This window comes from Jaculus jaculus, chromosome 20, assembly GCF_020740685.1.
Source record: "Jaculus jaculus isolate mJacJac1 chromosome 20, mJacJac1.mat.Y.cur, whole genome shotgun sequence".
NCBI lineage: Eukaryota > Metazoa > Chordata > Mammalia > Rodentia > Dipodidae > Jaculus > Jaculus jaculus.
Genome location: NC_059121.1, coordinates 239005 through 383183, shown reverse-complemented (window position 1 = coordinate 383183; position 144179 = coordinate 239005). Strand labels below are relative to the sequence as shown.

The window sequence follows — 144179 nt, the reverse complement described above, 5'->3', positions numbered from 1 at the left end:
GGCCACCTGTGGAGTCAGCTGCCCTGAGCCCCTGTGGAAATGCTCCTTCCCTGCAGCATGCCCTCTTTCTTCCCTTGGCATTTGCCCTGTGTCCCTAGAGCACAGCACTGTCCCAGCCAATTTCCAAGCCAGGCCTTGAGAGAGGATGCCTCAGAAACTTGCTTACTGGGATAGCAGGCAGGAAGCGCTGACCCCATAAGAAACCACTGGGAAGGGCTCTGGCTCAAGCCCTAGTCTAGGTTCTAGCTGGGCAGCCAGCACCACCCAGCAGTGAGTGAGGATGCCCCCATCACCACTGGACTACAAGACACCCCAAGCCAGAAGCACCCAGATGAGCTGGGAAAGTCCCTGCAAGGGTGGGGGGAACAATATGAAGAAAATATTATTATTTTTACATTAAGTCACTAAGTTTTAGGGTGACTAGATATTTAAAAAAATTCAATGGGATAGGGGCTGGGGAGATAGCTAAGTTGGTAGTATTTGCCTCACAAGCATGGAGAACTGAGTTTGATCACCATTTACACACATAAAATGCTGGGCAGCACAGTATGCACCTGTCATCCCAGCTCTGGGGGGAAGAGACAGGGGAAATCTCTGGAGCTCACTGGTCAGCCACTCTAGCTTAACTGGTGAGCTCCAGGCCAAGCCAATAACAGACCTGAAGGAGGTAGATGACATTCCTGAGGACGATGCCCAAGGTTGTCCTCCAGCCTACACATGCACACACACACACATACACATGAGCGCACACATGTACGCACACCAAGACCATAGTCCAAAACCTGCTCATCCTCCAACAAGCCTCTCCCTGCTTCACTTCAGTACAAGCAGAAGTGCCTGTCCTCAGCAGAACTACACTGCTCTTTCTGAATCACCTTGGATCTCTGTTGGGAGACTCCTGTCTACCAGGCACGACCAACATGATGTGCCACAAGAGAGAGGAGAGGAGTCACTTGGAGAGTATTTAAACTTCAAGATGCAAGCTGAAGCTGCATCCCTGCTCCCTCCTCACTACTTGTCGTGATGCTGGAAAGAGCTATAGAACATGCAGCCTACCGGGGTAAAAAGCCATCCGTGGTCTTAACCAGCAATGGACTGGGACCGGGCAAGCTTTATGGCTGGCCACCCAGGCCAAATGTGGCAGCTCAGTGCAATGGTGGCATGTCTGTTTGAGGGAAGATCGATGGCTCTCTCATTGGACTTGAGGCCCACTACTCAGAAAGGAATTCCCACCTGGTACAAAAAACATAATCAGAAGCCTATGGCTGGGGCTGGAGAGACGATTTAGCAGTTAAGGCACTTGCTTGTGAAGTCTAACGACCCAGGTTTGATTCCCCAGAACTCATGTAAGCCAGATGTACAAGGTGATGCAAGTATCTGGAATTTGTTTGCAGTGAAGGGAGGTATCGGGAATTTGTTTGCAGTGAAGGGAGGTCCTGGCATGCCCATTCACTCTTTCTCTCTCAACAAAAAATATTTTTTAGCCTGGGCATGGTGGTACATGCCTTTAATCCCAGCACTCAGGAGGCCAAGGTTAGAGGATCACCATGAGTTCAAGGTCACCCTGAGACTACATAATGAAGTCCAGGTCAGTCTGAGCTAGAGCAAAACCCTACCTCAGAAAACCAACATATATAGCCTATGGCTATGGAGATCATAAACCCTAGACAATAAACTACAGCTGTTATTTGGCTACATGGCTATATTATGCCCATCAAACTGTCCTCTAAATACTTTTGTTTATGCCCATATATTAATGCTACTCTCACTTTTGATCAAAGAAGCTTCTCTTCTCAGATGGCAGTGACCACTGGGTAGACTAAAACTCACCAAAGTGCTGAGAAGTGACAGCAGAGGGTCCAGCACTAACTGAGACATCTCTACTGCATCCCCATGGCTCAGGGACAATTGTGAGGTGGCAGGAAGAAGAGCCAAAGGAAGGAGAGGAGTGCTTCCAGTGTTGTTCCAGACACAAAGTGGCCTAGATATTCATGACCTCACAGAGGCTGACACTACCTACACAAGGCCTGCATAATGGGAGGGAAGGGAAAACTGATGGCATCAAAACAGAAGAGAGACTAGTTGGAAAGAAGAAGGGATTCAGTGGAGGAGGGATAAGGGAGGGGACATAATGGAAGGGGGTGAGAGGAGACTATGATCATGGTATATTATGTATATGTATGGATGGATGTCAATAAAAAAGTAAAAAAATAAATTTTAAGATGCACACTTGAAGAGGATGCCCATAATGCCACTCAGACTAAATACTTGAATCTACCTAGTTTGCTCATTAATACAGTATTTTCTGTTGGGTTTATGCAATATAAAACTGTTTGCTCAAAGGCCCAGTGTTTGAGCATGAATTGAACTGTTTAATAATTGATCTTTAGGGCTGGAGAGATGGCTTAGTGGTTAAGCGCTTGCCTGTGAAGCCTAAGGACCCCGGTTCGAGGCTCGATTCTCCAGGACCCATGTTAGCCAGATGCACAAGGGGGCGCACACGTCTGAAGTTCGTTTGCAGTGGCTGGAGGTCCTGGCATGCCCATTCTCTCTCTCTCTCTCTCTCTCTCTCTCATTTCCTCTCTCTGTCGCTGTCAAATAAATAAAAATAAAATTAAAAAAATAATTGATCTTTAAATAGCTTCAACATATAGTATAAGTCATACTGAAACACAACATTGGCATACAAATAGATATGACTAGGTCAAATAGCATTTAAATCATTGTAAAAAGCTTCCAGATGTCAAAATGCCAAGCAGGTTAATGTTTACATGACAAGAAAAGCCAGTCACCTCAAACACTTTCAGAGGTTCAGAATGTGAGGCAGACATGGTGATATCTGTAATCACATTACATGGGAGGCAGAGGCAAGAGGATCGGGGATTTAGGGCTAGCATCAGGTACATAATGAATTCAAGGACAGCCTAGGCTATATGAGTCTCATGAGTCTGTCTCATAAAACTGCTGGCAGGGAGGAGGAGGTCTGGAATGTATTAACCAAAATCAGAGAAGTAAGGGGCAGTTTAACTGCATGGGCAGAAAGTTCTGAAACAATTGAGTGTTTACAGATGGTAGACCCCAGGCCTTGGCTGTATCAAACCCTTGGGGAGACGACAATCTTTCTTGCTCCCAGAAAATAAACAACCACAACTGTGACAAGGAAGTTGGCACAGCTACAGAAGACTGTAAATTAAGGAACAGCAGAGAACAAACAGTGCACCATTTTCAACAGGATCAATCAAGTTCATCTGAAAGACTTTCATCCCTTTATACCACAAGATGTTTACCTCAAGACTTTTACAATACACAACTACAAACAAGAGTGGCTGTCAGTTTTGGAAGGTGGATTTTGGAAGTGATGTCTTGATACACAGATGTGCATCTCTTGCTGCTGAACTTCTCAACACACCACAGCTCCACTAGCTGAGGTTTCTTTGCTGTTCTGTGTTTTAGCTGGTCCTCAGAGACACATGAGTGGGTGATGATCACCCTTAATCCAGCCTTCAGTACTATCATTAGTTCATATACAATTCCCTTTGTGCTGTGTGCCTGCCAAATGCCTGTCAGTCTGTATCAGACCATGAACACCCTTCAATATACCACCCAACCAGGACAGAAAGGACCCCAGATAATTCACACCTATCACCAAATCAGGACAGAGAGGACCCCAGACAATTCACACCTATCACCCAACCAGAACAGAGAGGACCCAGACAATTCACATCTATCACCCAACCAGGACAGAGAGGACCCAGACAATTCACACCTATCACCCAACCAGGACAGAGAGGACCCAGATAATTCACACCTATCACCCAACCAGGACAGAGAGGACCCCAGACAATTCACACCTATCACCCAATCAGGACAGAGAGGACCCAGACAATTCACATCTATCACCCAACCAGGACAGAGAGGACCCAGGCAATTCATACCTAGCACCCAACCAGGACAGAGAGGACCACAGACAATTCACACCTATCACCCAACCAGGACAGAGAGGACCACAGACAATTCATGTCTATCACCTAATCTCTTTTCCCAGAGGCATCTATCATCTGGAATTTTGGAGTCATTTGTTCTTGGATTTTTTGGGGGCTGGGGGTTTGAGGTAGGGTCTCACTCTAGCCCAGGCTGACTTGGAATTCACTAGGTAGTCTTATGGTGGCCTCGAACCACAGCAATCCTCCTACCTCTGCTTCCCAAGTACTGGGATTAAAGGCATGAGCCACCATGCCCAGCTTGTTCTTTGATTTTTTTAAAGCGTCATCACCATACACACATATATACATACACATGTACATATATATATGTGTATATATATATATATATATACACATATATATGTATATATATACATATATATAAACATGTATATATATGTATATATACATATACACACACACACGTTTTTACATTTTTTAATTTATTTTATGAGGTAGGTAAATAGAGAGAGAAAGAGAATAGGCATGCCAGAGCCTCTAGCCACTGTAAACAAACTCCAGATGCATGCACCATCTTGTGTATCTGGCTTGACCTGGGTACTGAGGAATTGAACCTGGGTCCTTAGACTTTGCAGGCAAGTGGCTAAACCACTAAGCCATCTCTCCAGCCCCCACATATACAAATTTAATAGCACTTCAGTTTAAACAATTTATATTTTAGCCAGTACACTTAGGCAAAAAGGAGAAATAAATGGCATTCTATCCAGAAAAGGAGTAAAATTGTCTCTTTTGTCAATAATATGATCTTATAGGTTAAAAAATACCTGAAAGCACAGCCATGGTAGGGAACCAACTGCTCTTGATTTGGCTAACTGATCCCCCCAGTGGTACGTGACCCATAGCTGGAGCTGGGAAACAAGTCAGAACCATATCCAAACATAAACCCACTCTCCAAGCTACCATCAATCATGGGCTACAAGAGGGCCTACGCCTATTAAACTCTCTATTAAAAAAGTAAGGGTTATCTCATTTGTCCTGGTGCTAACTAACTCTCCGTTGGAAAATCTTCTTCTCTTTTTCAGATAGATGCAGATCCTAAGGAGAGAGCCACCCCATCATATCTCAAAAGGACCCCTACTGAAACTAAGGAAAATTGGTGAAACAAGCAAGGGTGCTGTTTTCCTGGTGAACCAGGTGCCAGCACAAGGGGGAAGGAGACCAACACAGAGAAAAATCAACTCCTACCAAATTGGAGAGCCAGAGCCTTAGAGACCACCAATACCTCATCACTGAAGCAGACCAAAAATGAACCCAACATGGCTCAGGGAAATGTGGTGGAAGAGGGGGCAGAAAGAATGTCAGAGCCACATGTTGGGTTATGATATGCAGAGACATTTATCATACCAATAACTGTGGGCTAACTCCACAATGCACGATCCATATACCTCAACAAGGAGGGGACACTGGGGAGGGGGAAGGTCACGGACAAGCCTAATAATGGTATCAAACTGCCTGTATTTGCTGAATAGAAAACTAATAAAAAAGAAAAAGAAAAAAAATACCTGAAAGCTGGGTGTGGTGGCACACACCTTTAATCCCAGCAGTCGGGAGGCAGAGGTAGGAGGATCACCATGAGTTCAAGGCCACCCTGAGACTCCATAGTGAATTATAGGTCAACTTGGGCTAGAATGAGACCCTACCTTGAAAAACCAAAAAAATAAAATAAAATACCCGAAGAACTGCACACATATACACATAAAAAGCTGCTAGAACTGGTAAGCAAATTCAGTTCCATTTTAGAATACAAGCATCAGCATACAAAATCAGTAGCATTTTTGTGCACCAGCCATGAGGCTGCTAAGAATGAGTAGATATTTCCCCAAAGAAAACATGCAAATGGCCAACAGGTACATGAGGATTAGATGTCCAATGTCACCGTCATCAGAAATGTCCAACAGGTATGTGAAAAATATATGCCCCATGTCACCATCACCAGGAAAATGAAAGCAAAGCTACAACAGTTTTTGTAAGAATGTAGAACTCATGGGAAGCATTCTTATTATAAAATGTGTGAAAAGGACATAATACTAACTGCTGTCTTTTGGGACTTTCTCCTGCAACATTGTGTCCATGTGTTGACTGTAGCTGTAGTCCATCCTTTTCAAGCCTGTTTAGTGAATATATGAGACATTTGGGGTGTCTTCAACATTTTGCTATTAGAAACACAATGCTGATTTCCAAATGGCCAGTGGCAGTGGACACCCCCACAGAAGGTACAGAGCATGCTGCTGACCCACCTCCTTTCCTGCACTTAGACGTCAGCCTCCTGGTGCTAGGCAATGAAACATGGTGAGGTATCACTGTGTGATTGACACATCCCTGATGATTAGTGAGGCTCTTATCTTCCTCACAGCTTATTGTCCCAAGGTATCCCCTCCCCTGTGAAATGCCTGTTTATGTATTTATTCCGTTTTTGAAGTTTCAATTGCTATTCTTTTATTATTTTGCAAAAGTTTGTTTTATGTAGGCTATGTTAATGATAAGTTCAGCAAATATCTTCTTTTCTCTAGCTTGCCAAATTCATCAGAAATATCTTTAAATTCAAGCTCCAGTGTCTTTTTTGTTTGTTTGTTTGTTTGTTTGTTTTTGTTTGTTGTTTTTTTTTTTTTTTTTTTTTTTGGTTTTTCGAGGTAGGGTCTCACTCTGGTCCAGGCTGACCTGGAATTAACTCTGTAGTGTCAGGGTGGCCTTGAACTCATGGCGATCCTCCTACCTCTGCCTCCCGAGTGCTGGGATTAAAGGCGTGCGCCACCACGCCCGGCTTTCCAGTGTCTTTTTAAAGAAAGCTTCTTGTGCTAGGATTAGAACAATCCTGTATCACGTCTTGTAAAACCTTTCTGCCTTGCTTTCAGTATTTCTGTTTTCATTCAAATGAGTTAATGTTTGCTTAAGTAATGGGGTAGGGACCAATTTTACTTTTTCCTATGTGAATAATAACTGTGGGAATAGTGGGACTGAGGGGATAAGGGAGAGGAATTAGGGATGCATATGACCAAAATGCAACATATGTGTGAAAATGTCAAAGAACAAATAATAATAATAATAAAAGAATTAAGATAAAAACAGGGCTGAAGAAGCCGGGCGTGGTGGCGCACGCCTTTAATCCCAGCACTCAGGAGGCAGAGGTAGGAGGATCACGGTGAGTTTGAGGCCACCCTGAGAATTCCAGGTCAGCCTGGGCTAGAGTGAAACCCTACCTCGAAAAACAAAAAACAAAAGAAAAAACAGACTGAAGGATAGATGACTCAGTGGTTAAGAGTGCTTTCTGCATAAGCTTGAGGGCCTCTGGGACTGGAGCAAGTCTGACTCCTAGAACCATGTAAAAAGCTGAGTGGTGCCAAGCACAGCTGTAGCCCCTTCTGTAGGGGAGGACCAGAGACCAGAGACAGACATAAGCTCTGCTCTGGCCATGACGGCTTCCAGTGTCCCTGGGATGACTTACCTGATCCAATCTAGACAGTCACACTCACAGCCACTTCAGACCTCAGTGTCCCAGTTCCTCTTTGTACCAATTTGAATGTAAAATGTGCCTCATGTGTTTGTGATTACACCTCATACTTAATCCCAGCTGGTGGAGTCTTTGGAGATGACAGTTTGCTGAAGATGGTGTGTCACTAGGGGTGGGCCTTGGGGTGTTATAGCCTAACCTCACTTGCCACAGTAAGCTCACTGTCTCTACTTACTCCCTGCTGTTGTGGAGATGTGATGCCCAGCTGTCTGCTCCTGCCACTATGGAACTTCTCCTCTAAGCTGTGAACCAGGAATAAACTCCTTCTAAAAGTTTCCACAGTTAGGTGTTTTGTTCCAGCAATGAGAAGATGACTGCTACCCTCCCATATCCACCATGACAGGTGACAGGTGTGTGTGTGTGTGTGTGTGTGTGTGTGCAACATTCTGCTCACTATCCAGGCAGTAATCCCCTGGGCTGCACATTAAGCCCCATACAACTTCATCCAAGTGGTTTTAGTGCCCACTTGTGGGCTTGTGGGTAGAGTAGGTTGTGTCTGTTGCAGAGAGAACAGGCAATCCCTAGTACTGGCAACTCTAGCAGAACCCAGTATTGGCTAGCAGGTGGCAGGTAAGTTCCAGAGAGCACCCAGGAGCTGAGGCTGTGGAGTGCTGACATGATGAAGGACTGCCGAAGTGTGAGAAAGTACAAGGCAGCAAAGAGCAGAGCCTGCAGAAGGTGAAGGACTATGAAGAGCCAAGAAGGAGGAAGACCAGAGGCTCTGGAGAACTGAGGCTATGTTAAGAGCTTCAATTCTTGCCTACCAGATGAGTTCTTAAAAGTCACAAGGAGTTTAGTAGCATTACTATAGCTTCCACTATTGGTAATCAGCCCAGAGCTCTAACAGGAATCACTGAGGGACTCCAAATCCTAAGCTCCTAGATGAGGAGCTGCTGAGCGTTGGGCCACTGACCCTTCAAGGCCACAGCTATAACACTAAGGGGGGGTGGCTCCCAAGATTAGAGCTGCTGGAATTAGGGGACTATGGCTTTCCTATTCAGATTGCCTTCCAAACAGAGCAAAAGAAACCTCAGCTGGTTGGTGTCATTTCCACCATCTCTCATGTTATTCCACATATTTGAGATCAAGATTTTGACACATGGGCCTCTGGGGAACATCCAGTATCCACACTATCACATCGGGCTAGAATCATTACTCATGGATTACATGGTTTTTGTTTACTTATTGAATGGGCAATTTTATCAGATGCTTTGCTATGTCTGATAAGGTCACTTTTGTTTCAAGACAAGGACACTTTCTAGGTTTTTCTCACATTAAATCATTCAATTCCTAGGCTGTATTTGTTAAGGTTCTCTGGACGAACAGAACCCTATGGTGAGTATGCACCATGAAAAGGGTTGATTGGATTAGTTTACAGGATATGGACTGGGTAATCCAACAATAGCTGTGTACAGGCTGAGAGCTAGAGAACCCATAGTCCACATGGCTGAATGTCTCCATCCAGTAGTCCCAACCCAGCACTGAAGACAGGGTTCCTGCAAAGCTGCTGGTGTTCAGCCCATGGTGGCTGTGACGCTGGGGTCTAGCTCATCAGAATGGGCACTGCAGGGCTCCAGCCACTGGAAAGGAACTCTAGATGCATACACCTCCTTGTACATCTGGCTAATGCAGGTCTTGGGGAATCAAAGCTGGGTCCTTTGGCTTTGCAGACAAATGCCTTAACTGCTAAGCCATCCCTCCAGCCCCCTATATGCATTTTTAAAGCTCTGAAGCCATTCCACCTTGCAGCCAGGTTTCAAAATCACCCAGGGAGCTTGACCAGGCATGCATTCATATATTGATGCATGCCTGGTCAAACTCCCTTGGCCCTGGAGTGCCCATTCTCTCCCTCTTTTTCTCTGTCAAATAAATAAATATTTAAAATGCATATAGAGCTGGGGAAGTATTTGGCAGCACACCCTCTAGGATTCACAAGGCTCTGGTTGTGATCCCCAGTATTACCTGGAATGAAAAAGAAAAACTGACGAGTTAACTGTCCAGGCCAATTAAGTTTGAATGCCAGAGCTAAGGCCAGCCTCTGTGGTTTTGAGCTCTTGTGAATATGTTCTGCAGCCAGGATTCTGATGAGCTAGCCACTGGCTCATAAGAATACATTTTTTTCTTTCCAATAATCTAATTATTTCCCTGCAGAGCTCTCACATACTGTCATCTTGCTTGATGGAAAGGATGAGGCCTGGCTACTGGCTCTGTGCACAGGCTCCCTGGGAAGAGAAGCTGCCACCTTAGTTCCAGATGGAGAATAGTTGGACCTGTGTGGTTACAGTGATGCTAACTACAACACAAACACAGACAGGCCAGAATAAATTAAAGCTCACTTAGTTAATGAAATCTACCTCAAAGAAATAAAGTTACACCAAGATGTTAATGGCCTAGAGTCCTTGCAGATTCCACAACTGTGGAAGCTGATAATCGCATCTAATAACATTTTGACACAGGAGATGTAGCCGAGTAAACATGCAACTAATGACCATGCTAATTGCTTTGTGTTGAAAAGAACTGTTTAGAGGATTCAAAGTGTCAGACAGGAGAACTACATTTTAATGACTGTTGCACAACATGATGATAGTTAATCATCCATTGTATATTTCAAAATTGCTAGAGAAGATTTTAAATGCTTTCACTATGAAGGAAGGTAAGTATTGAGGTTACAGATAGGTTAATTAGCTTCATTTAATCATTCCACTATATAGACATATATCTCAATATCACATCACACTCCATAAATATATATAATTATTATTTACATAATTATTGTTTGACAAAAGTAAAATGAGAACAGCCACGTGTGATGGCACACGCCTCTAAGCCCAGCACTCGGAGGCAAAGGTAGGAGGATGACCATGAGTTCGAGGCCACCCTGAGACTACATAGTGAATTCCAGGTCAGCCTGCGCTAATGGAAGACCCTACCTTGAAAAACCAAAAAGAAAAAAAAGTAAAATGAGAGCTGTTTCTTTTTGTTTTTGTGGTGTTTTTTTTTTCTTAATTCTGTGCAATGAAATAAAGAACAAAATGAAAACAAAATACAGTAAGAGTCAGTTGTATGCTGGCTTATTTCATTTAAGGGACTTTATTGCATGAGAAAATTTTGTCCTTGTAACTCCAGTGTAGGGAGCAGGGGATTTAGCATAGAGCTTTCAAGATATGCGAGGGCCAGGGGAGATGCTCAGTGGGTAAGAGCACTTGCCATGCAAGCATGGGGACCTCAGTTCCATCCCCGGCACCCACATAGGAAGCTGAGTATGGCTATACACACTGGTAACCCCAGTGCTGAGAGAGCTCTTGGAGGCTTCCTGGTCAGCCATCAGACTGAGAAGCAGGGAGCTCTGGGTTCAGTGAGAACCAGTCTCAGAAAAATACGGCAGAAGAGTGCTAAAGGCACACACTGACACCTCCTGTGGTCTCCACACATGTGCACACATCTGTACATACACATGCATATGTGCATGTGCGAACGTGTGTACACACACACACACACAAGAAAAAGGAAGGAAGGCTGGAGAGATGGCTTAGCAATTAAGGTGACTGCCTGCAAAACCAAAGGACCCAGGCTTGATTCCCCAGGACCCACATAAGCCAGATGTACAAGGTGGCGCATACATCTGGAGTTCACTTGCAGTGGCTGGAGGTCCTGGTATGCTTGCTCTCTTGCTCTCTCCCCCTCCCTCCCTCTTTCTCTCTCACTAAGAAAGACAAAGACATTTAATAACCAAGCTCAGACCTGGTATCAAGGACTATAATCCCAGCTATGCAGTAGGCTGAGTCAGGAGGATTGTAAATTCAAGGCTTCCTTAGGCAACAGAGTGAATCCAAGGATAGTCTGAGCAATTTAATGAGACCTTGCTTTAAAATAAGGGGTAAGAGAGCTTCTTTGCTCAACAATCTTCTCCAAGATCTGACCCCTCCCTTAGTGTCCCAAAAAGTTATTTTCTTCAAGCTGTGCCTTGCTCTAGAGCAACTCAGACTTCAGCCATAACTTGGCCCTTTGAACTTGGTGCTCATCCCTTTAGGCAAGTTGCTAAGTCTCCCAGAATCCCTTTCCATGCATCAATGAGGACCTAAAAATTGACTCCAAATACATATTTTAGAATGAAAGTACCTAATACATCAAAAACATTCAACAGGCCGAACATGGTGGTGCACAATGTTTAGTCCCAGCACTCAGGAGGCAAAGGTAGGAGGATCGCTGTGAGTTCCAGATTAGCCTGGGCTAGAATGAGACCCTTCCTCAGAAGCCAAACAAGGGCTGGAGAGATGACTTAGTGGTTAAGGCATTTGCCTGCAAAGCCAAAGGACCCAGGTTCAATTACCCAGGACCCACATAAGCCAGTGCACATGCATCTGGAGTTCATTTGTAGTGGCTGAAGACCCTGGTATGTCCATTTTCTCTCTCTCTCACTGAAATAAATAAATGAATATACAAAATGAAAAATGATCAAAAATAACATGCCTCTAATTCCAGCACTTGGGAAGTGGAGAAAGGAAGGTCAGGAACTTGAGGCTTTAGATATAGATAGATATAGATATATACACACACACATGGCAAGTTCTAGGCAATTCTGTCTCACAACAAAACTAAACATATTCAATAGCTGGGCCTGACTGTGTGCAAGCTTGTAACCTCAGAGGCTCAGGAGGTTTGCGAAGATCAAATGTTCAATGTCAACCTAGGCAACTTAATGAGACCTTTTGTTAAGATAAAATGAAGGGAAGGAAGGAAAGAGGGAGGGATGGCAAGAGGAAAGAGAGGGGAAGAGAAGGAACAAAGAGGGAGGGAGGAAGGAAGGAAAGGAAGGAGGGAAAGAAAGAAGGGAAAGAAAGAAAGGAGCAAGGAAGAGAGGGGGAGGGAGAGAAGGGGAATGGGGGGAGAGAGGGAAGAAGGGAGGGAGGGAGGGGAATAAGGAAAGCAGCTAGCTAGCTAGGGTGTAACTCAGAGTAGAGTGCTTACCAGTGGTCTCTGTCTGTTGTCTCCAGGTTCTTGGCCTTATCCCAAGAATTGAAAAGGACATACACAAGTAAACAGCAAAAAGTTTTATTAAGAGCAAAGTGAAATGATAAGTTTCAGTTGGCGACCTGAGTGAGAGAGAACAACTCGGGGCCCAGGTTATCATTTAGGCCTTTGTGATGGTTTATGTTGACTGTAACTTGACAGGACCTAGAATACTCTGTGAGGGGTTGTTTCAGCTAGGTTAGTTGAAGTGAGAAGATCCATTGCAGCTGTGAGCGGTACTATTCCACGGATTAGGGGCCTGGCCTATGAAAAAAGGAGACAGCTGAGCACCAGCACCACAGGAAAACTTAAGTCATCACTGTAGGAAGAAAAGGGCTCTCCCCCCATGTTTCTGAGGGGCTCTTCACTCATAGACAAGACTGACCACCAGACATCCCAAAGTCCCTTCTTTTGTTTTAATGAGACAGACAGAGAACTGGCACGCCAGGGCCTCCAGCCACTGCAATCGAACTCCAGATGCACACGCCATCTTGTGCACGTGTGACCTTGCACGCTTGCGTCACCTTGCTGTGTACCTGTCTTACATAGGACCTCGAGAGGCAAACATGGGTCCTTGGGCTTCACAGGCAAGTGTCTTAACCACTAAGCCATCCCTCCGGCCCCATGCCCCTTCTTTTATGGCAGGTCTTGACCAGAAAGGGAGGAAGCCCTGATTAGGCTACCTCCAGGCAATGGGGACAGAGCAGCCTGGAGAGGCTGGGGAGAGGGGAGTGATGCGGAGGGCTATCAGTGTGTGTCACACTAGGATTGGCATGTCTGCTCTTCTTCAGCAACAGCACTATGGAGGTAAAGACATAGACCAGCAGATGACGTGTGCTGTGATCTCCAGATACAGCAAGTCACAAGTTCTATGAGGGCCTGGTTTCCCCAGGTAGTCCTTTTCTGGTGCTCTACAGTAAAGTTCAAGAAACTTGGGGACATGATCAGGAACAGGCACACCAGGACAGCAGCTTTGGGATGTGGACAGTGACAGGTACACCTCAGAACACTACGCAATTCATAATAGTGAATGTCCACTGATAGAGAACTGAAAACTATTATGATACCTGTACACATGGGTGAGACACAAGCACCTTATACAAAGTGAGACAAGATGGAAAGCAAACGTGTGGCTCGTTGTGTGGGCACAGACAGTCATAGGGACAGACTGGCTGCTGCCTGGCTGGGGCGGGCTGAGGAGGGTGTGATGTGAGGGATGGGAGGACAGGAACAGGAGAGAGGAGGAGGCTGGGGTGGGAGGAAAGGGAAGGGCTGAGGAAAGGGAGGGCTAGAAAGGGAGGACTGGGAAGTTGCTGCTTAATGGACATGTGATTTCAATCCAGGATGTTGAAAACTGTAAAAATTGTTAGCAGGAAAAAAATGTGTATATATACATATGTATATATATACATATGTGTATATATATACATACATATATACATACATATGGCCTGCTAACCATCATCTGGGGACCTCTCTTGGCTTCCAGAGGCCCCTCAACTCTTTCCCTTCAGACACAACCCTGCCCAATTTCTCACTCAAGGAAGGACTAAGTCCCTGAAGAGCTCACCTGATGAGACCTAGCTAAGCAGTACCACCCCACCCTTGTTTAACTCACTGTCAGCTGCTGAGTACCCTAAGCTGGAGTATGATATCACATCACCTTCCGGGGAAGGCAGGACACAAGGCATGCCACTTGGGTGGGAATCACAGAGGCCGTGTCAGAATTTCACCCACTCTTTTCTTATCTAGAAGATGTCTCACTGAATCCAATTAATCCTGAGACCAGCAGCTGATGAAGAGCAGACTGACATCCTGTGCCTGGCTCATAAGACCTTGGGGGAAAAGATTCTGGAAGCACAACCTGCTTTTAAGATCTGCGGACGCCCCCCGACAGGACCCAGGCAACCAAAGGCTGTAGGAGCCATCTGTCTCTGGGAAGTAGCCCGTGGTTCTCAATTTGGCTATACTTGCTGGCTTTAACGGGCTGTCTCCAGCTGCCTAGACTTGAAAGACATAAAACTGGGTCAAGCAAATGATCGCAGGCACTCTGAGCAGTGATTTTTGCTCATCAGCTCATCTTCCGAAAGCGGCCAGTGCTTTCAGGATGGGGCAGGCAGTTCCACCATGGCGACCTGTGAGGACCACCTGGGGACCCACATGCCCATCCACATAGTAGACCCTCCTGCTATGCCCAGGTTTGCTCAGAGCCATGCAGGTGTGCCTAATGTGCAGGCAGGGTAGAGAACCAGCAGGTCAGATGATCACATGGGAATAACTTTTAATCAGGTAATCAGCACAGTCCTGCAGGAAGGGCAAATCCACTGCGTGAAGACACTCACCAAGTGTCAAATGAGGAGGACAGCTCGTCTTAGGACATCTAGGCGCATCTGATGAGCACTTCTGGGATGTACCTCAGGGCCAGATGTTAGAGACTACCCCACCAAAATGGCCAGGGCCTTGCCTCCGAGAGTCCTCTCTCCTATATATGTAAAACACCAACTGAAGTGTCCTGGAAGTGTTAACAGCCTTGACTTTTTAAGCTGAAATGCAATACAATTCAACTGTATCAACCCTGCACTCTTTTGTTTGTTTTAATATTTTAATTTGTATTTATTTATTAGAGAAAGAGAGAGAATGGGCACACTAGGGCCTCCAGCCACTGCAAACAAATTTCAGATGCATGTGCCACCTTGTGCATCTGGCTCATGTGGGCCCTGGGGAATCGAACCTAGGTCCCTTGGCTTTGCAGGCAAGCACCTTAACTACTAAGTCATCTCCCCAGCCAATCCTTGCATTCTTTTAGGTGAGAAATCACATCATGGTTGTGTTAAGACTATGAAAACCAGAGGGCTCAGTGATTAAAGACACTTGCTTGCAGAGCCTGCTGGCGCTGGTTTGATTCACAGTATCCAACTAAAACAGATGCACAAAGTCTTTACCAACTTTAACATTGTTCAAAAGTCCAAAGTCTCATCTGAAATTACAGATGGTCTCATAATTGTAAGCCCTGTAAGATCAAAACACAAGTTACATACTTTCAACGCATAATGACAGAGAAAACATTCCCATTGCAAAAAGGTAGACAGCCCTTCCACCAGTAGCCAGTTGCAACAAAGTTCCTTCCCCTATGAAAGTTCATAAGCCAAGACTTTACAGTCCACAATTCTCTCTGCATTTAGCATTTTCTAACTCTCACCAGAATAGTCCATAAAGCTCTGCATACAGCACTGTAAGACGTCTCCAGTCCAAAGTACCAAATCTGTCCACATTCCTCCTGCCAAAAGATCAAAACCCCACGTAGTCAGATTCATTGCAGCAACAACCCCACTTCTATGTTGCAGTTACTTTCTCACTGCTGGGACAAATGTCCAACCTTACAAGAGGAAGGGTTTACTTCAGGCTTACAAATTCCAAGGGAAGCTTCATCATGGCAGAAGAACCTGGCTCACTTCATACAACTGAGAGATGGCTGAGCAATTAAGGCTCTTGCCTGCAAAGCCTAACAATCCCAGTACACATGTAAAGTCAGATGCACAAAGTGGTGCACACACCTGTATGAAGTTCATTTGTAGCAGCTGGAGGGATGCCCATTCTCTTTGTCTGTCTCTCTTCTCTCTCTGCTTGCAAATAAATAAACACAATATTTCTTAAAATAGTCTTTAAAAACACCCGAGGCTATGGGAAATATACATTTGTATTCAAACTACCACAACCATACCACATCTTGTGCACTTGAAAACACTATTGCTCTATGTTGCTAGGACACTACTTCCAGGCTCTGCTCTATGAGGCGATTTAAATATATAGGAAGACAGCTGTGTAGAGGAGAGAGAATTTAATCTACCGAGCCATTGTAAGAGAAAGTCCTGAATCACATTAATCTATTACACATTATGACCCAGGCCATGTAAGTGTAGAGAGAGACAGACAGACAAATAGGTATTTGCTCTATCTGACATTTCATTTACATGTAATATATCACATAGGAATCTATCAAATAACATGTGAAATACCTTGAAATAAAGTTATTTAAACACGAAAGCATTTTAAAAGTTAGCTAATTTTGCCAGGTATGGTGGTGCACACCTTTAATCACAGCAGTCGGGAGGCAGAGGTAGAACTGCCTTGAGTTTGAGGCCAGCCTGATATTACATAGTGAATTCCAGGCCAGCTTGGGCTACAGTGAGACCCTACCTCAGAAAACAAAAACAAAAACAAAAACAAACAAACAAAAAAAAAACCAGAAAGAAATTAACTAATTTTGAAGTTTTTAACTGTCAAGCTTAGGAGTATTTGTTTTCCTGTTTGTTTTGTTTTCTGAGGTAGGGTCTCACTCTAGCTCAGGCTGACCTGGAATTCACTATGTAGTCTCAGGGTGGCCTCAAACTCACAGTGATCCTCCTACCTCTGTCTTCTGAGGGCTGGGATTAAAGGCGTGTGCCACCATGCCCAACTAGGAGTAATTTTTATAATAGTTTGTGATAGAGAGGGATTATTTTTTACTTACTTGGTACAGAGAGATCAAAGTAGGTCTTAGATCTAGAAGAATTAATGGAAGTATGTCAGGCTCAAACAGTAAAAAGCTTTGGTTAACCTTAGCAATTCACTATTATCAGTTGTTTATGTGTCCACCAGACATTGTGGTGGCTTGAATGTAAATGTCTCCCTATCCTCAGGTACTTTTGATAAACCTTCCCACTTGGTCCCCAGCTGGTAGTCTTTAGGAGGTGGAGCCTTGCTACAGGAGGTGTGTCACTGGGAAAGGGCTTATGGCTGAGTCCAGCCTTCCTGTGTGTTCAGGGCCGGCTCCCGCTTGCTGTCTCTGCTACGATGTGTGATGTGGCCAGCGCCTTCCTCCGCTGTGACGAAGCTTCCCCTGGAAACTGTATGCCTGAAACAAACCCTTTCTGTCAATACCTTGCTTCTGATTGGGTGTTTGTCCCAGCAATGAGAAGGCAATCACCACATACATACAATGAAACTATGAAACTCTGTATATTTTGGATTTAAATTATTTATCTATTATAAGCCTTTATAAAAAAAAAATAAAGGCAAGCCAGGCGTGGTGGCGCACACCTTTAATCCCAGCACTCGGGAGGCAGAGGTAGGAGGATTACCATGAGTTCGAGGCCAGCCTGAGACTAGTGAATTCCAGGTCACCCTGGGCTAGAGTGAGACCCTACCTTGAAAAACTAAATAGTAATAATAATAATAATAATAATGGCTGTACTCATTGTAAAACATATAAACTTGACATCTGGATATAATTTAATGAGAATTTTTCAATGTCCAGTTTAACAAAAAGGTAAAACATAAAATTCTTTCATTTATTTTGAGCCAGGGTCTCATTCTGGTCCCGGCTGAGCTGAAACTTACACTGTAGCCCAGGCTGGCCTTGAGTTCACAGTGACCCTTCTATTGGGATGTTGTGGTTGCCTTCATGGTGAGAAAAAACACCTGACAAGAAGCAGCACGTTCATGGAAAGGGTTTATTTCAGCTTACAATCTTAGAGAAGGTTCAGTACATGGCAGCAAAATGATGGCAGAATGGAGGTTGGACATCACAACTTGCCATAGCAGCTGGCAGAAAGCAGCAAGAATGAGATGAACTTTGACAAGGGGAAGTTGAGATGAAACACCCCTAAGCCCGTCCCTAGCAACACAAGTCCTCCAGCAAGGCTCTGCCTTTCAAACTGCTACCTGCTGGAGATCAAACACTGAAAACACATGAATCTGGAGGGAGGCGTCGGATTCAACCCATCACATGGAATTAAAGGTGTGAGCCACCAAGCTCAGCCTTGTTTGTTTCAAGCCATTCTTATAAACATTACTGAGAGCAGAACAGTATTTAAGAAAACAGAAATAGCTGTCAGTTTGAGTATTCAAATTTTGACATTAGAGGCTAGAGACATGGCTCAGCAGTTAAGGCACTTGGCCTACAAAGCCTAATGAATGACCTGGGTTCGTTTCCCCAGTACTAACATAAAGCCAGATACACAAAGTGGCACATGCATCAGGAGTTTGTTTGCAGTGGCTGGAGGTCCTGATATGCCCATTCTCTCTGTGCTTGTAATATATTTTAGAAACTGATTTTAGAAGTTTAATACAGCCTTTAATAACAATGAATTTAATTATAACCATGTCATTTTTAACTTTCAAATACACCTTAATCAGACATTTAATAACCTTTAATGCAATTTTTATTTAACCTTTGTTCATCAGAAATCTCTCTTTTAAGATGAAAACCCAAAAAACTGTAGTTGAGACAGAAAACATGTGTTACATCTTACATCTTAACAATTACAAATACAGGCAAAACTTATCAAGAGTCCTATGATAAACTATTAATAAATCCAATTAATGAAATGGTTCAAAGATTTACCATCTAAAACATCTTAACCTTTTTATTCACTCTGTATGAGGATTTTTAAAAAGCAGAATTAAATGTGGGCATTTCCTCCTGTTGTAGGAAGCATGAACAAGCATTTCTTTCTTAAAGCCGAAAGTACAGATGAACTATTTTTCTTACTAGGAAATTTTAAATGAATTACTGTGGTTAGAGAGAGAGAAGGCTGATGGGGAATGTCTGGTGGGAAGACAAGGAGCAGGAGAGGTGAGGGAACCAGTATGGCATGCTGAATATCAAAGTGACATTCAAGGGCCCACAGAAGTCCTGTGGGAGGAGTCCGTACGCTAGCCCCAGGGTAACTCCTCCTCTGCCGCCACCCACAGGATTTCCTGGGGAGCCATTCTGCATAATGCGACCTTGCAGGCAGGTAAATGTGGGCTCCTTTGCTGAAAAATCCTGTGGAAGGGCACACTGCAGATAAAGCCACTGGTCGCACATTCTGTTCCTAGCTTAGGAGAGGACGGAAACCTTGTTCCCTGGTCAGAGCACCGCAAGCTCTGCCAGGCAGCGGTCTCCGCCACTGAGGGTCCACTCTACGGCCAAGGACGTGAAAGTCTGGAATTTAGCTTTTAGCAGGACAAAGAAAGCCACTGTAAACGCGGTCATCAGGAGGTCATCACAGGAGACAGAAGGACCCCAAGTGAAGGAGCAACAACAGAGAGATGATAGTGATAGATGATAGACAGACAGATAGATAATCAGATCACCATTTGCCAAGAGGCCCTTTATAGGTCCTACCTCTGGAGCCCACCTGAGATTTTAGGAGGGCAAGACAGCCGATGGTACATGTCTAGCATTCTGTCCAAGTGAGGAGAAATAAACAACACAATGTGCCTCTCTCTCTCTAGATGTCCCAGTAAACCCACTGGGAAGACCTGGTGAATTTGTCAGCCCGTGAGGGACAGGGAAGGAGCCACAGCCACAGCAAAGGCAGAAAGGAAAGGAGGGAAGTGGGCAAGCCAGCACTTTGTCCCAGTAGTGCCTTTTCCTTCTCCAGCCAGCACCACTGCTGGTAGGTTCTAGGCTTGGGATATAGGAACCAAGTGACAGTTTTCTTAGGTCCAAGGCTTATTTTATAACAAGAGACGATTCAAAGTGATTTGAATAGGAACAGAGAGACAGAGTCTAGGGAGAGGGGGCGCTTTGGAACACGGAGTAGAGGCAGGGAGAGGAGGGAGGGAGGGAGAAAAGGAGAAAGGAAGCTGAGGAGGGGAAGCTGCCCTGCATCCTCTCAGCCCACAGGTGCCCTCAACAGCTGGCTCTTGGCCAGGTGGCAGGAGGGAGCTCTGGGATGCTTACCCTCCTTAAGGGCTCTTGAAAGGCATTCTCTAGCCTGGGTCCTACATGCTAGCTTAGGCCACTTTGCACAGCCTGCCTCCTTGCTTAGCAAGCAACTGACTCAGACAGACTGCAGCATTTAACCTGTGCTCAGCCTCACTTGCCTGCACCCCTCAATTCAGTGTGCATGGGTGGGGTCTCCCCAGAAGGCAGCCCCTCCATCAGTGGGCTTCCCCAGCCCTCTGGGAACAGCCCCTCACTATAATTTCCCTGCTCTGGGATAACAGGTCAGAAACACACTTCCTGAGCACCTCATCACTGCTCATGCAGGGTCTCTCCAGAGAGGGGACCTCAGAACCCCAGGGCTTGACCCCTGGCCCTTGTCACACATGTGGGCATGGCCCTGCTGGCCTACAAGCTGGGGTCCTTCTGCTTTGTTCACTGTAGTGGCCTCCATCCTGGCACAAATTCTTTTTTCAATATTTATTTATTAGAAAAACAATGGACATGACAGGGCCTCTAGCCACTGCAAACAAAACTCCTGATGCATGTGTCATCATGTGCATCTGGCTTAAGTGGGTTCCAGGGAATTGAACCTGGGTCCTTAGGCTTCACAAGCAAGCACCCTAGCCACTAAGCCATCCCTCCTGCCCCTGGTACATATTAGCAGGCACACATTGACTCAGTGGCTGAGCAGATGGTGGTTCTGCCCCAGTCGTCCCTGGGTTCGTCAGGACCCTTCCCTCAGTGATGCCACTTAAGCGGTCTATCAGACCTCACGGCTCCCGCTGTGTGCCGTAGAGACATTGTGAATCGTGGTTCGGTGAATCTCCGGGGACTTAGAAGAGATAGAACCAGGCTTCCCTGCCTTCTGATGTCAGTGTGGGCCTCGGTGAGAAGCTTCTTCTGCTTTCCATGGACTAGCCCCTTCTCAATAGGAGCCCTGGGAGCTCTAGAGGCCTTAGGGTCCCAGTGCAGTACAGCGCGTTTGCGGAGGGGCAGAAGTAGAGATGGGAGCCCAGTTCTTGGACGCCTGGCAGGACAGGGTCTCTATGCAGGCAGGGCCCCACTCTGGACATTGTGGGATGCCGTCTACAAGTTTCCTGGGCGTCACTGGCCTTCACCTACTACATAGAGAGCTCACTCAAGACTTGACAATCCCCTACCCCCCCCCCCCCCCCCCCCGTGTGGTAAAGATGCCCAGCCATGGAGAACCACCGCCTGAAACATGGTGAGGCAGATGGTGGGCAGGCTTAACGCCTCCTCCTTTCCGGGCCCCATGCTTCCGGTATGTGATAAAATGGTTCATTTTCTTGAGATGATGGTGATGACGCAGAGAGGTTGTATCTAATTTCAGCCCCTGTGTTCTCTCTTGAGAAGTGAAATCAACACTTGCGTTTGCGTTGCTGGCTGTGTATCTCTTTGCTGACAAGAGCAGGTGACACAGCCGGCATCCTGGTGGGTCCCAGGACATCTTCTACCATAGCGGGATGGATCCATGGGGTCACCATTCTTGGTGCGCTGATTGCCCAGGCCGCCCACAAGTACCATTCTCACTCACAGAAGAGCAACACCACTTCCAGCCCTTGGGTGGAACTTGTCCACATGGCACCTGCACTACTGTCCCATGTGTGTAGACCCACTCATGGCCGCAGCTCTGTTGCTGGATCAGACCACACTGCCCTCAGTGTGACTGCACAGTGGACACCAAGAAAGGCCTTCACCTCTGGGCCAAGGGGGGAGGGTAGAGAGGTTGAACATTTTGTAAAATGTTTATTTTCTTTAAATCCCCACACTTCTACAAGTGGGAGCCATTGTGAATGACAACTAAACCTTGGATCTGGAAGGGCTGGTGCACAGTGACAGTGTAAGGCCATCCTGGAAAGTACCGCCACCTGGGGCAGGGACCGCTTTATGCGGTGCAGCTCCTCGGCACCTAGAGTGAGTGGGCCAATTCCAAAGCAGCTGAGTGTCACCTGCTCTGTAGTTGAATGGAATGCCGTCCCCTAGGCACATGGCACACCCTAACCGAGCCTCCCCTGAGGAACACTGGGCATGGGCCCTCCATTCTTCACCAGTCTCTCCTGACACCCCGGTCCCCACTCGTGAGTCTTTGGCGCTGAGGTGAACAGGCATACTCTAGGGCAGCTGACTGTGGAGGGAAATACTTCCCACAGCAGATCTGTAGAGGAACTCTCTCAATTCTAGAAACATACCTGGAAAGACACTGTCCATATAGAACTGAGTCAGCACCATGTTTTGAGGCATGTACGGATAGGCCTGGTCTTGCTTGGTGGCAGTGTGGCTCGGCAGTCCTTCAAGCACATCGGTTTGCTCACACCGCCAGGCACTGTAGCAGTAAGAAGTTGAGGAGGACCTGCTCCTCTCCTAAGATGCCCTCTGGAATGGCTATGCTAGTGAGGTGATGCTGCTTGGCAACCCACACCTGTTAAGATTTCCCTTGCTGAGCCGGGCGTGGTGGCGCACGTCTTTAATCCCAGCACTTGGGAGGCAGAGGTAGGAGGATCACCATGAGTTCAAGGCCACCCTGAGACTACATAGTTAATTCCAGGTCAGCCTGGACCAGGGTGAGACCCTACCTTGAAAAACCAAAAAAAAAAAAGATTTCCCTTGCTGGACTTGTGTCAGACACCATGGACTTGCATCATGAAGCATATTGAAGGCACCTTCTCATAATGCAGCCCTGTTAAGGTTGACAACATACACACCCATATGTATAGAGAGAGAACAGTGAGGAACTAGAAGGTGCAACTGTGGGTGTCATGAGTGGAACCCCCAAAACAGGCCTCCTAGAGGCAGGAGTAGACTCCAGGATGGCAGCTAAGCCTGTAGTCTAAGACAGAATTTCTTCCTCCAGAAAATCCCAGCTGTGTTCTTCCACTGATGGGATGAGGCCCACCCACATCTTTGACATGAAGTCAACTGGCTGAAGATGTAGCCCACAGCTACAAAACCTGCATTAGTTGGGAGGCAGAGGTAGGATCGCTGAGTTCGAGGCCACCCTAAGACTACACAGTGAATTTCAGGTCATCTTGGTCTACAGCAAGACCCTACCTCAAGGAAGGAAAAAAAAAAAAAGTACATTAGTTCACATGCCAACTGGATGTGACAGCTTAGACACACTGCCTGTAAAACCTGCCTATCATAAGCATTGGAAAATGAACCTTAGCTAGCTCATGAGAGCACTTTTCCTTAACTGTGCCCTCACAGGCTACCTGGACAGTAGCCATGACTAGCATCCAGACATGTACATAGTTGGGGTCTAGTGGCCCCTCATCCCCAGACAGCAGGACATGGTGGGTTCTATGCCACCCACAGTGTGGGCACAAGAGACCCTAACTTCTAAAACAAGAGACCACAGATATGGAACTCAAAAGATGACTTTAGCTTTACCCACACCTCATCCAAACCCCACTGGATGCCTGAGGAACCAGGGCCTGTGGGGGAGCCCATGGACTCTCCTAAGTTCTGGACCCAACACAGGCCCTATCGAGAATGTCTTCTGGGAACACAGGTGGTGGGTACAGGACTGAATTGCTTAGGTATCAGTCCTCTGGTCCTCTTTGCCCTGGGTATGTTTGAGAGGACAGTAATGTTCAAATTATTGCCTAGTTCAAAATCCTCCTATAAGTAATAGATGATGACATCAAAATAAAAGAGACTGAGAGGGGGAGGGGATATCAAAGGGGAAAGTGGGGGGAAGGAGGGAATTACCATGGGATATTGTTTACAATCACGGATGTTGTTAATTATAAAAAATAAAAAAAATCCTCCTATAACCGAATGCAAACTTTAAAAAAAAAATAAAATCCACCCTGTGGCTGAAAATACTGTCCTCTGTCCAGGCGGTCATGGCCTTCCCTCTAACTCATGGCAGGAGGGCCGGTTAATGGAGTGTGGCACTATCTGGGGAACAATGGTATGAACCCCTGAAGGCCATGACAATGTCCATCCTTGTGCTTTAGTTGCCATGGCACTTTTGGTTTAGGTGTGCTTTATGCAATGCTAGCATCTGGCCCACGACCCTTTCTGTTGCACACTGATTATTCCCTTGCCTGTCAGAGCAGTCTAGCAGGGCACTGCAATGTGTGTGTTCACTCCCCCTCATCTGGTAAGATCTACACAGCTAGATCCTGTTAGGTCTCAGCCAACAGCTTCCTACAGCAGTGATTCCCAGGACGTAGGCAAAAGGGTTAGCTTGGAGTTGCACCACTTTGCTGTCACTACCACTGCCACGATCTGAATTTGTGTCCCTACGGTTCAAAACCACAGTTGTCCCAAATACATAGGTTCTCTGGGAAGTCTGTGTCTTGGAGGCTTTGGCAAACTACATATTGACTCACCTGGGAAGATGGCCAATTCCACCAAACACAAAGCTATCTTCCAACAGCAAAGTCTGATTCTGGGCCCCATGTGCCTCGGACTTGAACACAAGCTATGGCCCGTTACCCACGTGAAGAGAGTGGCTCAACTGGGAAGTGGGGCAGCTCAGGCCTGGTCAGTTCTATTTAGAAGCCTCCATCTTTGCCCATGCCTTTTCCACCAGCAGGCTTCTCCTTTGCTCTTTTCTTCTTATGGGAAGGAATGCAGCCAAGACACAGGTAGCTTAAGCAGATGTCGTGTTTAGCAAACAAGGCACCGTTGAGATTGGAGTGGGCTGACCTGAAGTAGGGTGGCATTACCACAATGGGATCTGTGTTTTGGATTAAAAAAAAAAACAAAAACTATTTTATTTATTCATTTGAAAGAAAGAGGCAGAGAGGATGAGTGGGCCAAGGTCTCTGGCCATTGAAAACAGAACTCTAGACACATGTACGACCTTGTGTATCTGGCTTATGGGGAATCAAACCTAGGTCCTTAGGCTTTGCAGACAAGCACCTTAACTGCTCATCCATCTCTCTCCAGCCCTGTGTGGTGGAATTTTTAAAGGCAGTTGGCATATTCAGTAATGAAGTGATCCTTTTCCACCTCCCTTTTATGATCCTTGAGAAAATCTCACTCAGACTCAAAACCACAATACAAAGGCTATTATTGTGAAACCAGGGTCTCCTGAGGGAACAGACCCTTTGCTAGTGCTCATGTGTTGCAACTAGGAGAGTGCCCTGGTCCCTTCGTAGTGTGAAGGACCTGGCCACATAGCATTCTGGGGAATCCCCATCAGAAGGCACAGCCACACTTGTTTTCTCACATCCCACTCCCCTAACCAGGGGACACAGCTGCAGTCTTTTCAGTTACCTCAGATTTCACTTCCTGCCTACCACTGACACTTGCAGCTTATAATGAGCCCAGCTGGGGCCATGCAAAGGTCAAAGAGCAGCCCCGACGTCCCAGGCCTGGGTAACGAGGATGTTGGCTCCTAAGGCAAGCTTGATGAAGCCCAGGGCACTGTAAATACACCCAACTTTGCAGCACACATTTAATGTCACCAACCCCAAAAGCAAGGAACCCAGTTCAAAGCTGACATTCATCCACCATGGGACCTGGTAAGCAGGTTTTTCATCGTGAGCATGGCACAGGACGCCAGGCTGAGCAGCTGCCACAGGAAGCCCCATTTCCATCTGGAATCTGAAGACCTGTTTGCTAAACCCCAGGCCTCCTTCATCTGAAAGAAGGATCTACTAGCTCTAATGCTGATGCAAACGCTCCAACGTGGCCCCCGCATCAGACCACGTGAAATGTTTTGCCACATGAATTTTTAATGTTTTTCTTCTACTCCTTTGCCCGAGACATGTAGTCTCTCCATGGACAAACACTGTGAAGAGCCCTGCACCAGACATATAGTCTCTCCATGGACAAACACTACAAAGAACCCTGCACAAGGGCTCCCAGGGACATGATACAGAGGGGATGGAGGGCTGGGCAGATGAGTGATGATGGAGGGCTCTCTGCCTTCCCTTTCTTCATGGACTGATGTGCCCTAGATGCTTAGGCAAATGCAGGGCTACCTGACTCTCAGTAACTGCATGCTGCTGGCTCCATTGTGGCTGACAGTTAACCGGCAGTGGTCGCCAGTCCTTTGCAAGTCTTTTAGTGTTAGTTCCTTCTCACCAAAATGTGTTGGATAACTTGCTGAAAGTGTCATTCTTAAATCAAAGGGTGTGAGCACTTTAAACATGACTATACCATCCAACTACCATCCAGACAGGCATGAGGGTGATTGGCCAGTATGTGACAGGGACAGACACTAATCGCTTAAATATGCATTCTCCACTGAGATCAATCATGATTTCTGTTTGCTAACAGCTAATATATATATTTTTTCTTTATCAAGGTAGGGTCTTGCTCTAGCCCAGGCTGACCTGGAATTCACTATGTAGTCTCAAGGTTGGCCTCAAATTCATGGCCATCCTTCTGAGTGCTGGGACTAAAGGCATGGGCCACCACGGCCCAGCTCTATTTCTGTTTAGTGACATTTTTCTGTTTGATTTGGAGGCACTCTATTTACTGAAAAGTTATCCCTCTGATTTAACATGCTTTTCTACTTGCAGTTAATCTTGGCTATTTGACAGGCTTTTTGCATATGGGAAATTTTTATGGAGTTGGATTTATGTCTTTTTTTTCATGTTTCTGGGTTTTAGAGATTGTTCCTACCGCAAGACTGTAAGTCAGTAGAGTTTTAATCTTTGTTCCTCCTGAGACACACACAATATAAAATGTAACTATGGCTTAATACCTACGTACAGAATTCCTCATCTTCTAAGCCAGAAGGGATATGGAAGACTAGATCGGGCCCCACATCTGGCCTGAGCAGTCAGTGGCTATCACACTCAGAACTTGAGCACACAGAGACCTAAGCTCTTCACCAACCAGGATGAATGCTGGGGTAGCCCTCGTCCCACATACCTGATGTCACCTCTAAGGGAGACACAGAGACACACACAGGAATGAGAGTGAATGCAGCCGCTAAGAAGCCAAGCAGAGGCCTGGGCGATTCCTTGCAGCCCTAGTCCCCACTACTTCATCTAGCCTTCCAGCCTTCTCGTCTGCTGGTTAAACTGCTTTTTACTTTGTGACAGCTGCTCCGGGAAATGGAAACAGGGAGCTCACAGTGAACTAGTTAAGAGTTCAGCCTCCTATATAACTCCTGCTCCCAGGTTACCTTAGAATGTGTTGGCTGGTCCCTACAGGAAAAAAGTCAACACTTCTGAAATTTAGGGGAAGGCAGCAGCTTGCTGCTCTCCCATTTCGCTTTGGAGCAACTTGAAATGGCTGCAATTAATCCAGGCTCCAGTCAGGATGTAAAATAATTCTGGCAATGTCGAGGACAAGGTGAATTTTGCACCTGTTGGGAATCCAGAAACCTCACCCTGGAGCTTCATGGGGGAATGCTAGGCGGTAGGAGCAGAAGAGCCGAGATCCAAAGCCCTAGTTCCTCCCCTGGTGCCAGGATCACGTGGGACTCAAGATGGAGGCGGTGTCAATGACATGCAGTTATGTGAAGGCCTGTGCAACATGGGAACTGCAGTTGACATGGGCAAGGGTTGAAAGGAGGGCACCTGGCTCATCTGTGGACCTGCTGCTCCTTCGGAGCTCACCTGCAAGCAGCAGCCAAGGCCACGGCTCTCTGAAGACAAGCTGGGATGGCATGGACCACTGTCCTGGTCATCTCTGGATGAATGAAGCCAGTCTTGTCCTACCTGGAAGACTGCTCCAAAAACCCAACCGCTTCTTTCGGCTGTCATGGTGGGCAGTGTGCAGACGTGACCCACACTACATTTGTAAGATGGCTGCTGCCAGAGGTCAGAGCAGTGAGAATTACACTGAGTCCCAGGCGTGCTCTTAAGAGTCACCAGATAGGGGTAACTGGGGGATCCCTAACAGAGGAAGGAGAGTGCTGTCGGCAAGATGGAAGCAAGTTTTCCTAGCTGAAGTTAACCCTGGTTGTCACTTGTCACTACCCTCATCCCCATGAGCAAGTCACGAGGTGCAGTCCCACCCAGAACAGAGGCATGAACCCCAGGTGAGACCACTGTGCAGACAGGGGACAAGGCATCCGCACGTGTGCCCCATGTCACACTGGGCCACTAAGCCTTCCTCACAGTGAACAGAAGCAAACAGGCAGGCCTCCCCTCAAACATGGACGCTGGCAAGATTCCATCCTCTGACTGCCACGCGCATCCTACCTCCATTTACTTACCACTTGGGAATTTCGTGCGGAGCCCTAGTATCCCCATGATTCATTCGACATTGAAAATCTTTCTTTACCTTGGTCTCAGCCCCTGTAGATCTGCCCCCACCCACAACCACCAGTGGCAAACCAGTTCTTTCAGCTGAGGACAAACATATGCAATTTTGTCACTGCAACCTCCAGTGCACACACTTGCTTCTGCCTCGGGAGGCGGTCCCCTCCAGAGAAAGCTCCTTCAGCTCCCTGTGGCAACACTTCCCAGGTCACATGCTAGTCTGGGAAGTGGTCATTCACATCTGTCACTCTTGCTAGAGAATGGATTCTCTCATGCTCCCAACAGATCAAAGTTCAAGACAAACCAACTGTGTATCAAAGTTTTGTCTCCCTTTTACCCACCCACAAAGAGGCAACAACCCATCCACGAGGCTGCTTCAAGGAAATACAAATGCAGGAACAAGGAACCCTTCTGAACATGCTTACCGTGGACCACCCAACCACCTTCACGGACCCATTGGCTGAAACCAGAGGACACTCCAGCATGAGCACTCATGCTAGAAACAGTCTCTTGCTTTCACCGAACAGACTCTCAAAAGCTTAGTGAGTGAGTCAAGGGGAGTATGGGCAGAGTGTTGCCATACCCTCCACCCTTATGTGAAGCCTAGGGCTACCAGCCAGCCTGTACCTTCAAGGTCTAGGCCAGCAAGGGTCACAGCCAAGTTCTGTCTGTTGAAAGGGTCTCTATAAGATTATACGCACTAGCTATCTGCCAAGCTCCAGAGAAGCTGGAGCTCCAAGGCCACCCAGTTATCCTCACTGTGCCAGACACACCAGGGTAATGGGCAAGGAGGACACTGGGACCGAGGAGAAGCAGCACCTGCGGGCTAGTTCTGAACAACTTAAACATCACAACAAATGACAGATTAGAGCTGGATGGATAATGGAGAAGCCTTGAATCCACGACAACATAAATAAACAAAGAAATCAACAGAGGAAGACTCACATGAACAACAACCAAGCAGAAGCAGGGTTGGAAACATTGGGCAGCTCTCATGGTAAAAACTGGTCAAGCAGAACTGACCAAGGGGTGACAGCACACCTTGTTTGGCTCTTCACCTCTCTGAACTTCCCGGTCCCTGTTCTGGCCAGGCACTCATCTCAGAGCAGCTGGGCTGACGTGACCCGGAGGGGGGCCCTACCCCTCCCCACCACACCCTTCATGGTGGGAGCTCTCTGTACTTCCTCCTCGTAATCTAGTAACATATCTCTAAACCTGACCCTCTGGTCTATGGATTTTAATTCTTTAAATTCATAAGACATGACCCAGGAATACCCTAAATTTATTGGTGCATTGATGTATTGGTGAGGAACTCCTAAATTCAAAATTCCTGTTTCATATTGGTGTATTGGTCAAAAAATTGAAAGGGTATCTTCTCTGTAACTTACTTTCACTTGGGTGCTGAGCACTTTGTTTTCTCTCTTTCCACCTGCTTTTTATTTTAAATTTATTTGAGAGAAAGAGACAAAGAGAGGTGAGTGTACCAGAGCCTCTAGCCACTGCAAACAAACTCCAAACACATTAGCCACCTTGTGCATTTGGCTTATGTGGGTCCTGTAGAGACTTGAACCTGGGTCCTTACGCTTCACAGGCAAACATCTTAATGGCTAAGCCATCTTTCCAGCCCTCCACCTGAATTTTTAAAATGCTAATTCCCAATGCTAGCCTAAGAAAAATTCGAATTCTTCACTGGTTTGGGGGGCTCTTCCAGGAGCTGCAGCCATCACTATGGACTCAGGTTGGTACAAAAGCCATGCTACATGGGAAGTGGGGAAAATGACCATTTGGTGTCCCATCTCTCCTCTGCTGACAAGGACAGACCTACAGCCATGCTTAGCATGGCTGAACTCTGGAGTTTGTTTTCTATTCTTCCTTTTGTTTAGGATCAGTTCCCTGGGTACAAATAGTAGTCCCCCATTGGCGAGGGGGGATGGACTGCATGGTGCAGGATGTGGGCTGGCCTACCCCTGGGCCTTCTTGCCAAACCTCCTGGCCATGGGAGCAACAGGAGCCAGGGACCACTGGGGCCACTGAAAGGGTGCAGAGGCCTCAAGCGGTGGCTCCCTGCAGGGGTGCACATGGGTGAAACTGTGCAAACCATGGTGTCCAGAGCTTATATACATGGTGACCCACGTTGGGCAGCCAATGACTAAACAGTGTGGGAACAAAAACTCCAGGTGAGACCACATAGCTGTGGCATACTCAGCTGACAGAGGCTTATGGGGGATGGGGTACGTGTTGGCAGGCCTGTGCAGTGGAGGGGGCTGTGTGGTACCTATGATGCTAAGACTCACATGGGGTAGCATTTCTGGTTTGCTTTTTAGATATTTTACCTGTAGACTGTTTTATAGTTTCTGTGTTGCATATGGTAAAGTACAGCGTGGTTTTCCTAGTCTAGATCAAAGAATAAAGGAGCCAATTGTCTTTTCAAGAGGTATGAGAAGTTCAATCCACAAGGGTTGAGATCCTCCCAGGCTCATTAGTTATTAAAAGCTATTGGCTTTCCTGACTCAGGCCTCAGTATTTATTCCAGAGGTTTTGCTTGAGTGGGTGAGTTATCCGTCACAGGCCTTACAAAAATAAAGGTCATCTGGACCATGGGAATCGGTATGGGGTCACAACAATGTAGAGCAGCTGACGTTGACAGATTTGGCCCCTTCCTGTCACCATTCAGGAGGGCAAGAGTACAAGGCACCACAGAGCACATTAGTCATGGAAGACTAACTCCAAAGGTCTACCAAACAGGAGCAGGGACACAGAAGAGCTTTCCAAATGGGGAAACCAAACAGGACCTAAGGCATGCTGGCTCCTAGTAGTAGTCCCAGCTCCACAATAAGGGAGAAAAATGAAAGGTCTCAGGATGTTTTGTTAAAATACTGGCTTATGTGGATCCTGCGGAGCTGAACTTGGGTCCTTTGGCTTTGAAGGCAAGCGTCTTAACCACTAAGCCATCTCCCCAGCCCCTTAAAATGGTATTGTCAAATCTAAAATAAAAATATGTACTAGATTTTGACCAAAACTCGCTTAAGTCACAGGATCCCTTATGCTGGGAACAATGATGGGCCCTTTGTGACTTAGGCCAGAACACTGCTGTCTCACAACCATCAGAACGGGTTACTACTAAATGTGTTGAGGCCAAAAGTACAGCCCTTAATGACACCCTATAGCACTAACCTTTGGCCCTGGCTACCTCCAAAATAGATTAAAAAAGATTCTGTGATTTTTTTTAGATACTGGGGGAACAAGTAAAAACCCTAGAGTGCCCTACAAGTTTACCCATAATGAGACACCACTGGACTAAAACTGTTTTTCATGCTGGGCGTGATGGTACACATCTTTATTCCCAGCACTTGGAAGGCAGAGGTAGGAGGATCACTGTGAGTCTGAAGCCAATCTGAGGCTACATAGTGAATTCCAAGTCAGCCTGGGCTGGAGCAAGATCCTATTTCAAAAAAAAAGAAAAAAGAAAGAAACAAAATAAAAGATGTTTTTTACTGGCACAATCATTTAACTTCCTTTTTTTTTATTCCATCTATTGATTTAAAAGATTCACTTGACATGCAGAAACTGAATTAAATATACCCAAAAGGCTTAAAGTAACACAGCTGAGGAAATCTCCCTTGTTAATTCTAAGGTTCAGATGACAAAAAGACAATTACACACAATCACATGGTTTTGGACAACCTACGGTAAAACCTGTGTGTGCCATTATCAGGGTCAAATGCTGTGTATGAATCCCTGGTTACTACTGTCTCATCTGCTTTCCAAGACCTGCAGGAGCAGACCAGACCATCACTGTGCCACTCAGAGAACAATTCTGGGAGTGGATTTCAGGAGTCTATGGTGGAAAAGGTTTATACCTGTTACAATCTTTATGGTCATTCTGTTGATCTCTGGACCCCATATGTACTCAGTTGCTATTTTAACTTTATATCCTCTTTCTTATAGTTGGCCCACACTCAGATAGCCCTTTGACAATCTAACCCCATCTACTTGATTCCTGCGATCACTCTCCCAGGCCTGAAAGTCTACAAAGAATGGGAACCCAGAAGGCCTCCAGTCTGCTGTGTGACCACACCCCCTTAACTCCTTGCTTTTATTCTTTCTTTTATTCAACATCTTTGTCCAGGATTGTCTTTCTATACCAATGCACTTTCAGGATCCCCTGGACAGACCCACTAGAAGTTTCTCAACTGCCACTCTCTCCAAACCCACTCAATTTGAGAAGATTGGTCTTAATCCCAATCCCCTAACTGCAGGTTAGGTTGTTTCTTCAGAGGAGAAATTGAGACAGTCTAGGGTGACTGGGCCCCCAGAGAAAATAAGCAGGTGTGTCCTTGAGTTGGTTCAAGTTACCTAGATCTGTTTTTCTATTAACAACCTGAGTCCCACCCTAGGAAGGGATAATTCCCTTTTTCCTAGAATTAAGATTTAAATCTCATCCTGGCATTGTAGTTGGTTAAACTCACCCCCAAAACTTAAATGTCCTGGCTGGCCTCTCCCTGAGCCAGCCCCTGAGCCTGGCAGTAAAGCCCACCATAATAAGATTATAAACAGATGCTTACCAGGTGGGCAAGGTCTGTTTTCTGGCTGTTTCCTTCTCCTGAACTTCCAGGAAGCACCTCTTGTCGCAGCCTGGCTGGGCTGAGATGGAGGGTACCCTTCTCTCACATGGGTTTTGCCCTCCCTTGCCTCCCTCATGGCAGAAGCTCTCTGTACTTCCTCTACGTTCCTTCTCTTACCTTATAAAGTCTAACTTTAAGGGGAGAAAAAAAGACCTAACTCTGAGAAAGCTAATGGCTGGCAGTGTGTGGCGCGTCTGTAATCCAAACACTTGTGAGACTAAAGGGAGCCTGGATTAAACTGCAAAGTCCCACCTCACTGCTCCCCCCAAAAACAGGGCATGCTGAAGCTGGTTTGATGAGGAAAGTGAACAGTCTTGACATACCGCCCTGCAAAATATTAACATTAAAAAAAGTTCACATTCAGTGGAGAAATCCACAGGCAGATGACTTCCACATGAACAAAGCATACAGCACAATGTGCTGCCTGTTTGTGCTAGTCAACTGCATGAGTCACAAAGACATGAGACATATTCAGACCAAGATATTCTAGGAAGTAACCAACCCACTCCCTGGGCAAGTGTCTCCATCACAGACACACAGCCCAGTAAGCCTCAGCTCAGTGGCGAGAACGCCAGCACGGGGCACCCTTCTGGCTGTGGCTTGGTGATAAGTTTGTCAACGCCATGCTCTTAATTAAACATATTTTTAGGAAACACAAACAAGTGGCAATAGCTGACAGAACAGAATCAACAGCTTCTCATATGGTCTAGAGAAAGTGGGTTACACACACATCGACAAAAAAAGGCTGCCACAAAACATTACGTGGAGTTTAGGGGAGTGGTGAAGCCTGCCCAATGCCATGCATGGCCCATGCTTGTACACACCCACCAAAAACTGTTAGCAGGCAAACCTGAGAAGGAAGCCACTCGGCATCCAGGACTGAATGTTACGGGTGGCAGCAGCCTCCACCAGTGAAGACAGACGGGGCCTGGGTTCCATGCTCTCACTTAGCAAGCAGGCTTCTTCCTTCTGCTTCACAGGACAAACCAAGTCATGTACAAGCACAGCTGACCATTAACATCTTTATTTAAACACTCCAAAGAACCCCAATCCCATTTAAAAATAAAAACTGTGAAGCGCCCCCTGGATGAAAGCACAATAGGCCCCCATAAGTGGCACCACAGTTCCACAGAGCCCCCAGTGAGAAAGCTCACTTCCCTTTACTGCGAAGGCACAGACTCATCAGCAGCCCATGGTAACGTGGAGCTGCCGGTGCACCCTAACCCACCAGAGCACACAGTAGTGTGCAGCATCACACAAGGGCTTAGGCTCTCCACAAAACACTCTTAAAAAAGACGACCTTATGGCCACAACAGGCATGACGAGGGGTCTGAGCTTTCTGTAAGGACAGTTTTCTTTCTTGGCAGGACATTAAGGCCAAAGTAGTTACAGCAGACACGCTAACCCCACTCTGCCAAAGTGCACAGTATAAGCAAGCAGCTCCTAGACTTAACTACCTTAGCTCCGCGTGACAGCAACTGCTGCTCTCCCCAGATTGCCACCAGCCCACCTGTTTCCAGGCTTTTAAAATGTGTTCTCTGCAGCTCAGAAGAGGCTCTGGATTCAGTCTCCAACACCAAGGTACGGCAACGACCAGTTAGTTCAGTGTGCAGGGTGCCCTCACCGGGGTGGCTCAGAGGCAGCTGGGTCACAGCCTGGGGCACTGTCTGGGTTGCCAGCCTCCTGTGCTCTTGGCTCAGTACCATCCTCATCCTCCAGCCGCTCGGAGTTGGCCACACTCTCATTGGTGACAATGACGCCCTCTTTCTTCTTTTCTCCCAGCACCTCCAGCCCCATCATCCTCAGATAATGAAGCCGCTCGTTCTTGGGCACAAAAGTTCTAATGGAGGTCTTTCCCCTCCATCCACACAGCACAATGGGGCACTGCAGGTCATCTGGACTCCTGCCAACAAAGATGGCGTCATGTAAGCATTAAGTATTCTCTTAATCCCATCCAGTAACATGTACAAACATGCACATCAAAGCCACCTGCAAAGTATTGGGAAGAGGGTTACCTGTGACCCTATGGAGGAAGACCAGCATCTTCTGAGTGCTCATAGCAGGATAACCTCACCAGCGGACTCCAATGCATCCTAAACCCCTCCTCCCCCCATCTCCACCCCTAGCTGAGGCACTGAGCCCAGTGAGCACAAGCAAGGGGTGTCTCTTCTACCCTCATGGCTCACCTCAGGGTGTCATAGTGAGGAAGCTGTGACTTCTTCGGGACTGGTGATCCTTCCAGCCAATGATGGCAGGAACAAGTCTGGGCTCAGAATGCTCACTCTTTGCCTACTCAATACTCCAGTGACCCCCAACATCGGAACCCACCCCCTTCTGCCCCTGCCAGGCATTCCTGTGCACTCCTGCTCTGGCAGGCAGTGTTGTGATATCTGCTTTTTGACCAATTCCACCTCACCTCACCTCACCTCACACCTGGTCAAAAAGACTCAGCACTAGGGAGCGGAGGAACTGCTGCTCCCCTCGCTTAGCTGAGAGGGCTGCCCCTGCCTTTTGACCCACTCTGTACCCACCCTTGTTTAACTTATTTTCCCTGTAGATGCCAGCCAGGTCAGTTTCAGGCTCCTAGGAGCCATATGTAGTTCAACACATGCCCTATATCAGCAACCAGGAAAGAGAAGGTCCAGAAAACTTCAACCATATTTTTAAATAAGATACAAAGAGAAAGGCCTACCAAAAGGAAAATAAAACTTCAAAACAACAAATCACACTAGTACCTGCCATCTTCCCAACTAGGGACGGCACAGGGCTAAGCAAATGGCTGTTGAAGTATCCTGAGGACCTGAGTTCTACACTCAGTACATGGGCAGAGTAGCATGTTCCTGGAATCCTAGAGCTAGGGAAGAGGAGACAGAGGATTCCGGGAGTTTGCTGGCCAGCCAGTCTAGCTTAATTTGGTAAGCTTCAGGCAGAGGGACCCTATCTCAAAAAAGGTGGTAAGGGGGCACACTCCTTTGATCCTAGCACTCAGGAGGAAGAGGTAGGAGGATCCTGTGAGTTTGAGGGCAGCCTGGGACTAGAGTGAGTTCCAGGTCAGCCTGGATGACAGTGAGACCCTACCTTGGGGAGGAAAAAAAGTGTGTGTGTGTGTGTGTGTGTGTGTGTGTGTGTGTGTGTGTGTGTGTAGGGCTGGGTGGAAAGCTCAATTAGTTAAAGTGCTTGCCTTGCAAGTATGAAAATCACAGTTCAATACCCAGTACACACATAAAATGCTGGGAATGACAGCATGTGCCTCTTAGGAGCAGAAACAGGTTACCTGGATCTTGTTGGCAAGCCAATCTAGCCTAACTGGTGAGCTCCAGGCCTATACAGGACCTTGTGTCAAGGGAAGTATATTGCATTCCTGATGATGTACTCAGCATACATACACAAACAAACACGCATTAAAAAGTCATGGCCGTCAGGCATGGTTGCATATGCCTTTAATCCCAGCACTCAGAATGTAGAGGGGTAGGAGGATCGCTATGAGTTTGAGGCCACCCTGAGACTACACAGTGAATTCCAGGTCAGTAAGACCCTCCCTGGGAGGTGGGGAAAGGTGGAGGTCATGGCCGAGCATCAAGACTCGACCTGGGGGGGGGGGGAGTCATGGCCGAGCATGGTGGTACACACCTTTAATCCCAGAACTCAGGAGGCAGAGATAGGAGGATCACTGTGAGTACAAGGCCAGCCTGGGGTAGAGTGAAAACCTATCTCAAAAGAAAAAAAGACTCACAGGCAACAGGAAAAAATTTGAGATGAATCTGTAAGAACTCCCCAAACTGCCTTCCCAAAACACAATCTACAGCCACTCCTCACTCCTAAGGCTGCCATTCAAAAAATGGACCTATGGAAAAGTAACCCTGAAGTAAAATGCCCTCCATGCTTTCTATGTGAGCCAACCACTGTTTTTAAGATTCATTCTAGCCTTTTTTTGGTGGTGGCAGCAGGGGGGTCCAAGGTAGGGTCTCGCTCTAGTCTAAGCTGACTCATGGAATTCACTATGTTAAGTCTCAGGGTGGCCTCAAACTCAGTGATTCTCCTACCTCTGCCTCCCAAGTGCAGGAGATTAAAGATGTACCCCACCATGCCCAGCTTCTTTCCGGCTCTTTACTCCAACTTTTGTTAAGAGAAAATGCCTGCTGTCTAGAACTTATGGCTCTCACAAGTGCCTTTTTAAACTTTCCAGATAAATGCCCTTGCCCATCACATTTTACCCAGCAAACATGTCTCACCTCCCCTCCCTCCTCTGCCTCTTTCCCAGCTGGACCCACCTCGCTCACGGCCCCTCCCTCCTCCACCTGCACTCTGAATGGGGGCGTGGCAGCCCCGTCCCTGGGCTCCTTCAGTCTGCCATCGGAGTTGTGCTCCTGCCACCATGGTATTCCCATCGACTTCCCTTCCACTGGGCCAGTCAGAAGCCAACGCCCTGGAAACCACTGGAACCTGCAGCCCTCCTACCTCCACCTTCTGATTCTGGGACGGCAGGTAGTACCACCATTGCTGGCTAAGTGGAACATTCTAAAAAGTTTCTAAGTTCCAGAGAAGTCTGTGTCGTTTTCTCAACACGCTGTTTACCCACAAGAACCCGACCACAAACATGCGTAATGGCACAAACGACTTACGCAGAGTCCGGTTCATACTTCAACACGACACTTCCCTTTGCTGCAAGAGAAACAGACATGTTTGCCAAGGCTTTTAGGAAAGAGAAAGTGACTTTGGGGTCTCCAATCCTTCTGAATAAACATAACTGAACTCATGTGATCAAGGAAGCACAACAGGGTAGAAAGTTGAAGCAAAAGGACAAGAGACTCACAGTACTTGCCAAGACTCACTCAGTAGCAGGGAGCCTGAGGATGAAGTGCGAGTCAATTCACAGAACTCAAGGTTAAGTAATTTAGAACCCTAACACCTAGAAATAGCATGAAACAGCACATAGAATTGTTACAACTTAAAGCCAGCATGGTGGCGCACACCTTTAATCCCAGCCCTGGGGAGGCAGAGCTAGGAGGATCACTCTGAGTTAGAGGCCAGTCTGGGTACTACAGAATGAATTCCAGATCAGTCTGGGGTAGAATGAGGCCCTACCTCAAAAAGGAACTAAAAAATTATCACAAGTTATACTTGAATCACCTAAATGTAGGACTGATAGACAAGTTATTCAAATAATCAATTTCTCCTTGAGCTGTGGTTATAGCCTGAGAACACCAGGGGGCAGCACTCAACAGTGTTCTGTACTCTCAGCCTACAGGTTACACTCCGGTCAGTGAAGGCAAGTGCAAGGAGCGGCTGACATTTCTCCAACAGGCCAAACCACAACTTGTGAGATAAAAACAAGAATGAAAACAGAGTAAAATTACCTCTATGCTTGGGGAAGATGTCACTAAAGTGAGCTAGAGCAGAAATTTAGGAACTATTAAAGCACAGTGTAATGCAGAGCCGCAGAAGGCTGAATATGACGAGGTCAGCTAAGATAGCAAGTGACCCAGATCCTATGAGAGGTGGTCTTGAAGACCCAGACACCTATTGACTAGCTGAAGGGTCCAGAGCATTAGCTGTTGGGCCACACAACCAGAACCCATTGACTTTCCAATTCTGCAAGGTGTCTCCAAAGGATAGCTCAAGAGGCCAAGCCCAAGAGCCTCATAAACTCAGCATGATATGCTGTGTGGCAGCAGGCAATCCCTGAGCGCAAGGGTAAGACATCCCCAGAGTGCACGTTCTCTATGTAAGAAATGGCAGTTTTGCTGGACATGGTGGCGCATGCCTTAGATCCCAGCACTCAGGAGGCAGAGGTAGGAGGGTCACCATGAGTTCAAGGCCACCCTGAGACTAGAGTGAGACCCTACCTTAAAAAAACAAAAAAAAGAAATGGCAGTTTTTGTACAGAACCCATCATCTTCTCACTGACTTCTAAGATCTCGCCAGATCACTTAAAATTCTTCATAACATAAGCTCTAGGTAAAGTTCTCACACACTATGGATGATGAGGGAGAAGTCTGCACACATCTGTACAGTTTCTCCCCTCAGTTGCTTTCAACCCTCACCTGGCTGAATGTGAGGGCATGGACCCCATGCAGATCTGACTGCACTGTAACAGTGACTGAGAAACAGGTCAGCAGTGTTCCTGCAGCCCTTGGGAAAACCACACAAGTTCCGCCCTTCTAGTCCCCACACTCACCCAGGTCCTTGACCTGACTGCAGGCCTGGCTGCTGAGTTTCCTAAAGAATGGGTTTTCCTGGGTTAGCAGTATCTTCACATCTTCCATGGACACGGTAATGATTCTCGAATGAATAAATGGATACAACGTATAGATTCCCTATGGGAAAAGCAGAGGTCACTGGGGTGCACAGCCTCCACTGCAGGGCTTTTATGTATGACATCTACTTTCACCAAATCCCCAGAGGAGGAAACTGCTACTAGAACTCAAAGAGACCCAGAAGGGGATGACAGCAGACTCTGCAAGGCACTGGACCCCATTAACAAGCCAGAAGGCCCCACTCTCTTCCAACAGCCTCCCATGGTGAGGGTTCTGCGGTCTGAATTACCTCCTGTGCCAACCGGAAAGCACAATCAAACTCCTCACCGCTGTTATTTCGACACCAGACTTTTATCCCTGTGTTGATAACCTGTTAAGTTAAAGACAGATGAAACAAATTTACGACCATCAATTTTATTATTCCTTCTACTTTAGCGGGTCAAGATTACTGTATGTGGGCACCTGTGGAGTGGAGGGAAGGCAGCATGGCCCTCTGACTCTAGCAGATTTCTAAGAACTGACTCACAACTACAGACTACTTCTGTGTTGTCACTGAAGTTCCTGAAGAGAAAAGCACTGCCTACAAAGCCTGTCTTGCAAGATCATGCAACTAATTAGAATTTCAATGTGGAGATCGGAATATTTTTAGTTTAGGCTATCTTTAGCCTCTTTAATGGCCATTTACAGCCCACCTCTGTGTCACCTATGGCACCTTTTTGGAATTATAGATACCACCAGCTTCCTCTAACCCAAAAGCCAAGAATGTCATCAGATAATATCTGAAGCCTACAGGGGAGATTTCCCCATTTTGTCATCAGATAACATCTGAAGCCTACAGGGGGGATTTCCCCATTTTGCTGTAACCTGCCTGATTGTCTCCACCATTGTATTTTAAGAGTCGTGTGTCGTCGCCCCCCCCCCCTTTTGCTCTAGCCCAGGCTGACCTGGAAATCACTATGTAGTCTCAGGGCGGCCTTGAACTCAAGACAATCCTCCTATCTCTGCCACCCAAGTGCTGGGATTAAAGGCGTGCAACACCACACCCTGCTTATTTTTTTTTATTATTATTTTTGGGAGAGGGAAAGAGGAAGAGAGACAGACAATGGGCGAACCAGGGCCTCTCAGCCACTGTGAGCCAACTAACTCCAGGTGCGTGCACCCCCTTTGTGCACAAGTGTGACATTACACACTTGTATCACTTTTGCTTCTGGCTACATGGGACCTGGAGAGTCAAAAATGTTCTAAGGCTACACAAACAAGCTCCTTTACTGCTAAGCCATCTCTCCAGTCTCCCACCCATATATTTGAAAACAGCCTTGGTTTGACTTTCTTTTGTTCTGTCACTATAAAACCTTCATCAAAGTGTTAATACACTGAAACACAGAATTTGGGGTAACCTGAATTTGTGGTGCCCAGCCATGGTCATTCACAATTGGCTCCTGAATAAACTTGTAACCTGAGGTAAGGTCTATGTGATTTAGTATGACAGTGTCCATAGCTCACGGTGCAAGTAGCAAACAAGGCAAGGAACAATTGGTATCTCAGCATGGTTAGGAGAACACCTGTGACCAAGAGAACCCTCAGAGCAGTTTGTTGACCTGCTAATCAAGGGTTAAATGTTAAACGACCCAGCAAAGCCAACGAAAAGCCTAGAGGCAAACCTGAGCAAAGTGTGTGAAATGACAAAAAACAGGGGAGGATGGGGGGGGGGCCCTCAGCCAAAGGACCAAGCTCATACACTACCTTCATCCTCTCGCTGTTATTCAGGAGTACGTTCCTCAGCTCCTTAGACACCATGTACAGCTGCCTTTTCTTCCCCTCTGTTGTTCTAGTTAGCAAATTCATCTTTGGGAACGAAGGATCCAAAGCATAGAATTTCCTGTCAATGACATAAAGGGTAGAGAAAGGAAGGGAGGAGGATACTTAATAGGTTGATATTGTATATATGTAATTACAATGATTGTAATGGGGAGGTAATATGATGGAGAATGGAATTTCAAATGGGAAAGTGTGGGGGTGGGGAGAGAGGGAATTACCATGGGATATATTTTATAATCATGGAAAATGTTAATAAAAATTAAAAAAAAAAAAAAAAGAATTTCCGGTCAATGAAGCAATGATGCTTATGCAAACTCAGCAGATGCCCATGCACTTCAAACTCCTACCTTGGCTGGCCGCCCTGGGCAAGAGGCTCTGTTCTGATTTTCCACCCACCACATCTACCCCACCTGCACCTGAAACTGCCAGGAAAGATTTACTTGGAGGACAACCTGAACAGGAGTCTCTCATCTGTTACTCCAATGATGAAGACTTAAGAAACCTACCCTCTACAATACTTCTCAAAACTCACAAATGTATGATGTTCCCTATTTAAGGATCCTCTCATACCATCCAAACCTCAATTTTCTTTAAACAACAACAAAAAGAAAAAAAGAAAAAGAAAGAAAACAACACACAGAAACACTGTTCAGAGCAGCCTTGCCTGGTGACCTCTGCACTCAATCAGATGTGGCCTGTTTGCGATAAGCCCAGCATTTACAAGGGGCGTCAGTGGCAGTGTGAGAAGGTGGGGTAACCTCTGAAGACCCCAGCTCTACCAGTGCTAGAAGGGGAAGGAAGCTATAGCAGGAAGCTGTAGCCAGCAGTCAAAACTGACAATTACTGTAGTTCCTACTCTCCAATGAACTTTTAATGTTTTTATTTACTTGATAGAGAGACAGAGGAGAGAGGGGGACAGAGACAGTGAGAGACAGAGGGAGAGAATGAGCACTCCAAGGCCTTCAACTGCTTCAAACAAACTCCAGATGCATGTGCCACTGTGTGTATCTGGCTTACGTGGGTCCTGGGGAATGGAACCTGGGTCCTTTGCAGGCAAGCACCTTAACCACCAAGCCATACTTCCAGTCCCTCCAATGAATTCTTAAATTGATCCTTACTCAATTGGTGGGAATAACGGGTCATCTTCAGGAATAAATACAAATGGGTCTTCTTTAAATCCAAATAACTTCATTTTCTTTGATGGAGGAGGACTAAGAAGGGAATCAGGACACAGTAAGTCAATCAGCAACTCAGGGAAAAACTTTTAATACCAAAAGCACACTCACTCCCCCCTCCCCAAATATTCCCCGTCTTAACAATGGAGGGTTCTGCACAGAGGTCTGGGCTGGGAACGGCTGTGAGAAGCCACTTCCCAGTGCAGAGGACAGCCCAAGCCCTGCTCTTCTACCACCCAGCATGTGCTGTCTTCCCAGGCCCTGGGGCTTCTTCTCACAGGGAGGACTGTGAGGACAATAGATCACAATGACTGGATAGCATTCCCTCACCCACACACGCCATCTTTCTTATTCTCGCTGTTCTCTGCATTCTCAGCTGTGTGCATTATTCCTGTGTCAACAGTTTCAGTAACTGTCTGACTCTCCAGATCGGAGGAATCACCGGGCTTCCCCACTGTGTCAGCCACAGGGACAGGATGTGTAGTCTCTCTGGCGTCTGCGGATCTGCTCTGCACCTGTAGTGGGAACAAGTTCATTTACACTCACAAGTGCAGCACACATCTCACTGCTGCAAAACAGTGAAACCACGCACAAACCAGCTGCATTTCATATAGCAGAGCATTAACAGAAGACAGAGGATTTTTTTAATCTCTAAACTTTATTTATTTGAGAGAGTGAAGCAGATATAATGGGAATGCAAGGTCTCCAGCCACTGCAAACTCCAGATGCATGCTCCATTTTGTGTATCTGGCTTTACATGGTACTGGGGAGCTGAACCAGGGTCCTTTGCCTTCACAAGCAAGTGTCTTGACTGTTGAGCCATGTCTCCAGCCCAACAGAGTGTTGTTAAAAGGTACTAATTTATATTCCTGTGCTCTTATGAACAGAATTTAAGGACATTATTTCTTTATGGATGACTCTCGCTTCATGCCATAAAGACCTTACAGGGCAGCCATCATGGTTCTCACATAGAAATACTGACAGCTACTCAGGTCAGGCATATGAACACAAGAATGCATGAGATAGGAGCTCAGCACCATTAGGCAGGGAACAGGCAAGTAAAATGACAGCAACATAAGAAAGGGAGGTGTGAACTGTGTCAAGGTATATGCGATTCCTGGTGAAGAGTCAGAGCAGCAGCAACCTCCTCCTGGCTTAAGCATGGGCTTATCTATGTATTTTCTAAATCCTTTTAGGTCCAGTATGTGGCTCCACAGTCAATCATGCTTGCTTGGTATGCACAAAGCAGAGTTCAGTCACTAACACCACCACACACGTCACAAGATGTAACAGAATTTTCAGTCCTATCACTTGAAATAAGCTTACAACTTGACATGCTTCCATGAAGGCAAGCTCCACATATTCCCAGGTCACAAAGCTATAAGCTGAGAAACCAAGACTCAAGGACTGTTCTAGTAACAGCTTTACTCTCAGGGCCATCTCATACAGCCCATTCTGCACAGCAATGATGGCCTCTGGAAATACCAGTTATGCCTGTGGGTGTGGGCTTCCCTGACCTAAATTCTAGCTGGCTGCCCTCCTGCCTCCCCAGGACTTCACCTACACTGGTAAGACAGCACTCTATAATTAGTGTGGCTCAGCAACAAACACACTGCTCACACAGGGAAGGAGCCCCGAACTACAGCTGAGTTGAGTAAGGGATGGACAGAGAGCAAATGGCAGCACTTGCCACGTTCCAGTCAGACAGCACATGAGAGACAAGTCACGGACAAGTAAGACAGCGCGCGGGAGACAAGTCACAGACAGAACGATGATGAGGTGGGTGTGATGGCGCACACCTTTAATTGCAGCACTCAGGAAGCAGAAGTAGGAAGATCATCGTGAGTTCAAGGACACTACACAGTGACTTCCAGGTCAGCCTGGGCTAGAGTGAGACCCTACCTCAAAAAACAAAAACAAGAAAAGAACTATGACAAATCCATCAAGGCAACAGATCACACAGAGCAGACTCCAAATCTCTACCTCATAGTTCCAGTGCCATCAACCTACAGTGGGAACCAAGCACAGAAAATGCCACCAGTGTAGACTAAGATGTGCAAAGGCCAGAAAACGGTGCTGGGCCAAGGGTACAGCCAAGTGTACAGCATGCGTGAGGGCCCCAGTTTCCACCCCAGCTCCAAATGACAAACCAGGTAACCAAATACATGCTACTGTTAAAGCACACTGAAAGACTGCAATCTTGGGCTGGAAAGATGGCCCAGCTGCTAAAGGCACCTGCTTGCAAAGCCTGATAGCCTGGTTCAATTTTCAGTATCTACAAAGCAGTGCATGCATCTGAAGTTGGTTTGTAGGGGCAAAAGGCCCTAGCACACCCATTCTCTTTCTGCTTACCAATTAATAAAATAATGCAATCTTAATACTAATTTCTTACACTGATTACGTGACAATAACACTTTAGTATACTAGCATAAGGAAGATGTGTTAGTAAATAAGCTTTACTTGTAAGGGTGGCAGCTAGAAAACACAGATTGTACATATGGCTGGCATTCTGCTTCCAAACGAGCACAGCTCTAATCATTTAAGTAAAGACTCGTAGACTCCAAATGAGGCTCCCTCCTAGCCCACTACAAAACTACAGATGGCACCAAAAGCATAGGGTCCCACCCTTTTCACCCAGTGGCTGAACACACAGCTGCCCTGTCCCTGCTGTGCCCAGTGGTCAACTGCTTTCATCCCAGTCCTCAAGCATAGCTCTAAGAGACAAACAGGCCCATTCTAGAATCATGGAAAGCTAATTTAAGAACTCATAGTAAGAGCAGGGCTGACAGAGGTCAGAGATGAGATGAGCACACAATAGAAAAGCCGTGTTTCACGGCTTCCCTCAGAAGGGACCTGGCATGTCAGGATGCACCATTCAGCCAGGCATGGATAAAGCCTTCCATGGTGGCTCAGAGCTGAAGGACAAGGCTGCCTTACTTGGAGTCCGCACAGTTCTGTGCACACGCAGTGAGTGGACGAAGCCTGGCACACAGAAGAAGATGCGGCTCCAGACTTACAGCCTCACAGTGGTCCTTGTCTTTGAAATTGCCGTAAAATAACTAGATTTATGATGCACATCAAATGACCTGACCCACAGCTGCCTTTCCTAAGTGTCTGCTTTCTGCAGTAGTCAATCACTGCAGAATTCCCTCTCATTCAGGCCCAGCCCCTCAGTCCTCAGACTCAGCCCCAGCACATGGTTAGCTGCACTAACCCCATTCAGCACTTGTCTTAAATGGGGAGCAAGGTCCAATGTTCTGTTCTGATTTGAAAGAAAAGAGCCAGGAGTGGCAGCGCAGTCCTTTAATCCCAGCTCTCGGGAGGCAGAGGGAGGAGGATCGCCATGAGTTTGAGGCCACCCTGAGACTACATAGTGAATCCCAGGTCAGCTTGGGCTGCAAGACCCTACCTTGAAAAACAAAAACAAAAAAAGTTACCTTTGGCTGCCGTTTATTCCACGGCATTGAAGACTTTTTGACCAAAACCGCCACAAAGAACCCTCCGGTATTCTGATGATGTGGTAATATTCTAAGGCTAAAAAGACATATAAAATTTATTATTTTATGTAAAATCAATGACCAAAAAGCATTCTTTTAGTATTAAAACAAGAGACTACCAAGGTGATTTAAAAATCATGCCTTACTTCAAGTATAGAGCTCTCACTCATAGAAATGTTATCTTTAAACAGCACACGGGGGCTGGAGGGATGGCTCAGTGGTTAAGGCATCTGCCTGCAAAACCAAAGGACCCACGCTCTATTCCTAGGACCCACGTTACCCAGATGCACAAGGGGGCGCACGTGTCTGGAGTTAGTTTGCAGTGGCTAAGGCCCTGGCCCACCCATCCTTGCTCTTTCTCTGTCAAATAAATAAGTTAATTTAATTAAATATTTAAATAGCACATGGAAAGTTGTACATGATGGCACACGCCCTGAATCCCAGTATTAGGGAGGCCGAGGTAGGAGGATCATTGTGAGATCAAGGCCACTCTGAGACGACAGTGTGAATTCCAGGCCTGCCTGGGCAACATAGAGACCCCACCCTGGGGGGAAAAAATGAAGTACATGGAAGGGCAATGGGGAAAGCAGCTATGAAGGGATGCATGGATGAATATAATTAAGGTGCACTATATGCACATATGGCATGAAGCCCACTTCTGTGTATAACTAGTATACATGAATAACAAATGAAAAGCCCATGAAACTTTCAGTTAGGTTAGACATCTATCTCACTTGCTGGAAGGTTTCCACACAGGAAGATGGTTGCAGACACAGTCCAGGCTACACTGTTCTGAAGGACTGCGCCTCTGCCCAAACCCCACAATGACCACAATCTTACCACCGCTCCAAGTGCATGGCCTGCAGCTTTTCTGGGTCCTTTGGTGGGAACATTGTGGGCCGAATTTGGGTATGCCTGCTGTGGGGAACCTCATCCCACTCTGCAAACCACTGCCCATCTCTGGTCATGACCTGGAAGAAAGGGCATTTCTAGATAGTGGCACTACCAGTGCACAGGGTGTGGTGGGAATGCCCCACAAAGAACTAATAGTAACGAAAGGCTTCCATTCCAAGCTCCAGAACACCATGACAACTGACCACTTGTATTTTTAAAGCAAGTGTACAGTGTCTCAGGCAACCATGGGGAAAGAACGTACCTGGCTTCTAATGAACAAAAGCTAAAGAGTTCTTCAACTGCCCACCACACGAAATGGACTTTAACGTATACAGCCAGTGTTGTACTGATGTGAATGCTATGGTATCCCCAGCCTGTGGCTCTAAATCTGTCAAACTGCCCTCACCACAAGATTACCTTCCAGTGGGAGACTCCAGGCATCCACTTCAGTCCTGGAAGCTCAGCAGATGCATCCACAAGCTCAAGAGCACCTAGTATGTAGAAAAGAAACTTCAATGGCATGGCACATTATGTGTAGTCAAAGCAAACAGACACTAAGCATCACACAAAGCAAGGTTCCATTTATAAGAAGTTGGCTCAGTAAAGATAACCTAGTGACAGAAAATGAGCTGGTGTGGCTGGAGAGGTGGCTTAGTGGTTAAGCGCTTGCCTGTGAAGCCTAAGGACCCCAGTTTAAAGCTCTATTCCCCGGGACCCACGTACGACAGATGCACAAGATGACGCATGCATCTGGAGTTCGAATTTGTTTGCAGTGGCTGGAGGCCCTGGTGTGCTCATTCTCTCTCTCTCTCTCTCTCTCTCTCTGTCGCTCTCAAAATAAATAAGTAAAAATAAAAAAAACAAACTTAAAAAGAAAGAAAATGAGCTGGTGAAGGCTGGGGTTAGCATGGGTCAGGGAGTGCAGGCTAACAGCATGAGGACCCTCCTGGGAGCAGAGAAAATGACCTCAAACTGGGCTGCAGTGAACAATCCTCAGCTGAGTAAGTTTACAAGCAGGCACTTGACAACCAACTTTCATCACTAGTTTTAGGTCCCAGCAAGTTTTCTAAGGTCACCCACCAGGTCACAGTTGGCTCAACTTTAAACAAAGGGACAGCAGTTGTGAACACACACTCTACTTGGTGTCCAACAGCGACAGTACAAGAAACTATGTGGCAGGCTGGTCCCAGCATTTTCTACACCAGCCACTGCCAATACACACTTGAGAACTCCACAGAAGAGGAAAACTCAACCAAGAATTCCCAAGTTGGACACTCAGGGCACAAAGTTTTCACATAAACTCTTCCTTTCTGTATACTCACTCCTTTAAAGCAAACATTCAACTGCTTTCCTCCATGCTTCTTCACTTCAGGCAGAGCTGGCCTGAGTGAACTCCACTGCCGTGTGGGGCAGACATGGCTGTTCACACTATGTTAACTTGTGAGCTGTCTTCAGCCAGCTTCTTCCAGAGCCACTTAAGGAAAATATCTAATCCTCCTGGTAGTTAAGTACTCTGCAACCTGGGCTGGCCCTTTGTCCATTTATACAGCTGGCCAGGAGCCAACGCCAGGTCTGCTGATAGGCTGTCACCACCAAGTATGCCTTCACTTGAGGTTGGCAAGATCTTGTACTAACTTGAAGAAAACTCTTTACCAAGAGACACGGAGTCCTACTTTTAACAGACAAAGGGCAGTAGCATAACAAGTCAGTTTACATGCCCTCAAACACTGCAGCTGGTCTTCAGTGTGTTTTTTGTTTTGTTTTCTAGGGCTGAGGACAAATCCAGAGTCTTGCACATACCAGGCAAGTGCTCTGTCACTGAGATGCAACCCCAGCCCTTAGTTGTCCGAGACAGGGTCTCCTTGTGTAGCCAAGATCAGCCTCAAACTCGAAAGTCTTTAGTCTCCCTCTTTGAGTACTGGGACCACATGTGGCACTCCCGGTTTGGCCTTGTCTGAACAGTGAAAAGCAACTGGGTCTACAAATGGTGACTGCACAATCCATTTGATTCTGAGTCTCAGGAATCTGGGACTAGGCTGTGGCAAGAGATGGATGAGGAGTTTGTGCTGCTCAAAATACCTAGAACTGTATTTTTCTAAAAGTCCTAGATAATACAGACATGAATTTGGGCAGGCTCAGCACTGCTAACTTCATCCCAATGTGCCCGTGGGCACAACTATACTTGCACTGACATATTACCTCCTCCCTATAGTCCCTGTCATAGGCTCTCTGCAGTTAGATACTATTACCATTCAAACTCATCCGTCTAAAACCACACTTCAGAAGAAATACAAGTATCAACCATCTGGAAGACTCAGCAGTGGGCTAACTGAAGAGCCCAGACCCACCAAGCTGCCTCTCAAAAAATGCACGTGCATCTCACAAATCACGTATCAACTTACATCACATCTGTGGGCCTGGCATAGTAAATTAGTGGATTCTGTTCACAAAACATGGGAAAATCCTATTTTACTTTTAGAAAATTTCAACACAGGAACGTTGATGGGAAAGGTTAACATTTCAGCAAAATCGTACAAGGAGTTACCATATGATCTGCCAGTCCCATTTCTAAGGTGTCTAAGATATTTATAAACCATGCTCATGGAAGCTAGAAGGTAGAAGGAAGTTCAAACAAAGATAAATGGGTAAACCATTGTAGTTACAAACACAAACAAGTTTTACTCAGCTTTAAAAGGAACGGGATGCTAACAACACACACACCACTTGAACCCCGAGGACACTAAGCTAAATAAATAAATTTTTTAAAAAGCTTGTCACAAAAATACAAGTATGACAGTATCCCACCTGTGTGAGAAATTTATAGTAAAGGTCTCAAAGACAGGAAATAGAATGGTGGCTACGAGAGGTGACAGAAAAAGGAATGTGAGATTCGTTCAGTTTTGCAAGATAAAGAAGCACGGAGATGGGCAGGGATCGCTGTCCAACATCTACCCACCACCACCAAACACTTAAGACAATAAACACCTATTGCTATATGCTATTAAGATTAAAAAGTAAAAATAAATGAATGTTGTGCTGCAGAGATGGCTTAGCAGTTAAGGTGATTGCCTGCAAAGCCTGAGGACCCAGGTTCAATTCCCCAGTACCTATGTACAGATGTACAAGGTGGCACACACACCTGGAGTTTGCAGTTGCTAGAGGCCTTGTAGCACCCATTCTCTCTCTCCAATAAATTAAATTAAATTAAAAAACCAAAAAGCACAAGGGCTAAAGAGATGGCTTAGCAGTTAAGGCACTTGCCTGCTAAGCCAAAGGATCCAGGTTCAATTCCTTAGGACCCACCTAAGGCAGATGCACAAGGTGGCATTTGTTTCTGGAGTTCATCTGTAGTATCTAGAGGCCCTGGTGCACCCGTTCTCTCCCTCCTTGTCTCTCTGCCTCTATCAAATAAACAAATTAAAAAAATTTTTAACAAATTAAAAAAAAAATAAACCAATGTAACAAGGATCTGACATAGTAACTTTTCACACTCTAATAGTAGGCAAAGCCTCCTTTGTTTCCAAGCCTACATATTCCAAACGTCACAAGATATGGCAAACCTCTAAGGAAGCCTGTTCTCAACTCTCATGTAGCCACTCATGGTTGTAGGTTAAGCAGAAGCAAATGCTCAGGAGAGGCACACACACTCGAGGCAAAGCACACTGTTTGGTGAGGAGTTAACAAGCGTGCCTACCTTCACTCTTCTCCAGCAGAGCCGCGATGACGGCTTCGTCCTCAATGGGGTTTAGCGAGCATGTGGAGTACACCATCCTTCCCCCTTCAGCCAGCTGCTCAGCACCCCGCGTTGCAATTCGCAGCTGTAAGCTTAAGAGTTGACTCCACGTTACCAGACTGAGCAGATCACAGAAAACACATGCTGCAAAGTTCCTACTTACAATTATCTAAGTTTTTATGAGACAAATCACTTGTTTATATGTTTTCCTATTCTACTAATGGCTCCCAACATGTCAAACAGAAAACTATAAAGCTAAGTAACAAATGAACTTAAGGTATTTGTTGAATTTCTCTGTTAAAATTTTCCACATTTAGCTGGGTGTGGTGGTGCATGCCTTTAATCCCAGCACTTGGGAGGCAGAGGTAGGACGACCACCATGAGTTCAAGGCTACCCTTAGCTAAAGTGAGACCCCACCTCGAAAAATGGAAAAGAAAAATCCTTCCACATTTACTCAATTGTGTGTTTTTTTTCCTTTCATACATTATAATCATTGACTTCATTTTAAAAAAAACCCACTAGGGCTAGAGAGATGGCTTAGAGGTTAGGGCACTTTCCTGCAAAGCCCAAGGACACAGGTTCGGCTGATTTCCCACCCAGGACCCATGTAAGCCAGATGCACAAACTGGCATATGTACCTGGAGTTGGCTTTCTGTGGCTGGAGGACCTGGAGCACCCATTCTCTGTCATCTGCCTCTTTCTCTCTCTCAAATAAACATAAAAAACAACTAATGGTACACATTGAATAAACAAAGCCCCCTGCTACAATTATTTGTAGTCAGTTTTTAATATTTTATTTTTATTTTAGAGAGAAAGAGAATGAATGATGCAAATGAATGGGCATGCCAGGGCCTCTAGCCACTGCAAATGAATTCCAGACACATGCACATGGACATCTGGCTTACATGGGTACTGGCTTCACAGGCAAATGCCTTAAGCCATCTCTCTAGCCCTGTGGTCAAGTTTTCATTAGCATACTTTTATCATCCAGTTATACTTATGAATGCGTGCTTTTTTTTTCTGAATGTGTGCTTTCATACTAGGCTCTACCAACACACCTACCTAAGCTGTTCTGAAGTTATTTTAAAAATTCTCACCAGGCGTGGTGGCACACGCCTTTAATCCCAGCACTCGGGAGGCAGAGGCAGGTAACAACCATGACTTCAAGATCACTCTGAGACTACACAGTGAATCCCAGGTCAGTCTGTACTAGAGCAAGTCCCTACCTCGAAAAACCTACATATATACATTTTTTTTCCCTCTATGTACCAAAAACATTACAATACATGAAATATTAAAAGAAGCTACTATGCCATTAGTTCTATGAAGAGTACAATGGTCATTTCACAGAAAAATATATGTCCAATGTTATAAGAAACTAGAATAGAAGCCATTTGTAATATGTGTGCATATATATATGAATATGCAATTTATATATTTATTTATTTTACAGAGTAAAAGAGAGAAAGAGGCAGACAGAGAAAAACAGCATGACAGGGCCTCTAGACACTGCAAACGAACTCTAGCTTACCTGGGTCCTGGGGAATCGAACCAAGGTTCTTGGGCTTTGCAGGCAAACGCCTTAACCACTAAGCCATTTCCTCACTCATAAATACATATCTCAATAGCACAGAAGTAGCCTCTACCTGTGGCTGTTTACACACCTCTAGAAGAGCTGTCTGGACATTCAGTGATGGAACTGTATAATGCCTCTTTGCTAATTCTAGTCACTTACCCGTGCAGCTGCAAGCTGTTTAAGGTGGTCCACTTCTTCCACACATCAATGTTTTTTCTCATAGTTCCATCTCCACTGGAAAGAAGATATGTAACAAACTGAAACTCAGTACAAGCTAATGTTTAACAGGCATGGCATACCCAGGGTAAATTACAAAACAGGCATTGCTATAAATGCCAATTAAAAAACAATTCAAATTCCCACAAAGGTCATCAACTTTCTGTTTTAGGGACACTATAAAACCATTTAATTTATTTATTTAGGTTGTGTTGAGGTAGGGTCTCACTCTAGCCTAGGCTGACCTTGAACTGTGCATCCCAAGTACTGGGCTAAAAGGTGTGCAAGCATGCCTGGCTAAACCACTTTTAAGGTATACTTCATTGTCAATTCAAAAAGGACAGGTTGCATATTCCATATCCAGAATGTCCAGGACAAGTGCTTTGGGTTTTCAGGTTTTTAGGGAGCCCAAGGGCTTCATGCAAATCCAATCCCACTTCTGCATGGCCCAGACGGCTTTCCACAGGAACTTCACTATCGCTGTCTGGACTGGGACTGTCATGGGAGCACACAACAGGAGTCAAAAGCTTAGGGACTGGAGAGATGGCTTAGTGGTTAAGGCACTTGCCAGCAAAGCCAAAGGACCCAGGTTTGATTCCCCAGGACCCACATAAAGCCAGACTCATAACTAGAGGCCCTGGCACACCCATTCTATCTGACTCTTTCTCTCTCTCAAATAAATAAAATATTTTATAATTAAAGAAAAAAGCTTTACATTTTAATGTCCTGTTTAGGGATGCTCAGCCTGTGTTGGCAAAACCAACATGCACACCTGGGACATAGAGCCTTAAATAATGCTACTTAGAGAAAACTAATCACCAATGACATTTTAATCAGAATTATATGAATAATAACTTTATACCTGTAAAGGTTTTTCCATAGTAAAAATCATTACACCAATTTCATGCCACTACCAAATTGTTTCTACAATTAGTTAAACATTTCTAACTACTTTTATTTAATAGAAACTATTTTCACAACTGGAAGTTATTTTCAAATACACTTCACAATGTAGACTGCTGTGTCCAATTTCAGCTACCTAGCTGTCAGGGTTCATTCCTGCCTTGGTTGACTTCTAGGTAAAGCTTCCTTTCCCTCAGTAGCATAGGGCAGCAAAGTCCTAGGAGTATGATCCTACTTTGGAGGATGGTGGCTCAACATGATGTAAACGCCACCATTATTTCAGAAACTTCTTCAGTCTACAAACAACTGTTCCTGAGGTCACTTTATTCAGTTTGGAAGGAGTTTTATTTCAACCAAAAGAACATACAAGTAGGAAAAAAAATGAGAGCTAAAATCAGAAAATCACAAGACAAAAAAGGACTTAGTTCACAACTAAATCTATTTCGTTTATTCATCTACTTGATAGAGTCCGATGGTGAAGTTTTACTTACCAGGTTGCAAGCTATTTAAGGTAGTCTATGTTTTTAAGTTACTCAATTCTAAATTGTATTTTCAACAGTTTTTTTCAAGTGTTACACCAACCAACCAAATTCTGTACTGCTAGCTGCAATTTTTTTTCTCAATTTTTATTAACATTTTCCATGATTATAAAAAATATCCCATAGGAATACCCTCCCCTGCCCACTTTCCCCTTTGAAATACCATTCTCCATCATATCCCCTCCCCATCTCAGTCTCTTTTATTTTCATGTTATGATCTTTTCCTCCTCTTATGATGGTCTTGTGTAGGTAGTGTCAGGCACTATGGGGTCATGGCTAGCTGCAATTTTCAAACAGCATTCTGCCACAAGTCGTAAATGCCACAGACTCAAAATGGAATTCTTCCAGAGTATCCTATTTAAACAGTGTCTCCTGTTACTGACAGGTTTTATGGCAGTTCCTGAGCTCAGGCCTCAACAAATACATGGTGCCTTGGTGTTAACTCTTGGGACCATGCCTACCTCTGAACACACATGTTCCTTTTTGGAGACAGCCCTTCAGTTTTACCATAGAATGTTTTCGCACACAAATTCTATGAGCCTCTAACATTTATGTTGTAAAATTTGAAGTATAAATATACAGATAAAATGAGTTTTTTAATTCGCTTATTTTATTTGACAGTGACAGAGAAAGAAAGAGGCAAATAGATAGATAGAATGAGGCTTGTTTTTTAAAGAGTTTTTCAGAGGTTATTCTTTCATTGGGGGGCTGGAGAGATGGCAGGTTGGATTCTCCAGGACCCACAGAAGCCAGATGCACAAGGGGCACATACACCTAGACTATGGCATGCCCATTCTCTCTGTCTCTCTTCTCTCTGCTTGCAAATAAATAATTTAAAAAATTCTTTCATTGTACTATGTAAAGAAATTTAACATAAAAACCCAATGTAATTATGCATTATTCTATGGAACAAGTTTCTTAAATACATGCTAGAAACACTAGGGATGCGACATGTATCCTGAAATACACCATTCTGGGGACTGATGACTCCATATTCCTCAGCATTGCTTGAAATCTAGTGAAACATCTGCTGTGTCCAATGCCATGCTGAGCTGCTGCACTAAAGCCTCTATTCCAGCTCTGGTTCCAGCTATGGCACATGGTCAAAGAGCCACATACACAGTAAGTTTGTGTCTGTGCGTGTGCACAGACGTGTGCAGTGTTTCATTTCAGTCTGGATCTGATTCCCTGGTGAACTGGGGGCTTTTTTGGCCTCTTAATGATATAAATACCTGCAAGGGACATCACATAAAATTCGATCGTAGAAGAGAATCTCTTTCCTTCCGTCCACATCCACAGTGAGTCTAGGTATGCTGGATGCGTCATGGTTCACCACCATGATGCAGGGGCTGCTCAGTCTTTTGGCTTGATGAACGAGCAGATAGCAGCGCTTGTTGTCGACATCATTAGCAATAACAAATCCCTCTGGGAACATAAAATTATAGGGTCAAGTGAGATGAGCATACGTGGCATGGTTTCCTGAAACAAAGCCTCTATTTTGTCAGTGAAAGGGAGTAAGCTATGAAATTCAAGACCTGAGGTCAAGGCTCTAGAAAAAGGGAGATGGTCCCAACAAGATGCCATCTGACTGCATATATTTTATAGATACCTGAATTCTCAAAACTTCACAGCTCATTTGTTGACAATTATTCACTTTTCTATGGCTAGAAGTTCTTAGTAACAGGGGGCAGTAACTATGACAGGCAGGGGTGGAACTGTGAGATCTACTACTTTCAGCAGGCTTCATACCACACCCCACCGTTATCTTTTATATAAAATACATAGTTCTAAAATGAAGGGTCCCTCACCCTCAATGTATGAATGTGTTGATCTGAGAACTCTTGGTTATAGTGTGCAAAAATGTCCAGCTCTACCTTCAGTAAACAGAGCCCACAGCAGCTCAGAAAGACTTCACAGCCCAGTGAGCAGGCAATGTAATCTTTTCCTCTCCACAACCCACTTAAGTAGATTTTTGCCCTCCAGTAATTACCTGGAAAGGGGACATTCATGTCAGCATGGAGCATTTCAATTAACTGTGTAGTCTTCGATCCAGGGGCTGCACACATATCTAAGATCTGGAAGTAAATTAGAAAATGTCTGACAGTCAGGAACGAAAAATTTTACATTCAAGATTTAATGCTGTGCCAGCATTTTGATTTGTATTCCAAGACCTAAATTAAACTTCTTCATAAAATGAATATATAGCATGTTTTTTTATTTCCAGGGGTCTTATAAAGCACAAGCATCCCCCCCCCAATTTACAGACTAATCAAGGTAAGGTTTCCTTAGGGATGGGAACAGAATGGCACTAAACAGCAAAGCCACAAATTTAGAGACAAATGCCAAGACTCACTGCAGCATGATGCCAGAGACCAGAGAAACCTGCTTCAACTTTCACCCTAACCTAGGTCCAATTAGCTCACTTCTTTCTGCTTCCCTTTTGTCTGTAAAAATGTAGTAATGGCATCTACCCTAAAGGGTTGTATGGGCAACCAGAGTTAGTAATTCACATAGAGCATGGAGCAGTCCTCACAAACAGGCTCTATGCTTCTTGACATAATTTAGCCAGTTAGATCAAGGAGTATTATTTTTATAGTTAACACAAACCTTTTAAAAGGACTAAAGAGATGGCTTAGCAGTTAAGGTGCTTATCTGGAAAGCCTAGAGACCCAGGATCGATTCCCCAGCACCCACACAAGCTAGATGCACAAAGTGGCACAAGCATCTGAAGTTTGTTTGCAGCAGGTGAAGACCCTGGCATGCCCATTCTCTCTCTCTCAAATAAATAATTTCTTTTAAAGGAGAAAATAGTTCTGGGAATTATAAAAGTACAAAAAAGAACCTGGAATATGTACCAATCTCTGCCCAAAGTGAGAAAAACTTATTAATTATATTAAAAGGTCTAAACAAAACAAACAGGTACAACACTGACAGCCCTGCCCAGCCCAACCTCTTCCAGTATACCTTATGATGCGGCTCAACGTTAAGAAGCAGTGGTGGGATCATGCTAACAGCTTCCTGACGACTGATGTTTCCCTTGGGGGAGAAAAGTCAGCAACAATAAAAATGGCAGACCAGTTCAACATCAGGCATTGTATCAAATGCAAAGAAAAAGTCATATAACTTTTACGTAAAACTTAAGACTCCAGCCTAACATGGAAAATTAATCAATTATACTAGAAGATAAATAGTTGATATCTAGCGGCTAATATTAAAAACAACCATGACCCTGTAGTACCATAGTCTCAACTCCTCCTAAGTATGGGGCTAGGTGACTGTCCCTCAAAGGCAGGCCTGCTATCTAAACACGTTCAACAGCAGGGAGCACTAAAGTAGCACAGAACCAGTGGGTCAGTCACAGGAAGCCCAGCAAATAGAAGCACACACATTCTAGTGGCAGAGGCTCGTGCGATGAAAGCCAGGGACATAGCAGGAGGAAGAAAATTGACTTACATAGCTAAGAACTCCAAAAAGAATGAAAAGGAAGCAAGCTAAGGAACACTACGCTATGGGGATGATTCAAGGCATGCACTCAGTGATTGAGCTAAACTCAGGAGTTTAGCAGCAAAAAAAAGAAAAAAAAAAAACCTGGTACGGACAACACCCCATGAGAACCAGAACTACACTTAAGGTGCATGTCTTTTTATTGAGTTAGGTCATGTATAGAAGCAGTATGTGGCAAGAAAATACAAAGTGTATAAAATGTGAAATTAGAAGTCTCAGTACAAGTAAAAGCAAATAAGCACCTTATTTGGCAAAAGATCTATTACTTTTACAATTTGAGACAACCTAAATACTCTACTAAATGACCGCCAAAACATGCTTTATATATGAGGCAGGCAACTAGAATGTGCACTCAAGAAGCTGGAAAGACGGCTCAGAGGTTAAATGTGCTTGCTTACAAAGTCCACTGACGTGGGTTAATTCCCTAGGGCCCACATAAAGCCAGACGCACAAAGTAACACACACGCAACAAGAAGACTCTGGATTGCCCACCTTCTCTCCACTCATAAATGAAAAAAATTATTAAGAAGGGGGAGGAGGAGGGCTGCAGAGATGGTCAGTGGTTAAAGGCACTTGCTTACAAATCCTGATGGACTGGGCACAATTGCCCTGAAACCACTTATACACAAGGTGGCACATATGTCTAGAGTTCGTTTGCAGCAGCAGGAGGGCATGGTATACCCATTTTTTCCCTCTCTGTACTTGCAAATTCACACCCGCCGTGACAGCAGAGCAGCCGCACGAGCACCGTCCTCCTGCCCCACAGCCCCACAGCGTCACCTCAGCAGGTCTTCAGCCACACACGACTGGCAGCAGGGTCGGTGAGTAAAAACAGAAAGCGCAGCCGTGACAGCAGAGCAGCTGCACGAGCACCGTCCTTCTGCCCCACAGCGTCACCTCACAGCCGCACACGACCGGCAGCAGAGTCGGTAAGTACGCCCGTCTGACAACTGGGACTGGCCCACCGACTCTCACTTCAAGGTCACATGATCCAAACAAGGAAACAGGCATGCAAATACCAGAAGTGATCAAGGACACTCTCGGGTGTCCTTGCTGTCCTCCCAGAGACGGATTAGGCACCATACAAACACAATGAGGACGCATTTCTGCACTTAGTGCATCAAGGACACCAAGTCCCAAGAAGTCTACTTACAGATTCAGTTTCGCTAACCAGGAACTGATGAAACCTTTCCAATTGTGGAGACTTTCTCAAGATTTTTCGACTTAAATTTGTGTGCCAGGCAAGCTCTTCAGGATACCTGAGCAAAAAGAAGGTAAATATTCAAATTATATTCAGTGACGTACTCTTCCACAACTTACCACAAGTACTGATCATGCACCAAATGGGAGTCTTAACTGTTCACCTCCACGCAATTCTCCTGCAGTGCCTGCAACCCTTCTTCACGGGCACCTCTGGGCAGAAGTGTAAGAAAAACATGCACCACGGAGCAGGTATTGCCAAGAATGATGCACTTGCTACTGTAAAATAGCAATCACGACAATGCAAAAAGCGGGACCTGCTCTGCTCCTCACTGTGATGAGCTCACAGTGGTGCAGAACTCAGGAGGAAAAAGCACGACGGCAAGCTAAAGACCACACGAGCCAGGTGAGGTGGCACACATCTTTATTCCAACACTTGGCAGGCAAAGGTAGAAGATCACTGTGCATTCAAGGCCAGAGGAGACAACACAGTGAATTCCAGATCAGCGTGGGCAAGAGACCCTACCTCGAAAAACCAAAATGGAGAAAGAATGAATCACAGCAACACACAGTAGGACATGTTTAACCAAAATGTGACCTACACCTGATGAGGAGTTCCTTTATCTACTTTTTGCTATTTCTAAATAAAACAAGTCCAAGAATGCGCTAAAATGGTTTACATATGAAACCAACACCGCACCCCAAACTAACTTTGGAAACCACCAACACACTCATTTTAACTCCAAGTACAGACCTAATGACTCACTAGAGGCACAGCGGTGCAGACACGCTCACCAGGGGCACAATGGTACGGACACTCTCTAGAGGCAGTACAGACATGGCCAAATCTGCTTAAACAGTATTATCTAGCAAAATGTGCTGAGCCACAGGTCTTCTGTGTAAAGTCAAGTCCTGGAAGAAGTGCACCTGTGTTAGACATTCAAGGCTAGGCTTAGACTAGAGCTTCAGTGACTATGAGGGGTTGAAATAAGGCAGATCCAGAGTCAATTTATCTTGGGCCTTTTAAAAGGCCATTTACTGCCTACACCTGAGTGTGACTTAACATCATGCGATTATACATAAGCCCTTTTGGAATGTATGAACAGATCTCCCAACCTGAAAGCTAAAAATGGCATCAGATAGCCTCTGAGTGCTGCCACAGAGACATCCCCAGTTTGCTGCAAGCCACCTACCTGATGTTTCCACAGTGTATTTAAAGTTCTCTGATTTTGTTACCTTTTGTTCAATTACTGTAAAAATTTCATTAAATTGCCAACACATTAGAACATGGAATATGGGGCAACCTGCATCTGCGTTCCCGGGCTGTGCTCACTTATATTTGGCTACAGATTAAACTACTTCTTACTCCCTTTAGGGTGAGAGCAATGCTTTTTGCAACTATCATATCCAACAGAGGAGCCAAATCCCTGTTTTCACATAACTTGTAGCAACCCTGAACTTGTCTGTGATTAATGATCTTACTGGTACCAAAACACCTGATTGCAAAACAATATAAACACCACATGCCATTTGTATTTACTAAAAAAAGATAAATTTTCCCTCAAATACAGAGCAACTTATGTATATATAATTGAGCCAATAACTTATGGGCCATATAGGTCAGTTTCTAAGTTAATATCTACATCAAAAAATTTCAACAGAGCCAGTCGTGGTGGCACACACCTTTAATCCCAGCACTCGGGAGGCAGAAGTAGGAGGATCACAATGAGTTCAAGGCCACCCTGAGACCAGACCACACAGTAATTCCAGATCAGCCTGTACTAGAGTGAAAACTCTACTTCAAAAAAGAGAGAAAAGAGGGCTGGAGAGATGGCTTAGTGGTTAAGTGCTTGCCTGTGAAGCCTAAGGACTCCGGTTCGAGGCTCGGTTCCCCAGGTCCCACGTTAGCCAGATGCACAAGGGGACGCACGCGTCTGGAGTTCGTATGCAGAGGCTGGAAGCCCTGGCGCGCCCATTCTCTCTCTCTCCCTCTATCTGTCTTTCTCTGTTTCTGTCGCTCTCAAAAAAAAAAAAAAACCTTTCTAAAAAAAAAAAAAAAGAAAAGAAAATTTTTTCAACAGGAAAAATCTCTGTAAATTCAAATATCTGAGACCTTGTCTTCAACCCAGGAATTAAAAGCACATACAAAAATTACAAAGTATGCTGCTAACAGCTGACTGACAGAACAAGACATTCGGATATGTGGTAGTTCACAATGACTGTCAGCGTGACAGGACCTAGCGCCAACTGAGTAGGCGAGATAACCCTCTGCTCATGCATGCAAGGACTGTTTTCATTAGGTCAGCTGAGGTGGGAAGACCCATCTCAAGTGTGGGTTTCACCATCCAATGGGCGATAACATCCAATGGGCGACACCAGGAGGAAGCTCCTGAGCAGCAGCATTCACTGCTCTTGCCCGAATGTGAGCAGTTGCCTCAAGCGCCTGCTGTGCACCTTCCCTGCCGTGATGGACTGGAACCTGGAACAAACTGCCTCCTTTAAACTGATTTTTGTCAGGTATTTTGTCCCAGAGGAGACAGAATGATTCTTCACTGCGCTGATTCTATGCAAAATAAAAATGAGAGGCTGGGGATATGGCTCAAAGGTTACAGGTACTTGCTTGCACAACCTGTTGGCCTGGGATCAATTTCCCAGTATCCACATAAAGCTAGAAGCACAAAGAGCACGTGCATCTGGAGTTCAATTGTATGACAAGAGGCCCCAAAACACCCATATGCATTCTCTCTCTGCTCCCAAATAATTTCCAAAGAGGTAAAGATGAACTCTTCTATGCAATGCATTCTGATAAATTCTTCATAACCTTCCTTCCAAAAAATACTTTAAAAATATTTTTGCAGTAGAGAGGAAATGAATATGGGCATACCAGGGCCTCCTGCCAGTGCATATGAATTCCGGATGTATGTATCACTTTGTGCATCTGAGTTTATGTTGGTAGTGGGGAACTGAACCTGGGACATCAGGCTTTACAAGCAAGCACCCTTGACCACTGAGCTATCTCTCCAGCCCCCGCCCCAAAATATTTCTTAAGCACTTTCCTAAATTATACTCCACTATCAAAAAACTAGAAAGAGGGGGCTGGAAAGATGGTTTAGTTGTTAAGGCGCTTGCCTGCAAAGCCTAATGACCTGGGTTCAATCCCTGAGTACCAATGTAAAGCCAGATGCACAAAGTGGAACCTGCATCTGGAGTTCTGTCTCTCTCTGCTTAGAAAGGAATACAAAACATAAAGTAATTTTTAAAACTTGGGCTGGAGAAATGGCTTAGCAGTTAAGGCCCTTGCCTGCAAAGCCAAAGACCCTGGTTTGATTCCCCAGGACCCATATTAGCCAGATGCACAAGGTGGCACATGTGTCTGGAGTTCATGTGCAGTGGCTAGAGGGCCTGATGCACCCATTCTCTCTCTCTGTTAAATAAATAAATAAATAAGTGAAATCATTCTTTAAAAACAAAATCTAAAAATTAGAAAGAATACCCTATGGCTTACTTCTGCACTTTATTTTTATTTATTTATTTATTTGACAGCGAAAGACAGAGAGAAAGAGGCAGAAAGAGAGAATGGGTGCGCCAGGGCCTCCAGCCACGGCAAAGGAACTCCACACACGTGTGACCCCTTGTGCATCTGGCTAACGTGGGTCCTGGGGAATCGAGCCTTGAACCAGGGTCCTTAGGCTTCACAGGCAAGCGCTTAACCACTAAGCCATCTCTCCAGCCCACTTCTGCACTTTAAAAAATATATAAACTATCAGAAGTTCTGAAAGTTTCTACTCTACTTATTGAGACGTTCACAAGTACCCAACAAGTGATAGGTTTGGTTACATCAATGCTGACAGAATAAAGCTGTCCAAAACAGTCACTGATAAAGTACAAAGCTAGGAACCCAAATCACCAATCTTGTGCTGCTGCTTCTTAGTGTTCATAAAAATTAAGTCTACTGGCCACAGGCAAAGCCAGAGTGACTTTCATGGCTTATTCAGAGGCTCAGGACAGCACAAGCAAAATGGAAAGCAGCTCTGAGTGTTAGAAAGTTGAGTGGAGCCGGGCATGGTGGTGCACGCCTTTAATCCCAGCAACGGGAGGCAGAGGTAGGAGGATTGCCATGAGTTCAAGGCCACCCCGAGATGACAGAGTTAATTCCAGGTCAGCCTGGACGAAAGTGAGACCCTACCTCAAAAAAACAACAACAAAAAAAAATTGAGTGGTTTCTGTTTGTTGGAACCCACAGAATAAAGTGACTGTGAGGCCACACCTTGAGGGCACCTGCTCCTGCAGATGCAAGCTCAAACAGCCTCCCACGGACCAAGGCCAGATGACAAAGACAGCCTCATCTGTCAAATTCTGGACGTGAGGCTTAAGGGACAAATGTTCTCAGGTGATACACAGAGCAGGAAATCTGTGCTCAAACACATTGTCAGATGGCCTGGAACCACCATAGGTATCACTACCACTAACAAAGCAGAGACACATCACCCATCTGGTCTACAGCAAGAACAGTTGGACACACACAGCAGACACACGTCACCCATCCAGTCTGCAGCAAGAACAGCTGGGCACACAGCAGAGACACATCACCCATCTGCAGCAGACACATGTCACCCGTCCAGTCTGCAGCAAGAACAGCTGGACACACAACAGAGACACGTCACCCATCTGGTCTGTAGAAAGAAGAGCTGGACACACACAACAGAGACATGTCACCCTTCTAGTCTGTAGCAAGAAGAGCTGGACACACACAGCAGAGACACGTCACCCGTCTAGTCTGCTGCAAGAAGAGCTGGACACACACAGCAGAGACACGTCACCCGTCTGGTCTGTAGAAAGAAGAGCTGGACACACACAGCAAAGACACATCACCCATCTAGTATGTAGCAAGAAGAGCTGGACACACACAGCAGAGACACGTCACCCGTCTAGTCTGTAGGAAGAAGAGCTGGACACACACAGCAGAGACACATCACCCGTCTAGTCTGCTGCAAGAAGAGCTGGACACACACAGCAGAGATACGTCACCCATCAAGTATGTAGCAAGAAAAGCTGGACACACACAACAGAGACATGTCATCCTTCTGGTCTGTAGAAAGAGCTGGACACACACAACAGAGACACATCACCCATCTAGTCTGTAGCAAGAAGAGCTGGACACACACAGCAGAGACACATCACCCATCTAGTCTGTAGCAAAAAGAGCTGGACACACACAGCAGAGACACGTCACCCATCTAGTCTGTAGCAAGAAGAGCTGGACACACACAGCAGACACACGTCACCCATCTAGTCTGTAGCAAGAAGAGCTGGACACACTCAACAGAGACACATCACCCGTCTGGTCTGTAGAAAGAAGAGCTGGACACACACAACAGAGACATGTCACCCATCTAGTCTGTAGCAAGAAGAGCTGGACACACACAGCAGAGACACGTCACCCGTCTAGTCTGTAGAAAGAAGAGCTGGACATGCACAGCAGTGACAAGTCACCTGTCTGGTTTCTAAGCAGGGAAAAGAGATGGGACCCCACAAAGGACACCTCATCTCAGTAATTCCATAATAAAAGCAGCTAATAAACACCTTCCTTTCTGCCTGACCTTGTTACAGTGGACATGTGGTGAGTGGCCAACAGGGACCTGGCACATGAATCAATTTCCTGTACTTTACCCTTGATGCTTTTAAAAACTAATTAAAATGTATAATTAAAAATAAAAGCACCACTGATTTCTCTCTTGGCATCAAATTGTAGGTCTTTCCCACCAGAAATGCATTTAAGATGCATTTAGGCTCTGATTTTGGCTGACATTGATTTTAGTGTTTAGCCATTCACTTAGCACCCGTTCCAAAGACACAGGCTATGTACACAACTGTGCTGACAGTACCGCAATTCCAAATGGCCAGTGAAAGAACAAGAAGTGAGTCAACCTCCGTTAATGAAAACCAGATCTTGGTTTGTGACCACAAAACGCTATCTAAAAATGAAAGTTAATGTCACTCAATCAAAACCAAATAAATTAAATTGAACTTCATATAGTAAAGCAAGTATTTTAAATACCCTTTTCTTGGGCTGGAGAGATGGCTTAGTGGTTAAGCACTTGCCTGTGAAGCCTAAGGACCCTGGTTCGAGGCTCGGTTCCCCAGGTCCCACGTTAGCCAGATGCACAAGGGGGCGCACGCATCTGGAGTTCGTTTGCAGAGGCTGGAAGCCCTGGCGCGCCCATTCTCTCTCTCTCTCTCTCCCTCTGTCTTTCTCTCTGTGTCTGTCGCTCTCAAATAAATAAATAGTTTAAAAAAAATTTTAAAAAAAGAAGTATGAAAAACTATGGGAGAAGTATTCATTTAAAAAATAAATAAATAAATACCCTTTTCTTGTGAAAATCCCCAAAACCGTATACTTAATCTAAATATAACACAACTAAAAACTCCTGTCAGTTAACCTAGTGGTAGGCCTCTCTGGGCTCTTAAAGTGTAAGGCAAACATTGATAATGTAGCTTCTTTGTGGACACAGGGATCAATAGCTATCACACAAAGTTGGTACAGAAACAAGAACTGCAGAAAGCACTCCAAGGACACAGGCAGAAATGACCAGCATGGGAACAGGAGTGCCTGGGTGCTGCACAGCTTGTAAAACTGAAATCTGTCAGCAGTCTGGGCTTGCAAACACTGGGTCATAAGCTCTGGAACCCTGGGTCAAGCTGAGCCTGTCCTGTCTCTGAAGGAATCTACTCTGTAACATGTCAGAAAACCAGGACTATAAACAGAAATGACAATGACAGTAACATCAAAGGAAGTGAAGCTGGACATAGTATAGCCAGTGAACTCAGCCACCAGAACCCAGGCAAACCACTCGGAACAAGGTGCACACCAGCAAGGGCTAGGAGATGGCTCAATGGGTAATGAGCGCTCTTGCCTCCAAAGCTTGTGACTCTACGTTTGTCCACAGAACCCACATAGAGATGCCAGGCAAGGTAGCACACACTTGTAATCCCAATGCTGGGGAGGCACAGGCAGGTAAACCACTGTGCTCACTGGTCAGCCAGCCAATCTAGCCAAGCTGGTGAGCTCCAGGCCAATGAGACCCAGCCCCTAAAAAGGGGGGACAGGTAGTGGTCTTGAAGAACAGCTCTCCTCGAAGATGAAAGAAACAAAGTGGGCATTCCTGAGCTGGAAAATCTGACTCTGACAAGCTCCTGCCCTGTCCCCAAGGCCACATCCTTGACTTACAGCTTTTACTGTGCAAGAGAGCATAACCTCGGGCTTCCTCCCTCTCTGTGCACTGACTCCTGATTACAGTATGTTATATATGTTACTCATGTAACACAGCCACAGGCTGACTCCCTTAAGCATGTGTCTCTAGTCAGGTAGCTTTAGAAACCCGAAGCCACCAAACAAAAGTGATGTCAAGCTTCCCACCAAACTGTATACAACACACCCACCAGAACTCCTCTCCTCTGGCCAGCATAATTCAATGAGTTCTCCAATGGTTTACTTGTTGACTCAATCCCTGTTTTCTGCAGCAAGAGACCCAGGCACCCCATCCCCACGTGTGCAAACAAATACATACATACATAAATAATTTTTTTAACAAAAACGTCTGAAAAGTACATCCTGGCTCTTTTAAGCTAATAGTAAGTGCAGTGCTGAGAGGTACATTCAATACAGACATCTACACCAGAGTAAACACCCAGTACATGAGCACTGTGGTACCTACCAACTTAGAGGTTGTGGAACTTCAACTTTCTGACCATCCACCTCCAGGTCCTCCAACTCCTTAAAATACTTGTTCTTCAAGCAATGGAGAATCTCTTTTGCATGGCTATTAAGAAATAAGCAAGTTTTACAGGAATATAAAGAGCTAATGAACTGCAACTTTCAAGTTTAAGACAAGCGTTTCAAAACAAAAACTGACTGTATGTGAGGAAGTGACTTTTAGTCCCTAGCTTTTTGTTTTAGTGGTTTAACAATCATCTTTGAGCACTAAAGATGAGGTCCATGCAAGAGTGCATTTCTGCCTGCTGTCATTTTTACCGGTAGCAGTGGAGCGAGGGAAGTTATCACACACAGTCACCGCACTCTGCAGCAGCTGCGGCAGAGCTCGGGCCCAGCTCCCTCCCTCCAGAAGGCTGCGCCCACGTGTGTTGACTTCTCCTACACTCTGCCCGGGACCCGAAATACAAGGCGTGGCTGCGCACAAGGCGTTTTTCTCTTTTTGGGCTCCTGGGCTGCTCGTGTCTCAGCATCAGTTTTCATCAGCCTGCCAGTGAGGTTCCGTGCTTCCCCGCCCGGCCGCTGCCTGCCGGGGCAGGAAGGACGCGATGGGCGGCGCCCCGGGCGGAGGCCTACCTCTTGTAGCCGGTGATCCTCAAGGTGGCCGGCAGCGGCTCCCGGAGGGCGCGCATGAACTGTTCCCACTCGCCCTCGGGCACGATCCCGAGCTCCTGGTAGTAGTGCTCGAACAGCTTGTTCTCCTTGACGATCTCGGGGTACCCGCCTTCCCAGCCCTGGCACAGAGGACCGGGCATCAGTCCGAGCCGGCCCGGGCCGCCCGCCCCGCGCCGCCCCGCCAGGCCCCGCCGCCGTCCTACCGCGTCGCCGCGCTTCCGGCCGCCCTCGACGCCGTCCTCCACGTCCTCCGGCCGCCGCGGCCCCTGCGGCTGCTGCTGGAGCCTCCGACCCCGCGCCCGGCGCCCCATGACCCCAGCGCACGCACACAGCCTCCGCGCCCACGGACCCGCCACGGCCGCCGCGCTCGCGGGACTTCCGGCGCAGCCCGAGGACCCCGCGTCCTGGTCCTAGCAGGTTCCGTCCAGAGATACGCCTAACAGCCCATAACATGTCCTCACGGGGACAAAGAGGAGAAAACCGCCACGGCCCTCGGGAAGACAGCTCCGGCCGCAGCCTTCACGGCGGCCACTCCCAAGGCCGCCGGCTTCCCACGCGAGTTCCGGCAGGGCGGTGGACAGCCGCCGGCGGCACGTGCGCAGAACAGTGCGGCAGCTGCCGGGCTTGGGGAAGGCGCGCGCCGTCGGGCTCGCTACAGGACGCGGGGGGAAGGGCAGGGCGTGCCCCGCGCGAAGGGGCGGGGCCACGACGGCGTGCCTCGGACGCCGTCGCTGACTGCTCCGCAGCTCCGGAAGGGCGCCCTTCACTGGTAGGTCTGGTCTCCTCACCCGCGCAGAGGGAAGGGGCTGGGCTCATGCGGCGTGGGCGGGGCTCATGCGGCGTGGGCGGGGCTCATGTGGCGTGGGCGGGGCTCATGCGGCGTGGGCGGGGCTCCGGCGCTCTCTGGGTTGGGCGCTGGCCCTGTGGTACTCTTGACGTCGCGGTGCGGAGCCACTCGCGACGTCCTGGCCCCGCCCGGACAGGTGGCTCGCCCCACCCTTGGACGGGCGCTGGCCGCCGGGCACTGCCCGGGGTTGGTAGCGCCCAGTCTACTGAGCCTCCCGCCCCTTCTCCCCGCCTTAAAAGCGGCCAGCCGGGGCCAGGCGGGCATGGAGCGCGCCGCTCGGCAGCGCCATGGAGTGGAGCGAGGCGCGCCTGCTGGATGCGCTCGCCTACCTGGAGGGCTCCTTCGGTTGCCTGTGCCTGGCCATGCTACCGCGGCTCGGCTCGCCCTACGGCCGCTACTCGGATCGCTGGCCCGGGCCGCGGGTGCCCGCGCGCGCCGCCTGGCTGCTGCAGGAGCTGCCCTCGCTGGTCTGGCCTCTCCACGAGTGCGCGCGGACGTCTGCTGCGCGCCTGGGCTGCCGGCCCAACTGCGTCCTCCTGGCCATGTTCCTAGTCCACTACATACAAAGGTAACGACTTCCCCGGCGTCGCACCATGCTCACGGGACCTGGCTAGGAAGGGCTGGGACTGAGTGTTAGAAACTTGGGCCTGGACACAGTTATCCTTACTGTTATCCTTACCTTGGAAGGGGACCTCTGACGTAGTCTGTAGGTCCTGCCCCAGGTGTAACGCCAATTGCTTAGTCACCTAGCAACTCTTTTTCACTGTTGCCCCTTTGGGGGACTTCTTTGTCCCTCGTGCAGCCTTTTTCCTATTCTGGTGACCCAGCTGCAACCTGTCCAGATCTGTGAGCTTGGCTTTGTGGGTGCGAACACAAATCTTGGAGAGGTGACCTTTAAATCTTTTTTTCTGGGGTTAGGGGTGTGTTCAAGGTTGGCTCACATAACCAGGCTGACCTGGAATTCTCTTTGTAGTTTCAGAGTGGCCTCGGACTCATGGCAATCCTCCTACCTCTGACTCCCGAGTGCTGGGACTAAAGGCGTGTGCCACCACTCCCAACAACCTTTAAATCTTCGATGGACAGGCTAGGTCATCAAAACTTATGTGTTTTGGGCTGGAGAGATGGCTCAGAGATTAAAGCCACTTGCTTGCAAAGCTTGACAATTCAGGGTTCAGGTTAGATTTGCCAGTATGCACATAAAGCCAGATGCATAAAGTGGAGCATGCATCTGGAGTTCTTTCCTTTGCAATGGCAGGAGGCTCCTACATACCCATTCTCTCTCCCCCAAATATTTTTTTAAATTTAAATGCTTTGATTCAGACTCTGAAATTACACAGTTAAAAAGGATGCCTCAACTGGGCATAGTGGCGCATACCTTTAATCCCAGGCAGAGATAGGAGGATCGCTGTGAGTTTGAGACCAGCCTGGGCTCCAAATCTGAGAATGTTTAGTGACTGCTGGACTATGAGCAATTTAGTTAACCTCTGTAATTTAGGAATGCACCCTAAAACACCCATTTTCTAGAGAGGTTGGGAGAACTCACTGTGTCTACAGAGTCTTCTGTCTTCTGGAGTCTTAGACTCCTGTAAGGAGAAAGGATGCTTTGCAGATCTAGTGCCCAAAACAACTCTTTGGGATCCAGTGGGTACTCAGCGCTAAAATTACCTGGATACCAGCGCCTCTCACTCTACAGCACATAGTGTGTCTCCAGCCAGCTTTTACTGTGGGTGCTTTAGGTAGGAATATAACCAACATTCAACTGTAGCTAAAGACTGTATACCTCAAACTGCTTTAGTTGTGGTGGTTTGAATAGAATAGATGGCCCCCAATATATATTCAGTTCTTTATTGTTTGTAGTTTGCATCTGCTGGCTACCTGGCTGGAGGCAATGTCACTGGGTGATCTTAAGGTGTGGTGGTGGGTCTCCTACTTCAATCTAAAGATATGCAAAGTGTGCCTAGCTGGAGTTCCTGAAGTGTGCTGTGCCTTTTGGCTTTTGGCTTTTGGCTTGTGCTTCTCTCTCTCTCTCTGTTTGGACCTGTGAAGGCAGTCCAGCTTCTTCTGCCATTATGGAACTTCCCCTGGATCTGTAAGCTTCAATAAATCCTTTCCTCCATAACTGTGACTGGTCTGAAAGTTCATCTCAGTGAACCTGAATCTGTCTACTACAGAACTTGGTACCGAGGAGTGGGCTGAGATGTATTATTACATTTATCAATTTGCGTATGTTGAACCATCCCTGCATCTCTAGGGTAAAGCCTACTTGGTCAGGGTGAATGATCTTTCTGATATATTTTAGTATTCTGCTTGCCAATATTTTGTTGAGAATTTTTGCATTCTGTTCATTAAGGGAGATTGGTGTATAATTTTCTTTTTTTTGTTCTATCTTTGTCTGGGCTTGATATCAGGGTGATGATGGCTTTGTAGAAGGAGTTTAGTAGCTTTCCTTCCTTTTCTACTTTATGGAAAAGTTTGAGAAGCATTGGTATTACTTCTCCCATGAAGGTCTGGTAGAATTCACCAGTGAATCCATATAGGCCTGGACTTTTTTAGTTGGAATATTTTTGATAACTGTTTGGATCTCCATACTTGTTATCAATCTATCTAAGTGATTACATACTTGTTATCAATCTATCTAAGTGATTAATCTCATTTTGATTTAATTTTGGTAGGTCATATGAATCAAGGAAATCATCCATTTCTTTCAGATTTTCAAACTTAGTGGAGTATGTGTTCTTATAGTATGTCCCTATGATTTTTTGAATTTATATTCTATCTGTTGTGATGGTGCCTTTTTCATCTTTAATTTTATTAATTTGTGTCTCTTCTCTCTCTCTTTTGGTCAAATTTGCTAAAGGTTTATCAATCTTGTTTATCCTTTCAAAGAGCTCTTTGTTTCATTGATTCTTTGGATTGTTTTTCTGGTTTCAATTTCATTAATTTCTGTCCTAATCTTTATTATTTCTTCCTGCCTGCTGATTTTTGGTTTGCTTTATTCTTTTCACAAGGCCTTAAGGTGAAGCATTAAGTTGTTTACTTGAGACCTTTCTAATTTCTTAATATAGGCACTTAAAGCTATAAATTTCCCTTTTAGAACTGCTTCCATTGTGTCCCATAGGTTTTGGTATGTTGTGTTCTTATTATCATTTGATTTTATGAATTTCTTGATTTCTTCATTGACCCATTCATCACTTAGTAGTGTATTGTGTACTTTTCATGATTTTTGTATGCTTTACAGGTTTTCTTGCTGTTGATTTATAGTTAAATCCCCTTGTGATCAGATAGAGTGCAAGGAATTATTTCAGTTTTCCTATATTTGTTAATATTTGCTTTGGGTCTTAATATATGGTATACTTCAGAGAAAGTTCCATGTGTTGCTGAAAAGAATGTGTATTCTGCAGCATTTGGATGAATGTCCTGTATATATCTGTTAAGTCCATTTGTTCTATGATCTCATTTAATCCAGATGTAACTCTATTTGTTTTATTTTTTGCCAGGATGACCTGTCAATTGATGAGAGTGGGTTGTTGAAGTCACCCACTGCAATTGTGTTTGGTGTTATCTGTGACCTTAGTTCTAATAGCATTTGTTTGATGAAATTGGGAGCCCCCATGTAGATGCATATATGTTTAGGAGTGTAAAGTCTTCCTGTTGGGTGTGCCTTTAATCAACATAAAATGGCCTTCCTTACCTTTCCTAACTGATGTTGGTCTGAAGTCTACCCTGTCAGATACTAGGAAAGTGACACCTACTCATTTTCTAGGCCCGCTTGCTTGAAACACTTTTTTCCAACCTTTCACCCTAAGATAATGTCCATCTTTTGTGGAAACATGCGTTTCTTGGAGGCAACAAATTGAAGAGGCCTGCTTTTTAACCCAGTCTGCAAACCTGTGTCTTTTGGTTGGTGCATTAAGGCTGTTGATATTAAGAGTTATTGTTGAAAGGTGTGTGTTTAGGACTGGAGAGATGGCTTAGTGGTTAAGGCATTTGCCTGAGAAGCCAAAGGATCCTGGTTAAACTCTCCAGGACCCACATAAGCCAGATGCACAAGGGGGTGCATGTGACTGGAGTTCGTTTTTAGTGGCTAGAGACCATGGCATGCCCATTCTCTCTCCCTTCCTCTCCCCCCCCCCCTTCTGCCTCTTTCTCTCAAAGAAATAACAAAATATTTAAAAAAGAAACGTATTTATTTATTTGTGCCATTTTTCTTGTTTCGTAGTTCTTTCAGTTTTATCTTTGCTCTCTTGTATTAACTAGTATTTAAGTATGGGTTCTTTTTTTCCAGGTTTCATGTTTGTGTGTTTTTTTAATCCCTTCAGCATGGAGGATCCTTCTAAGTATTTTCTGTAGATCTGGTTTCATGTATACCTTTAGCCTACTTTTGTTGTGATTTCTCTGTCTATTTGAATGGGTAGTTTTGCAAGATAAAGTAATCTTGGCTGATAGTTGTTATCTGTCAGAACTTGGAATACATCATTCCAAGCCCTTCTGGCTTTTAAAGTTTTTTGTGTTGAGTAATCTGCTTTTGTCCTGATGGGCTTGCTATTATATGTGACTTGGTTTTTCTTTCTAAGTGCTTTCAATATATTTTCTTTGGTTTGTGTGTGTGTGGTCTAGTTGTAATAGGACAGTGAGAGATTCTTTCCTGATTTTGTCTGTTTAGCATCCTATAGACTTCCTGTCACTGTACCAGCATCATTTTCCCTACTTGGGAGATGTTCTCTTCTATGATTTTGTTGAAAATACCTGTTCGGCCTTTGGAGTGAAATCCTTCTCCTTCTACTGCGCCCTGAATTCTTATGTTTGATCTCTTCATAGTGTCCCAAATATCTTGAAATTCCCATTTTTGCCTTCCTATTACTTTGTCTTTCTCTTTGTTGAATGTATTAGATCTGCCACCTGGTCTTCTAGTTTCGATAGTCTGTCCTCTCCTTCATCCATTCTACTGGTGAGACTTTCAACAGAGCTTCTATTTGACTTACTCTGTTTTTCATTTCAAGTATTTCTCATTGATATTTTTTCATTATTTCTATTTCTTTATTCATGTCTTGTAATGACCTCCTTATTTCATTAAGTTAGTTTCCTGTGTTCTCCTTCATGAATTTGTTTTCTTCTTTGATTTCTTTGAACAGGCATTTCTTCTAAAGTAGTCTCATTGGAGGCCAGTTCTGATGGATTTATAATTTTTGGTGGGATTGTATTGTCTTGATTTTTTTTGTGTTTCTTGTGTTACAGAGATTTTTACATCTTAAGTTAATTGGATTCTTGGGTTTTCTAATCATCTGCAGTGTCCTTAAATGTATAAATCAGACTGCATATATCTTCATTGTAGAAGTGCCAGGTGTAGCTCTTATACTCCAAGAGAAACAGCAAAAGTGCCCGTGGGTGTTGAGTTTGCCTGCTACTCAAGTATTGTAGTAGGCTGGGTGAAGCAAATTACTGGCAAATTCTAAAATTGAACTGAGCAATATAGACATTCATTCAAAACTGGCACAGAGTATTTACACAAGCATGGAGAGTAAACTAAACAAATAATCTAGTAAAGCCAAAGTCCCTAAGGGTACCCCCACACTCTTAATCTTGTCAACTGGGAGGTTGAGTTTCATAGTCTGAAATGGGTTTCAGGTCAGCCTGGGACCAGTCAGTCCTTGCCCCCAATTGTGACTCAAGAAAAAAGACAAAGGCCCTCAAAATCGGGAAACATCAAAGGCAACAATAGTCAACACCAAAATACAGCTTATTTGAGAAGGATAAAGCAAACCAAGAATATATTATTCAAAGTAGTACATAACCTTTCCTGACATGGAAAGAGAGATCAGCCCTTCCAGTGCAGGCCTGTGTATCTGGCTTTGTATAAGTAGGCCCTGTTACCTTTTGGGATGGCTTCCAAGCTCACCAATGTTCAGTGCCCACTTTGATCCCTCTCAGCGCCAGGCAGCCAGGGGGTGAATGAGTTCTCCTAATGTTCACAGCCCTGATGGTGGGGGATGGGAGACCTTGCAGGGTGGCTGGAGTCATGCTGGAGCCGCTCAGGTGGCCCCGTGTGTGATCTCCTTCAGCAGCCGCTCAGCTGGTCTCTGTTGTCTTCCCTTTCTGGTTTCTTGCCTTTACAAGGAGGCTGAGGTGAGTAGAAAATTCCCTCACCTTGGTTCTGCTCCTGCTGCTCTGTGCTGCTGGGCGGCCCGGCTGGCTAGTAGATCAGGGCTGCTGGCGCCTTTCCTGAATTCTGGCCAGTTTCCTCCTTTCTGGAAGATCTTGGTCTCTCATGCTTCTCTGCTGTTCTAGATACTAACTTATACACTTTCACTTTTCAGTAGAAGAGTATATTTTGCCTTGTTTCTGTCATTTCCCTCCCTAGGCTGGTTTGGTGTGGCCAGTATGCTGCCATCTTACCCAGAAGTCAGGAATCTTTTAATGTTGCTGTAGACACACCTAAGCAGCTGCCAAACAAGCTTAAACTCTTACTTCACTCTGGAAGGTCTCTGAAAGGGAATACTTGTATCTGGGAGCCGCAGCGGATTGCAGTGGGAAAAGGCATCATGGCAAACCCTGAGCACCCAAAGGGCTTGAGGTAAAAAGAGGTTGTCAGTTTTAAAAAGAGGAGGGGCTTGCACACAAATTAAAATTTAGGATCTGGCTATGAGAGAAAAGACTTTCAAAGTGTGTCTTAATTTGCTTAACAAAATAATCTGAAGTTCCATTCATATTCTGCGGATACCATAATTCTATTTCTTTGTAGTTTAGTAAAAAGCTGTGTCAAGAGCACTTGTGTTAGGTGTAGTTTTAAAACTGCTGTGCTGATGTAGCAGGATACAAAATAAATACACAGAAATCAGTAGCCTTCATATATGCTAACAGCAAGCACACAGAGGATGAAATCAAGAGAATCACTCCCATTCACAATTGCATCAAAAAAAATAAAATACCTTGGAATAAACCTAACCAAGGAAGTAAAGAATCTATACAATGAGAACTTTAAAACACTCAAGCGAGAAATTGCAGAAGACACTAGAAAGTGGAGAAACATCCCTTGTTCCTGGATTGGAAGAATCAATATCGTGAAAATGGCAATCTTACCTAAAGCAATCTACATATTTAATGCAATCCCTATCAAAATTCCAAAGGCTTTCTTCATGGAAATAGAAAAAACAATCCAAAAATTCATTTGGAATCACAAAAAACCTCGAATATCTAAAATAATACTGAGCAACAAAAAAGAGGCTGGTGGTATCACCATACCTGATTTTAACCTATACTACAGAGCCATAGTAACAAAAACAGCATGGTACTGGCACAAAAACAGACATGTAGATCAGTGGAACAGAATAGAGGACCCAGATGTAAGCCCAAGTAGCTATAGCCACCTGATATTCGATAAAAATGCCAAAAATGCTCATTGGAGAAGAGACAGCCTCTTCAGCAAATGGTGTTTTGAAAACTGGATAAATATCTGCAGAAGGATGAAAATAGATTCTTCTCTCTCGCCATGCACAAGAATTAAGTCCAAATGGATTAAAGACCTTAACATCAGACCGGAAACTTTGAAACTGGTAGAGGAAAGAGTAGGGGAAACCCTTCAACATATTGGTCTTGGCAATGACTTTCTGAATACAACCCCAATTGCTCAGGCAATAAAACCACAGATTAACCACTGGGACCTAATGAAATTACAAAGATTTTGCACCGCAAAGGACACAGTGAAAAAAGCAAAGAGGCAACCTACAGAATGGGAAAAAATCTTCGCCAGCTATATATCTGATAGAGGATTAATATCTAGGATATACAAAGAACTCAAAAAGTTAAATAATAAGGAATCAAACAAGCCAATCAAAAAATGGGCTAAGGAGCTCAATAGAGAGTTCTCAAAGGAAGAAATACGAATGGCATATGAGCATCTAAAAAAATGTTCTACGTCACTAGTCATCAGGGAAATGCAGATTAAAACTACATTGAGATTCCATCTCACTCCTGTCAGATTGGCCACCATCATGAAAACAAATGATTATAAATGTTGGCGGGGATGTGGAAAAAAAGGAACCCTTCTGCACTGCTGGTGGGAATGCAATCTGGTCCAGCCATTGTGGAAAACAGTGTGGAGGTTCCTAAAGCAGCTAGAGATTGATCTACCATATGACCCAGCTATAGCGCTCCTAGGCATATATCCAAAGGACTCATCTCATTTCCTTAGAAGTACATGCTCAACCATGTTTATTGCTGCTCAATTTATAATAGCTGGGAAATGGAACCAGCCTAGATGTCCCTCAACAGATGAGTGGATAATGAAGAAGTGGTACATTTATACAATGGAGTTCTACTCAGCGGTAAAGAAAAATGAAGTTATGAAATTTGCAGAAAAATGGATGGACCTGGAAAGGATTATACTAAGTGAGGTAACCCAGGCCCAGAAAGCCAAGCGCCACATGTTATCTCTCATATGTGGATCCTAGCTACAGATGACTGGGCTTTTGCGTGAGAATGAAAATACTTAGTAGCAGAGGCCAGTAAGTTGAAAAGGAGACATAAAGGGTGGAGAAAGGAAGGGAGGAGGATACTTAATAGGTTGATATTGTATATATGTAATTACAATGATTGTAATGGGGAAGTAATATGATCGAGAATGGAATTTCAAACGGGAAAGTGTGGGGGTGGGGAGGGAGAGAATTACCATGGGATATATTTTATAATCATGGAAAATGTTAATAAAAATTAAAAAAAAAACTGCTGTGCTGTCTATATTTTTAAATGACACATGCTCTGGACAGAGCAACATAGTGCAGGGGCATGTAAGTTTGCCCAGTAGAAAGATAAACAGTTTCCACTCTCCCCAAGGGCCTTAATTATTTAATGGTCATTCAAGATGAGGTGGCAAGTCATTGGAAGAAAACCAGGGTTGAAACAGCATTTAGTACTGGTAAGCACACAATAAAGGAAGGAGAGTGAAGACCAGAGTCAAAGTCCACAATAAAGAAGGAATGTGGAGATCAGGGCTGATTTTCACATTAAAGGAAGTAGAGTAGAGACCAAGGTCAATGATCACAGTAAAGGAAGGAGAGTGGAGACCAGGGTCAATGTTCACAGTAAAGGAAGGAGAGTGGACACCAGAGTCGATGCTCACAGTAAATGAAAGAAAGAAGTGACCAAGGTCGAGAATGACAGTGAAGGAAGGAGAGTGAATATCAGGGTCGATGATCCCAGTAAATAAAGGAGAGAAGAGACCATGATGCCTTCTGAGTCATCCCAAGGTCACTGCCATCTGAAAAGAGAAGATTTCTCCAAAAATGAGAGTAGCATTAACATAGGGTATGAACATTAAGAGAAGTGCTTACTGGGCAGTTTGATAAGCATGGAATATACATTTGGCCATCCACCAGCAAGCATTACACCCCCAGGACTCATTACTACCCCTGTTTTAAGTTTGCAGTATCAGGGATATATTCCCTTCCATGGAGCAGTCCTTCTGTCCAATTAGAGGGCAGTTGGTGTATCAGACAGCTTCAGGTTCGCTGAGATGAACTTCCAGATCAGGCACAGTTATGGAGGAAGGGATATTTATTGAAGCTTACAGATCCAGAGGAAGTTCCAAAATGGCAGAAGAAGCTGGCCTACCTTCACAGGCCCAGGCGGGGGGGGGGGGGGGGGCTGGAGAGAGGGGAAGGCACAAGCCTAAAGCAAAAAGCCACACAGCACACTTTAGGAACTCCAGCTAGGCACACTTTGCATATCTTTAGATTGAAATCTGAAACCCACCACCACACCTTAAGATCCACCCAGTGATATTGCCTCCAGCCAGGTGGATACAGATGCAAACTACAAACAATTGAATGTATTGGGGGCCATCTATTCTATTCAAACCACTGAAGTTGGTTTCCACCATGACAGAAGTGCCACTGTTGCACTTGTTGGCTCATTTGGCCTGGCTGGCCAAATATAAGGCTTGCAATGTCTACTGTTGAGTATCTTCACTGGTGATTTCTCTTTCTCCCATTGAACTGCATACAGAATGGCTTCTTCCAGCTTTCTGTCAGCTGGTCTACATGGAGGATGTTATCAGCTCAGTTCCAGCAGGATTTCTCAGTGGCTTTGCAGTCCAAGTATGTGGAGTCTTCAGTAATAAGGTCTTAACCATCTATTCCTGGTGGGAAACCAAAGGCCTCAGCAATAGCCTATAATGTTTAGGGGGCATCAGGGGCCTCCCTGGCCAACAACTCACTGGAAGGTATCCCATCCCTGGCACTGAAAATTTTCTAGCAACAATCTATGGCTCCTGAGTGTTCCATTGTCCAAAAAAGTAGGTTTACATATGATTTGTTTATGTCCTTATATTTTGATTAGCCCTCCCTCCACCTTTCCTTTACTCAATCTCTTCCCCTGACCTCACTTTTGGCCTTTTCACCCCCATTAATCTATTATTCTACTTACATGTATACAGTGCCATCCTATTAAGTCTCACCTCCCTTCCTTTCTCTTCCCTTTGCTACTGAGTTTTCTTCCTACTTGCACAGAAGCCCAATCATCTTTAGCTAGGATCCACATATGAGGGAGAATATACGACACTTGGCTTTCTGGACCTCGGTTTCCACACTTAGTATAATCCTTTCCAGATCCATCCATGTTCCTGCAAATTTCATAACTTCATTTTTCTTTGCCACTGAGTAGAACTCCATTGTATAAATGTGCCATATCTTCATCATCTACTCATCAGTTGAGGGACATCTAGGCTGGTTCCATTTCCCAGCTATTGTGAATTGAGCAGCAGTAAACATGGTTGAGCAAGTATCTCTAAGGTAATGAGATGAGTCCTTAGGATATATACCTAGGAGTGCTATATCTGGGTCATATGGTAAATCTACATTTAGCTCTCTTAGGGACCTCCACACTGATTTCCACAAAGGCTGGACCAGATTGCATTCCCACCAACAGTGTAGAAGGGTTCCCCTTTTCCCACACTCTCACCAGCATTTATGGTCCTTTTTTTTTTTTCATGATGGTAGCCAATCTGACAGGAGTGAGATGGAATCTCAATGTACTTTTAATCTGCATTTTCCTGATGACTAGGGATGTAGAACATTTTTTTAGATACTTATATGCCATCCATATTTCTTCTTTTGAGAACTCTCTATTTAGTTCCATAGCCCATTTTTTAATTGGGTTGTTTGATTTCTTATTATTTAATTTTTTGAGTTCTTTGTATATCCTAGATACTAATCCTTTCAGATGTATAGCTGGCAGAGATTTTTTTTTTCCCCACTCTGTAGGTTGCCTCTTTGCTTTATTCACAGTGTCCTTTGCCATACAAAATCTGTGTAATTTCATGAGGTCCCAGCAGCTAATCTGTGGTTTTATTTCCTGAGCAATTGGGGTTATATTCAAAAGTCTTTGCCGGGCTGGAGAGATGGCTTAGCAGTTAAGCGCTTGCCTTTGAAGCCTAAGGACCCCAGTTTGAGGCTCGATTCCCCAGGACCCACTTTAGCCAGATGCACAAGGGGGCGCACGCATCTGGAATTCGTTTGCAGTGGCTGGAGGCCCTGGCACGCCCATTCTCTTTCTATCTGCCTCTTTCTCTCTCTCTCTCTGTCGCTCTCAAATACATAAATTAATTAACTAATTTAAAAAAATGTCTTTGCCAAGACCAATATGTTAAAGGGTTTCTCCTACTTTTTCCTCTAGCAGTCTCAGAGTTTCAGGTCTGATGTTAAGGTCTTTAATCCATTTGGACTTAATTCTTATACATGGAGAAAGATAAGAATCTATTTTCATCCTTCTACGGGTACATATCTAGTTTTCCTAGCGCCATTTGCTGAACAAGCTGTCTTTTCTCCAATGAGTGCTTTTGGCATTTTTATCGAATATCAGGTGGCTGCAGCTACCTGGACTTACATCTGAGTCCACTATTCTGTTCCATTATCTACATGTCTGCTTTTGTGCCAGTACCATGCTGTTTTTGTTACTATGGCTCTGTAGTATAGGTTTAAATTAAGTACGGTGATACCACCAGCCTTATTTTGTTACTCAATATTGTTTTAGATATTCAAGATTTTTTGTGGTTCCAAATGAATTTTTGGATTGTTTTTTTTCTATTTCCATGAGGAATGCTTTTGGAATTTTGATGGGGAATGCATTAAATGTGTAGATCGCTTTTGGTATGATTGCCACTTTCACAATATTGATTGTTCCGATCCAGGAACAAGGGATGTTTTTCCATTTCCTAGTGTCTTCTGCAATATCTCGCTTGAGTGTTTTAAAGTTTTCGTTGTAGAGATCCTTTACTTCCTTGGTTCAATTTATTCCAAGATACTTTTTTTTTTTTTTTGATGCAATTGTGAATGGGAGTGATTCTCTGATTTCATCATCTGTGTGTTTGTTGTTAGCATATATGAAGGCTACTGATTTTTGTGTATTTATTTTGTATCCTGCTACATGTCTGTAGGTTTTTATCAGCTCTAACAGTTTGCTGGTAGAGTCTTTAGGGTCCTTTATATATAGAATCATGTCATCTGCAAATAATTATAACTTGATGTCTTCTTTTCCCGTTTGTATCCCTTTTATTTGCATCTCTTGCCTTATTGCTATGGCTAAGACTTCCAGTACTATATTAAATAAAAGTGTAGACAGTGCACACCCTTGTCTTGTTTCTTATTTTAGTGGAAAAGCTTCCAGTTTTTCTCCATTTAGTATTATGTTGGCTGTAGGCTGCTCATAAATAGCCTTTTTTATATTGAGATATGTTCCTTCTGTTCCCAGTCTGTGTAGGACTTTTATCATGAAGGGATGTTGGATTTTGTCAAATGCTTTCTCTGCACCTAATGAGATGATCATGTGATTTTTGTCCTTATAATGTGTTACATTTATTGATTTGTATATGTTGAACCATCCCTGCATCTCTGGGATAAAGCCTACTTGGTCAAAATGAATGATCTTTCTGATATATTCTTGTATTCAGTTTGCCAATATTTTGTTGAGAATTTTTGCATCTATGTTCATGAGGGAGATTGGTCTGTAATTTTCTTTTTGTGTTCTATCTTTGCCTGGTTTTAGTATCAGGGTGATGCTGGCTTCATAGGAGTTTGGTATTAGGATTACTTCTTTTTCTATTTTATGGAAAAGCAATATGTCCCTATGATTTTTTAAATTTCTCTTGTATATGTTGTGTTGTGATGTTGCCTTTTTCATTTGTAATTTTATTAATTTGTGTCTCTTCTCTCTCTCTCTCTCTCTCTCTCTCTCTCTCTCTCTCTCTTTTTGGTCACATTTGCTAAGGATTTATCAATCTTGTTTATCCTCTCAAAGAACCAACTCTTGGTTTCATTGATTCTTTGTATTATTTTTGGGGGGTTTCTATTTCATTAATTTCTGCCCTAATCTTTATTACTTCTTCCCACCTACTGATTTTTGGTTTGCCTTGTTTTCTTCCAAGGCTTTAAGGTGAAGCATTAGGTCGTTTACTTGCAACCTTTCTAATTTCTTAAAATAGGTACTTAAAGCTATAAAATTTACCTCTTATAACTGCCTTCATTATGTCCCAAAGGTTTTGGTATTTGTGTTCTCATTGTCATTTGACTCTATGAATTTTTTATTTCTTTTGATTTCTTCATTGACCCATTCATCATTTAGTAGTGTATTGTTTAGTTTCCATGATTTTGTGTATGCTCTATAGCTTTTCTTGCTGTTGATTTGTAGTTTGATTCCATTGTGGTCAGATAGAATGCAAGGAATTATTTCAATCTACCTGTATTTGTTAAGATTTGTTTTGTGTCTTTATATATATGGTTTATTTTAGAGAATATGCCATGTGCTGCTGAAAAGAATGTATATTCTGTAGCATTTGGATGAAATATCCTGTATATATCTATTAGGTCCATTTCTACTATGACCTCATTTTTTTTTTTTTAGTTTTACTTTTATTTTGTTTTTTTTTCTCAATTTTTATTAACATTTTCCATGATTATAAAAACTATCCCATGGTATTACCCTCCCTCTCCCCCCCCCCCCACTTTCCCCTTTGAAATTCCATTCTCCATCATATCCCCTCCCCATCTCAAATCAGTCTCTCTTTTATTTTGATGTCATGGTCTTTTCCTCCTCTTATGATGGTCTTATGTAGGTAGTGTCAGGCATGGTGAGGTCATGGATATCCAGGCCATTTTATGTCTGGAGGGAGCACGTTGTAAGGAGTCCTACCATTCCTTTGGCTCTTACATTCTTTCTGCTACCTCTTCCGCATTAGACCCTGACCTTGGAAGGTGTGACCGAGATGTTACTCAGTACTGCAGTCACTTCTTTCCAGCACTGTGATACCTTCTGAGTCATCCCAAGTTACTGCCATCTGAAAAGAGAAGATTCTCTACCCAACGTGAGAGTAACATTAATAGATGGTTATAAATATTAAGAGAAGTGCTTACTGGGCAATTTGATAAGCATAGTATGTACATTTTTCCAGACGTCAGCAGATGTTACACCCCTAGGGCTCATGACTACCCCTGTTTTAAGTTTTCAGTATCAGGGATGTGTTTTTCCCGCCCATGGAGCGGGTCTCCAGTCCAATTGGAGGTCAGTTTGTTTCCACCATGACAGATGTGCCACTGTGGCAACCATTGGCTCATTTGGGCTGGCTGGTGAATTATAAGGCTTGCAGTGCTATGACCTCATTTAATTCAGAATCCTCTCTGTATGTTTTTTGCCGGGATGACCTGTCAATTGATGAGAGTGGGGTGTTGAAGTCACCCACTACCACCTGAGCTGTGAGGTTTTCTTTATTTTTTAATCAGGAGATGAAATTGTAATACAATAAACTATCGAGTTTAGCACCCACTACCACCTGAGCTCTGAGGTTTTCCTTATTTTTTAATCAGGAGATGAAATTGTAATACAATAAACTATAGAGTTTAGCATTGTATGAAAGCTGATGAGCTGGCACAGAGACCCTCCACCCCAGGAATTACTTTGTATCCTGTGGCTGGGTAGCCCACCACCACAGGAAAGAAATGTTCCTGTGCCCTCGTGCTTCATAGATTCGCTTAAGGTGGATGCATCTTAGGGTCTGCACCCGATAGGTTGATGCTTTCCTTCCTCAAAGATTTCATTCTGTAGGGAATATGGACTAAGGGAAGAATGAACAAGACACAGTATGTGTAGTTTTGTAGGGAAAAGTAAATGTGACAGTGTAAGTAGTTCTGCAGGGAAATGTAAATGCTATAGTGTATGAAGTTCTGTAGTGAAGAGGGAACGAGATGGTATATGCAATGCTGTAAGGAAAAGTGAATGTGGCAGTGAATGTAGTTCTCTAGGGAAGAGTACTTAAAACAGTATATGCACTTCTGTACAGAAAAGTGCATGAAACAGTGTATGTACTTCTGTAGGGAAGAATGAATGTGCCAGTGTGTGTAAAGGCTTGTGAATACCATGGCCTGTGAATAAACATTCCCCTTCCAAAAGGGAGAAATAGATGCATAGCTAGGAAAGATTGGACCAAAACCTAGCAGAGAAAATGCTAAACTCTGTTGCTCCACGTTCAGTATTTGAAATTATGTCCAGTGATAATGTCTTCTGAACTCCAAAAGACTTGTATAAGATCTGGTCCTCCACCTGTAATCTAATTTGGGCAGGATCCATAATGTGCCTGTAACTTTTCTTGGCCATATCATGGTCCTGGTATTTCCACTGTCCTGGAGTTTCCATTGCAACTCAGGATTTATCTTTAGCTTCATGCACCTTGAGGTCTCCTTGCAGGGACTCTGCCTCTGCCTCACATTGTTTAGCCACAGCAACTCTTTGGAACCAGGGTGAATTTTCTTTTTTTCTTTTCTCATTCTCTTTTTTTCCTGTATCTATCTATTATCTATCTATCTATCTGAAAGTAGACAGAGAGCCTGGCACAGTGGCGCACACCTTTAATCCCAGTACTCAGGAGGCAGAGGTAGGAGGATTACCATGGGTTCGACGCAACCCTAAGACTACATAGTGAATTCTAGGTCACCTTTGGCTAGAACAAAACCCTACCTTGAAAAAAAAGAAAAGAAAAAGAAAGTAGCAATCAAGAGAGGAGAGAGAGAATGGGCACTCCAGGGCCTCCAGCCACTGCAAACAAACTCCAGATGTGTGTACCACTGAACATCTGGCTTTGGATAACTGGAGAATCAAACTTGAATAGTTAGGCTTTGCAGGCAAGTGCCTTAGCTACTAAGCTAACTCCTTCCACCTTTCATTTTTCATGCCTCCAAACCAGTGCCACATGGGTACTACTGCCCAGTTGCTGCCAGATTGGGACAAAGCCTGGCCTTGGGCCACAGTTGCAGCAGCCTCTGTGTGCTGATTTTAGAGAACAGGGAACTCCTACATTCCCTGTTGACCTTTTCCTTTCAAAAGAAATTTCATTTTTTTTTTTAATATTTTTTATTTTTGAGGTAGGATCTCACTCTGGTCCAGGCTGATTTGGAATTTACTACGTACTCTCAGGTGGCCTTGAACTCATAATGATCCTCCTACCTCTGCCTTCCGAGTGCTAAGATTAAAGGCGTGCACTACCATGCCAGGCTAGAAATTGCATTCTGGCTATCTAAACCTTCAGCCCTGATTTTCTGTATCAGTTACTTTCTCATTGTTGGGACAAATACCTAACTAGAAGCAACTTGGAAATGTTTACTTTGCCTGTCGCATCTTTACATCAACAGGGAGGAAGCAGAAAGATAAAGAGGAAGTGGTGCCAGCTATCTAACCTCAAGGCCCACCCCCAGTGATACATTTCCTCTTGCAAGGTTCCACTTTCTAAATGCTCCACAGCCCTCCCAAAGAGCACCACCATCCAGAAATTTAAGTGTTGAAACGCATGAACCTATGGGGACCATTTTATGTCCAAGCCATCACAGGGCCTTACTGTAGCCCAGGCTGACCTAGAACTCATCCTGTAGTCCCACACTGGCCCCAAACTCACAGTGGCCCTCCTACCTCTGCCTCTCGAGTGCGAAGATTAAAGGCATGTGCCACCACACCTGGCTATTTTTTGTATATTTTAAACTAATTTTTCTTCTTGTTTTTCATCCTGTCTTCCTGTTATCTGACATAGAACATAAAGTGAATTTTGTTCAGATCAATAGTGTTAATCTCTTATGATTCAAGTTGACCCTTTGCTTCTGTTGTTCCTATATCTGGATTCAATCAACTCATGTACTAAAAATATTTGGAGAAAAATTTTATATGTACTGAGTGAATACAGACTTTTCATGTCATTATTCCCTTTAAAAAGTATAATTCTAAGCCGGGCATGGTGCCGCATGCCTTTAATCCCAGCACTTGGGAGGCAGAGGTAGGAAGATTGCTGTGAGTTCGAGGCCACCCTGAGACTCCATAGTGCATTCCAGGTCAGCCTGTGCTAGAGTGAAACTCTACCTCGAAAAAAAAAGTGTAATACTATTTATATTTTACATAGATTTTATTAGGTAAATAAGTATTTAGAAAATATTTACAGATTACAGAAGATAGTGTATATGTTACATGCCAGTAATGTGCAATTTTATGGGAGTGACTTGTGTATCTTAGAACTTAAGTATCTGGGCCTGGAGGGATGGCTTAACACTTAAGGCATTTGCCTGCAAAGCCAAAGGATCTAGGTTCAATTCCCCAGAACTCACATTAGCCATATGCCCAAAGGGGTGCACGTGTCTGGGGTTCACTTGCAGTGGCTGAAGACCCTGGCATGCCCATTTTCTTTCTCTCCCTCTTTCTCCGTCAAATAAATAAGTAAAAACAAAACTGAAAACAAAAAAAAGGGCTCTTGGAATCTGTCTCCTGAGGATACAGAAAGATAGCTGTAAGCTAAATTTTGGCAGGCAGGTGGCATCACATTCCCCACAATTCCTTTGCTCCTGTTTTTCATTTCTCAGCTAGTACTTTCTCAGAGCCTGGGTTAGGCTTCTAGGAAATCTCATGAGACCTAACTCCATGAAGCCGCCCAGCAGCCCTTTCCCTTCCCATCTTTGCTGCGTGGGAAAGCCAGGCTGCTGCCCTAAGGCTGGAATGGAACATGAACCACTTCTCTCTCCTGGGCTCACACCTGGAAAGGGGCAGCAGACAGCAGTGCCCAGTCACTGGTCAAAATCTGCTTGATTTGCACTAGTCTGAGAAATGCACACTCACCCAGACAAAGGAGAAGCCTGCCCACTCCCTGTCATGCTGGTGGTTCAAGCATTGCAGTAACCTTATGTACCAGAGGCCAGCCACAGGGGCAGCTGTGCCTCATCTCCATCAAGCATGCAGAAGTTGGGGTGCTGGGACTTCCTGCTCTTTTCCAGGGCCTGGCCGACACTACAGCTCCCCAGTGACCGAGCATGGATGATAGTGTGTGCTGATGTGCACCTGTAGACTCTGGGGGTCAGAACCATTGCACAGTCAAGACGAGGAGCAAATGTGTTCTGGGAAAGGTCTGCTTATGCCCCTCTGCTACCAGCCATTGTGTTCCCTGAGAGGCTCCCATGACCCTCTGCCAGTCCCCACCACTGCATCTCGCTTTCCCTTTTCTAGAATTTTCTGTCTGGATTCAGTTATTATTTCATGTTACATTTCTTTTCTGGTTACTGAGGTTTGTTCCTATTTGTTGGTCTAGGACTTGTTTGGCTGGTTGCAGCTCCGTCAGTGAAGTTCTTCACTGCAGCCCTCTGAGTCTGTGGATCTGCAGTGGTGTGCTCCTTCACACTGACATTTAAGAGAAAAGTCAAATGTCAGCTTTTCACCCTTTCCTTCTTAGTGATTTGATTTCTCATTCTTTGTTTTCTGTCTTCAAACCTTAAGTGCGGTCACCTATGTTGGCAGGGTAATAGGAGAACTAGAATTGCGCTTGAACTCAGCCCCTCCCCAGCCCTGTGTCTTGGAACAGGTTCTGTAACCTCTTTTGAGCTCTGTGTTCCTCCTCTGCCAAATGTGGTGGCAGAGAGCTGGGGCCTTGGAGAGTGGGGCTGCTGGAGGAAAGAAATGGACTAGAATGGTGACAGGTGGCGTGGCGGCGTGTTTCTTATCGTGCTCAATCTAGACTCACCTAGACCATGGTTTTATAATAGTGGGATTTCCCCTGGTCTTCTCTAGCTTAATGTATAATTAGTATCTCAACCACTAATTGATATACATGTTTGAAATGAGTAATTCCTTTCTAAAATTCCTGATTTACCATAGACTATATCAGTAGGAAGATCATATCTATATATGGAAGCAATCTGCAAGATGGCTTGATTTATACACATGAAGGCTTGAGTTCAGTCCCTAGTACACATGTAACATGGTGGCACATGCCCAAAACCCCTGCAATGAGGAGGTGGAGACAGGAGGATCCTTGGCTCTTGTTGGCCACACAGCCTAGCCTAACTCGTCAGTTCTAAGCCAGTGAGAGATCCTGTCTCCCAAAAGATAAATGGGATTCCCTGAGGATGACACTGAGCTTATCCTCTGGCCTCACGTGAATGGGTTCACGCATACACACATACCCACATACCCACACCCACACAAACAGGTACACGCATGTATTTTAAAAAGAAAAATGTAAAATCCAAGTTATAAACAATGACATTTTCTCTTCACCTTGTTTCTTCTCGTGTTTTAAGGACATTGGTTTTCCCATTCCTGATTCGAGGAGGAAAGCCCACCCCACTGCTCTCCTTTGTGCTGGCATTTGCCTTCTGCAACTACAATGGCTACCTCCAAAGCAGGTATTTGAGTAATTTTGCCATGTATGCTGAAGACTGGGTGACACATCCCTGTTTCCTGACAGGTAAGTGTCCACAACATGAGCTCTGCCTTACTCGGGCCATCATTTTCATTCTCAGGGAAGAGAATGAAGAGCCTGTGGCATGACTGTCCAGAGCAGCCACAGGAAGGGTCAGGCTGTCCCTGTCACCCAGGGACCAGGAGGGGTGGCCCACAGGTGCTGCAGTGCCAGGGATCTGGTGGTGGCAGCAAGCCGCAGCAGCATGGGGTGGGGAGGATGGAGCAGACCCTGCTTCGCTTGAGTTGGCCAAGTAATATGGAATGGTCCTGAAGGCTCACAGGCTCTTCTTCTGTGATGTGAGAGTTGGAAGCCACCAGCGCAGGTAGAAATTTACCATATGCTAACTTGAAGGAACTTTCAGGTTTGTTCAGTTTTTGAACTTTTGTAATTTATACGAATTGCATTACTTACTTTCTCATTGCTGTGAACAGACACCTGACCAAAAGCAACTTAAGGAAGGCTTGGAGTTTATTTTGGCTTACATTTTGAAGGAATAGTTTTCATCAAGACACAGAAGGGGAGGGGAGGGCATGGGAGCCCGGTTTGTCACATTGCAGCCAGACCCAGGAGACAGAGGACAAAAGGTGCCAGGCTACCAAACCTCAAGGCCCACCCCCAGTGCCTTCCTTCCCCCAGCAAGACTCCACTTCCTAAGTTTCACAACCTTCCCAGACAAGCACCACTAGCTGAGGAACCAAGAGTTCAAACACATGAGTCCATGGGGGACATCTTACATTCAAACCCCACCACCAACTATGTAAATTAAGGTACTTTTCAAGTTTTAATTATAGCCTTAAAAAATTCCATGCAAAAGTGAAAATAAGGCATTATTATTGAAATATTTGAAAACACTTGCAAGAACATTAAAAATACTTTGTGTTAGGGGACTAATACATAAATAAGATATTGCCTATTTACTTGAAATGTCCTTGTAGCACATTCTGGTAGTGTGTCCACTGGTGGCAGTCCAGGGACCATGCCTTGGCCTGTCAAATGTTTCCTCTTATTCTCTGTGACGTGACCCCATACCCTTTATTTTCTCTTCATGGATGCATGTTTATAAAAACAGAAAAGCTAGCCGGCCAAAGTGGCACACAACCTTTAATCCCAGCCCTTGGGAAGCAGAGGTTGGAGGAACACTGTAAGTTCAAGGCCACCCTGAGACTACATAGTGAATTCCAGGCCAGCCTGGGCTACAGTGAGACCCTATTTCAAAAAAACAAAAATAAAATAAAATAGGCTATCCCTTGTGTAGTGCTTGCTATAGACATAGTTAATTCCTGCTTTCAGAGAGTGGTTTTACCCCAGACAAGTACCCTGTTTCCACACAAAGACAAAGTTTTCATCTTCTGTTCCTTTGCCTGGCAGAAACCAGCACCTCTGTGAGATGCTGGGCCACTGTATTTGAATTGTTTCATGACCCCAAGTACCTTCTTGGTTTTCCTATTTCTCCACCACCTCATTTTTTCCATTATTTTTGCTAGGTTAATAAAAGTGATGCCATTTTATTCTGATAATGTGTTTGTTATTTTTCTCCTTGCTATGACAAAAATATATGTGACAGAAGCAACTTGAGAAAGGAAGGGTTTATTCCACTTCGTGGTTTTAAATTAGGGGTGGCAAGAGTGTGGCAGCATTCAGGGCAACTGGTCACGTTGTGTTGAGGGGTACAGCTCTAAAATACAGAAACTAGCCATTGGAGTATGTTTTCATCCAAGAATGGAAAAACTGTTTCTAGGCGCAGGGCCTGAGAAATAGGAAAACTGAGTCATGGAGTCTTTTACCAAAGAGTGGAATAACTGCTTGTTGTCAGAGCAGCTGAAGTAAGAGAACTGACCCTTGGAGTTACCTAGGGGCCTTTAGAAGCAGCCTGAAGAAAAAGAAACTAACCCTTATGGTTTGTCTAAGCTAAGGACCCACTACATCTGCTGTTGTTGCTGCTCTGATCTTAACATGAACAAGTACTACTATTACATGGCAAAAAACAAGGAACTTTTTGACTGCGACTTAACTTTTTGTTAAAGAAAGGGACTTAGGGGTATGGCCTGTTGAATTCTGCTGATCTAGAGCACGTGTGCACACACACACTCCATTCACTAACACAATCACTTAACCCACCTGTTGTCTTCAACAGATCTGGGACAGTTCTGTGGGCAATTCATGACTGACCTCTTGTCTTCACACATGGTTGGCACTTGTCATGCATGTATGTTTGTTCAGGGCCGAGAGCCCATCCAGACCACTGAGGACGCTGGGCAGAGAGCAGAGCTTGAGGTCAGTCAGCATCTCTGAATGCTGCTTGTCAGTATCGTCATCTGCACTGTTGAGACCAGAGCGCACCAACACAGAGGAAACCTAGTGACAGAGCATTAAGCAGGTAGAGTATATGGCTCTAAGACTAACGGAATTTAGCATCTCAAAGCAATATTCTCAGAAAGTTATTTGTAGCCAGGCGTGGTGGCGCACACCTTTCATTCCTACATTCTGGAGGCTGAGGTGGGATGACCACTGTGAGTTCGAGGTCAGCCTGGGCTTGAATGAGACCCTGCCTCAAAACATAAAAGCTGGGCTGGAGATGGCTCAGCGCTTGAGGCACTTGCCTGTGAAGCCTAGTGACCCAAGTTTGATTCTCCAGGTCCCCTGTAAACCAGATACACATGGTAGTGTATGCATCTGGAGTTCATTTACAGTGGCTAAAGGCCCTGGCACACCTATTCTCCCTCCATCCCTCCCTCCCCCCTCCCTCCCTCCCTCCCTCTCTCTCTCTCTCTCTCTGTGTGTGTGTGTGTGTGTGTGTGTGTGTGTGTGTGTGTGTGTTTTTCAAGGTAAGGTCTCTCTGGCCCAAGATGACCTAGAATTCACTGTGTCATGTCAGGGTGGCCTGGAAGTCATGGTGATCCTCCTACCTTTGCCTCCCAGGTGCTGGGATTGAAGGCATGTGCCACCATGTTCAGCAGATCATGGTATGTTTTTATTTATGAAAGTTATCAATAAAAGTTTTATAAATTAATAAACAAAATGACATCATGACAAGTGTCCCCAAAGCTAACTTGATAGACTTGGGGATTTGATAGACTCTCAAGTGCTGAGACTAAAGGTGTGAACCACCACACCAGCACAATCCTGTCTGATACAATAGTCCTTTAGATTGCTGGGAAGGGGTCTTAGAGTGTGGGGAGAAGACACAGAGCTGCCCATGAGGGAACCTCAGCTCACTTAGAGTTCTCTTAGGGGGTCAGAATTCTTTATCTCCTAGAAATTTTGTGCTTGAGATAAGAAAATACATGGTGATGCCCTTGTCTGTCATTCATAAATCTGTTAACTCGGGGTTTGCTCACTTTAACGTAGGAGTTGTGAGTAGAGCCTCTCAAAAACTGACAGAGTACACGAGTTATAAGACGATGTGGATGCTTCCTCGCGTCCCAGGAGCACAAGTGACAGTGAGTGAAGCTAGGTTATTTCTTTTATAAAATCTGAATTATGAACCTGTCAATGACAAATCTGAATTACATTCAAGGTATCATATAAAAAATTAAGATTGTGTTCAGAGGTTGTTAAATTATGACATTCTAGTTGATTCTAAGCCATAGTTAAATCTGGTTGTTGCTTGCTTTTTATGGTCCTTATTCTGTCTCAGTAAAATCTGAGAAGTACATTCTAACAATGCTTTAGCAATCTTAGACAACAGAGAAAATAAAAAAAAAAAAACTAGGGCTGGAAAGATGGTTCAGTGGTTAAGGTGCTTGCCTGCAATGCCTAAGGACCCAGGTTCGATTCCCCAGCACGTACTTAAGTCAGATACACAAGGTGGTCCATGGGTCTGAAGTTTGTGCAGTGGCTGGAGGCCCTGAAGGGTCCATTCTCTCTCTGTCCTTGTCTTTCTTTCTTAAATAAATAAATAAATAGATTTTAAAAGAAAGGAAACCAAACTATAAGCTGTTGTCATTCTCCTTTCCCTTGTCACAGATTCCATTGGCCATTTTTTTGCCTCAGGGAAGCTCTGGAGGACACATGGTTTAAACCTGCTTGGGATCTAAGACAAGTGGGTGGGTGAACAACACTTTCTCCGAAACCAGCTTACCGTGAATTTAAACAGCATGTGGCAATTTATTAATGTAATTTACATAACAGTGAGGTAGAAAAATGGGAAAGGGAGAGTGAAAATTTCAATATGTTGACATTGATTTAAAGTCTACAGCCATGTGTGACACTTTTATTTAGTTAGAAAAGCAAGTCCCTGAAAGATGGTGGATCTTAGTGATGGATAGGACAAGACTGAATAATTTGTTGAGCTTGAACATGTGGTAATTGGAATTGTTTTTGTAAGGCTTTTGGTACTTGGTGGAAAAATGAATGAAAAGAAATTGCTTGATGAGAGAGACATAACTAGGTGGTCTGTGGCATGATGCCTTCTGTAAGGGGACCAAAACATTTTGTATGAGAATACGTTGAATAAAAACAAAATCATTTCTTGGAGAATGGAATTTCAAAGGGGAAAGTGTGGGGGTGGGGAGGGAGGGAATTACCATGGGATATATTTTATAATCATGGAAAATGTTAATAAAAATTAAAAAATAAAAATTTTAAAAAATCATTTCTTTTATGGAGAAGGCATTGAATACAAGTAAAGACTGATAATAAAAAGGAGTCAGCCGGGTGTGGTAGCACATGTCTTTAATCCCAGCACCAAAGAGGCACAGATAGGAGAATGGCTGTGAGTTTGAGGCCAGCCTCATACTACATAGTGAATTCTAGGCCAGCTTGAGCTAGAGCAAGACCCTACCTCCAAAAAACAAAACAAAATCAAAAGGTATGAGCCACAGTAGCTTTAAATAATTAAAGTCTGTAAGCTAATAAAAAGATTGGTTAGAGAATTGTTTAAAAGCAAAAAGATCCAGGCTCACACCTTTAATCCCAGCGCTTGAGAGGCAGAGGTAGGAGGATCACAGTGAATTGGAGGCCACCCTGAAACTACATAGTAAATTCCAGGTCAGCCTGGGCTACAGCGAGACCCTACTTCAGAAAAAAAGAAAGAATAAATTGAGAGGTGAGTCCAGGTGTCCACACAAGAGCTCCTTTGGTAGCACTGGAGCTACTCACTGTAGCTGTTGTAAAGCAAGAGGGGTCAAGGTACGGGGAGTTTAGACTACCCTCCCTTAGGGGACATAAATGTTGTACAGAGATCTTGTACAAGCTTCCACTTACCAGATTTTTTTTTATTTACTTTTGAGAGAGACAGAGAGAGTGGGTGTGCCAGGGCCTTTCAGCCTCTGTAAATGAACTCCAGATGCATTCACCCCTTGTGCACATGTGTGACATTGCACGCTTACATCACTGTGCATCTGGCTATGTGGGACCTGGAGTTTCAAACTTGGCAGGTAAGTGCCTTAACCGCAGAGCCATCTCTCCAGCCCAAGATTTTTTTTTTCTTAATGTTAAAAATAGTAATCTAGAGAGATAGCTCCGCGGTTAAGGCACTTGCCTGCCAAGCCTGGTGACCCAGGTTTAATTCCCCAGTGCCCAAATAAGCCAGATGTGCAGAGTGGCACATGCATCTAGAGTTTGCAGTAGCTGGAGCCCTTGTACACACATGCCTCTCTCTCTTTCTCTCTGTCTCTTTGCTTGCAAATAAATAACTAAAATATTTTAAACAGACTTTTAAAAATAGTAGTATTGCAGTTACTGAAGAAGGGTTCTATATGGCCAGTTTAAAGCTTAAAGCTATACTTTTATTCATTGTAAATGGCTTAACTTGTCCCCCTTAATTGACTATTGGTCTACCAAGGAAGGGGGGGACTTTTAACCAAGAAAGTAGGTGGATGTATGTTTGCCAGTGGCCCCTAGGAAAAATGATTTTCTGCTACAGAGATCTCACAGCCCCATTGTGACAGAAGATCACACACTACCCCAGAGGGAGAAAATCAGAGGTACACTGTATGGCTGAAAAGTGACAGTTTACTTTGAAACACTGCACATAAGATGTCACCACTTTGAAGAGTATTACTGTTGCTACCAAGTTGAGTATCTAAAGAGGAGATTGCAGACACCAACCAAGAGGTCAAGATTGTTGATTTGTTGATAGATACATCTTCACCAGTGTCTGTAATTTGCTTTATAGGAACCTGATTGACCAAAATTGTAATTTAAGGCCTATCGAGAGACAGACTTGAGAACTGGAGAGACGGCTTAGCAGTTAAAGCGCTTGCCTGGAAAGCCTAAGGACCCAGATTCCCCAGTGTCCTCATAAGCCAAAGGCGCAAAAAGGTGTGTGCATCTGGAGTGCGTTTGTAGTGGCTGGAGGCCCTGGCATGCCATTTCTCTATCTGCCCCCACTTTCTCTCGTAAATAAGTATTTTTTAAAAGAGAGATAGACTTGAATCCAGTAAGCATCAGCGACACTAAGATTTTGGCAGCTAAGGTCAAACACTGGGGAGACTTAAGACAGAGTAAGAAGTAACTGAGCCAACTAAATCAGAGCTGGAATTCCTGGAAGTGAATGAGAATAAATCCTAATATAAATTTGACCCATATACTCTGAATCAGTAACATCTGGGCAGACAGAAATTCCTCTTACAGTCCAATTTGATTTTCCTAAAAGTAACTAAAGCATGTTAACAGAAGAGACCCACCTTGTCCCTTCACTCAGCCAAGGTTTGGGCAAGCTAGGTCTCATTAAGGCACCTCTGATAAGCATTTCACATGTTCTCAAATGAAGGGGCATCAGGGGAAAGGAGCTCTGGTGGCCAAAGTTCAGCCTGAGATTTCTCCTTGAATGACTCCTACGTGTGTGTGTGTGTGTGTGTGTGTGTGTGTGTGTGTGTGTGTGTGTTTTTGATGTTTTCAAGATAGGGTCTCACTCTAGCCCAGGCTGATCTGAAAATGTCTGTAGTCACAGGCTGGCCTCAAGCTCACAGCGATCTTCATACTTCTGCCTGTCAAGTGCTGGTATTAAAGGTGTGCACCATCATGCCCAGTTCCCCTTTTTACATGGTTGTAAACTTAGCCAAATTTCACTTCACAGAGCTAAATACTTTAATCTTATTAGTCTTATTTTATTAACGCAATTGATCATCAATTTTTCTCGAGTTTAAATCTAATGTTCCATGGTTGAGATACTAAGGACAGATATTTTTGTTGTTGTTGTTTGTTTGGCTTGTTTTTATGTTTGTTTGTTTTTTTCTCAAGGTATGGTCTCGCTTTAGCCCAGGCTGAACTGGAATTCACTATGTAGTCTCAGGCTGACCTCAAACTCACTGCGATCCTCCTACCTCTGCCTCCCAAGTGCTGGAATTAAAGGCATGCACTGCCATACCTGGCTAGATCTTTTCAATAATAGCAAAACGGGGCTGGAGAGATGGCTTAGCAGTTAAGGTGCTTGTCTGTGAAGCTAGAGAACCTAGGTTCGATTCCCCAGGACCCACGTAAGCCAGATGCACAGATGGCACATGCATCTGAAGTTCGTTTGCAGTGGCTGGAGACCCTGGTGCACCCATTCTCTGTCTCTCTTCTCTCTGTCTCTGTGCTTGCAAATGAATAAATAAAATACCAAAGCATTTATAAGTTTATTTTAATGTTTTATCTCCAAACCCCTTACATAATGCCCATAGTCACTGTATAGGCATGAGTCTCCGGATGAGTGTTTCCCTGACTTAATAGCTCCCATAAATAATCTGGGAAGGGGGAATGTTTCCCTTAGCAATGGCAGAAGCTGTTGTAAACAGGTGGCCACTGCTGCAGCAACAGAAGCAAAATTAGTTTGATCAGAAAGACGGGCAGGCACCGTCACAGGCCGTGGGTGAAGATGTCACACTCATTTAATTTGATCAGAAAGACTAGCAGGCGCTGTCACAGGCCGTGGGTGAAGACCCCACACTCATTTAATTTGATCAGAAAGACTGACAGGTACCGTCACAGGCTGTGGATGAAGATGTCACACTCATTTAATTTGATCTGAAAGACCGGCGGGCACCATCTTTTTTTTAAAAGGAGAGGTGTTCTGCTGTAGAAATCCAGGGGCATACACTAAAGTGTTCAAACAAAGTTCAAGGAAAGAGAAGAGGAGCAGAGTTGTCTCCTAAGATCTCCCATTCTCCTGGTCCCTGAGAACCTGCACAGCTTGTGATGACTCCTCAGGGACCTCCCACTCTCCTTAGAACGTGCACAGCTCGTGATGACCCCTTAGGGATCTCCCACTCCTCCCCGAGAACATGCACAGCTCATGACAACCCCTCAGAGATCTCCCACTCTCCTTTTCTCTGAGAACCTGCACAGCTCATGACAACTCAGGGATCTACCACTCTTTGAGAACCTGCACAGCTCATGATACAACTCAGGGATCTCCCACTCTCCTTCTCCCCAAGAATGTACACAGCTCATGACAACCCCGTAGGGATCTCCCACTCTCCTTCTCTCTGAGATCCTGCACAGCTCGTGATGAAGACTCAGGGATCTCCCACTCTCCTTCTCTCCAAGAATGTACACAGCTCATGACAACCCCTTAGGGATCTCCCAGTCTCCCTCTGAGAACCTGCACAGCTCATGACAACCCCTCAGGGATTTCCCACTCTCCTCCCCAAGAACCTGCACAGCTCATGACGACCCCTCAAGGATCTCCCGCTCTTCTTCTGAGAACCTGCACAGCTCATGAAGACCCCTCAGGGATCTCCCACTCTCCTCCCCAAGAACGTGCACAGCTCATGACGACCCCTCAAGGATCTCCCGCTCTCCTTCTGAGAACCTGCACAGCTCATGACCACCCCTCAGGGATTTCTCACTCTCCTCCCCGAGAACCTGCACAGCTCATGATGACCCCTCAGGGATCTCCCACTGTCCTTTCCCCGGGAACCTGCACAGCCCATGACGACTCCTCAGCTCCCCTTATTTGAAGTGGAGATGCCAGACATGGCTTGTGCAGTTTGCCTGAGGAAAAGGAAAGGTAAATACACCCAGGTGTCACCTTCCCCACACCAACTTCTTAAGTCACAAGTCTGTTTCTTGTCTGTCATACTAAAAATCACAAATTGCTGCCATCAAAACAAAGTGTTATTAATGGGTGTGATATTTGCTGGCATTTAGGAAACAGTCTTACGTTAGTAGAGCTAGTGCCAGTGCATGTGGCTCTTGCACATTCATGAGTACAACATCTGACGGGTCACAGTGATGGTGATCCTGCAGCTCATACAGACACACACGAATAACACATATGACCTTGGGAGTACTGAGGAGAGCTCATCGGCTGAGCTGTTTACTGAGTCTTGCCATCTATTAAGCATAAACATCTTGCTCATTCTTTAGGTTTTGTCTTGTGGCTAATGGGCATGGTGATAAACGTCCATTCAGATCATATCCTGCGGAATCTCAGAAAGCCCGGGGAGACTGGATACAAAATACCCAGGGGTACGTACTGAGTAAACAACCTTTCTCCACAGTCATGGGTTTTTTTTGTTTGTTTGTTTGTTTGTTTTGTTTTTCGAGGTAGGGTCTCACTCTGGTCCAGGCTGACCTGGAATTAACTCTGTAGTCTCAGGGTGGCCTTGAACTCATGGCAATCCTCCTACCTCTGCCTCCCGAGTGCTGGGATTAAAGGTGTGTGCCACCATGCCTGGCTCACAGTCATGTTTAGTCATGGTGTGTTAGCTGCATGTTGTCAGCTTGCACAGTGTTGGTGTGGTAGTTTGAATAGATGGCCCCAATATATTTAGTGTTTTATTAGTTTGTAGTTTGCGTCTGCAGCCACCTGGCTGGAGGTGGTGTCACTAGGTGGATCTTAAGGTGTGGTGGTGGGGTTGAGATTTCCATCTAAAGATATGCAAAGTGTGCTAGCTGGAGTTCCTAAAGTGTGCTATACCATGTGGATTTTGGGTCTTAGACTTGTCCTTCCCTCCCTCCTTCCCTCCCTCCTCCCCCCCCCCAATAAGGAACGTCCCATGGATCTGTAAGCTTTGATAAACCTTCCTCCATAACTGTGTCTGGTTTGGACGTTCAGCAAACCTCAAGTTTTCTGCTACACTTGGTTAGCTGTCTGTTTTCACTGGGAGTCATTTTCATGACTTTTCTTGGATTAAGGAAAGGAGCAATTTTAGCTCTTGGGGAGGTGATTGGGCAGAAAGAAGTATATTTTGGTGGTAGGACAAGGAAAACTAAAAGGCCTGGAGAGTCGGAGACTTCCACTTCCCTGATGGATCCTCCTCTTAGAGCTATACAAAGTGTTTGGAATCGCTTAGACAAACTGTTTTTTTAATGCACTTCTGTACTATGAAGAAAAATATCATTAAGGGTATTGTGAATCAGAAGAACACCATGTGAGAATGTGTGACCTGTAGTTCCTTGTGCTCACTTGTAGCTCAGATACATCACCCTTGGGTGGTGGATTAAGTTCCATGTGGTCCTGGTGTGACACAATCAGTGATCTGGCAGCTGAAGCCTCAAATGAGCCATTGGTTCAGTTTTAAAGTGAGCATTTACAATGCTTTAGAAAGGGGCGGTGGCAGGCTGGGGAGATGGCTCCATGGTTAAGTGCACTTGCTGCTTAAGCATAAGGGCCTCTTGGACTGAACGCCACCAGGTTCTACTCTGAAGATCCACATAAAAATGCAGCTGTGGCTAGCTGGGCATGGTGACACATACTTTATTCTGAGCACTCAAGGCACTCCTGGAACTACAGAGTGAGTTCCAGGCTACCCTACCTATAACAAAAAGCTAGGTGAGGCCACACATATTTATATCTCCAGTCTGTGGGAGTATGAGCCGAGACTGGAGAATCTTAGGGGCTCACTGACTGATAGCTCCAGCTCCAGCTTGAGGGAGACCCCTGTCTCAAGGAAATGTGCAATTGAGCAATAGAGAAGGGCACCTGAAGTTCCCTCATGGCCTACTGACATTCATACACCACCCTGCACACACCCTACTACACATACTCTTATGTACACATGGAAGAAAGAGAGGAGGGAGGAAGGAGAAGCAGCATTTATGAGTAGAAGAATAAAATTAATGCCAGAAACACTAAGCAGATGTAGAAATTGATACAGTTTTTAAGATCAAAACAACAATGTAGTTAAGTGGAAAACTTTAATGAGTAAAGCACACGGTAATGCTGAATTTGGACTCCTTTCTACCATGCAGAAATGAAGGTCTGTATACACACACACAAATAAAATCTGTTTATTTAAACTGTGGCCCAGAGAGCCTAGAGCCAGCAGGAAAACCTCCCAGTGGTATGTCACAGTTGTCAACCATACTGTGACAGTGTGTGTACCTGGGAAGGCATAAGGAAACATCCGTTCAACCTCAGGTAGGGCACCAGGCCACAGGCCAAAGAACAAGTGCACCCAAGACCAGCTTAGCAGTCCAGTGAGTTTACTGGGGTTAGTTAACAAGAGCATGGGTGACCCAAGGGTAGTTTAATCACCACAGAGCACTCACAGACCCTGGATCACTGAAGCTCAGGCAGCTGGGCTGGTTGGAGAGTCTCTGCTGTCCGAACTTGTTGCTGCTCATGGGATTTCAAGACAGAGCCTTGCGAATCTTGTAACTTTCAGGAGCTTCATGAGCCTCTTAAGATATTTGAGCATCCTGGGTCTCCGTATTCCAGCTGCTTCCTGGGGCTTGTATGTCTTGTGTCCTTCTTGAGTCTTACCAGCCTCCCTCTAGGAAGGAGTGTTTCCATTTGGAGGAAATAGCTACACAGCACAGGTGGAATTGATGAGGGGTTTTGAGGGCCCTGGAAGGGCTGTTGATGACCAGCCCAGCCTTGGATGGAAGAGATAGATATTCCTTAGGTCCTGGGTTAAGAGCAGATAGTCTCCAAAAAGGCCATCTTCTGTAGAGTTTGAAGTGCACAGGCCTGACCCTGCCTCCTGCCCACATTCACATCTGTGTGGTGAATACCTGGCTGTAGGTCCCTGGCCAGTGCTCATCATCAGTGTTGAAGTGGAGCAAGGCATGAGCCCCAGGAAGCAGACTGGAAAGATTCCGAAAGTACATATGCCACAGACCTGAGGAACACCGCATCTAAGGCACAGGGCATTCTGTGCTCATAACTGTGACTGAATGCCTGGAAAGAAGCAATTAAATGGGGGAAGGATTTGTTTTGCCTTGTGGTTTGAGAGTGTCCAGTCTGTCATGGCAGAGAAGGTCTGGCGAGTTCCTGGTGGTGGGAATGAATGGCTGGCATCCCTCACATTTTTGTGGGCTGTGCAGAGATCTGGCTGGAAGCAGGGCTTGGCTGCAAGTCTGTAGCCTGCCCCAGTACCCACTGCCTCAGGCTAGGCCCACTTCTTAAAGGTTCTGCAACGTCCAAACAGGGTGCCGCCATCTGGGGACCAGGTGCTCAAGCCCATGAGCCTGTAGGTTCATATTCCTCACTCCAGAGCACACAGGATCCCAGGGAGGGCCCTGCCTGCCCAGCCAGACTGCTCTCCCAGAAGCACCGGAATGCCACTTGGCATATTCAAACCTACAGAACAAGAAAGGTAAAGTTACAAGACTTTGCCACCATACTATGAGGACAGCAAAACCTACCTGAGCAGAAGCCTGTCACAGAGCAGAGGAAAACTATGTCAGACTGCCCACGTGATTGCATGAAAATGGGGGAAGCACTCGCAGTGTCCATACCTGCCAGCCAAGGACAGCACCTCTTCACTTGGCTCACTTTGTTGCCTTAAGGGAGACCCCAGTGGGCCGCATCCTGTACTCAGGAGGTAACCACCACCCTTCTCTGCAGCAAGTGCTTCCTATGAGCCTCGGCAGCTTGGAGCATGGGACAAGCCAAAGTTCTGAGGCCAGAGGCTGTGGCTTCCAGTTGGCAGGAGACACACCCCCCCCCCCCCCCCCCCCCCGTGGCACTGGGAAGGCGTTTGTACATCTTCTGGGTCTGTCAGAGGCAGGTGAGCAGTGGCAGCGGTAAAAGCAAAAAGAACCACCACCACCACACAACAAGCCCCAGGTACACAGAAGGGACAAAGACAACTATAGACAGCAGGGAAAGACCATGTGCACACGGCTCCAGAGAAGCAGACACGAGACAAAGCATGGGACTGAACCCATGCCTGACAAGTGGCTCCAGGAAGCCTTTGTGTAGAGCTCAAGTCACCTCGCAAGAGGGGCTGGGTGGGGCTGACAGGAAGCGGTGGTGCCACACCGCGGGACTCCTCTGCTGTGTGGCCACTCGGCTTCCTGAGGTATGCCCAGGGGAAGGCAGAGGCCTATCTGGTCATCTCTCAAGTACTGACTGCCAGCAAGACCAAGGCACGGGATGTGCTCACTGTGTGTATGACAGCTTTGTGGTAGTCTTGAACTGGCCACCTCCCTGCATGCTGCTTCAGGAGGCTTTTCCACCTGGCATGGTCACATTCCTCATACATATGCCAAGGCCAGGAAAGTGAGGTTACCCAGCACTTCCAGGAGTAAGCAAAGATGCCCAAGTAAGATGAGACTTGGCCACACATGCAATTGCAGATAGGGTGCTCAGTCACTGGGACATGCAGGCCTGTGAACTATGGGTGATGGTGACTTGTCTGGTTTCATGTGTCCGTGTGTGTGTGTGTGTGTGTGTGTGTGTGTGTAATTAAAATGCTTTTTTAAAGAGCAGGGAAAAGAAAGATGGCTCAGTGGTTTAAGACACTTGCAAAGCCTACTGACCCAAGTTCAGTTCCCAAGCCACCCACATAAATCACATACAGAACCTGGTATATCTGGTGTTTGTTTCCTGCTCATGCAAACACATGCACAGAAATAATTTCTGGAGAAAAGGAGTTGGCAGGGGGACTAGAGAGATTGCTTAGTGGTTAAAGTACTTGCCTGTGAAGCCCAAGGACCCAGGTTTGATTTCCCAGTTCCCATGTAAGCCAGATGCCCAAGGTAGCACATGTGTCAAGTTCATTTACAATGGCTAGAGGCCCTCGTGTGCCCATTCTCTCTCTCTCTGTCTTTCTCCCTCTCCCCTCCTCCCCTCCCCCAAATAAATAAAAAGAAATTCTTGCCAGGCATGGTGGCACACGCCTTTAATCCCAGCGCTCAAGACAGAGGTAGGATTGCTGTGAGTTCAAGGCCGACCTGAGACTACATAGTACATTCTAGGTTAGACTGGGCTAGAGTGAGACTCTACCTCAAAAATGAACAAATGAATGAATGGAGCGGGGAAAGATAAGCTACGGCAAAAGGAAACATCTGCTGATACTTTCATGGATTCCTTAACCTCTGGAGACACAGGTTACTTTGATGGGAGTAGCAAAGCTTCGCACTGCTTGGCACCATTTTGGTTCTCTCAGGCAGAAGTGATTGGCAGGAGAAAGGTTTCAGGTGAACATTGCTGACATTTCCTGGAACTGGCTCATTACAGAGAGCACCACTACAATATCTTCTGCATGTACTTAGAGTGACTAAACCCAAGGCCTTTGGGAATTGTCCGAGTCTAATGACGTGCTCTGGTCAGACAAAGACGTTAACCTGTCATGATCTGCTGGCACTTGGGTTGAAGTCTCTGGTCATTGCTGCTGTCTGTGGTTGACCTCCATTTCTGTCCATCCTGACCACAAGCTTACAAAATGGTTGTTACTGGAGTGATTCACAGAAGTGGCATCCAAGTTACTGCAGATTGTATCCATCACCTCGCAACATGTGGGGCGCACAGAGGCCTGAGCCAGATCAGTCCCTTCCTTGTGTAAGCTACTTACACGCTAAGCCACATGGATGCTGCCCGTGCACTAAGGGGCAGATCTCATTTCAGCAAACTGACTGCTAAGGGTGCCGCTAGCCAGTGGTCACCTACCACCAGTTCCCAACCCCAGTCTGATGCGTCTCCATCAAATAATGTCCTCCACACTGCACTCCTGGGGGAAGGCCGCTGATGGGGCTGTGGACAATGGTGCGTCTGGCCCAAACAGGCTCTGCCTTTCAGGGATCCCTCCACCTCAGGGGTTGAGCTGCCAAGGACCCTGGCAATGGACAGTTGATGATGGAGTGTTCTGTAATTTATGTGGAGAATCAAGACAGCTGCAAACACCGGTGAATAAGCATGGCCTGTACCTTGTGACCGTCTCGGTTTGGGGGGATGTCCCTGCAGATGGTCTCTACAGACGTGGGCAGCACACAGATTCCATTATAAGGCATGTTATCTGACATGTTTTCATTTTATCTTATCATGAGAGATGAATTTGTCAGTGAACTCTCATTATTTTGAATTATGCTTTACTTAACACAAAAAAAGAATTCAACATGACCAGTGTCCATACTTCATATCTTCATCAAATAAAAATTCACTTTGCTGTCCCAGGCTCAGCATGACCAAGCTTCTTCCTTCCTGAGAAGTGAATTAACTCCCACCCTAGCAGAGCCCTTTTATTCTCCGATTGACCTGAGCCCAGGGATGGTGGCTTTACTCAGAGCTAAAGTGTGTCTACCCACAGCAGTCTCAGCCTGGCAGACCAAGCGGTCTGCAGCGGGACACAGCAGGCCTCTCCAAGCACCCTGAGCAGCTCCTCCACCTGTCACCAGCCACAAAGCTCCATCTTCAGGGCGACCAGAGGACCTGCCCCTCATTCGCCCTGCCCACTTATACCCAGTAACAGTGTGTTGCTGGGCGTGGTGGCACACGCCTTTAATCCCAGCCCTCGGGAGGCAGAGGTAGGTGGATCTCCATGAGTTCAAGGCCACCCTGAGAATACAGAGTGAATTCCAAGTCAGCCTAGGCTAGAGTGAGACCCTACCTTGAAAAACCAAAAAACAAACAAACAAAAAAAAATGGAGAGTGTGTTGGCCGTAGTTTTCAAGTCTTGGCGTCTTTGCTGTGGCCCTTTCTGTTGCCTAGAATGCTCTTTATCTGTGTTTTCACATTATTAATATTTTTCAGTCTACTCTTCCCACTGAGCTGGTTTGTTTGTGAGGGGAGAGAGAGAATGGACACCCTGGGCCTCTTGCCACTCTCAGTGAACTGCAGTCACATGTGCCACTTTGTAAGTCTGCTTTAGGTGCAGAATCCAACTGTGTCAGCAGGCTTTGCAAGAAAGCACCTTTAACTGCTGAGCCATCTCCCCGGACCCCAGTTAATACTTTTTATTTCACTTATATGCATATTTTTCCATAGGTTTTTTTTTTAAACTTTTTAGTTTCTTATCAACTTAATTAAGTCAGATGGTGCAGAAAGCCTGTAGTTCTCTTACTGCCAGTTACTGTGGGATGACCCTTGCCTGTGCCTGAGATATTGCCTCACCTTCTCAGCAGTCCTGTTTCCTGCCACCCCATCCCAGCAGCCCCCTAACCTGTCCTGAATGTCCCTCTTGTCTGTTACATTTAAGTTCGTGGTTCTAGGTGAGGAAAGGGGCTACCCAAGTGCTACAGCAAGCTGACCCAAAACAGGAGACTTGCATTTCTGAACAAGTACACAGAAGTGGTTATTTCTCTCTCTGCAGGCTGAGGTGAAGGCTCCGTGTCAGCCAGGTTATGCAGCCACCAGCGTCAGGTGGTGGTCTCTCTCTGCTGGCTGAGGTGAGGGCTCCGTGTCAGCCAGGTTCTGCAGCCACCAGCGTCAGGTGGTGGTCTCTCTCTGCTGGCTGAGGTGAGGGCTCCGTGTCAGCCAGGTTCTGCAGCCACCAGCGTCAGGTGGTGGTCTCTCTCTGCTGGCTGAGGTGAAGGCCCCATGTCAGCCAGGTTATGCAGACACCAGCGTCAGGTGGTAGTCTCTCTCTGCTGGCTGAGGTGAGGGCTCCATGTCAGCCAGGTTGTGCAGACACCAGCGTCAGGTGGTGGTCTCTCTCTGCTGGCTGAGCTGAGGGCTCGTGTCATCTAGGTTATGCAGCCACCAGCATCAGGGGGTGGTCTGTATTTCTTGTGTCTGCTTAGGCTAGTTAGTGTGACTACAGAATAGTAAAGTCTTCCCTAAACACTGTACATTTGTGAATCTGGGAAATAGACAGGCATGGTATTTCCATAAAGTCTCCAGATAAGTGTTGCCAGTGTCGCGCAGGTGAGTATTTCATAAGTTCCTCTGAAGTGAATCCCTGTTTTGCTCTATGTTTTTGTGTAGGAGGTCTGTTTGAATACATATCTGCCGCCAACTATTTCGGAGAGATCACGGAGTGGGGTGGCTTTGCACTGGCCAGCTGGTCCCTCCAGAGTGGGGCGTTCGCTTTTTTCACATTTTGTATTTTGGTCACCAGAGCGAAGCAACATCACCAGTAAGTTCTAAAGCACAGTTTTGCATTCCTTATGTTCTTTGACCTCAATACAACTTTTCAGGTTAGTTTTGTTTTGTTTTGTCTTTGTTTAATATTTCATTTACTTACTTAAGAAAGAGAAAGAGAGAGAATGGGCACACCAGGGCCTCTAGCCACTGCATACGAATTCCAGATGCAAGTGCCACCTTGTACATCTGGTTTATGTAGGCAGCAGGACATCAAACCTAGGTCCTTGTGGGCAAGTGCCTTCACCAGTAAGGTAAGCCATCTCTCCAGCCACAGGTTAGTTTTGTAGAAATGCTAATAATTTTTCAGGCTAGGTGGGTTTTTTTGTTCATTTGTTTTTGTGTTTTTTTTGTTTGTTTGTTTTGTTTTTGTTTTTGTTTTTTGAGGTAGGGTTTCCCTCTAGCCCATGCTGATCTGGAACTCACTATGTAGTCTCATGCTAGCCTTGAACTCACAGCAATTCTGTAGTACCTTAGCCTCCCGAGTGCTGGGATTAAAGGTGTGCACCACCATGCCAGGCTCAGGCTAGGTTTTATGGAATGCTAACAATACTTCAGTGGCCAAATCCCACTTTGTGAAAGCTGCATGAGACCCCCAAGGAGAAGGACCTGTATCTGTGAGACAGCTCCCCCACCCCTTTTGCTGATGGCTTAGTTATGAAGTTAGTGTGAAGACTGAGGACTGGGAGCCAAATATGAGTGACCATGGCTCAGGAACACAGATTTAGGTTACCCTACATTCCATGTTCCAACGTGTTAACAATTTCATGAAGGTTTTATAGTTACAGAACAAAGGAAAGTCATAAATCAAGGTACTTTTCAAATGCATTGCCTATCAGACAGTCTAGTTCCAGCAAAGAGGGAAATTTCCACTATAGGCTTCCAATGTTATCTAGTGACATTCTTAGCCCTTAGGTTGGTGGAAGCTGGTGGTCTGTAGTACATTCCAAAAGTCTCATCTGATCTACTGATAGTCACTTAGATGTTCAGTGAGACACTAATGGGGGTGAAAATGGCTATTGAGGGGCTAAAGGTAGCTCAAGGTAATTTGGCTCTGACCTTACAACATTATATCTCTCTGTGAACTGGAGTTTTATCAGTCCATTCTGAATGGAAGGGTTAAGAATGTCATCAGATAACATTGGAAACCTATAGTGGAAATTTCCCCCTTTGCTGGAACCAAACTGTTTGATAGGCAATGCATTTGAGAATTTTACTTCACTGTGGAGATCAGAGAAGCTGGCTTCTCCTTATCTCTCTCTCTCACCTGAAGGAGTTCTCTAGACCTGTTTTTTCACAAACCTGTGCCCCTCCAGGATACAGGCTCTCTTTGCTGACTCCTGAACTTCCAGGTTCTGGTACGCGTCTTTGGCTTTTAATTCTTTAAATTCATAAGACAAGAATCCAGGATACCCTAGTTTATTGGTGTGTTGCCTTATTGTATTGTATTTCCTTGTATTGACAAGGAATCCTAAAATTCCCATTTCAGTAGTAGTTCATGATATGGACAAAACTGAGCCATTTGGAATGGCAAAGTCATTATTGGTTGTAAGCAACTTGGTACTCCCTGTATAAATGAAAAGCATCATTGATCTTGTTAACATCTGTGAAATGTTTAAATGACACGATAGATTGCTTTTTAAATTTTTTTCCTTTCATTTTAGGTGGTACCATGAGAAGTTTGAAGATTACCCAAAACTCAGAAAAATTTTAATTCCATTTCTGTATTAAGAGCCTTCTCGTGGCATTCCTCTAGACACATATAAAATCTTACCTCTCATTTCTCGCTGTTTCATTGTTTTGGGTTATGCTTTTGGGTTTTGCCCTAGTAAACGTGTTGGCTTGTACGATTGTACACTGGGCTCAGCTCAGCTGCAGACAAGGGGTTTGCAACACCCCAGCTCAGGAGCCCCAAGCTCATGGTGTCATAGCTAGTGACTTCTCTAGTTTTGAGTGTGCCTCTTTGAGTGCTGGGATTAAAGACGTGTACCACCACACCTCTTTTTTGCTTTGTTTATTTCAAGGCAGGGTCTCACTCTAGCCCAGGCTACCTGGAACTCACTCTGTAGTCCCAGGCTAGCCTTGAATTTACAGTGATCTTTCAACCTCTGCTTCCTGTGTGCTGGGATTAAAGGCTGTGTCACCACACCTGCTTTAAAACAGTATTTATTTGCCAGTGCACTCAAGGATCAGTCGTGGCACCTGACTGCAATCCCAGCACTAGGGAAGTTGAGGCAGGAGGATCACACACTCAAGACCAAGCTAAGCTGTCTAGTGAAATCCATTATAAAAAAACAAAATGAATTTTTTTAAAAAAGCAGTGCACTAACAGTACCTGAAGATGAGTTCAGTATTAAAATGCACTGCTTATCTAAATTCTGACGTTGAAGAGGGCTCTCCAGCCAGAAGGACCCTGAACTTGGAGGCCCTGTGACACTTAGATGAGGACCCTGCACCCAGCACCACCCAGGACTGCTTCTGCCTTGGCCTGTGTGCTGCTGCCCCTTCTCAGCAGGGCCAGGTGAAGGCAAGGGGAATGTGTGGTGAGCCCCCCGCCCCCGCAGGCACACCTGAAGGCATGAACTGAGCCCGCACACTGTCCACCTTCCTGGGCCCTTCACAACCTGGGCTTCCTCCACGAAGTAGCTTTTAGCAAAAAGCAGTGTTCTTGCAGAACTTTCTTGTCAAATGTACCTTTGTCCTTTTTCTGACCAAGTAATTGTTTGAAAACCTAAAGCAATAAGTCTCTTGAAAACTCAAAAATGGGGCCTAGTGTTGATGGTTCTGGGTACATACATTCTAGATTTCTGTGGCAGAAGTCACAGAAGACCCAGTGATAGTCACTGTGAATTTAACATATATTGGTGTGTGTGTGTTTCCCTCCCTCCCTCCCCCTCCCTCCTCTTCTCCCCTCCTCCTCTCCCTCCCTCCCTCCTTTCTTTCCTCTTCCTCTCCCCTTCCTCCTTTCCTTCCTTCCTTCCTCCTCTTCCCCTTCCTCCTTTCCTTCCTATCTTCCTCCTCTCCCCTCCCTCCCTGTAAGCACTCCCTATCTAGAATGCAGCCCAGGGCTTTGCAGTTGCTAGACAAGTCCACCACCACTGAGTCACACCCAGTCCTTAAAAGAACAACGTGTGTAAACATCTGGACTAGCCCTGGGTTCAGTGCCTGCTTCCCCAGACTTGGGCAGTGCTAAGCAAACCTGTTCTCTGACACTGTACTCCACTTCCTATGCTAAAACCTGTACTTAATCAATTATGTGAATTTTGATGATTAAAGAAATTAATAAAGTTTGAAGTCCAGTTGTTTGTTAGTCTTCATTGTTAGTTGGAACAATCATTTTATCTTCACCTTGTATAGGAGTGACTGTAGTACAGGGAGATGGTTCAGCACTCAAAGGTGTTTGCTTACAACGCCTGCCACCCAGGTTCTGTTCCCCAGCACTCATGTAAAGCCAGATGCACAAGGTGGCATATGTGTCTGGAGATCATTTGCAGTGGCTGGAGGCCCTGACGTGCCCATTCACACACACACACACACACACACACACACACACACACTCCCTCTTTCTCAAATAAGGTTGCAAGTAAATGACCTAATGCTTCACCTTAAAGCCTTGGAAAAAGAAGAACAAGGCAAACCAAAAATCAGTAGATGGGAAGAAATAATAAGGATTAGGGCAGAAATTAATGAAATAGAAACAACAACAACAAAAAAATCCAAACAATTAATGAAACAAAGAGTTGGTTCTTTGAAAGGATAAACAAGATTGATAAACCCTTAGCAAATCTGACCAAAAGAGAGACACAAATTAATAAAATTAGAGATGAAAAAGGTAACATCACAACAGATGCCAGAGAAACTCAAAAAATCATAGAGGCATACTATAAAAGCATATACTCCACAAAGTATGAAAATCTGAAAGAATTGGATGATTTCCTTGATTTATATGACCTACCTAAGTTAAATCAAGATGAGATTAATCACTTAAATAGACCTATAACAAGCATGGAGATCCAAGCAGTTATAAAAAATCTCCCATCTAAAAAAAGTCCAGGTCCAGATGGATTCACTGGTGAATTTTTGCCAGACCTTCAGGGAAGAACTAACACCTTGCTTCTTAAGCTTTTCCATAAAATAGAAAAAGAAGAAAATTCCTTCTATGAAGCCAGCATTACCCTGATACCAAAACCAGGCAAAGATAGAACAAAAAAAGAAAATTACAGACCAATCTCCTTCATGAACATATATGCAAAAATTCTCAGCAAAATATTGGCAAACAGAATACAAGAATATATCAAAAAGATCATTCACCCTGACCAAGTAGGATTTATCCCAGAGATGCAGGGATGGCTCAATATATGCAAATCTATAAATGTAATACATTATATAAATGGGTTGAAGGACAAAAATCACATGATCATCTCATTAGATGCAGAGAAAGTGTTTGACAAAAATCCAACATCCTTTCATGATAAAAGTCCTACAGAGACTGGGAATAGAAGGAACATATCTCAATATAATAAAGGCTATATGTGACAAGCCTACAGCTAACATATTACTAAATGGGGAAAAACTGGAAGCTTTTCAACTAAAGTCAGGAACAAGACAAGGGTGTCCACTGTCCCCACTTTTATTTAATATAGTACTGGAAGTCTTAGCCATAGCAAAAAGGCAAGAGACACACATAAAAGGGATACAAATTGGAAAGGTAGAAATCAAGTTATTATTTGCAGATGACATGATTCTATATATAAAGGACCCTAAAGACTCTACCAGCAAACTGTTAGAGCTGATAAAAACCTACAGCCATGTAGCAGGATACAAAATAAATGCACAGAAATCAGTAGCCTTCCTATATGCTAACAACAAACACACAGATGATGAAATCAGAGAATCGCTCCCATTCACAATTGTATCAAAGAAAACAAAGTACCTTGGAATAAACCTAACCAAAGAAGTAAAGGATCTATACAATGAAAACTATAAAACACTCGAGCAAGAAATTGCAGAGGACACTAGGAAATGGAAAAACATCCCTTGTTCCTGGATCAGAAGAACCAATATTGTGAAAATGGCAATCTTACCAAAAGCAATCTACACATTGAATGAAATCCCCACCAAAATTCCAACAGCATTCTTCACGGAAATAGAAAAAACAATCCAAAAATTCATTTGGAAGCACAAAAAACCTCAAATATCTAAAATAATACTAAGCAACAAAAATAATTTGGGAGGTATCACCATACCTGACTTTAACCTATACTACAGAGCCATAGTAACAAAAACAGCATTGTACTGGCACAAAAGCAGACATGTAGATCAATGGAACAGAATAGAGGACCCAGATACAAGTCCAAGTAGCTATAGCCACCTGATATTCAATAAAAATGCGAAAAATACTTATTGGAGAAAAGACAGACTCTTCAGCAAATGGTGCTGGGAAAACTGGATATGTTTCTGTAGAAGGATGAAAATAGATTCTTCTCTCTCTCCATGCACAAGAATTAAATCCAAATGGACTAAAGACCTTAACATCAGACCTGAAACTCTGAAATTGCTAGAGGAAAAAGTAGGGGAAATCCTTGAACGTATTGGTCTTGGCAAAGACTTTCTGAACTTAACCTCAATTGCTCAGGCAATAAAACCACATATTGACCACTGGGACCTCATGAAATTACAAAGATTTTGTACTGCAAAGGACACCATGAATAAAGCAAAGAGGCAACCTACAGGATGGGAAAAAAATCTTTACCAGCTATATATCTGATACAGGATTAATATCTAGGATATACAAAGAACTCAAAATTTAAACAATAAGAAATCAAACAAGCCAATTAGAAAATGGGCTATGGAGCTAAATAGAGAGTTCTCAAAAGAAGAAATACGGATGGTGCATAAACATCTAAAAAAGGTTCTGCATTCCTAGTCATCAGGGAAATGCAGATTAAAACTACATTGAGATTCCATCTCACTCCTGTCAGATTGGCTACCATCATGAAAAAAAAATGACCATAAATGCTGGCGGGAATGTGGAAAAAGAGGAACCCTTCTACACTGTTGGTTGGAATGCAATCTGTCCAGCCATTGTGGAAATCAGTGTGGAAATTCCTAAGACAGCTAAAAGTAGATTTACCATATGACCCATCTATAGCACTCCTAGGCATATATCCTAAGGACTCATCCCATTTCCTTAGAAGTACATGCTCAACCACGTTTATTGCCGCTCACTTCATAATAGCTGGGAAATGGAACCAGCCTAGATGACCCCCACTGATGAGTGGATAATGAAGTTATGGCACATTTATACAATGGAGTTCTACTCAGTGGTAAAGAAAAATAAAGTTATGTAATTTGCAGGAAAATGGATGGATCTGGAAAGGATTATACTAAGTGAGGTAACCCAGGCCCAGAAAGCCAAGTGCCATATGTTCTCTCTCATATGTGGATCCTAGCTACAGATGATTGGGCTTCTGTGTAAGAAGGAAAAAACTCAGTAGCAGAGACCAGTAAGTTAAAAAGGAGATATAAAGGGAAGAGTAAGGAAGGGAGGAGGGTACTTAATAGGTTGGTATTGTATATATGTAAGTAGAAGAATAGATTAACAGGGGTGAAAAGGCCCAAAGTGATGTCAGGTGAAGAGATTGAGTAAAGGTAAGGTGGAGGGAGGGCTAATCAACATCTAAGAGGACGCAAATAAATCATATGGAATCCTCCAGTTTTTGACAATGGAACGCTCAGGAGCCATAGATCGTTGTTAGAAAATTTTCAGTGCCAGGGATCAATCCCTCCAATGAATTGTTGGCCAGGGAGGTCCCTGGTGCCCCCAAAACATACTCCATTGCTGAGGCCCTTGGTTTCCCACTAGTAAGTGATGGTAAGTCCCTATTGCTGAAGACTCCATTTTTAGATGTTTTTATTTCATCTGTATTTCTTCTTTTGAGAACTCTATTTAGTTCCATGGCCCATTTCTTTTTTAATTTTTTATTTATTTATTTGAGAGCGACAGACACAGAAAGACAGATAGAGGGAGAGAGAGAGAATGGGCGTGCCAGGGCTTCCAGCCTCTGCAAACGAACTGCAGACGCGTGCGCCTCCTTGTGCATCTGGCTAATGTGGGACCTGGGGAACCGAGCCTCAAACCGGGGTCCTTAGGCTTCACAGGCAAGCACTTAACCACTAAGCCATCTCTCCAGCCCCCATGGCCCATTTTTAATTGGGTTGTTTGCTTTAGTTTTCTGAGTTCTTTGTATATCCTAGATACTAATTCTCTGTCAGATGTATAAATGGAAAAGATTTTCTCCCTTTCAATAGGTTGCCTCTTTGCTCTACTCACAGTGCCCTTTGCTGTACAAAGGCTTTGAATTTCATGAGATCCCAGTGATTGATTGGTGGTTTTATTTCCTGAGCAACTAGGGTTATATTCAGAAAGTCATTGCCTATGCCAGTATGTTAAAGGGTTTTCCCTACTTTTTCCTCTAGCAGTTTCAGAGTTTCAGGTATAATATTAAGGTCTTTGATCCACTTGGACTTGATTCTTATGCAGGGAGAGAGATAAGGATCTATTTTTTCTTTCTACATATTGATAGCCAGTTTTCCCAACACCATTTGTTAAAGAGTCTGTCTTTCCTCCAATGAATACTTTTGGCATTTTTGTCAAAAACCAGATGGCTAAACCAAAAATAATCATCATAATAATAATAATAATAAAGATAAAACATGATGATTTGGGCTGGAGAGATGGCTTAGCGGTTAAGTGCTTGACTGTGAAGCCTAAGGACCCTAGTTCAAGGCTCGACTCCCCAGGACCCACGTTATCCAGATGCACAAGGGGGCGCACATGTCTGGAGTTTGTTTGCAGTGGCTGGAGGTCCTGGTGCACCCATTCTCCCCCCCCCTCTCTCTCCCTCCCTCCCTCCCCCTCTTCCTCTCTGTGTGTCTGGTGCTTTCAAATAAATAAAAATAAACAAAAAATTTAAAACAAACAGATGGCTATAGCTGCCTGGATTTACATCTGGGTCCTCTATTCTGTTGCATTGATCAACGTGTCTGTTTTTGTTACTATGACTTTGTAATACAGCTTAAGATCAGGTATAGTGATACCACCAGCCTTATTTTTGTTGCTCAAAATTGTTTTGGCTATTCAAAGTTTTTTGTGCTCCCAAATGAATTTTAGTTTGTTTGTTTTTTTCTATTTCTGTGAAGAATTCCATTGGAATTTTAATGGGGATTGCATTAAATGTGTAGCCTGTTTTGGTAAGGTTGACATTTTCACAATATTGATTCTTCTAATCCAAGAGCATGGACTGTCATTCCATTTCCTGGTGTCTTCTGCAATTTCTCTCTTGAGTGTTTTAAAGTTCTCATTGCAGAGATCCTTCACTTCTTTAGTTAGGTTTATTCCAAGGTACTTTAAATTTTTTTTTGAGGCAATTGTGAGTGGGAGTGATTTTCTGAGAATTTTTGTAAGGAATGAAACATGCAAGTACCACACAGTTTAAATTTTGCACAAAGTGACCAAAGAGGATGAAGTTGTAGCTCCAGAACATGTGATGTCTTGGTGCACTGAGGGGCCTTCTGTAGGCTGACATACTTGACCCTGGTGAGGCAGATGTCACAGCCCCAACTCAAGAGTCTTTTGGCCACTCTGGAGCCTGAGAGCCTTTGGGTATCCCATCCTGAAAGAGATGGAAGGAGGTGGTGCTGCTTCTCAATGGAGGCAGCACATGAATCTCTTGACAGAACGTTTAAAGGAAGGCTCTAATTAAGGTACCACTTGAAGTATTTATTATCTGCCTTGTGGGCCACTCATGACCCTTTCTAAAGAGTGGAGATACCTAGTCCTACCACAGATGCTGATAAAGGGGTGCTGGAGATGGAGGCGGACTTCTGGGAGAATCAGCACAGGGCTTGTCTGGATGCTTCTGATTTTCTGTTGAACTCAGTGGTAGTTCTGGTCTGGTTAGAGGTGTATTGGTTTTCCATATCCTTGCTGTGAAGCTCTGGGCTGCCGCCCTAACTAACATTTTTGTATTAAAAGTCCCTGCCTTGGTGCTATAGAATTGGCTTAGCAGTTAAGGCACTTCCCTGTGAAGCCTAAGAACTCATGTTCTAATCACCAGGACCCACATAAGCCAGATGCACAGTGATGCAAGTGCACAGAGTTGCACATGTGCAAAAGGAGGCACACAGGTCTGGAGTTTGCTTACAGTGGTTAAAGGCCCTGGTACGCCCACTCATTCTCTCTCAAAATAAATTTCAAGCCATGCATGGTGGCGCATGCCTTTAATCCCAACACTCAGGAGGCAGAGGTAGGGAGGGTCACCATGAGTTCAAGGCCACCCTGAGACTACAGAGTTAATTCCAGGCCAGCCTGGGCCAGAGTGAGACCCTACCTTGAAAAACCAAAATAAATAAATAAATATATATTTTTTTAAATCACTGCCCTACCTATTCTTAGTCTTCTTCTTCTTCTTGGAAATAAAAAATCGCCTTCCTTAGCATCATAGCTTCCTGGCATGAAACCAGCCACTAGTGGTGTTCTAATGTGCATAGGTCCCACCTGAGGTCACTTAGGTGGACTAGACTAGGAATGATGGGTGTTTCTTCTGTTGTTCTGTCATGGTAAGCCTGATGTGACAGACTCCTTAGCTTTTGTTGACCGAGAGCCAAGAGTACCCATTATATTGCCAATACTTACTGAACCCCACTTTGCAAAAGTTAATGTGGTGCAGAGTTTAAAAGGTAATTACTGTTAATGCCAAGGGATATCCTAGAGCCTTTATACCCATGATTTTGAAATGAAAAATGATTTCTGTCGTCCTGGGGCCACCTTGTTAGAGAGTGGGTAGTGCAGGTAGAGTCTGGCTCATGAAATTCTGATCTTGACTTAAGGAACTGAGCAGTATAATTTTAGACCACTGCCCTCCAGACTTTAGGCAGTGGCATTATATCCTAAGGATGGTGGGCACTGAAATGAAAGACTAAGGCCCTCAAACAGGCCTGCACTCCTCAAATGTGGTTTTGGGGAGCATGAGAAAGGTGTTCCATTTATTCAGTAGAGTTTTCTTGGTTATTTTTTTCATTCCCTTCTTTTTCACATCTCCAGCTACAGCTGGGATCTAGGAAAAAAGGGGTCAATATGGAACCTGGGAAGAACTTAGGGTTGTTTTGGTTTTGGATAAGATCACTGCCCTAGGTGGACCAGGCAGAAGACTGGATGTGGGACCAGGCAGTGTTAATCCTGGAAAACAACAGTGGTCGACTGGAAGGAAGCTCACCTAGTCTTATGGGAACAACAGCACACACATCAAAAGCCAGGCTTTCTCTTTGTGTACTCTCGGACATGGTATGAAATGCCACCATCTCCCAACATCTGCACAAGTCTTTGGGTTTAGCTCTCGCTCACCCCAAAGCAGGAGGAATCTGGTTCATCATAGCACAAACCCCTGGGGAAAAGAGAATCAACACCACTAGTGTGTAATCCAAGAACCTCCCTCTCTGGGTGTGTATGTGTGGACATGTGAGTGCCCACGTGTGTCTGTGCAACTCACTACCAACAGCCTCCATTTGCACTTGATCTTATGGCACCATGGAGAACTAACCGGGTTGGTGCCTGAATGCCTTACTCTCAGCAATCTGAAGCTTTCTTGCTCTGCACACATTTTTAATACTATTATTATCATCATCATTATTATTATTTTGGCCCTAGGCTATTTAGAACCTCTGCACCTACATTCTTTCACTGCTAAACAGTGGCCTTGTCAGTATTTTCCCTCTTCCCTTTATAAATTGCTGAAGCCACAAAGCATACTTGGGAATCATAGGAGTCCTAGAAAGGCGTCTATGTGATGATTCCATCCACCATGAGAACTCCCTACGCCTTATGCTGTCACTTCAGTTTCTTGAATAAAAAGAGTCAAATGTAAAAACAAACAAATAAATAAGACTATAACTTCTACTAATGAAAATCTTACGGTAGCAGTCTGTGCTCTCCAGTCAGCCATGGGATAAAACACTTAATGCAAAAACCATCATTTAGAAAAGGTGCACAGTGAAGTCTCTCTGCTACCCAGGACACAAAAATCACTTAGCATGTCTATATTGTGCGAACTACATACCCTCCATCACTTAGCAACGTTCTGTTATCCAGACAATCCCCTCATGGTATGTGTCGAAAGGCCAGCACTCAACCTCCCCTTACTTTAATGTCCCCATGTGAGATACCAATATTACAGTTACTGTCATCATTGCTCCATCTCAGTGATGATAAGAAAGTAGTAATTTATAAATTAAATTTTGTCATAGGGATATATGCATAGGAAGAAACAGAATAGATGGAGTTTGGAACTGTCCAAGGTTTCAGGCAGTTCTCTCTAGATAAGCAAAAACCATTTTTGCTTTTTTCATTTAAAACACTAGTCTAAAAAAATGGCCTTGTGATACAAAGATTCATATTTTCTAAATCACAGTGAGAGACACTTGAGTCATTTCAGCTTAAATTTGTACCTAACATCCCCTGACAAGATTATTCTCTTCCACACCAGTTCAAAACAGCTATGACAGCATCTAAGGCTGTCATGTGGCCAAGGTCAGCACACCAAGCCATTCGGGTGTTAAGTGGTAACACACTAGGTGTGTGCGTAGAGCACTGACTCTTGGACATAAAGCATATGCCATGGCAGTCCGGAGCCTCTCCCTTGAATGTGCATCCTCCCGTTTGATGCAGGCAAATGCTTCCACATTCAGGAGTTTTAAGGCCATTAGATTGCAGCAGCTCCCCTTTGTGGCTGTCAGCTTGCTCTGTGACACCACAAAAAGCACTCTCAGGCAGGTCACCCAGCCTGACTGCTGCCCTGGCAGCCAAAGCCAGGAGCAGAGGCGAGAATAGGTGTGCACAAAGCCAAGGTAGGGCTCAAATTCCATTTCTTTCTCTTTTTTTCATTCTTATTATTTATTTGAGAGAGAGAGAGAGGGTGCTGCAGGGTCTCCAGCCACTGCAAACAAACTCCAGACACATGTGCCACCTTGTGATTCTGGCTTTATGTGGGCCCTGGGGAATTGAACTCTGTTCCTTAGGTTTTGCAGTGAAGCACCTTAACCACTGAGTCATCTCTGCAGCCTTCACATTCCATTTCTACAGGATGGCACTGTCCTGACCCTGGCTTGTGAGCAGGCAGAAGTATGCCAAGGACTTTTATCCAACACAGCTCATTAAGGCCTGGTGGGGATGCTGGGGCAAAAGCAGGGCACAGAATGCATCTCCTCAACAACAACGAAACACCCCTCTGTGCCCGTGGAAGCATGCTGCAGCTCTGGGTCTCATACAGATGCCTGTAAGAAGGGCTGGCAAGGGCCTGGGGCTTGTCATCTCTGGTCAGGACCTGCAGTCAATTCTTTGGGACCATGGCAGATGCAGAGCTCACCACTTGCAGGTGCTGGTACACAGCATGTGGCCTTCTTGCAGCTTCCCACTGAGCTACCCTCCAGCATCCACAGACCCTGTGCTGGTCCTCACCCTGGGGCTTCCTTTAACCTGTTCATTCTGGGGACAGAACTGTTCCACACAGGCCACTCAGTCTGTGACAGCAGCTAAGCCCTTGCCCACGTGTCTCCCTTCTTCATCTGGGGCCAAATTAGCAGACAGGGTCAGGAGCCAGAGTCTCACCCTGGGCCTTACCTCACGCCACTGTACCCCAGGCCTCCAGGGGCAAGTCTCCTGGTCATCCTCTAACACCTAACTGACCTCACACTCATGTTGGACAGATACGGGGAGTGGCTTAGCAGGCACAGATTTAAGTTAAACAGTATGTCAGAAGTTGTACTCAGGCTGGGAAGATTGCTCAATGATTAGAGGTGCATGCATGCAAACCTGCTAGACCAAGTTCAATTCTGCAGCACTCATAGAAAGCCAGATGAAAAGTGGCACACTGTGTAATCCCACGCAAATTATAGGACATTGTGGAAGCTTGGGGGCCAGCTAGGCTGGTGTACAACCAAAGGCAAAAAAAAGGAGACCCTGTCTCATGCAAGGTGGAAGGAAAGGACAAACACCCTGGAGTTGTTTGTTTCCAGACCTACACACATGTGTTGTGACACACTTGTACCCATGCAGACTTCATGAAAATCCACACATACATATATACACAATAGTAATAATGAATTAACTTTAAAAATAAGTTATAACCTGGCTTGTTGTTTTTAATGTTTTATTATTATATTTTTAAATTATTTTTATTTATTTGACAGAAAAAGAGGGAGACAGAGAGCAAGAGGGAGAATGGGCACATGCTAGGGCCTCTGGCCACTGCAAACAAACTCCAGATGAGTGCACCCCCTTGTACATTGGGCTAACATGGGTCCTGGGGAATCGAACCTGGGTCCTTTGGCTTTGCAGACAAATGCCTTTACCATTAAGCCATCCTCCAGCCCAGTTATTTTCTTTTTGAAAGAGATAGAGAATGAGTTGGCCAGGCAGCTGCTATGAATGAACTCCAGACATGTGCGCCCTCTTGTGTGCATGGGCAACATTGCACCCTTGTGTCACTGTGTCTGGCTACGTGGGACCTAGAGATTTGAACATGCGTTCTTAGGTTCGCAAGCAAGTGCCTTAACCCCTGAGCCGTCTCTCCAGCCCTACCTTCCTTGCTTTATTTTTATTTTTTTCCTTCCTTGTTTTAAATCCAAGTGCTTCCCCAAGCCCTAACAACTCCTTCAGTGACACTCTGACCCTCAACCTGCTTTCAGTTGTCTGGTGCCCTGGTAGAGACCCTGAGCTGAGCATCCCTTTTCCTCCTGCCTTTCATGTGCTTCTCCCTCAAAGCACCTTCTCTGAGCCACTCCCTCAGCTTCAGCACAGTCCTGCCTCACCCCAGCCACGTAGACCTGTATCTGCTGCCCTCTGCAGGGAGACCAGCACCAGCAGCCACCTGGTCATAGCTCAGACGCAACAAGATAGTTTCTTACAACGGTTTCCTCCTTACAGGCTCTCCATGACCAAGGGTGCATGCATGTGTTCATCCCACAGTGTGTGTGTGTTCGCCATGTGCCAAGCACATCTGGGCCACAGACAGTTCTGCCCAGGTGAGGTGATTGCAAAAGACAAAGAAATAGGTAAATGATGTCAGGTAGAAAAACTTTTTCGACTACCACCAACGGCACCAGGTTGGACACATGAGCCTTTGGAGACATTTGAGACCCAAACTCTAGCCAGTCATATTACACCACTGGTTCCATCTCCAGTCCTCTTCCCTGGTGGGGGTGGGGGGCTCTCCTGACAGGGCAGAACAGAGAAGAGAAATTCTATAGGCACTGGGTATGGAATAAGTCCCTCATCCAGAGACGCTGTCACGGGCAGGCACCTCCTTTTTCTTCTGGCCGCCTGCACCGGGGAGGAGGCTGATCAAACCCACGTGAGGCTTGGTTGTAACTTGTACCTACTTGAATGAAATTTTCATAAAATTCAGACTCTCTCTCTCTCTCTCTCTCTCTCTTTTTTGAGGTAGAGTCTCGCTCTAACCCAAGCTGACCTGGAATTCACTATGTAATCTCAGGGTGGCCTCCAACTCACAGTGATCCTCCTAACCCCACTTCCCAAATTCTGGGATTAAGGATGTGAAACTACCATGCCTGGGTAAAATTCATATTCTTAAAGCAATGAAAGCTAACAGTTGGAGAAGTCCAAGTAAAGGGTCAAGGTTCAATTCCCAGCAAAACAACAAGAGAGAAGGAGGGAGGAAGAGACACTACTTTGCTGGGCATGGTGGGACATCTGTCGGTAAGCACATCACTTTCCTCCAAAATTTATTTTCCAAGGTAGGGTCTTGCCCAGGCTGACCTGGAATTCACTATGTAGTCTTGGGGTGACCTCAAACTTACGGTGATCCTCCTACCTCTGCCTTCCTGTGCTGATATTAAAGGTATGTGCCACCATGCCTGGCCAGCCCACCAGTTTCAAGGCTGAGGCAATAGGTTCACAAGTTTGAGTCTAGCATGGGCTACCTGGTGAGCTTCAGGACATCCTGAGCTGCAGTGTGAGACCTTATATCAAAAAATAAATAAAGTCCAAATATAACTTAGTACAACTAGGGGCAGGGAAGGCATCAGTTATAGTGTAAATAAGGTGAATTCTTAAGAGATTGGCTCACAGTTTCTTTGGGGGCTCTTTTGGAGTGTTCAGGTGAGCTGGCCTTCTGTGGCCATGCTTTTCAAAACCTTTAACAGCAGTAAGCACAGAAGAGGACTACCTGCTGGAACTGTCCTCTGCCCAGCCTCTGCAGCCGTGCATTTCCAGGCACCCCAACAACCAGCCCCTTCCTCCCGTGCATTGCCAGGCACCCCAACAACCGGCCCCTTCCTCCCGTGCGTTGCCAGGCACCCCAACAACCGGCCCCTTCCTCCCGTGCGTTGCCACGCACCCCAACAACCGTCCCCTTCCTCCCGTGCGTTGCCACGCACCCCAACAACCGGCCCCTTCCTCCCGTGCGTTGCCAGGCACCCCAACAACCGGCCCCTTCCTCCCGTGCGTTGCCACGCACCCCAACAACCGGCCCCTTCCTCCCGTGCGTTGCCAGGCACCCCAACAACCGGCCCCTTCCTCCCGTGCGTTGCCACGCACCCCAACAACCGGCCCCTTCCTCCCGTGCGTTGCCACGCACCCCAACAACCGGCCCCTTCCTCCCGTGCGTTGCCACGCACCCCAAAAACCGGCCCCTTCCTCCCGTGCATTGCCACACACCCCAACAACCGGCCCCTTCCTCCCATGGACAAGGCAGACCACTGACCAGCACAGCCCTGCAGGTGTTCAGACGTCCTGGATATGCAGGCACCAGTCTAGAACTGGCCACCCCCTTTGTACTGGGCCTCACTGGGCCTCAGTAGTCTTGGCCATAATCACGTCTGCTACCCTATGACTGCCTGGTTTTCATTCAGGCTCAAACCACCAGCAATTCTGAGTTTCAAAGGACACGAAGGAATGGCAAGCTAGGTCTCCCCACAAACCCCTCCATGGCCTCAGCCCCCAATGTAGTGCCAAGGAATAGAGCACACAGGGCAGTTGCAATCACTGGCCCACATCCACAGTTCACATCTGTGCCACCTTGAAAGAATCACTTTAGTTTCCTTATTTGCAAGGCAAAGTGACAATTTCATGGGAACCTTGGGCACTTGTGAGTGTAAAACTGGGTGCACTCACACGCTCAACAGTAACATGCTGTTACTGGAGCCCTGACCCCTCCCCTGAGCTGTAGCAGGGCAGCAGGCTCCCTCTGTGTCCAGCCACTTCTGAATCCACCAACTTCAGAGAAGGACGCTCTGCTGTCTGTGGTCTTCGTAAGCACCTCGTCTCCTGGGCTCAGGATCTGAGGCACATCTTCCTGTATATGAGTGAGAGATGTATTGTTGTGTGGCTGAGCCTGCAGTGGCCCTCACGGCCCCCACCTCCTAGCATTGGCAATCTGTGTTGTGCCCTCAAGTATTACGATTATTATACCTCATGGTCATGGTGTGTGTGGTCACAGCCGTCTTGCCAGGAGATGCTACCTCAGTGAAGCACCTGCCATGGTGTGAGTTTCCCCCTGGGGGGGGGCATTGGAGGAACTCAGGGTACCACAGCAAAACCTGACAAAAAAACAAAACCCTCACTCATGCCGCCAAGGAGCTGTGTGCTGCCCACTACTGTGAGAGCAAGGAGGCAGACCCCTCCTCATTCCATTCCCTGGCCTTGAACCTGGCCAGACCCAGAGCAGAGGGCTTAGCTGAGCCCTGCCCAGCGTCCTGAGGCAAAAAAGTGCTCTGTCCTATGCCTCTCATCTTGGGTACTGTCGCTTTGTCACCACAGACAACTAGTGAAACGATGATGGTGGTGGCAGATACTTTGTTTGAAAGCTACGATATAGGCATTGGGGTTCCTCTGTTAATGCACCAATATGTGTCAACACACAGGTATTATATGTGAATTTTAGCATGTCCCAAATTCTCATTTTATGAATTCAAAAAGTTGACATCCAAAGACCAGAGGGGAAAGTTTACAAGTTTTACTAGACTATAAGATTATAGATTAAGAGAAGGAAGGAAGGCAGAACTCACGCCCAAGTGGGGGCAATAGTGAGGTTCCTTGGGCTGGAGAGATGGCTTAGTGGATAAGGTGCTTGTCTGAAAAGCCAAAGGATCCTTGTTCAATTCTCTAGGACCCACATAAGCCAGATGCACAAGGGGGCGCATGCATCTGGAATTCGTTTGCAGTGGCCGAAGGCCCTGGCACTCACTCACTCTCTCTCCCCCCTCCCTCTCTCAAATAAATAAAAAAGAAATATTTTTTAATAAAGAGCGGGGTTCCCAGAAAAGGGGAAGACCAGAACTAAAAAGAAGGAAGAAATGCAGAGCTCTAGCCCAAGGAGGGAAAAGGGGGTTTGTTTTGTTTTATTTTGTTTTTCGAGGTAGGGTCTCACTCTAGCCCAGGCTGACCTGGAATTCACTATTCTCAGGGTGGCCTCAAACTCACAGCAATCTTCCTACCTCTGCCTCCCGAGCGCTGTGATTAAAGGCGTATGCTGCCACGCCCTGCTAGGGAAAGGGGGATTTAAGAAGCCCACCCCAAGAGAAGGAGAGAGTACATAGAGCTCCTGCCATGAGAAAGCAAGAATGGGGTAAAGCCCATCTAGAAACCCAAACTGGGGTCTTTTTTTTTTTTTTTTTTGGTTTTCTAAGGTAGGGTCTCACTCTACTCAGGCTGACCTGGAGTTCACTATGGAGTCTCAGGGCAGCCTTGAACTCACAGTGATCCTCCTACCTATGCCTCCTGAGTGCTGGGATTAAAGGGATGTGCCACCACGCCCGGCTCAAACTGGGGTCTTTAATAGGTTCTGAATGGGGACTGAGCTAAGCAGCCACAATGTCAAGTTCAGGTTTAATCCATCCAGGAAGCTTAATTCTAGAAAAAGAGAACTCAGGCTGAGTTTAAAGAAAAACAGATCTAGGGAGCTCCTTTAGAGCTGGAGAGATGGCTTAGTGGTTAAGGTGTTTGCCTGCAAAGCCAAAGGACCCCAGTTCAAGTCCCCAGGACCCACATAAGCCAGGTGCACAAGGTGGTGCACGTGTCTGGAGTTTGCTTGCAGTGGCTAGAAGCCCTAGCATGCCCATTCTCTCTCTCTCTCTCTCTCTCTCTCTCTCTCTCTCTCTCTCTCTCTCTCTCTCCCTCTTTCTCACTCTCAAATAAATAAATAAAATAAAAACCAGAACTCTTTTAGGCAGCAAGAAAAAAGGAAGAGGTGAGCATGGTGGTACACGCCTTTAATCCCGGCATGAAGGAAGGAAGGAGGGAAGGGAAGGGAAGGGAAGGGAAGGGAAGGGAAGGGAAGGGAAGGGAAGAGGGAAGGGAAGGGAAGGGAAGGGAAGGGAAGGGAAGGGAAGGGAAGGGAAGGGAAGGGAAGGGAAGGGAAGGGAAGGGAAGGGAAGGGAAGGGAAGGGAAGGGAAGGGAAGGGAAGGGAAGGGAAGAGGGAAGGGAAGAGGGAAGGGAAGAGGGAAGGGAAGGGAAGGGAAGAGGGAAGGGAAGGGAGGGGAGGGGAGGGGAGGGGAAGGGAAGGGAAGGGAACAAAGGAAGGAAGGAAGGAAGGAAGGAAGGACAGAGAAACCAGCAACCAAGCTCCTTCTCTGGCCTCACTTGCTCTCAGGGCTCCCGTGATCCCTTAACTGTCTCAGCTATGGAAAGCTTTAAATGCTCAAAAAACAGTCACATGTCAGGACATCAGGTTAAATACAGAAGGAATCAGACCAGTTCATTCCAAAAACTTCCTCTTTTCTGTCTGCTCTGAGCCCAGTGGGGGCAGAGTCACTGGTGGGCTGTCCTATGCACTTCAAGTCATCTGTAAGCCTGACTTGTCAGAAGAAGAGAAACGGAACTGGTGAGCCAGCAAAACAGTTGTTATTAACTTCTAGAGTTTCTCCACATGGTAGACTCTGATTATCAGTCAACATCAAACCAGCTTAGACACTGGAAAGCAGACCCATTCCCAGGTTTTATCTTTTTGATGACATGACATCGTCTACTGTTCTCTGAGCAAGCAGAGTTAAGCTCTTTTATTTCATATTCTTATCACGGTGGCTGGTGGGACTGGAGTGTAATCTTTCAGGATGTTCACCTTTCATTTGGAAAAGCCTCTTCTCTGTCAGATACAATACAGATGAAATATTACATTTTTCATTTCTTCAATTCCTGGCCCTCCTAAAATGGTCAATTTTTATATAAAAATGACTATATACCTAGTGGAGAGAGAGAAGTATTTCTAGCACTTAATGGTCTATCTGGGCATCCACTGACCAACAGGAAGGTATCTGCCTACAGAGCCCAGAAAGGGCCATCGACTACACTCTCCTAAGTTCTGGAAGGAACCCTGCTGAACAGGGAGGCAGAGGGGACGTCAGTGCCGCATGCCTTCAGGAAGCACAGTCTCTGTTTCAAATGGAAAGAGGCTGAGCTGCACGCATGCTCGTCCTTCAGCCATTCCCCCACATGGACTGAAAGGAGGTATTTCTGACACAACACACACACAAAAAAAAGTCTTATTTCTGGACTGATTGGGACAAATGTTTCCTTAGCTTGTCTCTCAAAACTGGTGAGAGTAAGACTCATGCAGAGGGTTTTCTTTTCAAACACTTCAAATAAGGCGGCACCATCAGTGCCAAGAGCAAGAGGGGGTAACCAGAGGGTCTGCTGGGGAAGGAGTTTCCCAAGCATGCTTGGCCTTTGACAACAGACTGTGGTTTTGCAGCGGGGCAAGCAGCCAACCATTCCTGCCCACTAAGGAGACATAATTAATTTGAGATAAATTTTCAGTCCTGCTTTCCAGAACTGTAGTTTATGCCAGTTTAACTAGATTTGGAAAAAATAATCATTGTATGATTGATATAACCAGCTTATTATTCATCCTGTCAAATGGAAGAAGTTAAATTTCCAAACTACTATATTTAAGACAGGAATTAACATACATCTTAAGGGACACAGTTTCAGTGGGAGATGCAAAGAGCGGGGCTCACACCCCACCTTGTCTCCTTGTCTCCTTGGCAAGACAGGATTAATGTGCAAACAACAACAGCTTCAGGGAAAAGTGTAGTGTCCAGCTTGATCATTGTATGAGCTGTTCCAGTGTCTAGACTGACACGGACAAATGGCACGGTCTGTTTGAAGGAGAGCCATCCTGAGAAGAGAAGTGCTCTTGAATGAGCAAAGGTTAGTGGAGTAGTGGTCAGAGCAAGGTGCTGAACAGGCACCTGCAATGGTCAGTGATAGAGACCATGACCCTAGAATCCCTCTCAACTCACAGTTTCAGGAAACTATTACCACAGTTTTTACATCTCTGAAGTTTCTCTTTAAGCTTACACTTCAGGAAACCAGGTCTGACTTATCCTATGTTTACTTGAATTTGTGGAGTTTAACCATGAGCATGGTTACATTTTATGTTCCTTCTGGTCAAGCTATGAACTGTATCATCTCTGCAGTGAGAGGACTATGAAATACTTGAAGGTCATCTAGGGTTGTCTTTGTCCAAAAACCCATCTTTTACCATGGTTGACATTCATTTCTACAGAGGTGTCGCCATCTCAACCACTTTCTTTTCTTTCTTTTTTTTTTTGTTGTTTTTTTTGTATACAATATTTTTAGTTGACAACTTCCATAACTGTAAACAATATCCCATTTCCTCCCTCTCCCCACTTTCCCCTTTGAAACTCCACTCTCCATCATGTCCCCTCCCCTTCTCAATCAGTCTCTCTTTTATTTTGGTGTCATGATTTTTTATTCCTATTATGACGGTCTTGAGTAGGTAGGGTCAGACACTGTGAGGTCATGGACATCCAGGCCATTTTGTGTCTGGAGGAACACGTTGCAAGGATTCCTACCCTTCCTTTGGCTCTTACATTCTTTCCGCCACCTCTTCCACAATGGACCCTGAGCGGGTATGATAGAGATATTTCAGTGCTGAGCACTTGTCTGTCACTTCTCAGCACCATGGTGCCTTCTGAGTCATCCCAAGGTCACTGCCATCTTAAAAGAGAAGCTTCTCTAACCAAAAGTGAGAGTAGCATTAATATAAGGGTATAAATATTAAGAGAAGTGCTAACTGGGCAGTTTGGTGAGCATAGTATATACATTTAACTAGACAGCAGCAGACATTATACCCCTAGGGCTCATGACTACCCCTGTTGTAGGTTTTCAGTATCAGGGATGTGTTCCCTCCATGGAGCAGGACTCCAGCACAATTAGAGAGTGGTTGGCTTCACCCATAACAGGCATGCCACTATTGCACCCATTGTCTTATTTGGCCTGGCTGGCCAAATTTAAGGCTTGCAGTGTCCACTGTTGAGTATCTTCACTGGTGGTATCTCTTTCTCCCACTGAACTGCATGCAGCATGGCTCTTTCCAGCTTTCTGTCAGCTGGTCTACATGGAGGAGGTTTTCAGCTCAGTTCCAGCAGGATTTCTCAGTGACCTTGCAGCCCGAGTATGTGGAGTCTTCAGCAATGGAGTCTTACCATCTATTCCTGGTGGGAAACCAAGGGTCTTGGCAATGTCCTGTAATGTTTTGAGGGCATCAGGGACCCCCCTGGACAACCACTCACTGTAAGGAATCCCATCCCTGGCACTGAAATTTTTCTAGTAGCAATTTCTGAGCACCACGCTAGTGAATATTTTTGGCATTTTTTTCAAAACTCAGACAGCTGTAGCTGCCTGGATGTACATCTGGGTCCTCTGTTCTGTTCCGCTGGTCTGTGTGTCTGTCTTTGTGCCAGTGCCATGCTGTTTTTTACTATGGCTTTGGAATATAGTGTAAAATTGGTTATGGTGATACCACCAGCCTTATTTTTGCTGCTCAAAATTTTTGTGGCTATTTCAGGGTATTTTTTGGTGCTTCCCAATGAACTTTAGGATTTTTTTTTTAATTTCTATTTCTGTGAAGAATGCCATTGGAATTTTGATGGGGATTCCATTAATTGTGTAGATTGCTTTTGGTAAGATTGACATTTTCACAATATTGATTCTTCCAATCCAAGAACATGGGATGTCTTTCCAGTTCCTAGTGTCTTCTGCAATTTCTCGCTTGAGTGTTTTAAAATTCTCATTATAGAGATCCTTCACATCCTTGGTTAGGTTTATTCCAAGGTACTTTATTTATTTATTTACTTATTTTTGAGGCAATTGTGAATGGGTGAGATTCCCTGATTTCATCCTTCACATGTTTGTTGTTAGTATATAGGAAGACTACTGATTTCTGTGTGTTCATTTTGTATCCTGCTACACTGGTAAATGTGTTCACTAGCTCTAACAGTTTGCTGATAGAAAGGAAGGGAGGAAGGAAGGAGAAAGAGAGAGAGAGAAGAAAGACAAGTTGATAAAAATCTTATCATCTGTGTTTGAGAACATTTTTTGTTAGTTCATATACCTGTGTGGGTACCAATTACCCAGGGAAGGCTAGAAACAGAACATTGGGCTCAAGACTATTTTTCTCAGGTGAAGTTCAGTTGTGTATGAGGCTGTATTCTGGAGCAGAGAATATGGCTTGAGAGTTAATTTACTTGTGAGCAATGAGCTTGGAATACCAGAAGTGAGACAATTTTGTACTCAAAGCTTAAGAAGAGAAGAACACGGTTACTGTTGAACTAAAAGAGTATGATTTTAATACAATCCTTGATAGACCTATTTGAAAGAGAAAAACACAGCTAGGCAAGTAATGTTTTTGTCTAATATAGAAAGAGAAATATAGAGCAATTAATCTGATGTACATTAGAGACACCTGGATCAACATAAAGCAGTTTTTAAATTTATTTATTTATTTAAAGAGAGAGAAGGCAAGAGAAAGAGGCAGATGGAGAATGAGCATGCCAGAGCCTCCAGCCACTGCAAATGGACTCCAGACACATGTGCCCCCTTGTGTATCTGGCTTGCGTGGGTCCTGGGGAGTTGAACCTGGGTCCTTTGGTTTTGCAGGCAAATGTCTTAACAGCTAAGCCATCTCTTCAGCCCCCCATAAAGCAGCTTTATATTTTACCTATGACTGTTGAAGTAGATGAAGCTTAGGCAGGCCATACTAATATATCTGTACATGACAGAAAGATAAAATTACAATAATTGAAATTTATTTTCTCTTAAATGATAAATCCAGCAATGACCATTTGAGAGGATTAGTATGAAAGATAGGAGTTACCTTTAAAACGATAATCTTCTGAGCTGGACAGATGACTTGGCAGTTAAGGCTCTTGCATGCAAAACCCAAGGTCTTAGGTTTGATTCTCCAGTACCCATGTAAAGCCAGATGCACAAAGTGGTGCATGCATCTGGAGCTCACTTGCAGCAGCACACCTATACTTTCTTTTTCCTTACAATAAATAAATAACAGTAAAAAATAAAACCATAATGTTTTTATATAGAGAATTAAACACCAAAGAATTAGGCACCTCAATCTTAAGAGTTTATTTTTTCTAGCCTTTAAAAGTTTGGCAGATAGAGGAACATAGTTAACTTGGTTGAGTACTTTAAAGTCAGATTTTATAACTATTAAACCATGAACATAGTAACACCAGTGAGCTGATATTTTTTTTTGTGGGGGTGGTGGTTCAAGGTAGGGTCTCATTCTAGCCCAGGCTGACCTGGAATTCACTATGTAGTCTCAGGCTGGCCTTGAACTCATGGCAATCCTCCTACCTCTGCCTCCCCAGTGCTGGGATTAAAGGCATGTGCCACCATGCCCAGCCTAAAATTTTAACCTTAACATTAAGTAGGCATATTTTAGAATGTCTAAATGTTTTATTTGTTTTCCTGTTTTCCTTTCACAATGCTTAAAGCCGTTGTTAGGTTTTATTACATGTATAATATATATAATATATTTACTATATTCTGGGCCAAAGAGCCATTTTGGACCATGAGGTCTTTAACTGGGACCACCAGGCCAAGCAGGTGGAGATTATCTCTGAAGTCCTGGGGAAAAACAGTCGGAGTGACTTGACCTGCTCTCAAATCAATTGTCCAAGTGTCTGAGAGGGAGACGTATTGGAGGAAGCATCTCTGAACTGTCATAGTAGATATTGTCTTTTTTTATGAGAGAGAAAATGAGAGACAATTGGTGTGCCAGGGCCTCCAGCCACTTCAATCGAACTCCAGATGCATGTGCTACCTTGCACACATGTGTGATCTTGTGCACATGCATAGCCTTGTGCATCTGGCTTACATAGAGTCTGCAGAGTTGAACATGGGTCCTTAGACTTTGCAGGCAATTGCCTTAGCCACTAAGCCATCTCTGGATAAGGGGGTTGTTTGCTTTTTTTTTTTTTTTTTTTTTTTTTGAGGCAGCCCAATAGACTGGCTTTTTTTTTTTTTTAATGTGAGACAGAGAGAGAGAGAGAGAGAGAGAGAGAGAAGAGAATTGGTATGCCAGTGTCTCCAGCCACTGAAATAGAACTCTAGATGCATGCACCCCTTGTGTACATGTGCAACCTTACGTGCTTGTGTCACTGTGCATTTGGCTTACATGGGACCTGGAGAATCATACGTGAGTCCTTAGGCTTTGCAGTCAAGCACCTTAACTGCTAAGCCATTTCTCCAGTCCCTTCAGGTGTTTTTGGTTAAGATTAAGCTCCGTTCTGAAGGCTCCAGAAGGCAGAGAAAGAGGTGTGTTACTGAGGATGGATCTTAGAATCTAGCCCAAAGGTGTGTTCTGAGCCAGCTTGAACTCTGGCTGTTGGTTCTCTGTCTGCAGCAGACATTGATGGAGCTTCCCCAGGAATCTGTAAGCCTGAAATAAACACTTTCCTCCCATAAGCTACTGCTGGTCAGGTGTTTGTTCAAGCAATAAGGAGTTAAGTGCAAAACATGTGTATTGTATTTAGAAGTTCTAAATAAGCTTAGTAACATTTAAGAGTCTTAAAAAAGTATTTTGGGCAGCTGGAGGGATGATTTAGTGGTTAAGGGTTAAGGTTCTTGCCTGCAAAGCCTAAGGACTCATGGTCAACTCTCCAGGTCCCACATAAGCCAGATGCACAGTGATGCAAGCATGCAAGATCATACATAAGCACAAGGGAACACATATGTCTGAAGTTTGAGTTCAGTGCCTAGAGACCCTGGTATGCCAATTTTCCCTCTCTCTATCTCTCTCTCTCTCTCTGGCTCTCTCACATAAAAAAGGCCAGTCTGAGCTGGGTGTGGTGGCGCATGCCTTTAATCCCAGCCCTTGGGAGGCAGAGGTAGGAGTATTGCCATGAGTTCGAGGCCACCCTGAGACTCCATAGTGAATTCCAGGTCATCCTGGGCTAGAGTGAGACCCTACCTCGAAAAAAAAAAAAAAAAAGGCCAGTCTGTTGGTTTTGCCTCAAAAACAAACCTTTTTACTTATTTATTTATTTATTTGAGAAAGAGAGAGAGAGAATGGGCTTGCTAACCACTGCAAATAAACTCCAGACCCATGTGCCACCTTGTGTACCTGGCTTACATGGGTCCTTAGGCTTCACAGGCAAGCTCCTTAACTGTTATTTTATCTCTCCAGACCTTGATACTTGCTCTTAGTCAACTCAATAGAGAGCTAGTAAATACCTAGAAAATTATCAAAGGCTATTAAAAGCATGATAACAGGGACTGGGGAGTTGGCTCCATGGTTAAGCAAAGCCTGTAATCCTGGGTTCAATTCCCCAACACACATGTAAAATCAGACTCAAAAAGTTTGCAGAGCTGAAGAGATACTTAAACAGTTAAGGCACTTGCCTGCAAAGCCAAAGGCTCTCCCCAGGACCCAAGTAAGTCAGATGTATAAGATGGAACATGCGTCTGGAGTTTGTTTGCAGTGGCTGAAGGCCCTGGCATGCCCTTTCTCTCTCTCTCACTTTTTAAATAAATATTTTATTTATTTAGTTAGTTATTTATGAGAGAGAGGCAGGTATAGATAGACATAGAAAGAGAAAGAGAGAGATAATGGGAATGCCAGGGCCTCCAGCCACTGTAAACGAACTCCAGATGTATGTGTCACCCTTTGCATCTGGTTTATGTGGGTCCTGGGGAAATCAAACTGTGGTCCTTTGGCTTTGCAGGCAAGTGCCTTGACCACTAAGCCATTTCTCCAGCCCTCTTTCTCTCTTTTAAATAAATAAAAGTTTTGCAAGCATCTGGCCAGAGACCCTGGCATACATGCATGTGTATGTGCAGACACATACACAAATGAAAAAAAATTGAAAAGCAGTTTAACATCTGGGTATTTCTGTTTTTAAATGTTAATCTGAAAGCTGAGCATAGTGGCACATGCCTTTAATCCCACCACTTGGGAGGCAGAGGTAGGAGGATTGCTGTGAGTTCAAGGCCACTCTAAGACTACATAGTGAATTCCAGGTCAGCCTGAACTAGAGTGAGACCCTACCTCAAAAATGTTAAAAAAAAAAAAAAAAAAAAAAAAAAAGAGCCAACCTGTATACCTCAGAGACAAGCATGCCAATTACTCAAGGAATGCTGGAATCAGACAAGTTAGGCTTTGGGCTTTCAGGAACAGCAGAATTCAGAGGAAGGCGATTGGTTTGAGCATGTAACTACACCCTGGGGAAGCTAGCAGGTCTTGAGTTAGTTTTTTCCTTTAAGCAATAGGAGCTTGTGATTTCAGAATTGAGAGTTACTTATATCTTAATAAAAGTGAAGCAGAATTTGATCACTGGCAAACTGGAACAGCTTGGTTCTAGAGGAAACTTTTCAGTTGAGCTCAACAAAATACAATGCTGTGAGAGCAACAAGCACAGCTGGACAAGGATTTCTTCACTTAATACTAAAAAATCTATGGCAGTTAACTTCATGTACATTAGAGGCATTTTTGATTAATATAAAGCAATTTTATTTTACCTATGACTAATAAAGTAGGTGAAGATGTCTAATAAATTATGTTAAACTGTATTAACATAATTCCCTTTTGTTTATTTTTATTTATTTATTTGAGAGCTATAGAGAAAGAGGCAGAGAGAGAGAATGGGCACACCAGGGCCTCCAGCCACTGCAAATGAACTCCAGATGCATGTGCCACTTTGTGCATCTGGCTTTACATGGTACTAGGGAATTGAACCCAGGGCAGAGGGAGGGTCGGGGCTCCAGACCAGTACCCCAAGGAAATCAGAAGGGTGAGGCAGGGTCCAGCATCCTGAGGAGCTCTGCTCTCCTCTGTGTGAGGCAAGGAGCATCATTCTTTTCTAGGGTGATGGGCTTGAGGGTTCACAGGCTCTTTCTCTTTGCACTGTAGAGAATCGGAGTGCAGGGACTTGGTGAAGCCAGCAGGGTTTATTCAGGACAGGAGGACTTTCTCTAGGCTTTTCTCTAAGAACATAGCCCTTCCCAGCCTATGTGACGTCTCTCTTTGTGGGACCTCACCTGTCCCTGCTTCCTCAGTTAGCCGTGGCTTGGATGCCCTGCTTCTGACCATGAGCATGAAGTTGGCTTCTGGTGGGATATCCCCCCTACGCACACACCCCAGCCTCAGATCCTGAGCACAGAAACACAAGATCAACTAATGACTGTGGATAGGGGCACCCTGCAAAGACATTTGCTCTCTAGTGGCCTTGCTGTGAGCTGGACGGGAAGCTCCTCTCTGGGAGCTGGACAGGAAAGGCTGCCGTGATCTCCCCACAGCTGCCCATCCTTCCCCTGACTGCACACCACCCTTCTAGCTCTCCCTCAATTTGACTCAACACTGTGATTCTGGGGAGGGATGAGGCGCAGGCCTGGATCTAATGGCAGCTGCTAGCAGAGGCCATTTCCCAGGCATCAGGTTTGGGCACAGTGGAGACCTTGTTGCATGGCTTGTCCCTCTAGAATACAGAGTCTTCAGAGGGCACAGATAGGCCTGCTGGGAGGGTTGCCTGGGGCTACAGCACGCTCAGGTAATGTCTGAGTGAAATGTGAAGGCATGCTTCAAGATGTTGCACATCTACTTGTCAGAAATTTCCCATTACAGTTCCAAGCCAGTGCAAATGGGCAAGGTCTTGAGAGGATCAAATTTGCTCCAGTTTACAGCTAGACCTAAGTTTCAGTTTCCTGGAGAGGCAGGCAAGACTTCTGGGAAAAAAACACAAACAAAAGGCTGTTAATCAACAGCAACCCTGACATGTGTCCAGGGAAGGTAGCTGCCCAGAGGCCTCAGTCAGTTCCTGCAAAGTCTCTAAAACATGTCTAAACATGTTCAAGGATGGTAAAATCTGGACCACAGCCAATCAAAGGTGTACAAATGTAACTGCTGCTTGGTTAGCCAATCACATTAGAAGATGACCTAACCATCCTAAAATTCCCCTAGCTGTGCTTAAAAGGAGCCTTCTTGCTCCTCTCAGGGTCACTATTTTGTATGAATGGTTGACCCCCACATGCTAGCTGATTCTGCAGAACAAACACTCTTTGCTTTTACATACTATTTGAGTCTGGGGACTTTCTTCAGCAATTCTCAGACCCTTGCATTTGGGTGCTCATCCAGGATCACTGGAGACTCCCCTAGACTCAATAGTGGAGCATTTCTAGGGGAGCAATTGGTTCTTTGCCGACCAGTGAGTTGGGGCATCCCTCTGTACTGTGTGTCTTTGTTTTGCTCTGTTCCTTGTTTTTCCAGTAGATCTAGTGACCAGACACAATCTGGAGACCCATGAAGGTCAGGTGGATGTGCCAATTATTACCTCCAGGCCAGGGGTTCCGAGGACGTTCTAGACCCCCATCTGTTGGAGCCAGAGAGCTCCAGTCTGACTCTGGTGTTGGTAGATACTGATATGTCGTGCTCATCTGGCGGAGCCTGTTTACCCGTAAACATGTGTCATAGGCCACTGTCAGCATCATTTTGGTTTCTTTTTCACTCCCCAGGAGGTTTGTTTTTGTGTCTGTGTCATGTTCGTCCTTTTCTACTTTCTTGTGAGATACCATGGGACAGGCAGTGAGTTCCACCTCACTGTACCTAGTCCAGTCACACTTCAAGGATTTCCAACACCTGGTGGACCATCTGGGTTTAACAGTACAGCTGGGAAACCTAACCATCTTTTGCAGGAATGAATAGCCAACTTTCAATGTGGGATGGCCAGAGGGGGGCACCTTTCATCTTCCCACCATTTAGCAAGGTAAAGGTATTGTGTATGGGAATCCTGGGCATCCTGACCAGGTCCGATACATCACTGTTGGGCAGTATCTGGTAGAGAACCCCCCTTGGCTGAGACCCCATTTGCCGCCAACTCCAATGATCCAGTTGGTTAATGAGTCAGGGCTGCCAAGGAACCACAAGGTGGCAGTCCTACCCACCTCCATTCCCGATAAGGACCTCTACCCACCTCCCTATATACCTACCCCCATGCCAGAATCCATACTGCAAGTGGTTGCTGCCAATCTGGGCCCAGGGGAAGACAGAGGAAATATGATAAATTCTCCCCATACACAGGCCCAGACAGTGAGACAGGCAGACTCCACCATGATTGTGCTGCCTTTACGAGCAACCACCCCCCTGATCATGAATGTCAACAGTATATAGCCCACATCCCTTTTGCCACTAGTGACCTATATAACTGGAAAATCCCAAGTTCTCAGAGAAACCCTCTGCCCTGCTAGACCTATTATACTCTACAATGATTACCCACAAACCCACATGGGACGATTGCCAACAGCTTTTGCAGGTGTTCTTCATTGCTGAGGAAAGAGAACAGGTGCTAGCTGCAGCCAAAGGTTGGTTCCAGGGCCAAACAGCCAGCCCACATGGTCCAGGATGACATTGACACTGCTTTTCCCTTGATTCACATGAATTGTGACCCTAACGACCCTGCAGATAAGGAGATGCTGAAGGTCTGCCACCAGATTCTAATGGGTGACCTCCTGGAGGCCACCAGAAGGCCTACAAATTTGTCTAAAGTAGGCCAGGTCATACAAGATAAGGAGGAAAGCCCAGGGGCCTTCCTAGAGTGAGTGTTGGAGGTGTACTGGACTTACACACCCCTCGACCGTGAAACAAAGGAAAATCAGTCCACTGTAAACATGGTTTTTGTCAACCAGGCAGTGCCAGACATCCATAGAAAACTCCAACGACTGGATGGATTCACAGGTAAGCAAATGGCACAGCTTGTAGCCATAGCAGAAAAGGTCTACAACAATGGGGAGACTCCAGAAAATAGACAAACAAAAGGACTTGCCAGAGTACTAATGGTGGCTACTGGGATAAAAGATCTGAGTCCTGAGAATTAAGAGATATAGCCTATGGAAAGGGGAAAGACAAACAAACCCCTCAAAAAAAGGAGAGACAACACCATCTCCAAAACGACCAGTGCACTTACTGCAAAGAAATAGGACACTGGAAGAATGACTGCCCCATAAAGCAGAGGAAGAAAGAATCAAAAGTTTTGGAGATAGAAGAACTGAGTGACTGAGGGCGTCAGAGCTCATGTCCCCTCCATGAGCCCTGGGTAACCCTAAGGGTGGAGGGGAAACCTGTAGAGTTTCTAGTTGATACAGGAGTACAACACTCAATCATAAAACAACCTATGGGGCCCCTGTCTAACAAGGATACATGGGCCCATGGGGCCACCAGAATTAATCAATATCCATGAACTACCTGAAAAAAGATGGACTTGGGAATGAGACTGGTAACCCATTCATTTATGGTCATCCCTGGGTGCTCATAGCTGCTCCTAGGACAAGACCTCCTTACCAAGATAGGGGCACAAATCCATGTTAGCCCCAAGGGAGTACAGGTCTTTAATGAAGATGGTCTCATATATGTTCTAACTGTGTCTCTACAGGAAGAATACAAACTCTATGCCTCACCCACTCCATGTCTTGGAAAGTGAAAGTGGAGATAACACCTCACATAAACAAACTCTGGGAACAAGGGATATTAGTTCCTTGCCAGTATGCCTGGAACACCCTCCTTCTGCCAGTAAAAATAAATAAATAAATAAACCCACTCCAACAACTACCGACCTGTGCAGGATTTAAGGGAAATTAATAAAAGATAGAAGACATTCACCCCACAGTGCCCAATCCATACACCCTGCTGAGCAGCTTGCCACCTGAACAGATGTCTATACAGTGTTGGATCTTACAGACACATTCTTCAGCCTGCCACTGGCTCCAGCTAGCCAACCCTTGTTCACCTTTGAATGGAGCAACCTGAAATGTGATTTCAATGGACAGCTGACCAGGACTAGGCTACACAAGGGCTTACGAACTCGTCCACCATCTTTGACAAGTCACTCCATGAAGACCTGGGTGAGTACCAGCAAGCACATCCCCAAATAACCCTTCTACACTATGGTGATGACCTCCTTATTGCTGCCCCAGATGAAGAAACCTGTCATTTGTTGACTGGTGCCTTGCTCAGAGAATTGGATCGGATGGGATATCAAGTGTCTGTGAAGAAGGCACAGCTCTGCCAAAGGGAGGTAACGTACCTAGGGTACATACTCAAGAGGGGCCAACGCCTGCCTTCTCAGGCCCAAAAAGAAGCAATCCTCAGTATCCTCACTTCTAAAACTCAGTGACAAGTTCATGAGTTCTTGGGCTCAGTGGGATTCTGTAAACTCTGGGTGCCAGGACTCATGGAAATTGCTAAGCCTCTCTATGAGGCCACAAAGGCACAGGAGAATAGCTTGGACTGGACTCCAGAGATGGACAGAGTCTTCCACTGGCTCAAGGAGGCACTCCTTAAGGCCCCAGCACTGGCTTCACCAGACATCTATAGGCCTTCCCACCTGTATGTGGATGAAAAAGAAAGACATAGCTAAGGGGTGCTGACTCAAACTCTAGGCCCTTGAAAAAGACCAGTTGCCTATCTGTCCAAAAAGCTGGACCCAGTAGCACAAGGATGGCCAACCTGCCTGCCCATCATGGCAGCCACCACGTTGCTGGTTAAGGATGCAGATAAGATTACTATGGGACAAGAATTGATCATAATTACCCACATGCCATTGAAAGGGTTCTCAAGAGTCCCCCAGATCAATGGATCTCTAATACAACTGGTGCATCACCAGTCTCTACTTCTGAACCTGCCCCGCATCCTATACCACCCTACCTCAGCCCTCAATCCAGCCACTTTACTGCCAGACCCAGACCAGGACATTATACATGTCTGCTCAATAGTGTTGAACCAAGTCTAAAACATGAGGATGGGCCTGACAGACATCCCCTGGCCAAATGCAGAGGTGGACTACTTCAGATGGGAGCAGTTACACGGAAGACAGAGTCAGGTATGTGGGCACTGTGTTACTAACACTTGACTCTGTATATGGGCCTCTGCCCTACCACCCAGGACTTCTACCCAGAAGGCCAAACTAATTGCCCTGATTCAGGCCCTTAAAATGGCCAAAGACAAAATTGCAAACATCTTAATGGACAGTCGATATGCCTTTGCCACAGCTCATGTCCATGGGCTCATCTATGAGGAAAGGGGGCTGCTCATGGCAGAAGGAAAAAAACCACCAAAAATAAAGATGAGATCCTAGCCCTATTAGAGGCAATATGGCTGCCCCTCAAGATGGTCATCATCAATTTCCCAGGCCATTGAAAAGGGGAAGATAAAAGAGCAAAAGGAAACAGTCTGGCTGATAAGGTCACAAAAGAGGCTGGCTGCACTAGACTCCACAGCCACAGCCTTGGTGGCTATGGTTCCACCAGGGTTCCCTCCGACCCCCCATTACAGCTCAAAAGATAAGGAAGACCTAACCAAATGTCAAGGACTCTTTCAAAAAGAAGGGCGGCTCCATATAGCTGAGAGCCAAATAATTCTCCCTTCAGAATTTGCTAAACAGCTCATCCATCAGATTCATCAAAATACCCATCTGGGTCTTAGGAGCTGTTGAGAAATGCTAACGACAAAATTTTTCACCTAGGGCCCTTAGTGAATGAGCTCCTTTCCCACTGCCCTACCTGTAAGGCAGCAAATCCCTTGATGGTAGGACAAAAGACCCTGGGAAACCTGCTATGCAGACCGACACCAGGCACAAACTGGGAAATAGATTACACTGAAGTCAAACTGGGTTTATATGGATACAAGTACCTTTTAGTTCTTGTAGACACCTTTTTAGACTGGCTGGAGGCATTCCCCACCAAGAGAGACCACCACCATAGTGGCTAAGAAGCTGCTAAAAGAATGGTATGGACTGCCTTCATTGTTGGGATCTGATAATGGACCTGCATTAATATCTCAGGTAACACAGTCACTTGTTAAGATTATGGGGACAGCCAGGCGTGGTAGTGCATGCCTTTAATCCCAGCACTTGGGAGGCAGAGGTAGGAGGGTCGCTGTGAGTTCAAGGCCACCCTGAGACTACATAGTTAATTCCAGGTCAGCCTGGGCCAGAGTGAGACCCTACCTCGAAAAACACTAAAAAAAAAAAAAAAAAAAAAAAAAAATTGTGGGGACAGATTGTGAACTTCATTGTGCCTACCATCCCCAGAGTTCAGGACAGGTGGAGAGAATGAATCGGACCTTAAAGGAGACCTTAACTAAATTAACCCTAGAAACTGGCAGTGACTCCTTCCTTATGCCCTGTACAAGGCTAGCAACACCTCCTATACCCTAGACCTAACTCCCTTTGAGATACTATATGGGAAGCTCCCTCCCCTTCTGCCTAGCCTTCAACCTGAGATCCTTGCAGAATTTGAGCATCAGAAGTTCCTGGAATCCCTACAAGCTCTCCATAAGGTCCAGAAACAGATTTGGCCAGATACACACCAAATCTATGAGTCAGCTCCCCCTCCTAACCCCCACTGCTTTGAACCAGGTGATGAAGTCTGGATTAAAAGTCACAATCACAAGACTCTCAAGCCATGCTGGAAAGGCCCTCACACGGTAATCTTGACCACACCCACAGTCATAAAGGTCAGAACCTGTATACATCATTCCCACGTCAAACCATCAAACCTGTGGGATGAAAGTCCACTCAACAGTTGCAACACTGACGGGAGAGGCCTCCTGATGGACTCCAGAAGGATGATTCAGCCCCACCCACTGGACCCACTAAAGCTAAGACTTTACAAATTCTGATCTTGATCTCTGCTATGGGTTTGGCCCTCACTGTACCTAACCCTCATGAACCATATAACCTCACATGGGTGGTTACTAACACAGCTACAGGGATGATAGTCAATTCCACATCCCACTCAGCCCTTATTGGAACTTGGTTCCTGACATAACATTTGACTTGTGCACATTGACTGAAGGGGATTGGGATACCTATGCTGAACTCCAAAATTGTTACTACCCAAGCGGGCGCAACATGGTGTGACACACTCCCTTCTATGTCTGCCTGCGGGGCAGGAGATCCAAGTCTCAGAAAACCAAAAGTGGGGGAGGGGGAAAAATCATTCTTTTGTGCAAGCCAGAACTGTGAACAAACAGGAAAATCTCTTGGGACCCCCCCACACCCAGTTAAGGATGACCTCATTATAGTTAAACAGAGCCCAGGGTCAGACTCACCAGGATGGTGATATGGATTGCAGCCCAAACTCTACTCAAACAGTCTTAGTGGACCATGTGCTTTTAGTACCTGTAATCCAATCACTATTAAGTTTACCCCAAAAGGTAAAAAAAAAAAAAACCCACCAACTGGGGAGCAGGAAACACATGGGGACTATGGCTATATAAACCAAATAGTGATTTTGGGATATTATTCACTATTCAGATTCTAACTCAAAAGATAAAAATCATGCCTGAAGTACCACTAGGCCCCAACCTGGTCCTGCCACCCATTAAAGTGTCACCACAGGAGCAGGAGGCTGTGCCTACTGAAAGGCCCAACCTAATGAATAAGCCTAGGGTGACTTATATTGCATCCAGGAGTCCTGCCCCAAGTCAGGAGTCCAAACCCCTACCTGGACCTTAGGACTTACTGCGGGCCACCTATCAAGTGATAAATAACTGTAGGCCTGAACTCACTGATGAATGCTGGTTCTGCTTAGATGCAAGGCCCCCCTATTATAAGGGAATAGACATCCTTGGAAATTATACCACCTCTGAGGGTAATGGGGCCTACCACTGGCATCACCTGGGCATTGGGATGTTAACTTTGGAACTGGTGGAAGAGAATGGACTCTGCATTGCAGGGGAACATACACCTGTCCCCATACTCATAGACACCTATGTCACACCATCCAAAATGCCCCAAATCAGGAGATGTACCTCATCCCTCCAGATGAAGCCTGGTGGGCCTGCTCTACTGGGTTGACTCCTTGTGTTCATACTCTAACTCTCAACCACATTGGTGAATTCTGTGTGCTGGTCCAGCTAACTCCCAAGATCCTTTATTATCCAGGTGAAGACATGGAGACTCAACTCTCCCCTCTCATGACCGGAGGGTCAAAATGGGTGGCAGTTGCTGCAATCCCAGTCCCCAGCCTGCTAGGAGTCGGCATTGCTGGGAGTGGGCACCTCAACCCTAGTTCTCCAAGACAAAAATTACAAGGCCCTAAGCCTAGGGGTAGATGCTGAACTAGCTGAGCTAGAAATGTCCATCTCACATCTTGAGACTTCCTTATCTTCACTAGCTGAAGCTGCCCTTCAGAACAGGTGTGGACTAGACCTCCTATTCCTCCAACAAAGTGGACTGTGTCTAGTCCTAGGAAAACAATGCTGTGTTTATGCTAACCATTCTGGATTCATCAAAGAATCAATGTCTCTAATACAGAAAAGATTACAAGATAGGAAAAAAAGGGACAAAAACTGAAAACTGGTATGAATCCTTTTTAAATTGGTCCCCTTGACTCACTACCCTACTTTCAGCGGTGGCAAGGCCCCTGATGTTGCTACTCACCCTCATCTGTGGGCCCTATATCCTTAACATCCTCATAAGGTTTGTCAAAGAATACATATCTACCATTCAACTTATGGTATTAAAGTCCCAATATCAACCCCTAGACCCCTCTCAAGGATTTGAGATGGAACCTATCTCAAGCGGGGAATGAGAGGATCAAATTTGCCCCAGTTTACAGCTAGGCCTAAGTTTCAGTTTCCCAGAGAGGCAGGCAAGACTTCTGGGAAAAACCACGAACAAAGGGCTGTTAATCAACAGCGACCCTGACATGTGTCCAGGGAAGATAGCCACCCAGGGGCCTGAGTCAGTTCCTGTAATACCGCTGCTGAGTCAGTTCCTGTAATACCGCTGGACTATGACCAAAAAAAGGACTTGCCCGAGATAGTGGGCTCCAGGGCTGAGTCAGTTCCTGCACAGTCTCTAATAAAATCTGGGCCACAGCCAATCAAAGGTGTACAAATGTAACTGCTGCTTGTTTAGCCAATCACATTAGAAGATGACCTAGTCCTCCTACAATTCCCCTAGCTGTGCTTAAAAGCAGCCTGCAGGCTCCTCTCAGGGTCGCCATTTTGTATGAATGGTTGACCCTGCATGCTGGCTGATTCTGCAGAATAAACACTCTTTGCTTTTTTTTTTTTTTCCTAGCCTAAGCTGACCTGGAATTCACTAAGTAATCTCAGGGTGGCCTTGAACTCTTAGCGATCCTCCTACCTCTGCCTCCAAGTGGTGGGATTAAAGGTGTGTACCACCCCGCTCAGCTAAATGCTCTTTGCTTTTAAATACTCTTTGAGACCGGGGTCTTTCTTCAGCAATTATCGGACCTTTACAGTCTACTTGTTGGGTGACTATTCTTAGAGAGATGTGAACAAATGTCTGTTCACCGCCCCCCCTCCCCACCGATGGAACAGGGAACCACACTCCAAAGAGAAGACTAAAGCAATGTCTAGCTGGGTGAACCAGTGAGTTTACTAGCATTACTTAGAGAAATACAGGGGTGAGCTTACTCGCAGGAGCATGAACAACTTGAAGGCAGCTGCATCACCAAAAAACAAACAAACTAACTATACAAAACAGCCCAGCATAGGTGGGACTCATGGAGGGACGCTGCACCCTGGAGCACACTACGGGACTTGGCAGGCTGCGGGGCTGGTAAGCGTGTCCTCCCCCCTCCCCTCCCCTCCGTTTTACTCCTATATGACCTCCTTGGGCGAGGCCTTGTGTGTCTCTCCAGTTACAGGAGCTCGGAGGCTTCTGAGGTGTTTACTGCTTTCTGAGTCATAAGGAGCTTCCCATCCATTTGGGACTCCCTGATGAGCCTTCCTCAGGGATGGAATGTTTCCATTCAGAGGAAAATGCTATGCAACAGCTGGTCACAGGAGAGTGACATTTCCCAAACCTGTCAGCAGGTGGCACAGGTTTGCTCCTGGTGGCAGGTTCCCTCTGCTTTCCAGGGCAGGCCAAGTCACTGAAAAGCCTCCTCCAACCACCCCGGTGAATGACATCTCTAGGAGAGGACACTGAGATAAAGTTCAGAGTCTCTCTGGGCACCACATCCCAGCTCTTTGTTTTTTGGAGTAATGGCAAATACGTGGGCTCTTGTTCCTATTTCTATACATTTCCCCCAGCTAATTGGAAATGGCTTCACTGAATAGGAGGTTGGCTATCTCATCTCTTCGAACAGAGAAGCCCTGGAGTCTTATCTTAAACTTTCAGGGGACACAGTAAGTAACACGTCACTCTGTCAGCACTGAATGGCAGTATTGGTGCAGAGAATTTAGAATCCCTTACTCAAAGGGTTTTTGTTTTCTAGCAAAAGTAACAATTGGCCTGGCGTGGTGGCCCATGCCTTTAACCCCAGTACTGGGGAGGCAGAGGTAGGAGGATTGCCATGAGTTCGAGGCCACCCTGAGACTGCATAGTGAATTTCAGGTCAGCCTGGGCTACAGTGAGACCCTACCTTGAAAAACCAAAAAATCAAAAAAAATTAACAATTGTATTCAAGGTAAGAGTTGATGTTAAAACAACCAAACAAACAGAAAAGCCAGGTGTGGTTGTGCACACCTTTAATCCCAGCACTTGGGAGGCAGAGATAGGAGGATGGCTGTGAGTTCGAGGCCATCCTGAGACTACATAGTGAATTCCAGGTCAGTCTGGGCTACAGCAAGACCCTACCTCGAAAAACAAAACAAAAACCTCGAAAATATAATCTCTGCTGTGAACTTCCATTGAGCTGACAGCAATGCCCTGGGAAATGCTATAACCACCAAGTGAATGCCAAGTATGGGGCTGTGGATGAAGTGCAACTCCTCATCCCCTTGAATACATGGGGAATGATTTCATTTTGTTGGGTAACATGCTGTTTTGGAACCCTCACGTTCTCTCTCACTAACGGAGAAACCACATCCTGCTCTGCAGAGAGGACTGGTTCAGAGGCCTACCCTCTACTTGGCCTCTCTCCACCTTGGTCTCTCAGCAAGCACACATTCAGCACAGTGCTGGCTCAGAAACCACGGAGGTGGGTACAGGACAGTTCATAACCATTGCTATATGAGTCCATAGACAATAAGCTAAGTTTCTTTAAATATTTACTTATTTATTTGAGAGAGAGAGAGAGAGCAAGAGAGAGAGAGAGAATGGGCATGTCAAGGCCTGTAGCCACTGCAAATGAACTCCAGAAACATGTGCCACCTTTGGGCATCTGGCTTTCATGGGTATTGGGGAATTGAACCTGGGTCCTTAGGCATGCAGGCAAGTGCCTTAACTGCTAAGCCATTTCTCCAGCCCAATAAACTAAGTTTTAATGCATTGTGGTAGGTGCTATGATAGGAGTAATGTATAAGACATATGAGTGCCTGAGTGCATGGTGGGGGAGGGGTTCTAGGAAATAAGGTGACTCTTAGCTGGGTTCTTATGGCAGAAATAATTCTAGTGTATGCCATTCATTGAATCCTCTTCATGAATATCCAAGAGGATGGCACTCACCAGCCTCCTTGGATCCATACAGAGTCATGAAACCAACTCATTTGGCCCATGGGCCACTTCTGGGCCACACCAGACTCCACATGTGAGGAATGCCTTTTTCACAAGAAGGAAGGAAGCTAGATCACTGAGTCACTGCCTGGAGAAGGCTGACTGTCATGAGTGCACTAGACTGGAAAGAGCCAGAAATGCTTGTGCCTTTCCAAAATGCCAGAATTTATTGAATAGCAATCAAATAACAAGTTATGTCAGTTTTTCGGCTGCAATTTGCCCAGTAGTCTTCATTTTCCTTGATAGATAGCTATTGGCAAAACACAGGTTCTTCTCAACCCCCTTTTCTGAAGTCAGGATCTCAGTCTATCCCAGGCAGACCTAAAAAAGTCACTCTGTAGCCCAGACTGGCCTTAAACTCACAATGATCCTCCTACTTCTGGTCCCTAAGTGCTGAGATTAGAGGTATGAACCTCCACACCCAGCTACAAACACAGGTTCTTTTATTCCAATCTGTTGTTGTTGTTGTTGTTGAGATAAGGGTCTTACTCTAGCCTGGGCTAACATTAAATTCAGTATGTACTCTCAGGCTGGTCTCAAACTCATGGTGATTCTTCTACCTCAGACTTCTGAGTGCTGGGTTTAAAGGCTGGTCCTGTTCCCTCTTCCCTCCTCAACACAAAGGATTTTAGTTACTATTGAAGAATTCTCAATTAGAAAATCAATCAATCTAGGACACTTTTAGTTTCATGTAGAGACAACCACAAAATACTTAAACCCCCAAATTTAGACCTCAGATGAGTCCCCACTTTGGGGCTCCCACTCATTCCTGGTTGGATGCTGTCTTGCTTGTGGTTGACTGCCCATTTTTTCTGTCTTTGCTGTAATTCTGATTCCTTTGCAAGAAACCTTGCACACATTCCTCACATCAA

The 144179-nt window shown here is 45.2% G+C and overlaps 2 protein-coding genes across 3 annotated transcripts; one reads left to right on the top strand and one right to left on the bottom strand.

The window, feature by feature from the left end:
• Positions 1 to 34049: 34049 nt before the first annotated feature.
• Positions 34050 to 67051, bottom strand: Nsun2 (NOP2/Sun RNA methyltransferase 2). Its single transcript, XM_004666083.2, has 19 exons — positions 66944 to 67051; positions 66702 to 66859; positions 66070 to 66174; positions 58308 to 58413; positions 56615 to 56686; positions 55641 to 55725; positions 54883 to 55075; positions 52152 to 52226; positions 50377 to 50507; positions 47100 to 47173; positions 46629 to 46759; positions 45729 to 45825; positions 42622 to 42806; positions 42235 to 42327; positions 41042 to 41177; positions 39588 to 39668; positions 39220 to 39358; positions 37664 to 37703; positions 34050 to 34944 (listed from the first exon to the last, which is right to left on the bottom strand). The coding sequence occupies exons 1-19, from the start codon at positions 67049 to 67051 to the stop codon at positions 34662 to 34664; spliced, it is 2292 nt and encodes a 763-aa protein (XP_004666140.2). The 3' UTR covers positions 34050 to 34661.
• A 624-nt stretch (positions 67052 to 67675) lies between these two features.
• Srd5a1 (steroid 5 alpha-reductase 1) lies at positions 67676 to 107809 on the top strand. 2 transcript variants are annotated; one of them, XM_004666108.2, is made up of 5 exons: positions 67695 to 68155; positions 87171 to 87337; positions 96629 to 96730; positions 104355 to 104505; positions 106175 to 107809. In XM_004666108.2, the coding sequence occupies exons 1-5, from the start codon at positions 67875 to 67877 to the stop codon at positions 106239 to 106241; spliced, it is 768 nt and encodes a 255-aa protein (XP_004666165.2). In that variant the 5' UTR covers positions 67695 to 67874; the 3' UTR covers positions 106242 to 107809. The 2 variants fall into 2 exon arrangements, with proteins under 2 accessions (XP_044994925.1, XP_004666165.2); XM_045138990.1 differs by lacking the exon at positions 96629 to 96730 and having other exon boundaries at positions 67676 to 68155.
• Positions 107810 to 144179: the final 36370 nt, after the last annotated feature.

Excerpts from the sequence above, each read along its gene's own strand:
- Nsun2 (XM_004666083.2), bottom strand. The coding sequence starts at position 67,051 with ATGGGGCGCCGGGCGCGGGGTCGGAGGCTCCAGCAGCAGCCGCAGGGG. Across the intron at positions 46,760-47,099 it reads CTGGAGTCTCCCACTGGAAG|GTCATGACCAGAGATGGGCA; the intron begins GTAATCTTGTGG and ends CCTTTCTTCCAG. Across the intron at positions 42,807-45,728 it reads GGAATAAACGGCAGCCAAAG|GTGCAGAGCAGATCCGCAGA; the intron begins GTAACTTTTTTT and ends TTCCCACTACAG.
- Srd5a1 (XM_004666108.2), top strand. The coding sequence starts at position 67,875 with ATGGAGTGGAGCGAGGCGCGCCTGCTGGATGCGCTCGCCTACCTGGAG. Across the intron at positions 68,156-87,170 it reads CTAGTCCACTACATACAAAG|GACATTGGTTTTCCCATTCC; the intron begins GTAACGACTTCC and ends TCGTGTTTTAAG. Across the intron at positions 104,506-106,174 it reads AGAGCGAAGCAACATCACCA|GTGGTACCATGAGAAGTTTG; the intron begins GTAAGTTCTAAA and ends CTTTCATTTTAG.